Source organism: Spea bombifrons, chromosome 1 (genome assembly GCF_027358695.1).
Source record: "Spea bombifrons isolate aSpeBom1 chromosome 1, aSpeBom1.2.pri, whole genome shotgun sequence".
NCBI classification, from domain to species: domain Eukaryota; kingdom Metazoa; phylum Chordata; class Amphibia; order Anura; family Pelobatidae; genus Spea; species Spea bombifrons.
The window spans coordinates 148,988,384-149,106,935 of NC_071087.1; the positions used below are offsets into that span (position 1 = coordinate 148,988,384).

A 118,552-nucleotide genomic window follows, 5' to 3' on the forward strand; every position below is an offset into this window, starting at 1 on the left:
GTTAGTTTATATTAATTATTGATTACAATAATAGTCATATTCTATATTTCCATAATCTTTCATAATTAACATATAGTAATAGATAAATGCAACACAAGTATGGGGACCATCCCTTACCTTCTCTTACTGCACAAGATCCTGAGTGCGACTGTGCAGATTTAACCCATTCAATGCTGTATTTTCAATGACACAATCGGGGCATTGAAGGGGTTAATGCTTGTGGCTTCAGTCTCTGTAGGCCTCTGTGGACCAAGTCTTTATTACCACTGTTCTCCTATCGAGCACCAAAATATTTTGTTTCTCTTATCGTATTACAAGCACGCAAAATTGAAAATTAAGGGTAATTAGGAATATATATATGAATACAGAATGCATTAACATGAAAATGAGTTAGAAGTCATGGTAAATGTAATCAATGGCATATAGGGAGGTATAAGGCATTTCAGGAGGCAGAGTGCACTATTAAATGCCCCCTTAACGCCACTCTGCCTCCTGAAATGCCTTATACCTCCCTATATGCCACTCTGCCCCATAATATGCCTTTTAACCCCCTAAGTGCCAGAGTGGCATATAGGGGTGTAAGGCATTCCAGAAATGCCCTACACACACACAGACACACACACACACACACACTTACTTACCGGTGCTTCCAATTTCCTGCTGTATTGCCGGGGCAGCGGGTTGACGTCTCATTCCGCGGCAGCCGGAAGGAGGTGGAGTTGGCAGCGGGGGTTTGTATGCGTCCGTCGCAAATACCTTCCCCGGCTGTCAGAGATCAGGAACTCTGGAACTCCGATCTCTGACAGTCGGGGAAGGTATTTGCGACGGACGCATACAAACCCCCGCTGCCAACTTCACCTCCGGAAGCACCGGTAAGTGTGTGGGGGGGGGGCGACGACAGGAGGATCCAGGTCCCCTGCAGCGGTGCGGGGGATCTGGATCTTAGTCTCCTAATCAGACCTCTATTTGAGGTCTGATTAGAAGACGACCCCGATTATAAGACGAGGGGTATTTTTCAGAGCATTTGCTCTGAAAAAAACCTCGTCTTATAATCGAGCAAATACGGTATTAGAGCATCTTTATAGTAAGCCGCTTATATTATTATTAACCATTATAAATGGGTTTAATTTGTTGTTTGAAATGGTGCAACTAGTCTGATGGGAGGATTCAATTTATTAATTTTTATGCCCCTTTGGCAGATATTCTGCATTTTTAACCTTATTCCAACTCTAAAGTTCACTTGATTTCCTGTTTCTGGCGAAACCTCGTAACTTAGTTGCCACTAACATGTGAGAGAAGAAAAAAAGCAGGTTAAAATGTAACAAGGCTAATTCTGGACTCAATTTTAAGTTGATACAATATAATAAGGGAATTTTTTATGAATATGTTTTACAAAAAAAACAATGTCAAGGGCCAACTTGTCACCAGATACGTAGAAAGTCTACCTCTTGTGTTCCACATCTCCATCAGGTTTTGGAAACCCCTCGATACTTTATGAATAACTGGTTTGGGACTAGGTACCAACAATTTAATATGTTATAGTTTGTTTCCATCGGTTTTAAACAATGTTCTTATCTACTAATACTAAAGATCTATCCCAGACACATTTTTGAATAAAGATAGCTAATTCTTGCTCCCAAAGAAATAATTGTGTGTTTAAGATTGAGGGTAAGATCATAACATCATAAGATCATATAGCAGGCTTTTTAGATCACTTTTCTTACGTTTTGCCTCTAACCATACGAAACTGTTAGATTTGCTAAAAGTTAGGGGTTTAGAATGTAATTTTGAACTCTTAAGTAATTAACCAGTTCTCTTGAGGATGAGCCAAACTCCTCTTAGATATGATGATAAATAAATAAAATGAAAATAAATATCTTGCAATTAAGAAATACCACAATGACATCATGTATTAATGTTAAAGTCGGGTATATTAACTCCAGTGATCTGCTTGGTCTGAATTAATATAGTATATACCCAATACAACTTGGTCTGAATTAATCCAAAATTGAATTATAATTTTCATCCTCTCTGCTAATACTGCTAAATTAATCCTGATATATATACATTCAGTAGTGATATTGGTCGGTAATTAACTATGGATTGAGAATCCTTCTCATTTTTAAATGTTGAAATTATATTCACCTTCAAGTGTTCTTGGAGGCTGGTATCCGTATTAGTGATCTTTTTATAGGCGGTAGTTAAATCTTCTCTTTATACAATATCTTAGCAACTTATATGATACGTAATTAAATTCATCAGGACCTGGGGTTTATAGTACCTTTTAAAAAAATCCATAGTTTTGTTAATTGTTTTAGTAAATGATCATTGATATTTTTTTCTATTTTATCAATTTTATTATATAATTCTGCAGTTGGTTTTGTTTATTTTGTTTCTCAATTTATCATAATGATCCTTGATTTCTAATATAACAAGTCTGTAGTCAGACCAAGAATCATGCTTAATCCACACTTTATTAGATTGTTGGGTCACCAAAATATCTGTTTATTCTGTTTGTATTCTGTTTGTGAAAAAGTATAAACTTCTTCTCAGAGGGATGAAAAATATTGTTTCATGATTTCTTTTTTCTTCCATAGCAGCACTAATTACTACAAGAAAATTATTGGAATTAAAAATGTATATTTTCTGATTGCTTCCAGTGATGATATTGTAATGCGCTTATTTGTATCGGTTCTTTCCTTAGGAAGTCTAGTAAAAAGCACCTTTGATATCAAGTATTCACCCTCAGCCATTAATCGTGGCCATCTTAATTTATAATTCAAACTATCTATTATTGATATTACTAACCTCTCAATTTTTTGACAACTGTACATAGAAACAGGTAAAATTATCAAACTTTTCCTCCTGGAAACCTAGACATAGCACAGACTATGTTCTGCATCATTTTGCAGAAAACTTACAGTAGTTTTTTTTGGTTTTTGAATCTTCAGTTGTATTAGTGTATATCCAATACAACTGTCTTTCAGAGTAATATATTGCATTGTAAATGTGGATCTTATAAATGTAAAGCTTGTAGGGCTGTCTCTTATCTTGGTTTAAAAAAACTATAGAACCCTACATACAAGGATATACTGTATAAATATTGTGCAATTACAATAAAGAATAGGAATCGGTATTTAATGACTTTTTTTTCCATTATCCAAGTTGATTATTTATTTTTATGGAACACTTAATGCTATATTCATAAAATTTATATTTCACTGATTGAGTACAATTAATGTATAATAAGGCAATTCTGGAGGCAGAGTGGCACATAGGAGGTCAAAGGCATATCATGGGGCACAGTGGCATTTAGAGGGTTAAAAGGCATATCATGGGGCACAGTGGCATATATCGGGTATAAGGCATTTCTGGGGAAGAGTGGCAAGCCAGGGGGCAGATGTGCATAACTGGGGGGCAGGTTGGAAAATAGAAGGAAATAAAACCAAAATATTTTTCTCAATCATAGCTTTTATTAAAAAAAATAATTTACATGAATTAACATTTACTGGTAAAACTTTTTTCCTATAGGGCCGTCTTACATTAAGGCTTTTTCTTTTTTTCCTAAATTAATATTCAGATTTGGGGGTCGTCTTATAATCAGGGTCGTCTTATAATCGAGCAAATATGGTACTCAATTTTTTTTAAGGGACAGCTATAATATGTGGAGAGATTTTCTGGTGAAATTTGTTTTGCTTTTTCTTCTCTATGGGTATAAACGGTTAACCTCTTAATGTCCAGAGGGATGGACAGTCCTTTAAGCCATGGTTTTCCTCTCCTGCGTGGTGAAGGGTGACTCTTTCCGAGTCCAGAGGTAGCTGTCACCATGGTCAGCTCCGAATCCCAATTAATTGGACTTTTCAGCTTTTTATCTGATAAATAATAAACAAATAACATCTAATTTAATGGGTATTTGTCTCTGTTGCGGTCTTTTATATTATTGGCAAAAAGTAGCTATTACCACCTGTAATTAAAATGAGTTGTGTTTAACCAGAGGGATGGATAGAGTGCAACCAGAGTGAACACTGAAGAGCTGCAAGAATGCCTTCCTTAAGCCCCCTTGACAGGCATTTAATTAAATGACCCAAATATTTTACATCAGAGTTCTGAAAAGATACCAATGCACTCTATAGTTTTCTAGACAATATCCAAAGAATTGCTTGTATGGTTGTAAAAAGCCATACAATTATTATTAATTTATATAACGCTATCATATTCTGTTAAAAAACAAAATAGCTAAAATTAAGTATATAACCAGTATCAGTGGAATTTTGGCATAATTCAAATTTATTGACAACGGTGGTTGCATGCTGAACAAATTCCATTCAGCCCACCACAAATGTTGGGTTTGGACTCCGAGAAGATGTTTGGCACGGTGACATGGTCTAATTTCAGTATTTTGGCCAACCTATTTTTATACTTAATAATAAATCGCTATTATTATCCCTGCATTAGTATCACCATAAATAGAAGGGATTGCCCCTTATAATACTGGAATATATAGACTATATTGCTTTTCTCACGGATTGATTTAGTATATATTTAGTAAAACAGTATGAATAATTTATTAAAAACTATAGAATACAAAAAAGGTTTCTTATGTAAATGCTTACTAAATGAAATTGACAATACACCATCATAATCTAACACACACTTCGAGCATATATTTAGGGCACACATTATAAAGTGTAAATTGCAGCTCAGAAACGTTTTTTTTTACATTTTTTATGCTGGGTTTGTAACTGGAAATGTCACCAAAAATGATACAGAAACATACAGGTCTGTAAAGCAGGCAACCCAGTATATGTCGCCAGCAGCTTCCTGACACTCGCTATCCAGCAAAGCTATGTGGTGCTTAGGATTTTTCGCACAGGTTATGTTGTGTTATTGCAGATGAGTTCAGATGCATCTCCAGATTACTACCTCATATCCTTCTCAACAACCCGAAGACAGCGTGGACCTCTGTACAGCCCAACATTCATGCAGATGTCTGCTGAGAAGTTTTAATTACATTTTATTATAAAATTAAATATATGTTTTTTTAAACTAGTCAACAATCTGGTGCCTAAAAACTCACCTCTGGGAGCAGATTTTTAAACAAAATTACATTATGCAAATGATTTTAACCTGTAAATAAAAGGGGTGTTTTACTAAAGTGAGGGGTCCAGCTCAGGGCTCAGCAGGCAGCTCCCTATCTTCCCTGCTATAGACAGAGGCTGTCACCTTGCCATAAATGTTGTAAATATATATATTGTCAAAAGCCATTAACAGGGAAGGCTCTTTAGCAGAAGGGCTGGGGTTGGAGTTACAGATAAAATGATTAAGGACAGCTGAAAATCTGTAATTTAACTTTATTCATAAAAAACAGGAATCCAACCATTCTAACAGCAAACTGTATTATGTTGCTTAATCTACTTTTGATATAAGCATTAAAGTAGTATAATGCTACCCAAGTGTTTAGCTTGGTAGATCATGGGGTTTATTTGTTAAAGTAGGATTTTAACTTTGTGATCTTGCTCTCCGGTATGAAGGGCCAACGCCAGCAAGCTTTTCCCGTAGGAAGGACTAAGCAATTTTATTGAATAAATCCACAATTAACATGCTCGTTAATTAGATAAGAGCAGACATGCTTCATTATAAGGTGACATGAATTCCAGAAACATAGCAATGGAAACTACAGAGATGATAAAATATAAAAAATAAAAATATGGTGCAAATAGCCTTAAAGATATTTATTTAAATTTCAGATTTAAAAAACAGATTTCTTCATCCATTTACAGTAAATAAATAATTTTCCAAATCTCTAAAGTCGGTGGCCATTCTTTTACTTTATACATGTCGAGGTACAAGAAGAGCGAACTGCAGAGCCGGACCTTCACAAACTGTGTTAATCTGTCTCTTTATTGGGAATAACTGCTTGTTATTACCAGGTGGTTTAACATTTTAAAAGTTGAAATCATGCTCTTACTTTTTTAACCTCTTGATTTATTATTACAAGATCCACCCTACCCTGCAGACAGTTCTATGAGTAAACAAAGACTTTCTGTAAGTATTTTGAAAGCAATAAACTGCAAACAGTTACCACTTAGATGATAAATCTTTCTGTAAGTGTTAATAATACACTCGTACAAAAGCCTAGACTTGTCTGGGAAAACAGCAACATTTATTAAAGTGAACACCAATGAGATAAGCATTTTAAAGAAGAAAAACTGTATAAATATATGGTATTTACATGCTAAAGCATACGAAGAGTATATTCTTCTTATATACATATGTATTTTTTTTGGCTATATTATACTTTTTACCATCTTTAGAATTATGTGATATGTGTGCCTCCACATCACAGCCCAATATCTAATTTTGCAGCTTTCCTCCTGCAGCGCATTTACACAGGCGTCAGTGAATTGGAAGATGACGTATTAAACCAAAGCTAACCTGCAAGCTTCTTTTTCAGGCAAATGCATACAATGCCTTTGGTGTGGAAGCGTACAGATTAAAACCTGAAATCATCACATCAAAAACTGAGAAAACCCAAAGTAGGGTCTGTCCATTCTACCTTTGTCATACCGCTTGAATATTAGTATTATGAGGGTAATACTAGGGGCGCAGCTGCGAGGGGGCGCACGGCCGCCCGATCAGCAGCTGCAGCCTCCAGGACTGGTTGGGGAGATCAATGATCTTTCTAACAGCCCAACATTAAGGTTGCCATCCAAACGCATTGGGCACACTGGGCAGTTGCCCAGAGGCCCAGCATTCTAGGGGTGAAACACATTTCTGGCACCATGAAGCCCCTAAAAAAAATGAAGCGTATCTGTAGGGGAGGGGCGAGCAGAGAGGCCACCTGTGCAGATGGGGAGTCCAGTATGCAGAATATACCCAGTACAGAAGGTGTAGGCAGGGTCTGATTCACTAAATACAGCTAAGTCCAGTAAGGTAGCCAGGGTCAGGGTCACAGAAGGCAGCGTACTCCAATATACAATAGCCGAAGTCAGGGTCACAGAAGGCAGCATAGTCCAGTAAACAGGAGCCGAGGTCAGGGTCACAGAAGTCAGCGTAGTAAAAGGGTAATACTGGGTTAGCAACAGGAATCAAATAACAAGGCAAGGAAGAGCTCTATTAGGAACAATAACTGAGCACTAAGTAGTACTCAGTGCCGGTTTTTAAACCTGCCGCCAGGGGGAGCTCTGTCCCCGTTCGTGACTTCATTGACGGTAAAGTCCGCTCATTGCATTATGGAGAGAGCAATGGGTCCTGCTGATGGCAGAGTTGGCTGAGTTTGTGTGACCCACTGGAGGAGCCACTGGGGACATTTATCTATAGTCCCATTATCGTTAAACATAGCTATGAGTTAAATTTGCCATTGTGTCCTGCACTAAAAAATATAAATATGAATTTATATTATGTAAATAGGTTTAGCCGTAATAGTCCAGTAGACACAATGTCAAAAAAAAACAGATTATTGCAGTATGCAGTGATACTTTTTTTATTGGACTAACATAATATTTAAAAGACAAGCTTTCAAGAGTTACCCTCTCTTCTTCGTGTCTGATATATATATATGTTAAAGCATGAGCATTACAGTTAATGTTTGCATTGTCACAACAAAACGCAATGAAATTGCGCCATCTTGTGGCCAATTTATATAACAGCTTTCCCATCATTATAAAGAAACTGGCATAAATGAAACCAGGGCAAAAATGGCTTGCTGTCTTGTTGTTTTTATATTTTTTTACTGTTCTATTTTCAAATAACACCATTTTCTGGCTGTAACATTACATATACCTCAGTAATGTTTTACATTTTATTATATTATTCTTTAGCAAAAAGGATCACCAAGATGGGTAAAGTATTGTTGAATCCTAGTTCTAATTCCTGAACTTTCAAAATGTATTATAATCCAAAGCAAACAAATATGATATAAAGACATTAACCATTTTCATACAATATAAACACATATAAACACAACAGCACATACTATTTATAAACAATATAATCATGTGTTTTCCATGTTTTATATACACTCAGTTGTACCTATAGGATGTACGTAATGAAATATTAGACTTGTGCTTTCGGATTGGTCCAAATTTTAATTTTAGCGATATTTGCCAATGTCATAAATTTGGTAATAGAAGAAGCGGCAGAGAAGGTAGGGAGACATTTAGAGAGAGTGAATGAGAATGTGAGAGAGTGTGAAAGAGTGTAAGAGACAACAAATTTAATTTCCGAATGGAAAAATCCTTTTGGATTTTGTCCAAACCGAAATGGCAAGAAACAAAATTTGTTGTCCAAAAAGGAAACAAAAATGTCTCTGAATAGTTTTTGGTCCCTTTGCAAAAATGCTAATTAGCTGTTAGGTGAGTGGAAGCTGTTTTATATAATTTTAACAACATTTTGCGATGCTCCTTAGTTAATATTTAAACAAAGATAGCGTTCCCTCCTACTCCCATACTGTGCATATGCATACACAAGGAATTCCACAAGACACATACTTACTCTTTCTAAATGTAACATGAACTAGTACATCAGTTAAAATAATCTGTCCTATAGAGACATGAATTCTGTAAAAACATCCATTCCTGTACATCATTGTATAGTGTTGCAGAGTATGATGGTTCTATATAAATCCACAAATAGACCCAAGGGAAGAAGCCGACCTAGGAAATTATGCAGCGTTGTAACAACCACATATAGAAATTGACACCAAAGGGTTATTTATTACTCCCAAATGGGGATAGATCAATAAATAGGTGGCAAAACACCTTTTTTTATGAGGGTTTTTTTATTTTACAGTGCCAGCAATCCCAGGTGCACATTTACATATCTTACAATATTTTTTTTTTTCTCAACTGTTCGGAAACCCTTTTGCCAACCAACCAACAGTACTATACTGTTTGCTGGTAGCGGGAATATGCAAAGATACATGCAATGAAAAAAAATGTAAATGTAGTCTTAACCTCTACACCGCTGGGGTACAATGAAGAAAAACACATCCAACTATGAAATATATTACACTAGGGCTGCAACAACTAATCGATAAAATCGATAATAATCGATAATGAAATTCGTTGGCAACGAATTTCATTATCGATTAGTTGAATCGATTATTATCGATTATAAAATGAGGGTTTTTTCAGAGCAAACGCTCTGAAAAATCCCCCTCATTATATAATCCGTTTAGTCTGACTCACCGTCTCACAGCAGCAGCTCCTACTTACTCCCCCTCCCTGTAATCACTGTGACAACTGGCTCCGCCCCTTCCTTCTCCAGGCCAGAACCACATGGCTGTGACACTCATCTAACTGTAAGTATATGTATATATGTGTATATATATATATATATATATATATATATATATATATATATATAATGTGTGTGTGTGTGTGTGTGTATATATATATGTATATATGTATGTAATATATATATATATTTGAGCTACTGAAAGTTAGGGGAGGTGGGGGTTAATTTAGGGGCAGTTATGGTTAGTGGGGTGTTTAGGGTTAATTTAGGGGCAGTTATGGTTAATTGGGTGTTTAGGGTTAATTTAGGGGCAGTTATGTTAATAGGGTGTTTAGGGTTAATTTAGGAGCAGCTGTGGTTAATGGGGTGTTTGGGGTTAATTTGAGGCAGTTGTGGTTAATGGTGTGTTTAGGGTTAATTTAGGGGATGCTGTGGTTGATGGGGTCTTTAGGGTTAATTTAGGGGATGCTGTGGTTAAGGGGGTGTTAAGGGTTAATTTAGGGGCAGTTATGGTTAATGGGGAGTTTAGGGTTAATTTAGGGGAATCTAAATCCTGGGGGCAATGAAGTGACATATCTGGGGGTATAAGTCATATACAGTATATAAGGCATATGTGGGGAGGGCAGTGTGGCATGTCTGGGGAGGACGGAGTGGTGTATCAGGGTGAATAAGGCATATCTGGGGGTAGAGTGGCATATCTGGGGGTAGAGAAGTGGCATGTCTGGGAGGCAGGGTGGCATGTCTGGAGAGGATGGAGTGGGGTATCAGGGGATATAAGGCGTATCAGGCTCAGTGGCAGATGTGGGAGGCAGCGTGGAGTGGCAGATGTGGGAGGCAGCGTGGCAGATGTGGGAGGCATTGTGGAGTGGCAGATGTGGGAGGCAGCATGGCGTGGCATATGTGGGGAGGGCAGGGTGGCATGTCTGGGGAGGATGGAGTGGTGTTTCAGGGGGTATAAGGCGTATCAGGCACAGTGGCATGTGGGGGGTAGAGTGGAGTGGCAGATGTGGGAGGCAGCGTGGCGTGGCATATGTGGGAGGCAGCGTGGCGTGGCATATGTGGGAGGCAGCGTGGAGTGGCAGATGTGGGAGGCAGCGTGGAGTGGCATATGTGGGAGGCAGCGTGGAGTGGCATATGTGGGAGGCAGCGTGGAGTGGCAGATGTGGGAGGCAGCGTGGTGTGGTATATGTGGGAGGCAGCGTGGAGTGCTGTGGTAGGCAGCGTGGAGTGCTGTGGTAGGCAGCGTGGAGTGCTGTGGTAGGCAGCGTGGCATAGGTGGGGGGGCAGCATGGCATGTCTGGGAGGCAGCGTAGCAAGCCTGGGCTCAAATGTGCATATATTGGGGGGCTGGTTGGGAAATAAAGACAAGAAATGTATTATCAAAGTTTTTTTATTCTGCTGTTTGTATTTAACATCATTTGTTTAGTAAATTATTTTAAATAAATGAAAAATTTACATTCATTTTTTTATCCGATTAATCGATTAATCGAAAAAATAATCGGCCAACTAATCGATTATTAAAATAATCGTTAGTTGCAGCCCTATATTACACACATTCTCAGATTAGAATTTACCGGTTATTTATGCATAATAATAATAATTACTCGTACTAATACAGTATTAAGATATTAAATAGACCTTTTGCATTCGTACTCAGGGGAACATCAAAACGATTGTTGCATTTTGGTTGGTATAATCCCTAAATATCTCCTAGCTAATCTCCCTGCTTTGTCCCCTATATAAATCCCTGCCTCTAGCCTATCTTAAATCTTCCAAAGTATAGCAGGGGTGAATCTGTATTCAGCTGCCCTTTATTGGTTGATGCCAGACATATTTTAATATATATATATATATATATATATATATATATATATATATATATTTATATATATATATATATACATACATACATTGCTTCAGCGCGGAGGGATACATGAGCTTTATTCATTAAATGGTAACCTGAAGTAAACTGGAAACGGGAATTGCATTAGAGAAATATTTCTATTTTGGTCTTGATTTTATTATTTCCTTTTACTAAACAATAAATTGTGAGAAGCAGAGTCGGATTTATATCTCAGGTGCCCATGGGCAGAGAGATTTGGGGTGTCTCTGTATCCCCAAACCAAACCCCTTATACTCTGACAGACTCCATGACATACATGGAATCTTTTACCCTGACAGACTGCATGACACACAGGGGGCTTATACCTTGATAGAATCCATGACACACAGGGGACCTCCCCCGGGTTAGCCCCCCCATATTAAATTTTTTTACAAAAGATCATGGCATTTGTTAGATCATTGTTAGATCAGGTTTGATCAACTGTTTTTTTCGTTAGATCTACTCTAAAATAGGCAATATTAACAATCTTTTTCAGGGGGGGCTAACCCGTAGCCAGCCCCCCCTCAACAAAAATTTCAACAAAATGTTACTGATTATGATAGCTCTACGTTAGATCAGGTTTGATCAGACAAAATTTTTGTTAGATCTAGTCTAATTACTGAGATATTGCATATTTAATGAGGGGGGGCTGGCCCCCCCTCAACTGAAATTTGGATTTTTTTTAATGGATCTTGGTAGATATTCGTTAGATCAGGTTAGATCAACTGTTTTTTTCGTTAGATCTACCACGCAGGAGGCGGTATTCACAATCCTATTTTGTGTGCGGGGGATGGGTACACATACGGTCTGGCCCCCCCTCAACTGAAATTTTGATTTTTTTTAATGGATCTTGGTAGATATTCGTTAGATCAGGTTAGATCAACAGTTTTTTTCGTTAGATCTACCACGCAGGAGGCGGTATTCACAATCCTATTTTGTGTGCGGGGGATGGGTATACATACGGTCTGGCCCCCCCTCAACTGAAATTTGTATTTTTTTTAATGGATCTTGGTAGATATTCGTTAGATCAGGTTAGATCAACTGTTTTTTTCGTTAGATCTATCACACAGGAGGCGATATTCACAATCCTATTTTGTGTGCGGGTAATGGGTATACATAGGGGCTGGCCCCCCCTCAACTGAAATTTGGATTTTTTTTAATGGATCTTGGTAGATATTCGTTAGATCAGGTTAGATCAACAGTTTTTTTCGTTAGATCTACCACGCAGGAGGCGGTATTCACAATCCTATTTTGTGTGCGGGGGATGGGTATACATACGGTCTGGCCCCCCCTCAACTGAAATTTGGATTTTTTTTTATGGATCTTGGTAGATATTCGTTAGATCAGGTTAGATCAACTGTTTTTTTCGTTAGATCAACCACGCAGGAGGCGGTATTCACAATCCTATTTTGTGTGCGGGTAATGGGTATACATAGGGGCTGAAAAAATGCATGTACACAGACCTCAACAAAAAGGATCAGTTTTCTGGGTTTTTTAATAAACAGTTTACTTAGTATAATAAAACTAAATATTGAAGTTATTTGCATGGTCTAAAACACAACTAAGTAAATACTGTAGAAAAAAATGTGCAGTGCTTTTACAACAATGTCTAAAAATGGAAACATGAAACATCTTGAACATGCATAATAAATGCCCATAGTGTACAAATCCTATGTAATTTGGAAAATCAGAAAAACATTGTTTTGGTGTATGTAAACCAACATGTAGCTCAATTAAGAGGTGTGGGCCACATTTACATCCCATTGCAGCATGTTGATTGCATTTATATGAAAATGGTCTATGAATGACCTTAGATTAACTTTATAAAGAGTGTTTAAAACTATGTCTTACATAATTTGTTACATCTGTTATGTTAACAGAAAAAGCTACACCTTAACATATACAACTACCTCTGAAAGTCCACATACTTTGTTTGGGTCAACAGTTTTTACAGCGCGCACCATATCATCGTATACCTCCCAAAAATTGTCTTTTCTTCTACAACATGAAATGTAATGGCCTCCTTGAAATTATACACTGAAATTATACAATGGAAATTATACACTGAAAGTAGTATATATATATATATATATATATATATATCCCATCAGGGCTGGCCCAAGGCAAAATGCCGCCTGGGGCGAATTTTAAAATGCCGCTGCACCGAGAACGAACAGGGAGACTCGCCGCAGAGGAGAGAGAGAGGGGCGCCGAGCGGGTACTGACAGCTTGGTAAGCAAAAACCACTCGGCACCCCTCTCTTTTGCTTTAAAAAAAAAAAAAAAAAAAAAGGGCTTGGGGCGGTGAAGTGCCGCCCCTTCAAAAGTGCCGCCTGGAGCGGTTGCCCCACTTGGCTCCATTGTCGGGCCAGCCCTGTATCCCATATACAGTAAACCAATACCCACCTTAACATTTAGTTAGTGGTCACACAGGATGTGTTTCTTTAACAACTGTTATGACTGGAGGGAAATTATTATCCAATCAAAGAAGATGTCATACACAGCATTATTCAAATGTAACTAATATCTTCAGGCTGGACATATGCTGACCTCAGCCCGGTTAGTTCACCAATATTAAAGCGACTGCATCACCTAAACATTGCTTATACTGTGAATGCAGAGAATAAAAAAATATTGAACGTTATCTATACATTGTGTTAGGCAAACTGCAAGAAAATGCCTAAATTCGGAGAAAAATGTGTTTTAAATGTGTCTGTGGAGTCTGTTATTTATGACATCGCCTCATACCTCCCAACATCTCGGCAAATTGGGACGCTGGCGCGCATGTGCATTGCTGCCATCACTCTTCCTAAACTGTGAAGATCAGAGTGTCAGCGTTACCGCGCATGCGCGCTAGTGCTGTCACTGAAGCTGGCAGTGTTACTGCGCATGCGTACAATGCTAAGGTGACCCAGGCACCAGAGAACACGATCAGGACCCGCAGGATTCTGAATCCCGAATTCCATGGAACAGAGGTAGAGCTCAGCGGGACAGAGCCTCCAAATCGTGACTGTACTGCATTAATCGAGACAGTTGAGAGGTATGCACCTGTGGCTTGATCAAAAGAATCAAAGGAAGATTGTGAGTAGATAGATCTAACGAAAAAAACTGTTGATCTAACCTGATCTAACGATTATCTACCAAGATCCATAAAAAAAAATCCAAATTTCAGTTGAGGGGGGGCCAGACCGTATGTGTACCCATCCCCCGCACACAAAATAGGATTGTGAATACCGCCTCCTGCGTGGTAGATCTAACGAAAAAAACAGTTGATCTAACCTGATCTAACGAATATCTACCAAGATCCATAAAAAAAATTCCAAATTTCAGTTGAGGGGGGGCCAGACCGTATGTGTACCCATCCCCCGCACACAAAATAGGATTGTGAATACCGCCTCCTGCGTGGTTGATCTAACGAAAAAAACAGTTGATCTAACCTGATCTAACGAATATCTACCAAGATCCATTAAAAAAAATCCAAATTTCAGTTGAGGGGGGGCCAGACCGTATGTGTACCCATCCCCCGCACACAAAATAGGATTGTGAATACCGCCTCCTGCGTGGTAGATCTAACGAAAAAAACTGTTGATCTAACCTGATCTAACGAATATCTACCAAGATCCATTAAAAAAAATCCAAATTTCAGGTGAGGGGGGGCCAGACCGTATGTGTACCCATCCCCCGCACACAAAATAGGATTGTGAATACCGCCTCCTGCGTGGTTGATCTAACGAAAAAAACAGTTGATCTAACCTGATCTAACGAATATCTACCAAGATCCATTAAAAAAAATCCAAATTTCAATTGAGGGGGGGCCAGACCGTATGTGTACCCATCCCCCGCACACAAAATAGGATTGTGAATACCGCCTCCTGCGTGGTAGATCTAACAAAAAAAACTGTTGATCTAACCTGATCTAACGAATATCTACCAAGATCCATTAAAAAAAATCCAAATTTCAGTTGAGGGGGGGCCAGACCGTATGTGTACCCATCCCCCGCACACAAAATAGGATTGTGAATACCGCCTCCTGCGTGGTAGATCTAACGAAAAAAACTGTTGCTCTAACCTGATCTAACGAATATCTACCAAGATTCATTAAAAAAAATTCAAATTTCAGTTGAGGGGGGGCCAGACCGTATGTGTACCCATCCCCCGCACACAAAATAGGATTGTGAATACCGCCTCCTGCGTGGTTGATCTAACGAAAAAAACAGTTGATCTAACCTGATCTAACGAATATCTACCAAGATCCATTAAAAAAAATCCAAATTTCAGTTGAGGGGGGGCCAGACCGTATGTGTACCCATCCCCCGCACACAAAATAGGATTGTGAATACCGCCTCCTGCGTGGTAGATCTAACGAAAAAAACTGTTGATCTAACCTGATCTAACAAATATCTACCAAGATCCATAAAAAAAATTCCAAATTTCAGTTGAGGGGGGGCCAGACCGTATGTGTACCCATCCCCCGCACACAAAATAGGATTGTGAATACCGCCTCCTGCGTGGTAGATCTAACGAAAAAAACAGTTGATCTAACCTGATCTAACGAATATCTACCAAGATCCATTAAAAAAAATCCAAATTTCAGTTGAGGGGGGGCCAGCCCCTATGTATACCCATTACCCGCACACAAAATAGGATTGTGAATATCGCCTCCTGTGTGATAGATCTAACGAAAAAAACAGTTGATCTAACCTGATCTAACGAATATCTACCAAGATCCATTAAAAAAAATCCAAATTTCAGTTGAGGGGGGGCCAGACCGTATGTATACCCATCCCCCGCACACAAAATAGGATTGTGAATACCGCCTCCTGCGTGGTAGATCTAACGAAAAAAACGGTTGATCTAACCTGATCTAACGAATATCTACCAAGATCCATTAAAAAAAATCCAAATTTCAGTTGAGGGGGGGCCAGACCATATGTATACCCATCCCCCGCACACAAAATAGGATTGTGAATACCGCCTCCTGCGTGGTAGATCTAACGAAAAAAACTGTTGATCTAACCTGATCTAACGAATATCTACCAAGATCCATTAAAAAAAATCCAAATTTCAGTTGAGGGGGGGCCAGCCCCTATGTATACCCATTACCCGCACACAAAATAGGATTGTGAATATCGCCTCCTGTGTGATAGATCTAACGAAAAAAACAGTTGATCTAACCTGATCTAACGAATATCTACCAAGATCCATTAAAAAAAATCCAAATTTCAGTTGAGGGGGGGCCAGACCGTATGTGTACCCATCCCCCGCACACAAAATAGGATTGTGAATACCGCCTCCTGCGTGGTAGATCTAACGAAAAAAACAGTTGATCTAACCTGATCTAACGAATATCTACCAAGATCCATTAAAAAAAATCCAAATTTCAGTTGAGGGGGGGCCAGCCCCCCCTCATTAAATATGCAATATCTCAGTAATTAAACCTGATCTAACAAAAATTTTGTCTGATCAAACCTGATCTAACGTAGAGCTATCATAATCAGTAACATTTTGTTGAAATTTTTGTTGAGGGGGGGCTGGCTACGGGTTAGCCCCCCCTGAAAAAGATTGTTAATATTGCCTATTTTAGAGTAGATCTAACGAAAAAAACAGTTGATCAAACCTGATCTAACAATGATCTAACAAATGCCATGATCTTTTGTAAAAAAACTTAATATGGGGGGGCTAACCCGGGGGAGGTCACAGGGGGCTTATACCCGGCCAGACTCCATGACACACAGGGGGCCTTATATCCGGCCAGACTCCATGACACACAGGGGGCCTTATACCCGGCCAGACTCCATGACACACAGGGGGCCTTATACCCCCGGCCAGACTCCATGACACACAGGGGGCCTTATACGACAGACTCCATGACACACAGGGGGCCTTATACCCGGCCAGACTCCATGACACACAGGAAGCCTTATACCCGGCCAGACTCCATGACACACAGGGGGCCTTATACCCGGCCAGACTCCATGACACACAGGGGGCCTTATACGACAGACTCCATGACACACAGGGGGCCTTATACCCGGCCAGACTCCATGACACACAGGAAGCCTTATACCCGGCCAGACTCCATGACACACAGGGGGCCTTATACCCGGCCAGACTCCATGACACACAGGGGGCCTTATTCCCTGACAGACTCCATGACACACAGGGGGCCTTATACCCTGACAGACTCCATGACACACAGGGGGCCTTATACCCGGCCAGACTCCATGACACACATTAAAGTAGGTGATTATTCACAGAGTCGTGATGTTTGCTAAAGCTGCAAACAATGAAATTGCCCTTGTTGCAAGGGTGACAAACTTCACAAAAGACATATCAGGAGAGGAGGAAGCTTCTCTGATGAATGATCACCTGCCTTTGTTTGAATTTCTCTTTTTTGAAGAGCCAAATTCTCTTAGTCATTCATTAGTTGTCTCAGACCAAGCGTCTTACTACTGACGTAGCGTATGTAACAGCCTTGTAGTAAATTAGACCTGGTCCTTAAAGAGGAACTCCCACCATACTTTTCTATCCTTCAGAATTAAAACGATGTAACTCAGCACTCATCATGGCTTGAAAAAGATCCTTGACACGCCAATTCACTAAGTGCTGATTTATATCGTTTTATTTTTATTTTATCGTTTTGGATCGGGTGAAGTTCTGCTCGAGCACAAAGAATGTGAGCGCTCCTCACCTGTTGTTACTGTAAGTCAAATTGTTATATTACATACTACTTCTTATGTCCTGTCTACCCATTGTACAGCGCTACGGAATTAGAAGGTGCTATATAAAACAATAATAATTATAACATGACTATTGTTTCAATGTAGCAGAGACTCTGCTAGGGCATCTGATGACCATGGCATTTATGACATAAGGAAAAGCAGGGTTTTGCTTTAAATATTTGCAGGGCCCCTGGTGATGTCACCATTAAATGACCAGAGATATGCTCTTGTTTCAAGATATCTCTGGGGTCTACAAGGACTCCAACAGTATGTCTAGTCACCGTCTACTGCTCTCTGATATTATGTTTCAGTCCTTATAAAAATTGTGCTATATGTATTAATGTGGTCTCAAAGAAAGCCATGTTTGCCCTGGAAAATAGACGTCATTTGTGTGGGTACACTTAATTACCATGTCCCTGAGCACAGGGGGATGTGACTGTCAACTTCTCTTAGTCATTCCCTAGTTGTCTTAGACCAAGTGTAGTGTATGTAACAGCCCTGTAGTAAAAAAAAAACATCTGGCCCTTAAGGGGAATCACATCTCAGAATCTCAATCTTGGATACTTTTCTATGCTTTTGTTATTTTTCCCATGGTTGTAAAGTGTACACAAAAACAAAACTAATAAAACTAAAAGGTTCAGACTCCTGTTTTCCCAACAATCGAATCTCTTTCCTAGTCAAGATCATTGATCTTAGCAAATATACACTTATGGTTTCTTGCTACAGGCTTAATAAAATGCATGCAAATGTATTTCTCGGCAGGGGAAATGGCACATTTCAGGAATATTAAAACCCATTTCTGTCGGGAACTGCAAGTTGTATTTTTGTAAGTAAAAATGAATATTTTGTACAGAATATTCCTTTCTATTAATCAGTGCCTCACACTGTTTTATAGTACTGTGCTTATGTAAAAAAACCACAGCTGAAATGGTTGGACAAGTATGGTACGTGATGGCTAAGAAATAACTGGCATTTTGGTTAATGTTTTGGCATTATTCTTGATTATTACAAGTTTCAGTACCATTAGGTCTGGCTCAACACATTGTGCTGACTGGGCCCAAGGATGAAATGCTGAATGAAATGACATATCTTTGCTTACACACCAACATTTACACATACACTATATGGACAAAAATATCGGGACACCTAATATTTACACCAGGGGGAACTTTTATGACATCGCATTCCACTCTTCTTGAAAGGCTTTCCATAAGATTTTGGATTGTTTCTGTGGGAATTTTGCTCATCTGTCAGGTGAAACACTTATGTTGGACTACAAGGCCTGGTCCTATGGGCCATTGAGGTGTTTGATGGGGTTGAGGTCAGGGCTCTGTGTGGCCAGTCAAGTTCTTCCACACCAAACTCACCGACCATGTCTTTATGGACCTTGCTTTTAGAAAAGCGTCTTCCCCAAATGTTCCCACAAAGTTGGAAGCATATTATTGTCTAAAATCTCTTGGTATGTTAAACCAATAAGATTTGCCTTCACCAGAAGAAATGGGCCCAAACCCTGAAAAACTTTTTTTGCATATTTTTTTTTGCTTGGTTTGCATAAGATCTGTGCACAGTTAGCAGGTGGACTGCATTTTGCATTCAGTAAACTCAGTTATCATCCAAAAATATCCATGCCTGTTCCCAAGTTTGACTACTGACTAGGTTCAGTTATCAATATATAATTATTATTATGGCATAACCACAAAATAATCAAATAATCTTCTGTACTAATGATGTGATCCTGTGGAAAAAAAATCACATTAAATTATTAATTACAGACATAAAAAACTGAAAAGTTCAAACATGTTACTCTATAGAGAGTGAAATCAGTATGTCGAGTGTAATTACATACAGACGTAGACAGATTAAAGGCTATTCCACAGAGGAAGACCATAAGGGAAAATGTGGACATTTTGTGTATGCTCTCTAGGCCATTTATAATTCATTTGAATGGTCTTATTATTATATATTAACGTTTGTTAAGACATGGACCGACAAAGAATAAATTAGAGAGATAGAAATTAGATAGATAAATTTATAAATATATAAATAAATAAAACAAGATACTAATCATAAAAACATTAAACAAGTGGAACTGTAACCATAACAGCTTTTTAGATTTTACCTAAATTCAGCAATTAAAACTACCTATCGCTTGTGCTGTAATTCAACTTAGGTTTGCCCTGTATTTTTGGGGAGAAGCTACTCAGTCCTGGTGGTTCTACTGAAGGGGGATGTGACTGCTATAGGCAGAAAACCTCTCTCTTAGTCCTTCTCTATTCATCTCAGGGGCATGCTAAAGGTGTTACGTGACCGAGCTGTAGTAGAGCAGCAGTGGTAGCGTGCAAGAGAGTGTAAAAGAGGAAGGGAGTGTGTATAGGAATGGTCTTAGTGTAGAGTGTTAGAGTGGGTGTGTGTATATATGCGTAAATTTGTAAGTGTAGAGTGTTAAAGTGTGTATGGAGATGAAAGGGGATCATTGTTGACCTTATTTGCATGCGCCTACCCAGAATCCCTTGTGGTTGTGGCAGCACCATGAGATTTCTGAGGGGACAAAACAAGCTTTCTGTCTTGTCTGATGGATATAGATTAGTGTTTAATAATGCTTCTGCTACCCCCTGAAATTTAAGTGGAAGGATTTTCCATCACATTTACCCACCATAACTTTTATTATTGGTATATTTTTTACAATACACTGGCTTCACATATGGCACATTTGATGTCTGCTGAGTCTAGGACCATCCATTAGTGTCCAAAGTCTGTCTAGGGAAGGCAATTCTTAACACTGCACCTACCACATATAAATCACACTGGGAACAAATGTTATGTATGTTTTCCAGCTCTTCTGCTTCCAACAATAAATAACTATTTAGCACCAACTGTAAGATACCCTACTGTCAATATAGATAAGCCACACACATAAAGAAAAAATGGTAGGAGATGCCTTTTATTGCTTACAAATGGTAAAAAGAAGGAATAAAGTACAATATGTTTAATTGCAATTCTATTAAAATTGTGGGTTTTTTTATGCTGATTATGGTAATGCTAAACATATAGAGAATTCGATAATAAGATGGTTGTGGCTAAACAGAGCTTCCCCTGTGTATTCCGATTTCATGCACAATCTCCTCGATGAAGGTTACACACTCACTTCTCACTCTACCTCCGTAGTATTAAAGTGTTTAATGTTACTAGTTTCTTTTTGAAAGATGTTTGAAGGAATAAGCCAAGGATGTCGGTTAATTCGAGGTACAGTTTGTATGTTTATGTAGACGATGTGTTAGGGATTTAAACTCTCGAGAGCAGGGATCTCTGATGTGAGCTTCCATCTGTCACAAAGGCTTATGTTCTGTTTTCCCCAATGTAAAACCAAATATGTTTGCGCCTTATGGTTCAAATCTTTTTATTGATGTTACAATAAAGAAAAATAAACAAAATAAATATTTACACTTTATAAATCAGCAAATATATTTTTAGAAATAAAATCGGGAAGCGCATTTAGAAGTATACGGGAGTATGTATATCTAAGATTTGTAACCAAACCAGGTCTGGCTATCTGGCAACATATCTTACCTGTATGCTATTGTATGCTATGGAAGTGTAAGCGTGTAGCATGTAGCGTGTAGCTGCAAGTTTCCAGTCAGCGGCCACATGCAGTTATTTAGCGGCTGCTGGCCTTAAAGTGTCAGGGTCGCTTCTCTTCCCCACTCCGTAGCTTTTAATGATTTTGCGAGGTCTGGCATCAGATAAACAGTAACTGTAATGATATTCCTGGGCCATGTGATCACACTGATGGTATGTTAAGACAAATCTGTTTAATATTAAATATGCCGTTCCACCTACTCTGCTGAACTTAACATAAAGCATTAGAAGTATATTTGAATGTCCCATCCCAAAAATAATTATTTCATCTGTCAGGTAATGCTTAGTTGGCATGTGACACAAAAAGGCACTGACTGTTACCATAGAAACTGAAAAAGCTTCTTAACTGTTTGTGGATTTAATTTGATTAAATCTTCCCAGAAAAAAATATTATAGATCTACTAGTTTATTTAGAGTACAAAATACTTACATACATACCGCTCGCCAAAGAACACCCCTGAAGTGCACACCCCTAAAAACCTAACCCTATAACCTGTATGCAGTTCAGGTCAAAGTCCGAGATGTGTCACTTGCAGCAGTGCCCAGCATACAAAAGAATGACCAAGGATCCAAATCCCTGTAAAAAGTTCTCAATCCAATAATACTAGGTCGGTACGGATATAGTCACGAGAACCCACAGATTTCCACCTACCAATATTATTATGATCACCTCTTCCAGTCCCCACCCTGCAGCCTGTATATGTAATATGAAAGGGGCACATCCTGTTAATGCCAAGCAGTGAGATGAAACTGATGAACTGAAAACATGAAAGTTATAAGCCATTCCGATAAAGCACTCTGCACACCAGGAGCACTGACATGTGTATACCAACAGACAAAATAGGAAAATAGCTCAAGATGAAACTCCACTATGACAAAATTATTGTCAAGTCAAAATGGCATAATGACTCCTAAGTGATGTCAGTAGGGCAATTCACTCTAAAAAGGAACATACAAGAATAATAAGCACCGGATCCATTTTCAGGTAGTAGAAGGAACTCATAAATTACTTGCAGCAGACATGTGAACAAATAGTGTTACTTAACAATAAAAATAGGTAATCCTATCTACAAAAGGAGGTTCTACTGATATAAGGAGGTGCTGGAGGTTCTATTGATAAAAAGAGGTTCTGGAGGTTCTACTGATATAAGGAGATTCTGGAGGTTCTACTGATATCAGGAGGTTCCGGAGGTTCTACTGATATAAGGAGGTTCTACTGATATAAGACTCCTATGGTTATCACATCTTGAGCACTGGCTTCTCTATTATTTTCAGAATGCACAGATACACAGGATACATGATGCAGAGAATTCAAAGCCTGCTTGGTGCCCTTGGGGACTGAAATTGTGCAGCCCTGATCTAGCGATATAACAAAGCAGACAACATAAAATTATATTTGGGCTGCAAGAAATGTAGGTTATAGCAGATGATATCCTAGTGTTTTCAGATATCCCTAACAGTGTACAGAGTACAGGGTATTCTCATATGTACGGTGTAATTATGATTTTTTTTAAAAAAAAAAAAACCTTTGTCAATGCTGTTTTTACACCACACAATCCTTTAGTATGTATCAGTCACTGATATACACTGAGGGCACATAAACAAGAGATGAAAAGAAAAAAATATAGTATGAAAATATAGTATGATATGATCTTTGACACCAACACAAGGAATACCCATACTATACATTCACAAGGGTTTGAAAGGAAAATGTTCTTCCATAAATACTGACCTCTCCACTGCTGAATAAAATAAGAAAATGCCAACAGGGCAGTACAAAGGAAACTTTATGGAATGAATGTTTCAAAGATGCAAATTACTAAACAAGAAACAAATAAAACATGTACGCAATACTCTATTCCCATAACAGAACAAAGTCCTTCAGTACAGTAGGTGGTCCTCCCGGTTGGGTCCACTACAGGGCCCTAAGGAGCTATTAGCCAGCAGAGTGGATAAAGCAGTTAGCACATGCAGAAGTCCATTACTAAACAAAAAACTGCAGAAGATGGTTTGAGGCTTTGATTCCTTAGGAGAAAAAAGGATGTCAAGTTCAGCATACCAGAAGAGATGCTGGTGCAGGGTAGGACACGATGTTCCTTACAATCCAATCTTCTCAGAGCCCTCTGACTTCCCATACTCAGCAAAGAAGACACACCTGTAATAGCAGACCAAACTATGGTGTCTCCGTAGAAGAAAAACCAACGCGTTTTACCTTTTCAGACTTCAGGTTTTTTTCACTTTTTTATCTATAAATTGAGTGCTTTATTGTCACTTAGCTGCAAGATTTTTTTCTCTATTTTTTTCTTAATTATTTTTCTTTTCCTTTCATGAAGTCTGACCCTGACTTTTGTTTACGCTCACTGCCTTTGTTTCAAAATGAAAGGAAAATCACTATCTGAGGGAGCCAAATCAACATGTTATCCATGCTACTGTAAGCAACATTGTCACTGGCCATATGTTCTGTACCATTTAGATTACCTTACATTTACAACAATAGAAGGTATGCACTTACAAGAAAAAACAAATTAACCTAAAGGGCTAATAGTGGTATATTGCCAGTAAAATTGCTCAAGGACATAAGGGCAAAACGCCAGAAAAATTGCCTCTAGGGGCCTGACACTGGTTATCAATTATATTCAACAGTGTGTTCTACTTTGAAGGTAAGTGGCCGTTTTGCCGTTAATTTAGCTTTAAAAAAGACGTTAACAAGCTCTTCTATTTGAAACCAACGCAACATAATGCATTACTCGCTTAGTTACCCAAGTCTGTCTTACTGTAGAGGTAAGATCCAGGATGTGGTCATAATTTTGAGAAAGGTCATGCCCTACGATTCACGACTTTTGGGAGACGCTCTGGAAGGTTCTTCAACTAGTTTGTGCACCTGACATGCAGTTCACCCCGGCGACCATGCTCCTACATATGAACCCCCTCCCACATGCTGCTTATAAACGATCCCAGACGATTCACCTACTCAATGCTGCGAAATCTGTTGTGCCACGCTTCTGGAAGTCTTCTAATCCCCCATTTTTGCATGCCTGGCTCCAGAGATTTATGTTTATTGCTCAAATGGAGGAACTGACTTGGTCCGCTAGGGGCAAAGGTCACCAACATGACCCCCGCTGGTTCTGGTGGCACTCCTTTGTAGTGTCTCCCGATTTTAGACTTATCTTCGGTGCCCCTGACGGTTCGACTGTACCTTAGCTGACGCTTTCCTCTACCTCTCCATAGAGTTGGGGGCTCGTACCCCTGGTTCTGTTGCACACACTGACATTTTAGGTCACTACACCTTTGAGTCGCGTAATTGATGACATGGTTTTCTCATTTGGAACTTTATTTTTATTTTTGTTTTTTACTCCTTTCTCTAATCCACTGTACACTTGGGACGTACTCCCTGCAGGCGTTCTCGTTGGTACTTACCTCGGTTTTTTGTTATGTTTACATGCTGTTCTCTGTATGTCACTCAGCTCCTCTTATTCATGAGCCATATGATATCTGTTGACTCTTGATGGACTATATCTATTGAATTCTTCAATCTATTCAACTGTATATTCGCCCTTGTGCCGGAGGATGCCTACATTTTTCAGTGCAATGTATATGTCTGCATACTATTCTGTAATCCACTTGGTATATCCTTGCCTGTGTACACTTTGTGACTGCTGCATTAATAAACGGAGAATTGAAAAAAAAATAATAATAATAATTTTGAGATGGGGAATACTGTGTGAGATCAAAGTGGAAATAGACCAAGATGGTAATAGAAAGGAACTTAGAGGTCACAGACCTCAAAGGAGTGTCAATGGGGATGTTAAAGTCACTAAAGTGAGATCTGGTGTACTTACTCTAGTGCATTACTCCTTAAATTTCACGTAACAAAATACCCAAACGTATTTAATGGGGGTTCTCCTTCTAAATTGAAATGACATTTGAAGACCCCACCACTCAGTGCTTTAGATCGCACTCCTGCATGTTTGTTCCCAGAGCGTTTGTATCAGACGGGCATAGTCTCTTTTGCACATGCTCCGTCTGATGCTTTCTGGCTATCGTAATCATTCATCCATTGAGATCTGTATTTGCTTAAAGCTTTCCTGCTTGTGGTGCTGAGCTGCATTTCCTCTGTTCTTTCACAGGCAAACGGCGTGATTCACTCACTAGGACGTCTCCATCCCAACACATGTGTTCATTAGTGCATTAATAGGCTTTGTGTGCAGCTGCCAATGAAGGAATCTCCGTCTCATGACAAAATGCGTTTACGGGTGATGTTTATCCTTGTTAACAGCCAGCAGCGCCCATAAGGCAGTTTGTTATTCTCCTAGAAAGACTATGCGACAGCTTTAAGCACATGTACTGCTTACTGTAAAACACCAGATCCTTTTCCTGCAACCAGGTAAATGATATTTACTTGGTCTCTCTGCAAACAGATAAGACACAATGGATTTCAGCAACTCGTCTGTGTTCGACCAGCACAAAGGTAAGCAAATCACTATTTCTATTCCAATTTTCACGCTTTTCTATATCATGTATGTTTTTTTTAAGAGAATAGAGTTTCTCATTTTAACCCCTTAACCACCATGAGCAGGATTCCATATCCCCCCCCCTGCTGATTAACGAGTTAATTAAATGCTAGGCTCTGATAAATGTTCACGTAATAGGCAACTCTTTCTGGTATGGCATTCATGGACAGACTTACTATAGACAAATACGGATTGGCGAATGACAACCTACAATGAATATATTTATACGACAGAAGTTTGACCTTTGAGTCAATCTGTACTTTATAACGTAACCAAATCATTTCAGCAAATTAAAGAAAACATTAAGTTACTTGTTAAATTGTATTCATTACGAAATGTTTCATTTACTTGTTCTTTTGGTGTGAAGTGTGTGTTTATATGACATTCTACATTTACTTAGTATATAGATTCTTTGGGCTGTACATTCACTTATTCCCCGCATACTACTCTTATAAATCCGTTTGTTTGCTCTCAAGGTAAAGTAAGGGAATTTCTTGTTTTTCAACACTTACTTAAAAAACCTTGTTTTTGTAGTTATGTGATACTGCCCTGCAAAATGGGCATACTATTGAGAATTTATCACATCGCTGCAAAAAAAAAAAAAGCGATGTTTGACTATACAGCAGAATGACGAGCCTCTATGTCTCTTATAGTAGGAAATATACCGTGTTCATAGTGGCTTGAGGCATAATAAACACTAGGAGAACCAATTTGACATGTACAGGTTGCTATGGAAATCGTGATGGAGCTAAGCTGCCTTTTGAAGTGTGAGGATTGAATGCATCTCCTACAACAGCCAAAGAATACAACAACACGCTGCAGATCATCGCAGTAATGAATGAACTGCGAATCTCACGCTTTACTCGTCCTATTCCACAACCAGCTAAATACTGCGCACGTTTTAATAGGTGAGGATGCGATCATTCGCATCGCTCTGTAGATAACGTCTACTATCGAGGCCTGATGCTGTTCGTATGATGAAGTTGTACATGAGTGACCAATAATTATCCTTACGTGCATCATGGGAGTTTCAGTCCGCAGCAGAGATATGGCCTGGTTAGTTAACCAGTATTGCTGGCTAGTTAACTAATTATTCCTCCAAAACTAAAGTAAAAAGAAACAAAAAGATGCTTCATAGTGGTCATTTGCAATGGTATCCACAAATGTGAGAAGAATTAAGTAATGCATTGCAAAGCGAGTTATTCCTGTGCGATGTTCTGCAAAACAATTGTATTTTTGCTCCCTAGATTTCTGCGTGAATGTGTAAATTCTGGACTCTTTGTTCATCATCATTCCTGCTATTCTTCTGTTTTGCCATTTTAAAAAAAAATCTAGGAACTTTTATTCATAAAACTTTATCCACCATAGGGGCAGAAAGTATACACTGTGGTGGAATAAAAAAAAATTATATATATATATATATATATATATATATATATATTACACATATATATATATGATAAAGGAAGTATCATAAATAATAAACTTGCTTTTATAGGTATAAACATATTTTTTATCACATACATTACTGCTGATGCTTTTTTTTAAGGATATTATTAATTAATGCACATTCTCCCAAGGGGAAAAAGTTCTTTCGGAAATATAATTTACTTTTAGAGCTAATTAGGTGTCATAGGACAAGACAGATAAACAGAGATGGAGAGACACTTTACCCCAGGGTAATCATTTTGCTGGTGGCCACTAATACCGTGCACTAAGGAGTCTAAGAATATTAATTAAAACAGGTCTTTATGGAGCTTAAATCCTTACCTCGCCTTATGTTCCTCTTTTATAGCAGCTCATAATGTCGTTAGGATCAGCGTATCTCAGTGGTCAACAGTGAAATAAACCAAAGAAATATGTTTATACATTAAACTGTGGAAATATACTGTAGAATACATTATTCTTCTCCCATATGCCTTAGTCAATTAGCCATCAATAGGTCACAAAGTCACACAGAGTCTCAGCAGTTACTTTAGCACAGCTATGCCTCCAACCACACTCCTAAAATAAGTGTCCCTTTAACCCCTTAAGGCCCAGGACGTAATATTATCTTTGAGAGCCAGGCAGACAAAATTCTTAGTATGATTAGAATAAACATGAATACAAACTAAACTAAAAAATATTAAAAAGTGAATGTACATGTTCAAATTTTAACACTGCTACATCCAGAAATACCTAAATATAAAATTATCTATATTTTTTTCCACTGGCTATGTATATTGTTTTAGGTTAAAACCATGGAAATGTTGGGGGGGGGGTTCTAACTTTTTCCCTCATTTTCTAAAATATTTTGTTATATGGTTAATCTATATACATAAGATTTCTAAACAAATAAGCCCCACATGTCCAGGAATATATATATACCGTGTGTATATATATATATATATATATATATATATATATATATACCGTATTGGCTCGGATATAGGCCGCCCCCGTATATAGGCCGCACCCTAAAAGTTTGGTGCTTTTTTAAAGAAAAAGTTTTTTTCTTTAAAAAAGCACCAAAAAAACATGCTGCCACTCTGTCCACCCCCGAGATATGCTGCCACTGTCCTCCCTCCCCGAGATATGCTACCACTGTCCTCCCTCCCCGAGATATGCTGCCACTGTCCTCCCTCCCCGAGATATGCTACCACTGTCCTCCCTCCCCGAGATATGCTGCCACTGTCCTCCCTCCCCGAGATATGCTACCACTGTCCTCCTCTGCCGCCCCCTCCCCAATGTCCCCCGCCGACCCCGCAAGACACCTGGGAGTCTGCTCCGGTAAGTCCAGGGGGGGGGTGCAGAGGTAAAACGCACAACCTCCCGTGCCGGCACCCCCCCCCATGGGAAGTGCTGGCAGGGGAGGCTGTCTGAGCGTATCGGGGAGTAGGATGCAGGTCCCCTGCATCGCTGCGGGGGATCTGTATCCTAACCCCGCTGCCTGCCCGGCAGGCGGTAGACCCCGAATATAGGCCGCACCCCCACTTTAAAGTCTTAAAGTGGGGGAAAAAAGTGCGGCCTATATTCGAGCCAATACGGTATATATAAACCCTTGTGTCCCTAAGTGTAAAAAATATATATCCTGGGTTTAACCTTAAGGGGTTAAAATGTTGGGAGGTATGTACCTGCTTAATAACTTATATTCATGTTAAAATCCAACCAAAACTCGACAACCATGGCCAACTCAAATGTGGGCTGTTGCTGTGCTAACGATACATAATGTTAACCCACTGAAGTGCTGAGCTCACACTATTGAACATCTCTCCGGAACATGAGAGCACTATATAAATCAATAAACTATATTAATAACAGGTGCACAAAATGTTTCTTATAACTCTGACTCTACTGCAAGTTCAGCAGTCAACTTCAGCTTTTCCAGATACTTTGTACAAAATCTTTACACTCGGATCATGAATCCTGGAGTAACAATCCTATGTCCAACAAATCTGCGACCCAAGCCAATATAATTTAAGGTTTGTTAGTATATTTTTATTAAGATTTGGCTAAAAAAGCTAAATATACCATCACCCTCTACTGAACATTAGGATTAGGGAAATTATAAAATTGGTGGCGTAACTTTAAGTAGCTTTTTATTCTTAGGCTACAAGATCAGGAAATTGTAATCAAATAACCCCCTACCAATATTAATCATTTGGAAATACAGTTCTGAAGTGGAGAGGTATAATAGTGAATTATATATTGTTTTCAAACTATTTTATTATTTATATAGTTTTCTTTTTTTGTACTTAAAACTTTGTAATATATCTATAAAGGTTGCATTTTATAATGTTGTCTTGGGTCAAACCAGGGCAAGACTGGAGAAAGCACTAAGGCTACCAGCCACCAAATGACATACGTTAATCTGCTGGCTGGATACACGTGGCCACATGTTACGTTTTAATACTGATTGCAAAAGTAAAACAGAAAGAGGTAAATGAAAAGATGATGGAAAAAAAGTGAACAGGTTCGCGAGAATGGGAAGACCCAATCTTTGGTCAATGCAAGCATCACAAGGAAATCCGAAACATTTGTAACTTATCAATGCCACACAAAACGGCAACGTAGGCTGACAGGCCATATTTAGCTATATAATTGTCAAGGATGTTGGAAAACCGTCCATCATTTCATGCTCTCGTCATCAAATCAAAAATTACTTCGAGGAGGTGTCTCTTACATCTGTGAAAAAAACAATATCTCAACCACGCTTTAAAAAACATTAACTTCTGTGTTTATGTTCTGTTTTTGCATTGTTCAGATTTAGATTTCTTGTTCCATATTCTCATGTCATCTCTACCTCCACGAGCAGAATAGCAAAGCATATTATGTCCATCATTTGCCATGATTCAGTGACAAGGATAGAAAGTCAGTGAAGGTGTAGCACACCCCTTGATTCCACCTGCGTTTTTTTGTATTTTATGTATTAGTTATAACAATATACCAACAATTTCAATAACTATACATTATGTATATTATTATTAATTATTAACATTATTATTACATGGCAAAAGCATCATCAGTATAGTCAGACATACCGTGTAAGTACTGTGACGCAGCACAATGCTATTTATATACAGTATATCATTGACTGCATTTGAATTTGTTTAATTTTAACACATTTTGTTACGTTTGTCAATTTGTACGAATGTCGGAAAACGAGGAGGGGCCCCAACAAAACAAACGAACAACAAACAGACAGCTTTGAATTTTCTTTTTCCTTTTGTTGTGTTTTTGCACTCTAACTTGCTCTCTCATTGACGCTTTTACACACACTCTTATCCTCTCCGTCAATGTCTCCCTACATTCTCTGTGTCTCTGCTTCTCCTTCACACCACTTCTTCTTCTCTGTTTATTCTTTCTTCTGCCTTTTCTGGTGGTCTTCTTGTCCCGGCTCCAACCTATTCAAGTTCAACCATTCCACAAAACCATATTTGTTGATCCAGAAGAAAAAAGGCAGTAATGTCATCTCCAAGGGAAAAAATCCTTCATGTCACCAAGACAGTCAGACTCACCCTGGATCAACATTATCTTATCTACTTTTACTTGTGATAACCCTGTATACATTTCATATCTAGGAAAACATCCAAACGTGTTTAGAATATATTGATTGAATTGGCCAAAAGGACTTCAGATGAGACTCTATTACACAACTTACCCGCCATAACAGTAAAGAAACCTTCTCTATGTTTAAGATGAAAGTTCCTTTCTTATTCTCTTAAGGGATACCCACGTGTTGTCTGGACAGTACAATTTATAAAGAGATCTCCAAAAAGATCTTTGCATTGACCTTAAACATACTTGTAAAAGATTATCCTATCCCCACGAAGACTTTTATCCAGCGAAAACAATTTGGACAGCCTTTCTTCATAGCTTAAATTTTTCGTTTTTGGAATCGTTGGGGAGGGGCAATAAAACAAAACAATTTCCAAATCAAATCACCCTGGGCAGTCACCTAGTTGGCCTCGGCCTAGGATAGCAAATCTGGGGTATGGCAGCCTCTCTGGTGCATAACCGGGGCAGCTCTCTACTTGTAGTCACCCAATGTTGTTCTAGGCTCTGTTTCATCACTTGCTAACTTTGGCAACAAGGTGGCTACTATCACGTATGTCCTGTGTCTTCTGACATTTGGCTGCATGCATTCTGCATAAGACAAGCATCAGGGTTAGTAGCGAGGTGCAGTGAGGACTGTGCTTCTGGTATAACCCTGCATAATTTCACCATTGAGCATATTCTGTATTTTTCTAGCATTTTGTTTTCTTACAGCAAGAAGGTTCTCCGCGTGCCGCTGGTTTAGCTGCAGCGGGTTTTGCCGTTAGGGTAGCCAAACTTGCAGTGACAAATTGACAGCTTCAGATCGATGTTATATACTGAAGGGAAGGAATCTGTTAAGAACCACTGTGTATTATATCGGAATGACTCACCTTTCCACCATTTAAGGAGTAAATAATCTGCCATAAAAATAGCATTTGCTTCAACGTATGCATTCACAGCATAGTGTGTTGTAACAGAGACCAAATAACTGTCATTAGTAGACACAACATTCTGCAGGCATTTTAAAACAATATTCATTTCTGAAAGCTGGCGTCAAGCTGCTAGGGTAATGATATTTCAAATCCTTCATCTTAAAGAAAACATAGCTTTATTCCTACTTTGTATTAGCATGGATCCTCAACACCTAGGTGCGCAGGCGGCTGAAGCATGATGTGACCTGTAAGGCGCAGGAGCTGGGTTGTCGGTTTTCAAGAAAAGTCCACCATATACAATGTTGGCTTCTCCATCCCAAAAGATGGTCTAGGTAGAAAATGATCTTAAAGTCCAACGTATATAAAGTGTATGAAACAACATATTTCATCACTGCGAAAATCGCCACCTCATGGGTTCATCATCATTTTTAATCACTGGCTTAAATGGACAATCCTCAACAGGAAAGGGGCAACTGTATATGGAGGAAGTCCTGTAGAATACCTCTATATATATATATATATATATATATATATATATATACGGTATATATATATATATATATATATATATATATATATATGCGTTACAAGTGCACATTATGGCTGGATTCCTCCTAACTCAAAAATACTCTTTCAACGCTCATGGTACCAAGAAACATTACAACACTAAAATTAACTTTTTAGTTTTTTTTTTAAAATGTATTAGCGTCTACACAAAAGTGCATTCAATGGTTTACTTATGTGTCCTTTCAGGCATTACATCATCACGTGGGTCAAAATGGATGAACCCTGTTTTTAATGTTTTCTTCTTCGTTATTGTTGGGGGGTTTTTTGTATCCACAGAGATAAACGTAGCATTAATTCAGTATAATTAAGGTATTTTTTGGTGCACTATACATATCGCTTGTACAGTTTGCTCAGTGTCCCTGTCAATGAGGTATTTGTCTAAGCACCGGATTTTATGAACAATCAGAACAAGGGTTACATCAAAACAGCTCTGCGGGAACCCAACATTAACAATAACCAAAGAAGATATTCAAACAAAAAACACAGTGGGAAATGCCATAGGACCACCTGCCTGAAAAAATACCCTTGGTGGGAACTAGGTTTCAGCGTATTATTATTATAAAAAACCGTTCCCAAGGTATCCATCTAGTCATCAACAGACTAATCTAAAATGACTAATATATTTTCCAACAAAAATATTATTTTTACAAAACAGAGCTTGTATTTCCAAGCATAAACACAAAAGTGTATATGCTATGATCAATTTAGGATGATGCACACAATGTACAGAGCAAAGTAAACATTTGAGACAGATACACACACATATATAGAGAGCAAAATAAAACACACTTAAATTATGTGGATGTGGAATTTGTCAGTGCCATTTAAGGGGGCACTCCAGTAATCATATGATAGCTGAGTGGGCCCTTAAAATTTACATGTGCTTTCTGTTGAAAATGCTTGGGTGGATTTTGCGCAACCCCCATATGCATTTGCTTTCCCCCATCCCTGTGATTGCTTTAGGCCCCATGCTCCCGCTTGTCCTGCTAACTTCTTCCTAGACAGCAGCTGAGGCACCCAGTGGGGTCATGTAAAGCATGATATTTGCCCCAGCAGTAGTGACGTGGTAGTTCATAGAGAATGTGAGCTGCATTGAAACAGGGCTCTGCATGAACGGCATTGGTGATGGGTGAGCGTGAGGGAGAGGAGATGAGTGTATGGTGTTGGAGTGGACATGTGTGCATTTTGTGTAGGTGGATTGTGTTGGAGTATGTGTTATAGTATGGTATTCCTGTGTGTTAATGCATGGTGTTAGAATGTGTGTGTGTGAAGGCATGTTATTAGCATGTGTGATTTCAGGTGTTAGCATGAGTGTGTGTGAGCAACGGTGTTAGGCTTAGTGCATGTTACAATATGGTGTTATCATGGCTGTGTGTGTTAGTATTTGGTCTTTACTGTGTGTATCGTGTGAGTGTGTAAGGGGTGAACCTAGGGTTTGTGGTGCCTGGGAGACAGAGTGTGTGTGTAAATGCATTTATATCAACCTGGAGGAAGCTGACTCACTATAGCCGTGGAACATCGTCACTGACTGGTAACCCACATGCAAAGCATTTATTCCGCTTGAGATGGTTCTGACTGCACATTTTTTTTGTGAGTTTATGTTAATAAATTGAGATTGGATTTTAATTATCACAGGGGCTTGCGCTATATTTGTTCCTTCCCCCCCTCACGTGTATATATGAGTCTGGGAGGAGACACCTAGTTCTAAGTCCATTTCCTGTGATCCAGTGACATTTTATATTCTTTTATGGATTGAGAAGTCTTTGAGGAGTTCACCTTTATAGGAGAGTATATTTATTTGCTACAGGACACGGCCAGGGATGGAATAACAATGGGGCAAATACCTCAAGGCCCCTGGTGTCAAAGGACCCCCACTTGCTGACTGCATGCTGCAGAGCAATTTCTGTATTAGCCGGCACTACATAGCATGGATACAGTGCTTGTTGTGCTGGGTGAGGTAGGAGGTCAGGTGGGGGGGCTGCTTGGTGCAAGGGTTCCTGCCCTGCAGGGGGGTATTTGCAGAAGCACAGACAGACTCCATTATGGGTGTCAGTGATGGAAGAGTCACCTTCCTAAAATCTGTCATGTGATAGGTCTTTAAACTGAAGAAAATAACAAATGTTATTTTACAGATCCACATTTCAGTTCACACAGTGGACTTTTAGCAAGACAGTGCTACTATGAGACAATGCAAAAATATATATATACGTATATATTACGTATTTGTAATTTGAATTGGGGTGCAGTTAACTTAAATGATATTACTTGGCATGAAACAAGGTTTTTCATGTTCATTTTCTGGACAACAAATAAAAAACAGAATTTCAAGGAATGAGTGAAAACCAGGGGGGGTAATTAAATTACCGCTAAATCTGAACGACATTGGTAATAAAATAACCTCCTAAAAAGTGTCAAAATGGTCCTAGTAAAATACCCATGGTGGTTTTAAAATCTGTGAGCACTATTGAAGTTAGAGTCCCACTATGCTCTTGTCTACAGTTTATGAAAATTACATAAAAACATAGCATATTAGGCAACTGCTACTTCTATTCAGCATATACTTGAAATATGAAAATATAGCAAAATCCATGAATGTCTGGGGATTTGTATAGCATATTACACTATATTTCGACAGATACCTAATTAGCAGGTCATTTCAGAAGATACATTACTTTGCCTCGTTAACGCAACAGGCAAATTATTGGCAACAAGTCTTGTACTAGGGAGTTAATTAACCTACTTATAGCTAGGAAACTATGTTGATTGACATGTTTCCTACAGTCAGCTACACTGAGAAGCGCTTTATTGGTGCATCTGGAAATATAATAAATTGAACATTAAAAGGAAACTCAAATCCCATTTTTATTATTTTTTTATGCATACTGGAGTCAAATTGGTGCATGTGATTTTTGTTTTTGAGAACCTCAATGTGACTGCTTCTATATAATAATACATAATATAAGATTCCATAGAACTTCAGTTAGCATGCACTACAGTTGTGGTAGAAGCATACTTAAGAAGCAGTTAGGGATGGATGAGGAAAAATATTTGCATCCTAGAAACCTATATAGGGATATTCTGGCACCGTTCAGCCCAAAAGGCAAGTCCAGTTAAGGGGCTGTGTACAGGGGCGTAACTAGAAACCTCAGGGCCCCGGTGCGAGAATCTGTTAAGGGTGCCCCCCACCCCCAACCCATCTATCCCTTTCTCACAATCTCCCCTCTCCCTCCCTACCCCCCTTCTCACAATCTCCCCTCTCCCTCCCTAACCCCCCTTCTCACAATCTACCCTCTCCCTACTCCCCTTCTCACAATCTACCCTCTCCCTCCCTAACCCCCCTTCTCACAATCTACCCTCTCCCTACCCCCTTCTCACAATCTACCCTCTCCCTCCCTACCCCCCCTTTCTCACGATCTATCCTCTCCCTCCCTACCCCCCCTTCTCACGATCTACCCTCTCCCTCCCTACCCCCCCTTCTCACGATCTATCCACTCCCCCCTACCCCCCCTCTCACGATCTACCCACTCCCCCCCTTCTCACGATCTACCCACTCCCCCCCTACCCCCTTCTCACGATCTACCCACGATCTACCCACTCCCTCCCTAAACCCCCCCTTTGTAGGTCACTTACCTTCAACTCCTGTGTTGGGGCGTTTGTCTCGGGTGCCGGCGCTTCACTCCTGTGGCTCCACTGGCTGTGTAATATGGTGCACCAAACATAATTTGGTTGACACCATGCCCAATTTGCAGAACAAGCCCTATCCCAAACACATACAATATAGAGAGCACAGAAAAGCATAGAATTATTATTATATTTTATTTATGTGGTACCAACAATTTACGCAGCGCTTCATGCAGTACATAGACTTAAAGGGTCTAGATAGTAAGCTTGCAAGCAGGGTCTTCTCTACTTAATGTATCAATTTGTCTTAGTTTATCAATTCTAGTCTTGTCGTATCCCTTGAATATATGTATTCTAAGAAGCACTGTGTAAATTTTTTGCGTATATAAAAATGAAGGATAATAATAATAATATTAATAATACTGATAATAAAAGTGTATAACAAACTGACAGATTAGGTAAAGAGGGCCCTGTTCACAAACTCACAATATCATTTCTTTCTTAGTTCATTAAGCATTGTACCCCAATGAAATTGATAATTGCTATCAACCCTACTGCCTGAAATTCATGTAAATGCTATTTTATCATTTACCATATCCAGAGAGTTGGCTAACACAATTTCCAAATCAGAGTAGCCCATAGGGCAATATAGGAGCAATGAGGAAACCTGTGGGTTAGGGCCACTACTCAGATTGTATTTTGATAACAATCTGATCATAAATATCAAAATGAAAAGCAAATGACACCAATATTTGTTTCTGAACTTTTTAAATTGTTTATTTTTAAAAAAGATTTAAATTTATTTATTTAAATACATACATTTTTTGCATTTCTGAATGACATGATTACTTTTTGCTATACAGTGTGAAATAGAAAAGAACAAATTGACCAAACATATAAAAATAAACAGTGTTTATCGCAGTGGTCCAATTTAGCAAATTAGCGTTTTTACACTACATGTAGAGCAAATTAACATTGCTTTACTTTACAAAATAATTACCACTGCCAAGCAGAATACCAAAAGTAACAAGAACTAAATGACTTAAAAGCCCCCCAGTGAACATATCCCCTGCATGTGGTTGTACGTACGTGTATATTACACACACTCCCCATTACATTTACAGTGCAGAACATATTACAGGGTAAGCACATGTAAGGAGTTCCATAACTATGCTAAAAATATAGGTAAGAAATAAATATTTCCACAAGTATCAGTTTCTGTATGTTCCTCTAGTGCACTCGCTTTTGAGCACTACAACTCCTATGATAGTTTTCTGAAGGTAAAAAGAGTTGTTGTCCATAAAGCCCATTTATTATCAAGTTAAGAGTTAAGTTGAATGCCCAGATTCAACTAAGGTTGCATATTTGCTAAAATATGAGTTTTTTCCTAGTGTATGTGACTTTAACTTTTGTTGTGTTACAGGTGAGGGCAGGTAAGTTCAATAAGAGCTTGCATGACCATGAAACATGCAAATTCACTACATCTCTCTGTAATACACACATTAAAAAAATAAATAAATACAAAAAATAAAATGGGGTCCACAAAACCACCTATTATCCAAATAGGAGACTGAAGATTGGCTTCTCTTCCGTTATCCTGCATACAATACTTAATCCTAGGGTGGTATATTGCCATACAGTCGTGTGAAAAAGAAGGTACACCGTCTTTGAATTTTTGGCAGGTAAATTAAACAATAGGTAAATTCAACCTCAGATGAACAACAACACATGACATATTACACCGTGTCATGATTTACACCCTCACTGCTTCCATAGGAATTAAGATGCTAGCTAGCATATGGGTGGTGCTAATTAAATGCCCTTGATTAATTAATTATCAGAAAGTGTGAGCACCTCTATAAAAGATGACGTTTTAGCATTTTGCTGGTCTGGAGCATTCAGGTACGTGTTAACACAAGGCCAATGATGTTAGAGAAGCAATTGTTGTGGCTCATCAAGCTGGTTAGGGTTATAAGGCCATTTCCAAACCATCATTCTGCAATGAGAAAGCCTATTAAAAAAGTGGAAAACATTCAAGGCAGTTGCCAATCTTTTTTTTTCATACAACTATATATACCCCCTCACCCCCACCCAAAGGGACCCCACTGTACTCCTCCATCTGCAAGGGGGTGGTCCAACTCTCACCGACCTAGTTTGAAGAGTTTTGAAACACCCCATGAGGCAATTGCTCCCTTGAACCTTGGACCAGCACGCTCTTGCTGCTTATCTTGCTGGTTTGAGCGGGCTGCAAACGAGTACATGAAGGGCTGCCTGCAGGCCACCAGTTGGACAGCCCTGCTCTAGAATGTTCATGGCATTGAATCATGTAGTAGAAATTTTCTATTGAACTTAATGTTGTTGTTTTTTGTTTTTGTTGTTAAGGTTTAGTAGGCGAGGTAAATCTCAGACAATGCGATTTTAACTACTATGAACCCGTTCGCGACAAAAGACGTACCAGGCACATCATCAGAAAATTTCCCTTTGAAGACCCATGACATAATTGATACTTCTTTGTAAAAAAAAAAACCCCACAATGCCACAATCATGGCAATTGCAGGGGAACTGCTGCTGTTACCAGCAACAGTAAGACAGACCTCCCCCCAAGCCTCTGATGGCTCCTACGGGAGCAAACATTGAGGCTTAACACTGCCGGTTTACACAAATTATTATTAAAAAATGTACATTTTATTTTATATATAATTAATTATTACAACCATGATGTAACCATAGAAACTTTACCGAGACCAAAAGGATTGTATCTGTGTACTACAAGGAAGGTAAAAAGTTCTAGTTATGTACATATGACTTAACCATGACCTTCTAGCTGTTGCTATATTGTCTTTCCAAATAATCCTTAGACCGTATAGTTACCACTAAACGCCAGCCAAAAGTAATGCAAAGATAATTCATTCTCCTTATTGTGGAGAATGAGTATTTTTCTCTTGGTTGGTTAAGGAGCTGTAGGAACTAATATGTCACTCATTGTTGGGTGATATTTAGGCTTTGATTAACTCCTCCAGTGCATCCTCTTCAGATGTCAATTAAAATTGATATGTGTCTAAGAAAATAGTCACATCAGTCAATTAACGTCAATGAAATATTCACCACCCCTCCCAATGTTCTCTGTGTAAAACTCACAATGAAAGTACAGTACAGTAGATTATAAAATGATTATAAAATGACAGTCTGCCGCCATAGATTCTCGCTGTCTTCGCTGTGTTTTTCTACAGATCATAACTCTGATTTACTACATGTGCTGTGTCCAGCTATGGCCTAGATCAGAGTCAACCAACAACTGTTAAGTTTCCCATGCTGCTTAGCAATCATGCAAAACAAAGAGAACGGCTAAATTATCTTTATGGCGTGTACCGCCTGCCAAGAAGGATAGAATTTTTAGTGGTGCTTCAGAGGGCAGAATGGGCTGCAGCCTATGCTCCACTTACCTACAAGCCTGTGACACTTGTTTTATACTTATATTTGTTTATTTTAACTAAAAAATGACACTGATCTCTTGATGATTGCGTATCTTTGTAATATCTGTGAACAAATAAAGATACATTTAAACAAAGTAGAAAAATGGCTATACCTTAGTAAGAGTCAAATAAGGTAACAGGGAGAAATGTGTCCTTGGCTGTAGAATACCAACTGTTCCATTAACTGCCACTTAAAAACTATTAAACAAAAGGAACACTCGTACATTTTAAGGTCAATAACAAACTATTCTATTTCCATTTTTATTAATAAATATCCTAAAATGCAATAAAAGAAGAACACATGAATGCATGTTTTGATTTGTGGAAGTGCAAGCCTTTGCTCTCGTCTGTCTGCCTACCTTCAAGCCACAGGCAGATATAAGTAGCAGATATTAGCAGATATAAGTAACTGAGTTAAGACATTGGCTAAAGTCAAAGGGGTACAAGACAGCATTTTATAAAGGTACTGGGTTTGACATTTTTTACAATATAATCTACAACTAGGCTTTATTTCACCTTTAGCTTAGTTATTGTTCATTCCACGTAAATCAATATAATTCAAGGCTAGGCTGATGGCATTTGGTTTGACAGTGAAGGATTAACAGGTATGTGTTATTTACTTGAAATATTACAATGGGATTTGCATGCCAAATAAGAAAACGCCATATAACTTTTATTATAGTTGTCTTTAGAAAAAAAGCTATTTTTGATAAATGCAGCCATTTTACTTGACGTTTTTGTAACACCAGAAATGTAAAAGTAACAGTATTTACCGTCCTACCCCGAGATCTGTAACAATACTTCGTTATAGACTGATTTTTCATTTTATGTTTCAAGGTGATTCAACAGAAGAGATTGACCTGACTGTAGTTTATCAAGCATCAGCTAATGGAGATGTCAACACATTGACTGCAATCATACGCGAAGATCCGTCTATTTTAGAATATTGTGACAATGAAGGTAACTTCACAAAGAGAATTGTATAGAGCGAATCTGGAAAAAAGACATATTACATATATTAATCGGATGTTAAATGTGTAAAATCCATTTAGTTAAATTGAGATTAACAGTGTATTCCTCGTAATGAAATAGGAAAAATACAGTTAGCCGGTTTTGTACAGACAATGGTGGATGGCATGGCAGTTTATGAGTGTACCATGTATCTAAGTGGTGGTACAGTAAGTCAGATTTATTGTTTTTGGAATATAGTCATTATTTTGTGTAACCACTCAAATACAGTTGCATCTACCATGACTTAGCTTTTCAGCTTGAAGTATGGTCTTCTACTGGAAGCAGAGAGAGGAAGCAAAGTTCTTACACTGAAATATGCTAATTTTACCATAAACTCAGTTTAAGATCCTTTCTAAAGTATATGGGCTGAAAGGCCAGTTTTCAAAATACCAGATTAGATTTGATGGGAATTCACATTTCTGGAAGGATACACAAGAGGACCAAAGTCTATATATATATATATGGCTTGATATTTTTATGCGGGAAAAACAGGCAGATTAGATGGGCCAAGTGGTCCTTATCTGCTTTCAAATGTTTCTACGTATGCATACATGTCTCAAACAGACACTCATACAACGTTTGAGATACCTCAAAAGGCAACCTAAGCCCAGGTCTTGTATCAAAGGCATGGTCCCACCTTGGACCACAGCAGACTCGCAATAGACTTCCCTTCTCTGCATTCGCCATTCTCCTTTCAATTATTTCTATTACATTTGAAAATTAAGACAGAAAAGTTTTTTTTTTCCTGCCATGCGACAAATACATGGGAATGACAGAATTTCAAGAACATCGTGTTCCTAAAATACCATCCTACAAAGTATTAGTATGAAAGGATTCCTTTTTGCTATTATTTATAAAAAAACCATTAACTATGGCTGGAGTGGGGTTTAATTGTACAAAAAAAGTAGTCAACAAAAATCATAATAGCAATCATGACTATAATGCAGTGAACAATTGTATTTAATTGGCACCAGCGTATATATTTAATACTATTAAATAAAGTGTTTTTAAATTATATCCTACAATTACTCTCTGCTCTTTCGAAAAGGTTAAGCCATTTCTTCTCAGCATGATTCATCCTACATCTTTATAGTTTCAGGCTGGGATAAAAGTAAAAACTGAAGTACCTTTGAGAACATGTTATTTTTATGGCAGTGTGAATTGTTAGATTTTTTAAGATAATGTCCCTCATTTTTAATGTCACACGCAACAACATTCACAGTTTGCAGCTTTCTATCAAAGTTGCCATCTTGATTTTTTTTTTGTTAACAATCCAGAAGAAGAAAGAATGGCCACAATTTTGATTTTATAGAATGCACTTATAAAGATAGAAAGATCTATTTCACTAAACCCTGTATAATGTGTGAACTAATCCCATACCCCATATCACACGAACTACAGCTTTTACAGCTTTCCATCTTCTTTGCGTTTTCACAGAAATAAATGAGATGTTGAGTCTCAAACATAATGAAGTGGATTCGGTGCTGGAGACAATTATATCACAATTTATTCATTAGGAATCCTCACAAACATCACAATGAAAAAACAAAACAAATGAATAAACAGAAATAGATTAGGTATGATTAATGAACTGAGAGAAATTCATTGAATCCAGCCAAATCTTTGTCAATCTCATATAAGACATGTGCTGACATACAGTTATAATTTTGGGTGTTTTACCAAAAAAACGGTGGTGTTTATAGCCCAATGCTATGCCGAGGCTCAATGTAGAAGCTCCTACAATAGCATTCATCTGAGTAGACCTCCTGAGCGGAGCCACTTCTAAATTCAGTGGCTACTCTGATCAGAGACACATAAAAGCTGCTCAATGCTGGATTCATTCTTTTTATTAAATACAACTTAGTGTAGATTTTCAGCTTAGAAGCATGATAATTGCAGTCCTCTGGGTCTTGTGTACTGGCCAGTTCTGGAGCTTTTACGATAAAGTTTCATTTTTTTGCAACATTGCTAATAAAAATCCTCTCCTTTTTTCGTGTTGGTTTGGCCGTACACTAGCCGTTCAGAGAAGACTTTATAGCTGGCATAAAAGCTACGGAGAACGTCTGTTTTTGCAAGCTAATTAAAGCCAAGAGCCAAGAAAGTAATTTTTTGTTCATTCTCCAAATCAGCTGATTGTAAAGTACTTCTCAACAAGCACAGCGGGGAAAATAATCATAATAATAACACACAGGCTGTATAAAGATTCTACTGAGATCTTGAAAGGACCTACTGAAATTAACCGGCATGGTGCAGCCAGAATACTGCTCAGTTCTTTGATGGGCACAAAAACAATGAATGCTGTTATGTGTACAATATTTATTATATGGATGGGTTAACAAGGGAGCAAAAGTGACACTCGTTACAGAAGCAGGTGAAAAAAATATCAGACAGACAGCTCAGTCATTGCCACCAACTGGCCCAAGTTATTGGAGTTTCATGGTGATCCATGGAACCCAGGCTCATAACTTACCCACAACCTATACGAGCATCCGTTTGTATCCTATAATTTATTTATAAAGAGTAATTCTAGACCAATCACCATAACATCCAAATGCAATGATTAGTATTAGAGTTGGATGAAAATGTTCTTCCTACACTGGAGAACTTCTTGCAGGTATAGAGTTTCCCCTGACGCAAGCCATACAAGTTAATTAATACAGTATTTTCATGCTCGTACCATATCTCATTACATCATGCCATGTCTTGAAATATAATTATTTCTCCAGTGGAACTGTTTCTTGAAAAAAATATTAAAAAAGTTGACATACCAGTAGTAGGCTATGCTCATTTACTAAAAAGCATTACATTTTTATCTTTAAAATTCATTTTAGTGCAGATTAGTCTCAGATATGGAACCGGACATTAATGATAACGTTTATTGTCACATACCTGGCATCCCTTCCAAGTGCGTGTCAGTAAATGATGATATCATTATTATTTGATTTGAGTATTATTGCTATGGACATATATGATGACAAGGTCAAGTTTACAAGTTTGTGAACATTAATATTAATTGTACTATGGCTTAAAGTAGTTTTTTTTCTAACTGTATTAAATTCTTTTCCAGGTTGCACACCTTTGATGCATGCTGTTTCAGGACGTCAGGTGGATACAGTAAAATTATTGTTGAAAATGGGAGCTAATATAAATACTCAAGATGCCTGCGGCCGAACTAGTCTATCCCTTGCAACATACCTGGTAGGATTATTTCCACTCTATAAAACCATATGCTTATATTTATAAGGAAATATAGTTTTCACATTGTTGCATAGGTTGGTGAATACCAATAAATGGCTAAGCGAGGGTAAGATGAAAAAAGCATTACACGTTATAAGCACACATTAATATTAAATGATCTGATAACATTTTTTTTTACATATTTTAAACATACCTAGAATTAAATACATATTACTTGTATCCATTGGCTCAAGAAGAACACAAAAACTACTACTGCCCATATTAAGTGTAAAACCTACTTAAGTTTCCATTGTGTTTGGAACGTTATGTTGTGTATTCTGTAATTCACTACATTTGCATCCATTTCTGATTTTTCCTACTTCTGCATTCTTGGAGTTAGCGTCTTGTAACTGAACTTGTAATATTTATCTCTTTAGTTTACATCAATTTTACATCAGTAACTTACACATAACCTGCTGATGCACAGACCCCACTGTTTGCTGTTTTGTTTTTATATATTATGTTATTTATTATATTCTAATTTAAATGTATCTCCCATATGTCCGAGGGCAGACTTCTTGGGAACTGATAATCAATATATTTATACTCATACGTTCAAAACACACCCATGGTCAATTATTTATAACCCCCCCCAAAAAAATATCTAAAATTGCAGTGCGATTTCGTTTTGTACCTTACCACTGTAACTGGAATCATTTTTGATATTCTTCTATATTATGACTACATTTAATCACATATTTTCTACTTTTACTGGAAATAATGCATCCTGTGTAAATCACACATTCTTTTAATTTGATGTGTTGCCCTTAACATAGAAACATAGAATTCAACGGCAGGCAAGAACCATTCGGCCCATCTAGAATGCTCAATTTTCCTGGTGTAAAACTCAAGTTTTAATCAGTACTTGATCTTGTCAGACCAACCGCTGAAATCATTAATGATAATGAAAATAATGTGTTGTGTGATTTCTTGCGAATTTTTTTACTACTGCAGGCACTTTTACAATCTGGGATTCATCTCTTTAAAAGACGCAGCATCAAATATGTATTTTATTTTTTTACAATTGCAGGGATGGCTGGAAGGCTGTGTAAGTCTACTCAGGAATGGCGCGAAGCAAAACATACCTGATAAAAACGGCAGACTTCCACTGCATGCTGCCACCGCCGAGTCTGATGTCAGGTGCAACAATTACACAATTTGTGGCTTTTAACTATTTTTCCAGATAAGTTCTAGACACCCAAACCAAGAAAATACAGTAATTTACTTGCTAGCACAAAAAAGGATTTAATTATACATCTCTTAAAACACAATGGATTTGTTCACCTTTTCTTGCATTATTAATATCTGTATGTGTGTGATACTTGGATTTATTTATCCATTTTTGGAAGTGGGAGTTATAAGGCTGTTCATATATATTTTTACATTAATGCGGGACTTCATATTAATTGAGTGTATTATTTCATTTATAAAACAATAAAACAAACAAAAATAAAGAGAACACAAAAACATATACTACCAGTCAGAATATTGCATGTATCATGAGTACCCCTTTAATTCCTTCCTGTTCTGTTGCTATCACATTTGCCTGAAAATAAAACGTGTTATAAAAGTTATGCTTTCTATAAATCATTATCATATTTATAGACAAAAAATTTAAACATTTATAGAAAACCAAATCAAGAAGAGTTGCTGTTAAGAAACCATAGTAGGCTTGAGTATTGCAAACATGCTCTGGTAGACCTTCAAATTCATACATATAATTCTAGATACCAATGGAAATATTAAGGAGAACTGTCACATCTGAGATAAAACCATACTCAAATACGGCACTAAAAACCACCCTATTAGTGTTATCTTTATTTGCTGCTCATTTTAATTTATTCAGACTTATTTTCAGGATACAGTAATTATTTTCTAGCCTCCATTAGTGCAACCATAGAAAACAAGTTTGACATAAGCTCACAGAGGACGGGCAGGACGAAGCCCATGACGGCCGAAACGTACGTCTGGGATTGTTGGTTCCCTCGTGCAGAGACTGATCTCTCTGATATGTTGATGAGGATTTTCCTTCTGTAATGGCACAAGAGAGCTAAAACTTGAGATGCTCCAGAGTGGGGATACACCGTAGGACAGGCTATAGAGTGTCTGTCTGTCTGTCTGTCAGTGAGTTCATCTCAAACTTGTTTTCAATGGCATCCATTAATGCAGCAACAACCTTTATATTGCGCACACACAATATTTGGAAGGAAAAGCATCACTTTGGGACTCTGTACATGATATTACTGACTGCTTTGTTAATTATAGTACATTTAAATATCGGTAACCTTAACTTGACTTGTTTTCTTGCAGGCTTTTAAATGTCCTGCTGCAACAGTCAACTTTAAGTGAGGTTAATCACCAGGACAATGAGGTGCGTAACTGCCTTAGCCGATCACATTTTAAGTTAGAAACATCTTGGCATTCAAACTGCAACAAAGTAGGTCCTCGCTGTGCTGTTTGGTGCCGGGCCATACGGTGCTCAGGAGATCCTGGGATACAAGCGCTGTGACTAATGGCTTCTTTTTCTGGTTTATTAATACCAGGCATGAATCAAATATTGCTGACTTATATGTAAAATTGTCTCTTTAGTATGAACGCGGGTAAGAATCATTATAGAGTTGATGGGATCTTGTGTTATGCGATTGAGTTACAGCAAAGTGTACAAAGGGTAGTGTGCTTTTATAGGCATAAAAATATACAATGTATTACACAAAACTAACACTTACCGCACACCAGAAGAAGAAAAATGTGTAGACAATTGCTGACAAACAGACACTGCGGATACAGTTTGGCATTGACGACCTTTCTCTATAGCGCAAGCCTGCATTCTTTCTTTTTGTCTAAGATATTTTGTGTGCCTACTATTCTATTGTATATCATAAAGATTGTATCTTGTAGGCCTCTTCGTATTGAAATATGTATTTTAAGTGCAACTCCAAAGATCAATGGTTTTTTTGCACGTTGGTCTATCTATTAACTTGAAGTTCTGTTCAGTACACTGTAATCTTTTTGGGGAGGCTCTACACATTTTCAAATAGGGGTCACAGCTGTCACAAGCCTCTGTCTTTATTTGAATTCAGTTTTAGCACAGCAGCCAAAGGTTACTTTACAGAGCAGCGGAACTAATTTTCAAAAAAGTAGAAAAGCAGACCCTCTCAGACTTGATAAATCATCCAAATGACTATTCATCCAAATCATCCAAACGTACATTCCATTTATGTTACATGTAAGTCACATCAACTCTTCCATCATGCCCTTTTTAAGTATGTGGTAGTTTATTTCATAGTTTTAGCTTTAGTCTGAACTGAAGTTTTTTTGTAATGATTTTCACGACAGGGGATGACGTCTCTTCACTGGGCCGCCTTCCATAACCGACCACAACATGCGCAATGCCTTTTACAAAAGGGAGCAGATCCTACTCTGGTTGACAAGGACTTCAAAACAGCTCTTCACTGGGCAGTACAGGTATAGAATGTGTTCTACATTATAAAAAGAATAATATGGAGCATCTTTATTTAAACTTTGATTTTTTTATGTGGATTATATTTTCCATTTTTTTAATTTCCATGTTCACATCAATAGTTCATGTCTTTGTCCTGCATTTTTGTTGAATATCACTTATCAAAGCACATAACAGATTTGAAAGTGTAATAGTCTTGTTTACTTTCATGTTATTTTGTTCATATGGGAAACTACATATTTTCTAGATGACGCTGTATCGTTGCAACCTTTGTATTTATTTCAGAATTGTTAATAGTTTAAACATCAGTTTCAAGAATTCTTTTGTTGAATTTAGAAAACCACTGTAATGATCATTTTAAGCCAACTTCAGCTGCTGAGTGTTTCAGAAACTTAAAAACAAAATGTACAAAAAGCAACAAAATAAATGACTGAACGCAAATGAGAAGTATGAAAAAAAATACCAAAGTACACAATGGAACGCTAAATTCTTCCAGCTGGAGGCAATGCATTTGAGCAGAACCTCTATAATAATGCTTTGGATTCACTCAGGGATTAAACACTCCGCTTAAAAGATCAATAGTTTTTGACTATATTAAATAGACTCAAATCTGTTTATACCAGAAACACAACGCAGGAAGATAGATAGCCTGCGTTTTTCCCCTGAGAGGTTTACTACGGTGAAGGTAAAAGAAAAGTAGTGGCCATATAATTTACTTAAGATGTACGAATCAAAATTAATTATCAGGAGAGAGATGAAAGGGGAAGATTTGTTATTTTACTTTGTAAGATCCAGAAATACAGTTTTTGTTTAGTTAATATCTATGCTCCTGATGTCTTTAGTAAAATTGACAAAATCCAACAGGATTTTGTTAGCTGGATGATTCAATCGTATTTTAGATGTCCAATAAGATTTTTGTAAAAAATTGAAAGGAGAGAGTAAAAATTAAAAATATTAAGCTTATCAATTGTGAAAAAATATGATTTTTTAGATTTCTGTCATATTTACCACTCTTTGGAAAGAGATTATTCTCGCTTCTAAATCCCTTTGTTCGTATTTGAAAATAGATTGGTTCTTGATAAACATTATAGAGTCAAAAAAGGTCCTGATCCAAGAAATAACTTGATTAGATCATAATGCGGTAATTATGGTACTGGCCACAGCTAACAAAAAAAACTGCAAAGGACAAGTTGGTGTTTAAATGATAATATCTTAAACAAAAAAGAAAATATCTCAAATTTATTGAATAATCTATCCAAGAAAATCACCAACTAGAACTAGATCTTGCCAAAGATCTGAAATCCAAAACAACATAAATGAATAAGAATTTGGAATATTTAAAACTTAAAGGTCTAATAAAAGTAATAAAGCTGATAATAATGCTAATAAACTAAAAGGTAAGATTTTCCAGAGGATATTTAAAAATCAAAACTAATGATGAGATATGTTTGACCCCAGAAAGAAATAGTGCCGCATTCAACACATTTTATCAAGATCTTTATAATTTCCAATTTGATAAACAAAAGGCTCATGTGCAAGAATACTATAAAAAGAAGAAAATGCCCAAGGTGTTGTCAGATCAATTCAATTTAATTAATAAACCCTTTATGCTGGAAAAGATTATTGGAGCTATAGATAATCTGAAGATTATTAAAGCACTGGGTCCAAGGGGATTTACTAATGAATTCTATAAAGTATTTAGCCTGAACATTTAACATTTAATTAATATTAAATGCCGGTATGATAGTTCATCAAAAAAGAGGACGCTAAATTTGGAAGCTAGTACCCGATGGAATCAGATATTATAAATTATCTTCACTTCTGTGGACAGTAGGAAAAGATAATAGATATAGGAATACCACAACTAAATCTTTAGTTTTTCACCAATATTTTTAATGAATTATTTGAATACATTTGATTTTAATAAAATGCAGAATAAAGTCCTAGAATGTCTCCCAATAGATGTCTTATAATGGATTATAGAGAATATCAAACAGTCAAGAGACCTGGGTATAGAATATTTAAGAGATCTCATTATAGATTCAGAAACCAAGGCTTCTACCAACTACAATCAGATTTCTCGCTGCCTAACAAGGACATTTTTCAGAGTGAAATCCTTTTCTGAATAAACATCTAAAAATTGACAACTCTAAATTTCTTGATCTTCTTTCAACTTTCTTTGCCCAGCCATAACCGATGAAAGCGATATCAAAATACTTGCAAACGATTAAGATGGGTAATACAATGAACAATTTCAAGGCATTTGAAACATGGGGAAAGGACCTGAATTGGAAGATTCCGGACGGGCTTCAGGCAGATGACCATGTCGACAGTGCATTTCACTGCCTAAATAATGTAGAAACATTCTTTAAAGGTCTAAACAGGTGGTATCTGGTGCCAGATTAGCTAAGATGTACAGATCGTCCACTCGGAATTGATGGAGTTGTGGCTGTAAAACAGGTGGCTTACATACAGTATATGGTGTAGCAGCCTAGAAATAAATAAACTGTGGAGGGATATATGTAAGCCTTTTCACCTAATAAGGTACTTCTACATTTAGAAAATACGTTATTTAATAATTTTAAAAACAGCTTAGAACTGGAAAAGTCTAAAATCCCCATTTGGTCAGACATGAGAGGTTAGACAGTGTACCAATGTAAAATAGAAAAAATAGACATTATAAAGCAAAATGGATTTGGACTGGTCAAATTTGGGATCTGGGGCAAGAATTAAGAAATTGGAACTCTGCCCCTCTTTTCAACTATAACTTAGTTATCATGTATGCCCATGCTACCATGGGCCCTGGGGCAAATGCCAGGTGTTAATTACTATAAGAATTAGTTAACAAAATGTCCCCATAGCTTTTCCCTTATACTGTGCTTTCAGAGTGGAAACAGAGCTCTGTGCTCAATCATCCTGGATCATCAGCAGGGTCAGTCCACGATCAACTATGATGATGAGAATGGGAAGACATGTATGCATATAGCGGCTGCTGCGGGTTACAGCGACATTATCTGTGAGCTGGCCAGAGTCCCCGAATGCAACCTGCAGGCTCTAGATGTGGATGACAGGTAAACAGTGAAAGCAAAATGTTCTGTATAGCGCTTGATATCTCAAAGTGTAAAACATTGTTACCACACTGAAAGTTTCAACACTAACCGCACCTGTCCAACTCAGGCGTTAGCATTTCAACATGTAATTGTTACAGAGGTATTTGTTTTAGATTACAAACTATTTCAATTTATTTGAGTTCAATGGCAGAGGGTTGGTGGGCACATCGTCGTAGCAAATTATTGCTACATACTAACTAAATAAACACATCACAATATCTGATTAGGGATATTGACAGGTTTCTTGTTTATGCGCTTGTAGATGGTGAAGCCGTGAGTAATTTAGTTTCTCTTTTTGTTTTGTTTAATTACCGTTCTAGGACTCCATTGCACTGGGCGGCAGCAGCAGGCAAATCAGAATGTGTCCAGACACTTTTAAACCTTGGTGTGGATATTAACCCCAGGGATATCAATGAGAATACTCCCTTGACATATGCCATGTACTGTGGTCACACAGCTTGCATTAAACTGCTTTCCCAGGAAAATAGGTAATTTTCCAATCCGTGAAACACCTTTTGTCTGCTAATGTAGTGAAAAGTAAACGAAACAAACAAATGCACTCTGGAGAATGACCGTAAGCTCTGGCTAGCAGGACCCTCTGTACCATCTGTCTCTGTTCGTTTAATTATGTAGTTGTGCAGAATTTCCATGTTTCAATGCCAGATCTACTAAGAGAAAAGCTAGTTTTTTAGGGTCATGCCTTGTGGTCCAAAAGTGTATCTCTAGCTACATGCACACAAGTCCTTTACATTATTAATAATGGTGTTATATAGCACTGCACAAAGGGTAGACAGGACATAGCAAGTAGTATATAACATAACAAGATGACAGAAACAACAGGTGAGGAGGGCCCGGCTCAAATGAGCTTACCTTGTGTTTTGGACCTCGCTGGACAATGGGCATATTTTGTGTGAGATAAATGTATTTTAGGCTAATTCATTAAACAGCAATGCGTGAGTGATATTATTACATTTTATCCCATTGCATTTACAAAGACCAACTCAGCTTGCCGTACACAAAAATCCACTGTAAATGCCATGAGCTGATTTTTTTCCCCACCATATACTGATCTTTTGAACTAAAATATATTGCCTGACTCAATTTTAGCTTATTATATTACGTATACAACAAACAATAAATGGAAACTCAATTCCAAAAACAAAATTCAACACAACCTCTTCTAAACATTATACCGTACATTTTCCGCATGCATTTCTTGATATTTCCACTAACTCTCAAATAATATAATTCCAGCAGACCAGACCCCTTTCAGACTCTTACATCACCAGGCAGTAAAGCCATGAGGAAAGAAGGACGTCTCACTGTGCTAAATCAGATATTTTCTTGCAAGAAAAAGAAAGCAGATAAAAAAGCACACCAGAAAGACAAACTCAGGTATGGAGAAGAGACCTCAGAGGTCGATGACATTATTACCACCTTTGACTGCATTCTGGACACAAACTGTAAAGATCCACCAGAGGAGATAGTAAATTCAGTCAATTGCAAAAAGAGAACTATGGAGTCCCAGAAATATCTTTTACCAGAAAATAAGCAAAACTGCAAAGGTCTTCCCCCAATAAGAACACAGAGTCTCCCACCGATTACTCTCGGACAAACGTTTTTAACATCATCACAAAGTGTGACTAATGCAACGCAAGGAAATGCATTTTATTTTGCACACAGATCTCAAAAGAGTAAAAGCGAGCATGATTTATTTGACAATAAAGTTAGTTGCAAAACTTTGCAAGACAATCCTTGGAATGTAGCAGCAAACCAAATCCTATCTAATAATGCATGGACTTCACCGCGCCAAGACAAAGTCATCATGGACCACGCTTTACATAAAAAATGTAATCATTTGGAGAGTCTATGTCCTCCTCGCCTTCCTCAGATGGAAAATACATATACAGGTAAATTAGAAATGTTCTGAAATTACACAACCAGGTTCACTTTTGGGTCACTTTTCACCATAATCATGTAATTTACAAAAATCATATAATTAGTTATGTTGATAAGCCACTTAGCAACATATTACAGAGGAAATGTCACTTTCCCCATATACCAATTATAGGAGGCACAAATTAGCCTAAAGTAAGGAGTCCCTGAGCTCCCTGACCTCTGGTGAAGACTCCAAGAGTATCCATCTTATCTTTCCAGAATGTTGTGTCTGACATGGCTCATGTTACTGCAGACCATTTGCATTGATGTCAGTCCTAACTGGTAGTCCTTTGATAAGGAGGTAGAGGTTTTTCCAGCCCCCCCCCCTTGTTCCAAGTCCATAAAGTTAACCCCATCATCAGAACCAGAACCTATAAGCATGCACGGATTATTGTTATTATTATGGCTTTTAATGGTAATTACAGATTAGAAAAATAAATAAACCTCATTTATCTAAAATGACATGTGTGAGTTTGGCAAACTTATTACGGGTATTATTTTAATAACAAGAATTGCATCATCCTGCACGTGCTGTGTTTCTATACAATATTTTGTTCCTCATGTCTCATGAATTGGTTATTAAACAAGGGTCACTATTGCCTGACTCTGTAAATGCTCCGGTTATCTCACTGTATAATCTCACTTTGCTTGTAGGCCATCATGTACTACAGTCATCCCAGGAAAAACAGAGGGTGAAAGAATTCCACATAGTGCGGAATAATTTAGCTCCAATACCGGATCACTGTGTTAAGAGAGGTAAGTAAATTGTATAGTTCAGCAACTCATTCCCGTTCACTCTGTGCTGTACATCTCCATGGTAGTATAGAGGACATATTATACAGCCCAGGGCAAAGCCGCAGATCTCTCATATGATGCTTAACAACTCCTATGTATCCCCCCTCAGTCAGTGAGCTGCCAATTGAAAATACAAGGCAGATTCTGACCCACAGGTCAGAAGCAAGTAAAGCAATAAAAATTTTAATTTTTTTCTCTTTTTTTAATTGGAGGAATATTTTTTTTTACAAAAAACATAAACTAAAATATTAGTAATTAAACGTTTAAAGGGGAACCTTTTTTTCAGTATGTGGCAAATGCACTGTGGAGCGCTCGCAGTCACTGACCTGGGGGCAATCACAAGACTGTGGCCCAACGGGCATCCTCCTGGCTAATGCTTCTGTAGAATACAGAATACATATCTATTTACATACATCTGAATATGATTTCTCTTAAACTCGCTTACACTATTTTATACATTAATATATGCATAAGCACATACTCAAATATGCACAGACACATATATATATATATACATACACACACATACATACCAACATAAATGCATGTTCACATAGTGGAGATCTGAATCTGTTTAATACGTACATAATTATCATTATCTTATTTTAAACACTAACATACACACATTTACATGTACTTGCATATATTGACACTTATACATGTACACACTCATATACAGGGCCGGCTCAAGACACAATGCCGCCTGGGGCGAAGTGTAAAATGCCGCCCCCCCCCCATTATCTACCCTTCCTCTCCCTCCCTCCCATCTACCCTATCCCCCCCTTGTACTTACCTTTCAGCAGTCCTGCAGCGAGTCTCCCTGATCGGTCTAGGTGCCGGCTTACAATGCTGAGTGCCGGAAATGACGAGACCGAGCTAAAGGGCTCTGAGAGGAGAGAGAGGGGCGCCGAGCGGGTACTGACAACTTGGTAAGCGAAAACCACTCGGCGCCCTCTCTCTCTTCCGCTTTAAAAAAAAAATGGGCTTGGGGCGGCAAAGTGTCGCCTCTTCAAAAGTCACACACCTACACTTGGTGCCCCCTCCCAGCTACAGTAGCTTTGTTTGCTTGGGGGGGGTAGTCTACTGCTCTGCTGCTTCCTCGTGGTCCATGCACACTGTCTGCATCTGCATCAAAAAGGCATTATATTCCTACACGGAGACCCCCCGGCCCGGGTACCTTAGTATTTCTCGGTTACTTGAAGCAAAAGAGAATAAAAACCTAAATAAAAAAAAGTTTTGCATGGGTGTCCCTTAGACCTTCTTTTACTTTGCTTTCAGTAAATCCATGGTCCGTTACAGCTGTGTGTCACCTTTTCTACCCATTCATATAAAAAGCAACTATGCTTTTCTTTTCAATATATAATAGAAATACTTTGTATAAAGTACTATGAAGAAATGCATTTGTGTCTGTAGCGAGAGCCACCATTCTCACAAAAGAAGAAAGAATGTCTTGGTGGTCTGACTCTTCTTACTCCAGATTCCTAAGCCCTTTATATCATGTGAAATACACTGGTCTATGTGCAGAAAGTAAACAAAATCAAGGAATAAACAAATATTTCAAATTCATTTAAATCCGAGTTTCAGACCTTCATAAAAATCACAACATTAAAGCATTACAAGAATCAAAACTCATCAACAATGGTTTAGAAAATTTGACTAATTGGTTCAATACAAATTCATGAAAATATATTCGTTTTTACATTTTGCTAAATTAATATTTGTCAGTTACTTCTTTGTTTCTTTGTCTGTTTGAGATGAAGGAGCCCACGGTCATAATACTTCACAAGGTTCTGTATTTTATAGTGTTAATTGTTTGTTTTTGTTCTACTTTCACGTTTAAGTTTTGGTGCTTACGGTGAAATGATACAAACTGCTCTATTTGAAACACCAATTTAAATAATTTGAGTATTTTTTATTCTTTGTTCTCAAACTAGCAGGTGAATTCAGATCTGTAAATAAATATGTCTGATAAAATAATGATTGCATAAATTTACATTTTCCTGATATAGCTGGAGGAGTTTTAAAACACAGTTTTTGCCCATAATTTAAAATATTCTGGGAAATGTACATCTCAATAAGCATTTTAACAAATTTTGGCTTTGCATGACTGTTCCTTTAATGTAGAATCAGATTTTGTTGGGGGAACAATATAAAATATATTCAGGGGTGGACTAGTGGTAGAGGCAGGGGGTGCAATCGCAAACACCCCTTCTAACACTAATCCTTCAAACGGGGCCAATTTAGACTGGAACACACGTGGAGGCAGGAGCGCAGTGGGGTCACCTAACTAGAAAGAGCTTCAGGACAGAAAAGTGCATGAGATGTGAATAGATATGATGAAGTGGGTCAGGAAAAAGGAGCAGGCTAGATGCCGGAATGGGTCTTACCTGCCATCAAATTCTATGTTTCTATGTATCAGATACCTAATCATTTAGAGTGTGTGCAGTATAAAATCATTCATTTTGCACGAGCATTGCACCGTCTTTGCTTTATGTATCAATGTCATTCTGTGTGAGTTTGGCAGACCCCATACACTGCCAAAGCTTTGAGAAACTGTTGAAACTATACAAGTAAAGGGATATTATAATATGATTTGTATCTCTTACATAAGTCATTATCAGCGATATACACAATCAGAGTTTATAGCTCATATAATGTTTCGCAGTGGTGTCAATATTACAAGCTAAAATCGGTGATGTTGACAGTTCCCCTGTAAGTCTAACCCAATACAATCTACCAGTTGGCGTGTGCCATGTTTCTGATCACAACCAATAAATACTGTAAATATCTTTCCTTTTTCCAGTCCAGTTGCCATCTGGTCAAGTCTGTCAGGGTGTCAAGAAGTCTATGTCTCTGCCTTCAAACTCTTTAAGAATTGGACCTAATCTATCACCGTTAATCATCTCTAAACCCCAGAGTCACTCGCTTTACTCCTTCTTGCCTGTTCTAAGACGAGAACCTCTCAGATCAACTCGAGTGCTCCCAGCCATTCCAAGCCAGAAAGGGCACAATGCAACAGAAAGCCTTATGCAATCTCCAAAGAAACTGGATCCCAGTGACTAATTGGTGGTCAGAAACATGGAGTTATACAGTGTATTTTATGTATCTCAATATATCTCAATCTGCAAGGCAAGAATCGATGTGAGAAACTTGTATCTATCCTTGAGAAAGAATATAATTTATGTTTTTACTATTTTTTAAAAGGTAATCATTTTTATAAGTTATTATTTTGCGATCTCCCATGCCAAAAATATGTGAAACTATTGCAGAAGCTTTTAAAGATATTGGTCAATTGACATTATGCATATTAAATTGTATTTATTTTTTAAATTCAATCATTTACTTTAATTGTCCAATAAAATTTAAAACAAAACAAAGCAAATATCAAATGATATTGTGTTATTATATTTTTTCAGGCAGCTGCATATTAGCCATGCGTATGCGTTCTTGCTCTGTTGTTTTAGCCAAATCTACTAGACAAACACCCTGAGTCCTTATCCTACTGGCTTGTACTAAAAAATTAAATGACAAAGTCTTTATCACCCAGCCTGACTCTGTGACTAATGAAAGCCTATGGAGGAACGGACTTCATTAGCATTGCCATAAGGAAATAGCGCAGCGTTTTGGCAGCCTCCTGGTCTGCAGATGACGATTTACTAGCAGGATGGTAATACAATCAGACATATTGGAAATTAACTGACAAATTAAAGACAAATGCCCTATGGTTCTAGGTTAGAAACACCTTACCCCTAACTGCAGAACTACTTTGTACAACATAATTTAAAATAGTTTATAAAATAAACAAATAATTAACTGCCAAATATACTTGTTTTGGAGGGTAGATCAGACCCTGAAACTTCCCTACCATGGAGGGTCTCAGCTGTTGTGAGTATTCCAGAGGTCCAAAGCAAACAAAATACTAAAAGAGATTTTTACATTTAAACAAAAGCTAAAAGGGTAAAACTATTAACATGAATTTCAACACACTAATCTGGTTGAAAAAATGTAGATTGATCAAAATTGGAAATGTTTTAGGAGATCATCGATAAATACATGACAGACAAAGCAGATGACAGAAAAAAATAGTTTGGAGACATTTACATTTTTTACTAGTGTTTTATTGCAACTGTCCATGCCATATTTGGCTGTTTTAGAACAGCTTTGCTACTTTAAATGTTTGAGTACTATAATAATTTTCTACCTAATATTTTAAGGCTGCCAACAGTCTAGGACAGTCTCAGCGACTGGGCTTATGATCCAACTGCCATCTGTCCCTGCAGGGTCTGTGCTGCCCACATCGCTACACAATTCCAGTATTGGGTGCCATGCATGTAAGACTGCATTGAGGGACATCGTGGGAAAGTCCTAATGTTACATCACAAGTCTTATTGAGCCTTGGAAAGGAGAATGTTTGTAATTATGCTGTATGTACTATATGATTGCTTAGGTTCCTTTTAAAGTATGTGAAAACTAGATTGTGCATTCGGATTCGTGCAAATTGGTAAATTCGATTCGTATGAACTCACGTAATTGAGGCCAGACCCCCACACAAATCAGAGGAAAACTAAGCAAAAAGCTCTGACTATTTGTCCTAAATATGTAGGCCCACATACACTCTCACTCATTCTCTCTCATTCTTGTTCACGCTCTCTCTCACGCTCTCTAAATGTTTCCATACCTTCTCTGCCGACCACTTCCACTTCTCTGCCGACTCTCTTCTTTTCTATCTTGTATCTGCTATCTTCAATCTTCTATCTTTGTCCGCATCTTTGCGGACATAATCCAGTGGAAAATGCAGGCATCACTTTGCCCTAAGTTGCCCAGGGCAATATGGCAGCGCTTTCAATATTGAATTCAGCGCTTGAATATATGTATTGTAAGAAGCGCTGTGTAAATTGTTGGCACTATATAAATAAAACATAATAATAATAATAATAATAATAATAATAATAATTGGATTAAGAGATCTTAGTTATGAAGAGTCTAAAAAGTTCCATTTATATATGCTAGAAAATGGGCGCCTTTGAAGGGATATTATAATGTTGTATAAATATGTGCATGACCAATATAAAGAGTTACCTGTTCATTAATAGATATGTACAAAGAACAAGAGTTAATTCTCTGAGACTGGAAGAGCAAAGATTTCATAGACAACAAAGAAAGAGATTCTTTACAGTAAGAGCAATAAAGGTATTGAATTACCTGCCAAGAGAGGTGGTGCTATTAAATACAATGGATGTCTTCAAAAAGAGTCTGGATATATTTTTAGAGAAGCAGAACATACAGGGCTATAAATATTAGAACAAACATTTATATTTAGAGCTAATGGATCCAAGAAGAAATCTGATATCATTTTGGAGTCAAGAAAGATTTTTCCCCCTAAGTGGCAAAATCTGTAAAATAGCTTAATTAGTTTTTTTTTTTTTTGCCTCCCTTTGGATAAAAAGCAGGGAAGATGTGGCGGATTGGCTGCGTGGCAACCATTTCTTTGGCCTCTCTCCTGCATCTGTCTAAAGTTAACCTGCCATCAGATGTTGTCTCCAATCTGTTGTCATATCATACATTGAAGGCCTGGGAGCGTGTTAGACGTCGCCTGGGCTTGGAGGTTCATTATTCCCGGTTCTTGCCCCTAGTTCGTAACCCGCAGTTTCAGCATGGCAGGGAGGATGTTGTCTTTAGACGACTCGTCTGGGCGGGGGGTCGTGCCATTGGTGACTTCCTTGACCCACGAGAGGGTAAATTATTGTCCTTCTTGTGGTTCTAATCTAAATACTCTACTATTCAGATTCACCCTATTCACTACAGCTCCGTAACTATGTTAACACACTACTTCCTTACCTTTCTGGGGCTAATTCCAACAACCCCTTAGACCAGATAACGATATTATCCTCCACCACAATGCTCACAATGTCTACAATATATAATCTGATCAATCATCGATTGGGGGGTCCCAAAGAAGAGGTATTACCTTCTGGAAAGCTGATTTTCCGAATCCGAGTCCAAAACAGGTTCTCCAGGCGTACACATGCAATTCTAAAGTCTTGGTGTCTAGGGACTATAGTGAAATGTCCCTTAAGATCTTGCATAAAGCATATGTCACCCCCAAGCTCCGGTTTTTAATGGGCTTATCAGATCATTCCCGGTGTTTAAAGTGCCACTTACCTGAGGCCGATCTTCTTCATGGCCTATGGTCCTGTAGCTCTATTGTCCCATTTTGGGACACACTGCAATTGTACATCACAGACACTCTGGGCATTCGTTTTGTAATTTCTGTAGAATGGGCAATTTTTGGTATACTCCCGAACATGTTCCTCCCCCAGTAGCGAGAGCTAAATCTCTATTGCTCACTCTCTCGGCAGTGGCAAAATGGGCAATATTGTCACAATGGATTGCTCCTCCATGTTACCTCTGGTCCTGTCGCGGTTGCGCTTTTTGTTTCAAATGGATTGGCTTCAAGCCGTTCTTCATAAAGAGAGCAAAGTAAAATTTCTGTTTAACCGTTGGTCCCCATTTATCGCGACACTGGATAGTGATACCAGGCTGTCGTTATTTCAAACATTTAATACCACAGAATTGTATTGCCTTCAGGTCTTGAAAGGTACTCGCCCCATACCAGGGTTTTGATCTCATTGATGGGCGGGATACGTACATGTTGTGGCCCGAGGTTTTGCATCTGTAGAGGTAATAACATCTTTGGGGAATGGGGATTTTTTTTATGCCTTATGGTTGATTCCATGATCATCCGCCTAACTTTACTTTCGGTCTCCAAAATTATTCTTTGCACTGTATGCCATACTGGAATTGTACATCGCTTGTATCTGTATATGTCTTTTATGTCAACACGTCAACATGTCTATATGCAACTTTGTTCTTATGTTATATGCTTCGTCTTCTCCGTGTAATAAAGAAGTTTTTTTTTAAAAAAGCAGGAAAGATAAGTAAAAGGGTTGAAGTTGATGGACTTAGTATATTGTATTTTAGCTTTAAAATGCAACATTAAATATATCAGCTTGTTTCATAACTTGGGATGACAGGGTGTCACGACACTTAATTGCATTAGCATTATAAGATTTCATTGAACTGCAGTGCATCCTCTTATTAAACATTCCCAGCAATTATTAAATGCACTTGGAGTCTAGCCCAGTCCATAAAAAATGCAGAGAATGCCTGGCAATCATAAATACATGTCAAACACACATTGCCACAGGTAACAAATTCAAAAACAAGTTAACAGATGCTAAACCACTATATTATAGACTATGACATTGCAGTAATGTTTTGCCAGATCGCTTTACTGGAAGAATACAGATCGCAAAGTGGTTCTAATCATTCCCATCAAAGCAGTCAAAATGGATTGTTTTACAGTCAACATCACAAATGAGCTAACTGGGTGTTTCTATCGTCTGGTTAATGTACACAGATGTATATGCGTTATGGGAGGAAATAGCTATTGAGCTTGCCAGTTAAAACTGCAGATACTGTATATCATGAATTGTCAATATCATTTATCAACATAGGATTGCCTTAAGGTTAAAATATTATAAAATAGCCAACTGCAATTTGTGCATATATTAATAGAAAGATACACCTGACCATTACACCAACAAGGATTTTGCTGACATTGCATTCTATATACATGGATATTAATGTGTAGTAGCCCCCCCTTGCAGCTGTAACAGCTTTCACTCTTCTGGGATGGCTTTCCACAAGATTTTGGAGTGTTTCTGTGAGAATTTTGTGCATTCATCCAATAGAGGACAGATGCAATTTCTGTTTCAGTTCATCCCAAAGGTGTTCGATGGGGTTGAGGTCAGGGCTCTGCGTGCAGCAAGTCAAATTCTTCCACACCAACTCATCCAACCATGTCTATATGGACCTTGCTTAAAATGTTCCTACACTGGTAGTAAGGGGACCAAACCCTGATTTCAATTAAGAGGCATGTCCCAATACTTTTGTCCATATAGTGGTGCACAAAGCAAGGTCCATAAAGACATAATTGAATGAGTTTGGTGTGAAAGAGCTCTCTGCACCTAATGTATCAGTTTGTCTTAGTCTGTCAATTCTTGTCATAACCCTTGAATATATGCATTGTATTAAGCGCTGCGTAAACTGTTGGCGCTATATAAATAAAAGATAATAATAATAATAATAATAATAATAACTGGCCGGCACAGAGCCCTGACCTCAACCCCATCCCAACACCTTTGGGAATAAATGGATCGGAGATTGCGAGACAGGTCTCGTCCAACATCAGTGCCTGACCTCACAAACGCTTTACTGGATGGATAAGCAAAAATTCCCACAGAAACGCTCCCAAATCTCCAAGAAGAGTGGAAGCTGTTATAGCTACAATGGGGGGGGGGTCAACTACATACATATTAATGTCTCTGTATTTAGAATGTGATGTCATCAAAGTCCATGTTGGTGTAATGGTCAGGTGTCTCAATACTTTTGTCCATATAATGTATGTAGATACAAAAAGATATTTATGTATTATTATTTATTGTTTTATATAGCGCCATCAAATTCCTTAGCGCTGTATAATGGGTAGACAGGACATAACAAGTAGTATGTAACATAACAATTTGACTTACAGAAACAACAGGTGAGGAGGGCCCTGCTCAAAGGAGCTTACAATCTAGAGGGAGTTAGGGTGTCAGTTTTAGTCCAGATTCATCTTTTTACAGCTCTGTAATACACCATAAGGCAGTCAGGGTATTTTATGCATTTTTTATTTTATTTTCCGGGATCACTCTGTAAAAACTGGATTGTAACATAAAATGCCATGAAACAAGCATCAATAATATAAAAAAACTGAATGGTCAATGCTCTGCAACTGCTCATAAAATGGACCATAACCTCAATATTATATATAAAGGATTCATTGTGTATATTCTACAGGATACTATGTATGGTATTTTTATATCTTCTCGTAGGGTTTTTATACCAATCCTGGGTAAATGGACAAACTCTGTAGGCCACACAGTATATTTTAAGAACCTCAGGGTCACCTCAGGATACAGTTATTAACAAGGACACCACATCTGAAATACCCAGATATGCATATCTTAAAGGGCATATTATAACAAAATGAGGAACAGTTTCAGCAGTAATTTTAATAGACTCGTGCCATCTCCTAAACCTATTTGCATGGTACTTCCTCAAAAGAATGGGCCATTTTGAAATATCTGACATTCTCAATTCCTCTATACACCAATTCACATCCTGACTCAATCACATATGGAATATACTACCCTATAAACAGTTTATGTTTATGACCCCTATTTGTCATTGGGTTCTCCATTAAAGGTCTACAGTGTGAAACAGACAGGTATGTTCCACATTTATACACATTATGACACTTGTTAACATACAATTGGAATTTATAGTTGTGCATAAAGAAAATTAGTTCTTTTGTTTGAGAAAGATCCAAAATTCTTGCATAGGGCATCTAACACCAGGATCCTCTCCTGCTGGTTAACAAGTTTTAAACTTCAATTTTATCTATATTGTCACCCCTAGAAGGAAGGCATGCCTGTAGCCTTATACAGTGGGGCAAAAAAGTATTTAGTCAGCCACCAATTGTGCAAGTTCTCCCACTTAAAAAGATGAGAGAGGCCTGTAATTTTCACCATAGGTACACTTCAACTATGAGAGACAGAATAGGGGGGAAGAATACAGGAAATCACATTGTAGGATTTCTAATGAATTTATTGGTAAATTAAGTATTTGGTCACCTACAAACAAGCAAAATATCTGGCTCTCACAGACCTGTAACATCTTCTTTAAGAGTCTCCTCTATGGCACCTGTTTGAACTTGTTATCAGTATAAAAGACACCTGTCCACAACCTCAAACAGTCACACTCCAAACCCCACTATGGCCAAGACCAAAGAGCTGTCGAAGGACACCAGAAACAAAATTGTAGACCTGCACCAGGCTGGGAAGACTGAATCTGCAATAGACAAGCAGCTTGGTGTGAAGAAATCAACTGTGGGAGCAATTATTTGAAAATGGAAGACATACACGACCACTGATAATCTCCCTCGATCTGGGGCTCCACGCAAGATCTCACCCCGTGGTGTTATAATGATCACAAGAACGGTGAGCAAAAATCCCAGAACCACACTGGGGGACCTAGTGAATGACCTGCAGAGAGCTGGGACCAAAGTAACAAAGGCTACCATCAGTAACACACTACGCCGCCAGGACTCAAATCATGCAGTGCCAGACGTGTCCCCCTGCTTAAGCCAGTACATGTCCGGGCCCGTCTGAAGTTTGCTAGAGAGCATTTGAATGATCCAGAAGAGGATGGTCAGATGAAACCAAGGTAGAACTTTTTGGTAGAAACTCAACTCGTCGTGTTTGGAGGAGAAAGAATGCTGAGTTGCATCCAAAGAACACCATACCTACGGTGAAGCATGGGGGTGGAAACATCATGCTTTGGGGCTGATTTTCAGCAAAGGGACCAGGACGACTGATCCGTGTAAAGGAAAGAATGAATGGGGCCATGTATCGTGAGATTTTGAGTGAAAACCTCCTTCCATCAGCAAGGGCATTGAAGATGAAATGTGGCTAGGTCTTTCAGCATGACAATGATCCCAAACACACCGCCCGGGCAACGAAGGAGTGGCTTCTTAAGAAGCATTTCAAGGTCCTGGAGTGATTTATGGACTTTGTTGTCTCATTCTGTCTCTCATAGTTGAAGTGTACCTATGGTGAAAATTATAGGCCTCTCTCATCTTTGTAAGTGGGAGAACTTGCACAATTGGTGGCTGACTAAATACTTTTTTGCCCCACTGTATATCTAAGATAACCACATTTATGTTAACCCATAGCAGCTGAGCTTTTTCTATGTTTTTGATATCATGTTCCCATATTATTATTACCGGTATAATTTATTGTTTATATAGCGCCATCAAATTCCGTAGCACTGTACACTGTACATAGTTACATAGTTCATAAGGTTGAAAGACCTAAGTCCATCAAGTTCAACCCTTCTACCTAACCTTCCTATTCTTGATCCAAAAGAAGGGGAAAAAAACCCTAATTAAGCTACTTCAAATTCTGCCATCAGGGGAAAAAATTCCTTCTGGACTCCAAGAGGCAATCAGATTTCTCCTTGAATCAAGAAGCTCTAAAATATTAATGTTATTTTATTTATATCCCTGTATGTCATGCCTGAGAAAATATCGAGACCCCTTTTGAAGGTAACACCACCTCCCTTGGCAGTGAATTCCATACCTTTATTGTCCTCACTGTAAAGAATACCTTCCTTTGTCGTCTATAATCCCTTCCTTTGTCGTCTATGTAACATAACAGTTTGACTTACAGAGAAAACAGGTGAGGAGGGCCCTGCTCAAACGAGTTTACAATCTAGAAGCCTTAATGCAGCGTCCTCCACACATACTATTTTGTATAATTCGTACAAGTTGTATTATAGATAACGAATTGCAACATTTTGTAAGTTTTGTTAGTCGCTGAACAGAGAAATGTATCAATTTATCAATTGAGCGGTGAAGAAGCTTTACAGAGTAGAAAGAGAGCAGAGCACCCAGGCACCCTGTACAACTTCTTCACTGCGTAGTCCCTCGCCTTTCTCCTCATCTCTCTTATTTCTTATTATCTCTCCCCTTTCTCCCCATCACTCTTATTTCTCATTATCTTCCTCTTTCTCCCCTTCTGATGACAATCATTATACAATACTGATAGATATCTTTTAATAATTCTGTAATGTAATCCTTACATATCCTAAGCATGTGGCATATATCTTGTAAAGGGTTATTGAGGGGTAAGATTTGTTTACAATATGAATAATTTCCTGAAGCATTGCTATTTCCTCTGGAATTCTGTCTTTTTTACTGTCATGTTACTGTGTACTGATTAATGTACTTTACAAGAAATGAGACATTAAAGCAGCTGAGAAGCTGATTGTTTTACTGAAAACAAATGGTTTAATGATAGTATATTTAAACTTTTTCAGCACTAAAGATAAGTGCATTTTGAATAGTACAAAGGGTTCAATGTTCGAGTTGCACTTGTGAGTTAAATACACTGTGCACTTGTTATCACAGTATACATATAATGGTAATTTGTTTTTGGTATTTATTAGGTTACAGAAAGTGTGTCCATTTATAAGGCAGGGCTGCTCTTTATCTTTGTCACTGTATGCAATTGTTTGGAGCCTCTGCTTTGTGCCATTCATTTAAAATGAGGTTTTTATGGGAATTACTGTAGGGAAGTTCCACTATAAGGTAGGATAAGGATAATTGATGATTTTATTTGATCACATAATATGAAGAGGTGTCCTGAAATGTCCTGTATTTCCCTACTTCTCCAGGACGACTAGGTTTGCCTATTTTTTCCCTGTCTTACCAGGCGTCCCAAAGTACCCATATCCAAGCATGGCATGTTCCAGCAGGTACCCAGAGATGGCCAACTTGGAGAGATCCTTAATGGCCTTAGACGATCCTTCCCGTTATGCATGAATTCCCCTTTTTTTAGAATGAATTATCCTTCCATACCTAATTCACTATGAATTTAGGATAAATTCACACACTCCGTAGTCTTCCGTTCCTCCTTAACCTACTTTTTAAAAACTAGGCCTTTCCATTGGGTATGCAAACCGCCAGTTTTTTTATCCTGGCTGACCTCAGCGTTCTCCGATATGGGGATTTGTGTTCTGCTATATGCAGCTAACAAGTATCGGGAGCAGGGTAGGGTTTTATGTGCTCAAGTGACTTAAATAAACTACTTCAAAAGATTGTGCTGGGGTCGAGAAGGGCTATTGCCTCGTTTCGCACCAGTTTCCTTGGTCCTAGATAAAATAAAGAGAACCTATTCATAGATAAAGTTACCTCACTCATTCATAAAACTCCCAAGTCATTTTGTAAACATTGTCCCCACGGCTGCTGTGTCCGCATACTTAATAATAGAGATGTTATTTAGCTCCCTTGCCTTCTTCTTGTCTGGAACATAAGACCCAAATGGAATATTCCTGCTGACGAGATCATTCCTTTGGTTGGTGCAGTGGTAAGAACACTATATATTTGCTAACAACCCATATGATATATTTTTTCTATCTAATACATAAAAGTAATAATTATGAAATGTTGCAGGAGGGGGGACCAGAGGGACCAGAGGGTCTAGGACTGGCCCCATAAGGGATTAAATATTGATTTTGAATTTTTGGAATGTCTTCTTTCCCAAAAATATGTAATATTTGGACTATTCTTTAAACATGCTAACTGTCTTAATGCCAGAACACAAGTGGTTTTTTTTTGTGCTACTTCATTGTTTATTATTATTATTTTTAATAAATCTCAATAAAAAGTACAAAAAATAAAACATGTATTTCGGGGGAGGGAAAGAACAGAAAAATAAGATGAAAAAGAAAAGACAGCTGAAAGTACAAGGTTCAATATCCTAACGTACAAATTCTCTGGTGGACTTTGTATCCTGACAGCGTGTGCATCACAGCAGACCAGGCTTTCAGAGGGATATCCAAACAGTGCTTTCCCACTAAGTGCAGAGCAGCTGCCGATATCCGGCTAATACACAGAAACAAGCTAATGCGATATAATTAAGAGAAAAAAGTAAGTGAACGGAAACAGAATCAGCTGGCTTGATACATATTAGTTACACCAAGACTCTACAAAATAGGGAAACATAGAGAGCTTAAGGTGTTTTTTTTTTTAATGTCCCTGAACCAGGATCTAAAAAGTATATAGTACAAAAAATCAGCACCATCTCCGGCATACAGTCGGCATTTCCTTATCTACCTAAATAGTCTCTTATGGATAAATCAATGAGAGAAAAGACTCACTGTGGCACCATAGGTCCTTAGTCATATTCCTCCTCCAGCAGAGCCTCAGCACCACGTGTCTTCTATTCCCCCTCTCGCGTTACATCAATAATCAAAGGTGATACATTTTTAGGGGCAAATCTAGAAAAAGACATGATTTCAGAAGCTCAGAGGTCTCTTCTTCAGATTAAAAACTGACTTCTGAGGTCCTGAAGGCTTCACCATCTCTTAGACCAATAGGGATTTGTGTATTTTTCTTGGAAATCAAAAGTAGTTGAAAAATCTGCTCTGTCTAGATTAATGCTGGATGTATTTACCGTTCTATGGTTAGAATATTGTTATGTACTGACGGGTATTCAGACAGCGTCGGTGCTCTGTAACCACCACACTTCCCAAGTAATTTATCTTATGATGGGAATTATCATTACATTAAATTTAATTATAAAGCGCCAGCAGATTCTGCAGGGCTGTTACAGTCAGTAGAACAATTTCACATACAAAAACACGCAGAATAACAAACTGGTACAAAGGAGAAGAGGGCCCTGCTCTTGTGAGTTTACAATCTAGTTGGTGGTTGAGGGGAGTGAGACAATAGGAGAGGACTGCTTGGATGGGGATGAGGTGATCTGGTTCCGATGATGTGTTGAAGCTGTTGATTGTTTAGATGGTTTGATTATGATGATGGCTGGGAGTAATGGGAGGGAATGTTGTACGCTTCCCTGAACCGGTGGGTTTTCAGAGAGGTTTTGAAAGTTGCGTACGAGGCAGAAAGTCTGAACGGGAATTCCACAGGAGGGGAGCGGCTTTCTGCAGTGGTACTCAGTATGTAGTTTCCCTCCAGTTTAACTTCTGTATTCTGACTTGTTTGAGGGATTTAGCTAATTATGTCCTGTACCTCTGAGAACAGGTAATGCACGCTACCCTTTTATTTGGCGCATGAGGTGAGAAATCCCAAAGAAATTATATAAATTGAAGTCCAGCTCATTTATTTTGCTCTTGTCAGTGTAAACTTCAAATGGCTCTTCACTGAGGGCTAAGTTGACTCTAACAACCAAGAAGACACTTTTAATGCCAGGCTACTACTAATAGATTTCTAGGGGTGAACAGGCCCTGCTCTACAAGGATGGTAATGCATAGTAAGCATAATGCCTGCAGTCTCATTGGTCTAGGTGAAGATGGAGAAGAGACCTCTGAGGTGCAGGAAGCTCACTTCCACTAAAGACTCCAACCCCACAAATAAGAAAGGTTTTTATGATAATGCAGAGCAGGCAGCAGCCGGACCTTCTGCCCTCACTTGTCCCGAGCAGCAGAGTGATAATGAATGTTAAGGAAACACGAGTGAATAATACACTTCGCGCGTGAATGTTGCATAGTGGCGTATCTACATCCTCCACAGCAGTGTGTCCCTCCCTGTGGAAGGGAGGCGGCGGTTACTGTAAATGAGCGACACACTCAGCCAATCAGCGCCGCCCTCGCTCACCGAGAACCCCGAGCCGCTTTGACGGGCAGGTTGGGGAAGAGGGAGGGGGGTGTAGATCATTTTTTGGAAGTCACATGACGCTGCCGTCCAATGTAAGTAACGGACTGAGATCCCAGGCACCAGCCATGTCTATGACGCTCGATCTGGGAACCGTGTGAGTTGAAAGGCCGTGGCGGGGGGGATGATGTCCTCGGAGAGTCAGACGAGCTGCGTGACCCGGACACTGAGCTGGTAGACCTGGCAAGGGCACTGCGGTAGGCGATCTGTGTTACATTGGAGTTTAAAGCGACTTGTTACACTGTTGTCACTTTGGGACACGCTGTTACGTGTTATTGTTCGCTTGTCGGTGCGGGTTGTTGTGTCACTGTGCCGGGCGGACCTGGGACTATCTCTGCTCTCCGATCGCTGTGTGGATCGCTTCTTGTCACAGCGATCTCTGTATTCTCCGGGCTCTGCTTTTGTAGTTTCGTTACAGTAAGTGCTGTTGGCTACATCTCATAGCGTGTAACGGGATTACTTCTTCCCTGGGGAGGGGTTTCAAATCATACTGTATTATTTGTTATTGCTATTATTATTATTTATTGTTGTTGCACAGTGTGCGATCTGCTCTTGTGTGGGATTGTTGTGGCTACCGGATACATGGTGTCACCTCCTGTCTCTGATTATTATTATTATTTAGAATGGGGTCACCTCCTGCCACCAGCTTTGTCCTCCCTTCTTCTGATGTGTGGGTGAGGTTGGTACAGTTGGGGGGTCCCTGTCCTGCTCCCTCCCGTTACTGGGAATCATTCCAAAGATAATTCCGCTTTTCCAGTAACCGAGTATCCGGAGACCGTAAATATTACTCATACTGGATCCAGGAAGGGAAATCCAGCTTTTCTTATGGGTGTACGTCCTGGGAAACAATTGGGCAACCAGATGCAGATCTAACTATATGTACATTGTGTGTGTATATATAAATTTATTACATATTTAACAATTTTTAACCAATTGATTGTTTTGGCATCAAACGCTGCTGTGCAAATATTACTTTTCTCTCGTCGCTTGCTTATTTACTTTATCAAACGTCCTCTGTATTCATTAAATGAGCTTTAAAGCCCAAAGCCTGTAATCATCTAATGGAAATGGGGGTGTATGTAGAAAACAAAATGTTCCGCAGCAGATTCGGAGGCACCTCCAATCTGCCATTTAGTTTGCAATTCATTTATTTTTAAAGTTTATTATATATTGTTAGAGAAGTCAGAGACCATTCCATGTATAACAGATGTGTCTCGTAATTATCGGGTACATGGAAAATATATAAAAAATGGATAAATATATCAAATAAAAATCATTTTAATCATAACAAATAAAACCAAAGCTCCTTCTCCAAAGCAGCATTGATTTTACTTTATTTTGTTTAAAAAAAAAAACATATCTGCGGACCTGGAGGCCATTATTGTCTGTCGTGTGATGTTTGGGCTGACTTTCCCAGCTCAGACGCCACACCGAGCTGATTCTTTATTACGATCTGTTCCTTCGTAGACTTTCATTACTTAGATTGTCAAGCTGTGTGCATAAAGGGACAGTTTACGGTCACTGACAGCCTCCCTAAATACAAATTGAAGTACTCTGAGTACATTGTTATGCAGTCTTCAAAAAAAGAAAAAGCACATGCCCGAGGTAGAAGCTGCAGCCCAGCACCTGCCCTCCTGGACCTCGGTCTGCTGATGATTAGCTGCTGAAAGCATGCGCTGGCTGGAGAGTCCCTTTTAGTTAAGGTTTGTACAGTTGATTGGGCTAAGATAACAGAGCAAGAACACTTACTTATATGCAGCTGCCTGAAAATGTAATATTTAAAGGTTCGATCTGATGTCCCTGATGCCCCATTCCATTGGAACCGATGCGAAGACAGCGCCAGGGTCTACGTGTAGAGAAATAGAATGTGTCGGCAGTTAAGAACCATTCGGCTCATCTAGCCTGCCCAATTTCTGAATACTTTCCTTAGACCCTGGTCTCATGATATATACATACATACACTCACAGAGTCCATTGCACACCATTCCAAATATTCCAAGCCCGGTGCTAGTAACCAGCAGTTTCCATACAAAACACTTTCAAAAGATGGTCAGCGCTCCAGGTCTTTAAATTGACGATTTCATTTTATTCAAAGTCAAGTCGACGTTTCAGTCATTGCTGACTTTCATCAGGACCTGGAGTGCTGACCATCTTTTGAAAGTGTTTTATATATATATATTTATTTCATGTTTCCATCATGCCCCTTTTAACCTTTCCTGAAAAGGTTGTATTTAGTAGCCCTTCACTGAACTCTTGGAGATACAGTCTCTAGTACTGTATACAATACTCACAGTGCTCTGTACAACGGCATGAGCTCTTCTCTCTTTCTACTGCTAATACCTCTCGCTATACAACCAAGCATTTTGCTAGGATTATCTGCTGCTCTACAGCAGTGTCTGCCTACATTTAAATCCTCAGAAATAATCAAGTATACCCCAAGTGCATTATCTTACACTTATCCACATTAAATGCCAGTTGCCACAGCTCTGACCATTTTTTGTAGTTTACCTAAATCATTTCCCATTCAACTTATCCCTCCAGGAACATCAACCCTGTTTAAAAAAAAAAAAAAACAAAAAAAAAAACAAAACAAAAAAAAAACCCGTGTCAACAGCAAGAAAAGACCTTCTGCAATATCAGTAATAAAATATTAAAGAGAATGGGTCCATGTATAGATCCCTGAGGTATCCCACTGGTAACAAGACTCAAAATATATGCCATCAACTACAACCCTCTACTGTCACTCAGCGGCTGCCTAATCCATTCAACGATATTGGGATCTAAACTCAGAGATTGCGCTTTATTGATCAATAAACCCTTACTGAAATCCAGATACGCGATGTCTACTTCTCCACCGCGATCAATTACTTTAGTTGCCCATTTAAAAATATCAAGTCTGGCTGATCTTCCATAGTAAACCCACGTGACTTTAGATGTTCAACAATCCTGTCCTGTAACATAGTTTCCGTTCATTTCCCCACTACAGATGTAAGATTTACTGGCCAGCGGTTCCCCGACTCCTCCTTACTATGTTTTTTTGTGAATGGGCACAATCTTCGCTAATTTCCAATCTTCTGGGAGGACTCCGGTTACTAATGATTGGTTAAATAAATCCATTAACGGTTTTGCTGGGACACCACCAAGCTTGATTAATAACTTGGGGTGTTTCCCATCAGGCCCCATCGACTTGTTTGTCTTTACGTTAGACAACGGAAGTAGAACCTCTTCCTCGATAAACGGGCATGTATCAAATGACTCATTGGTCTTTATCATAACTGAGATCCCTTTCCTTAATTTTCGTTTGTAAAAACTGACTGGAATATTAATTCAGGCGGGCAGCTAGAGCTTTATCCTCTTCTACATGCCTTCTTTTGTTTTAAATCTTACTACTCGTTTTACTTTCCTTTTCTCGTTTTATATAAATAAAAAACAAAAAAAAACATTTCATCTCCCTCTTTTTTTACTGACAGGGCAATTATCTCTGTGAGTGTTTTGTCAGCTCTTTTAACTTGCTTTGCTTCTTTCTGCTTTGCTTCTTTTTTTTTTTTTTTTTTTTTTTTTTTAAACTAAAGGCTAACTTCTTGTTTGATTCTTTAATTTTTTGCTCTTACTGACAAGCCTAATGCAATATTCTGTTGTCTTCAATAATTCAGCTTTTAAATAATCCAATTTCTCCAGATTCCATTTAAATTACCCCAGTCTGATAACGGCTCCTTTACACATTTTCATTTTAGAAAAGTCCGCTTTGGCCAAACCCCGTGCCTACATGGAATTTAGCTAGGGGGTGAGCAAAGGGGCAAATGCATTTAGAGAGATTCTGCAGATTCCCTCCATGCCTTTCCAAACTGTACCCCATGAAAATGTAAAGGGTCCGCACACCTATCATAAACATTACGTGTTATGGCTGGAGTTTTCCTTTAAAATCTCAAGTAAAACGGCACAAGAGTGATAAAATAAACCTATGTAAGGGTGACAAAAACGAGCCCCTGTATGAGGTCGCATTTCCCGCACCATAAATGGGCTTCTGTAGAGATTATGCAGTTACTTTTCTCCTTGGTTTCATCTGAACCCGAGGAAGATCAGAAGCTAACAGTAACACGTACACATAGATAAAATAAATGGCTTGTATTTATTGTCAATGTTCTGACGATATGTTAACACAGGATGTGGCTGACACCTAATTTGGGGGAAGCAAAGTCTGCATATATAATATACATATACATACATTTAGTCCTGATAAAACACTTCTAAGCCATTTTCTTTTTACAGGTTTACATTATTTTTGTAGCACCAACGGGTTCCTTAGTGCTGTTACAGTTGGACACAGTGGCAATGTTAGTGTTAAAACATACTGGCACAGAGAGGAGGGCCCTGCTCGTGTGAGCTTACAATCTATTAGATGGTTGAGGGGAGGGTGAGACGGGAGAGGGCTGCAGGGGTTAGGGCGATTTGATGGTATTGATATGAAGAACGCCTATGTTGCTCTAGCAGGTGGTAGGGTGAATGGCTTCTTTGAGATGCTTGTTGAGGGTATAAGGAGGGAAGGTTGTAAACGTCTCGGAATAGGTGGGTTTGTAGTGAGCATTAAGAATTAGAGTAGGGAGCAGAAGGTTCAACAGAATGGGATAGGGAATTCCCAAGAAGCAATACAGCACGTGGAACATTGTTTGAATCCTTGTGACCTCAGTTCCTTGGAAAAAGCTTTTTTTTTTCTTTTTTTTTTTGCTTTGTTCGGCAGAATTTTGGCTTTTCTTTGGTAGCTTGCAAAGATGAAGTTTGCATAGTAGGGCAAGATGAAGAAATGTCATATTTTTGTGTTTATAAAACTACCTAAAATGGATGAAGTCGGTTCAAATAAAAAAAAAAAAAAAAAAAAAAAAAAAAAAGTTAAAAACTTTTTTCATGTTTAAGGAAACATATGCTTTTGTATGTTAGCATTACATGTTCTAGAGACCCCCAAATCATGATTACCCAAAGCTAATTTCTCTGCAAAAGCGGGGGCGGCTGACAGGTGACCTTTTCAAGAGTGCGGAAGGATAAGATTAGTTAAATCAGGACCGGAAATCAATCTCCGCTTCCTAAAGTTGGAACAGTCCTTTACTTGTAAACCAAAATCTCTAATCCAATGACATTAAATAAATAGGGCATTTTACCAACTAGCCCGACAATTGCCCTTGTTCGGTGTTCCCTGCATGCTATGAGCCACGGAATGACAATACGCATTTCTTTTAAATCCTGAACATAGCTGTTATGTTTCCTGAAATATGTTCCCTTCCTCTTCCCTTCTGGGAAATGTGTTTTTAAAGCTCCAGTGCAGATTATTTCTCATGTGTGAAATGTATTAAGCAACCAATGACTCGCTATATATCCTATGAATGTTACTTTATTGACCATTATAACGTCAAATTTATTTTGCTGCCCCCCCCCTTAAATAGCTAAAAGGTCCGATGTTAGTGTATGGTGTTAGGAGTGTGTTGGTGTTAGAGCGCGTTTGTGTGTAAATGTAAATATATATATGTATACATCTTGTACGTTATGTTTTAGAACTTCTTTCCATTGAGATGAGCACATTTTAACTTAAACACTATATAGAAGTTGTTTTTTTTTACTTTTATTTAACAATCAGAGCTGCCGGAGCACCTTTACCTTGGTATTTCTGTTATCCCAAAAGTCCTTTTTTAGAAGCCTCAGTCCCAAATCCCTCTGCCCTTCTTTCCTTTCCTCTTTCAAATGAATCACAGTGGCCTACCCTAATTGTGTAACGCAAACGCTCTTGGTTTTGGATGTCTTATGATCAATATACTTTATAGGGTTCATTTACACGAGCATACACCTTGTACATCTGTCCAAACCTTTGATGTCCAGACACAGCTATGTAATTTAATGACAAATTTCACAAATAAAAGGCTATTAGCCGGGGGTACCCTGGTAGGTGACATGTCTAGTGAAACTTCAATCACTTTACATTGAAGAAATGGACTTGATGAACAGTTAACCTTATTGGTGAACAATGGCATTTGTGTTCAATTATGATTAGATTCGTATTCTTGGTCCTTATTGTATTTTTATTAATGTTGATAACTGTTAGCATTCTTGGATGGACATCAAAAAAATAATTGTACGCCTTTGATTTGCATTTAAAAAAAAAAAATGGTGTGTGTGGGTTTTATACTTTTTCTTCCAAGATTGAGTAACTAAACATGAGTAACAAACTATTAAGTTTTTGTGATTATGGCTGTTCGTACATTCATATACTGATTTCCTTTAACAGGTGCGGAAGGGAAGATGTTTTATGCTCTGCTTGTTGCAGTTAACATCCTGATTAACGCAGGTATATATTGACACCTTTTTATATTGTGCTTTAGGTTGATGGCTAGGTAAAAGGTACGCGTAACATGGACCCCCCACAAGCTGGAGGGCTTCCGTTCCTGAGCTCTGTCCCCAAGACTGGATCTTGACAATATGTTGGTGCCACCCAGGGCTGCCATCTTGTAAATTTAAATTACATTAATGTATACATTTCAGATTTAGTTTGATATTTTTGCCCTGACTTTTAAATTTGAATGTACTTACAGTGTCCATACACATTCAATACTGTAAGAACAAAAGAAAAACTAAACCGTGAAGCCCCCAGTGCATACATGCAATAGGGGAGATTTTCATTTAATTACATTCGTCGTGTTTCCGACAGAAGGAAGCAGGATGGGAGAATAGCAGTAGTGGAGTATTAGTCTGGTTATTTTATCTAAATATTAGTAGAAAGTGTGGAGAAAAAACACCATAGCGGTATCTTTTTCTATTCATGTAGCATAAAACAAAAATAAATGTTGGCAAGTTACAGATTATTTAGTGAGGTGCACAGCACAATGGTTGTGTATTCTAATAGCGTGTGTTTTTTTTTTTGTTTGTTTTTTGGCGTGTCTTTATTATATTGCTACTATGTAGAGTGAGATGTGTTCTTTTCCATATTGGTTGGTTATAATATTGGTATTTTATCATACGATGTTTTCTCTGCACTCTTTTCTGCGTTCTATTGTCACGGAAATAGGTTACAGCAAAAACATGCTCATAATTACTATATCACAATGGGCTTACAAGCAAATTCCCAAACATGGCACTTTTGAGACTCTTGTAGCTGTAAAAAATATCAAGTTGTTGATTGCTTCAATGGAATAAGGCACAGCCCGCTTTTTGATAGTTGGCCCTGGGCAAATTCCATAACCGTGAACCGCTTGTTTTAGACCCGACATGTCTGGATTTGGCATGTAGTGACCAGATGTAATACAGAGAATACACAAATTGTGATTGGGAGGCAACCTTGATTAACAAGCTACGATAACGGTGGTTCCATAGAGTGGCCCAATTTGTAGCCTTTGTGTGTATACGAGATTCCCAGGCGATGGTGTTCGTGTGATGAAACGAGGCGCAAAGGGAGAATCATGCAATGTAAAAGAAATGAGGCCATAGGTGAGCCAATGACTTCAATGGCTGCCATATATGCTTCTGCTGATCATCTTGCCTCTTCAGTTTCAGGTGTGAATACAGAGCCGTGTGCCCAGACATATCCTGAATCTCCTGTCGTGCAGCTTGATTCCAACTTTACGGCATACTGTGTTTTAAACGAGAGCTGTATGTACACAGATGCCAGTAAGTTATTCTGGAAAATTCGGAATAAAAAGGTGCCGGAGACCCAGTACACGGTCCTCAACAAGACGGTTTCCAGCGTGACTATTGTTCCTTCATCCTTATCGGACGACCTCCTAACATGCAATCACCTCAAACATGGTGAAATTGAAACCACTCTTCATGGAATCTTTTTAACACTTGGCTGTAAGTATGTTTTATATACGTTTATTTATATATATAATATATATATTTTTTTTCCCCATATAATGTGTTATTCTCTGACCAGGGTTTAACCCCTTAAGGACAATGGGTGGTCCCTAAACCCATTAAAAACAATGCATTTTGAGCCCGTACATGTACGGGCTTTGTCATTAAGGGGTTAAGATCTTCTCTGTTTTGGAGTCAACGTGTGTCCGTCATTATTACTGACATACTTACGATGAGACTGAGAAATCTTTTTGCCTCTTTCATTGGCATCATTGTAGGTATCTGCTTATTCTTATTGATGATAGGCAAGCCGAAGCTTTGGTTGATGTCTGAGCATATATCTAACTTACAAAATCTAAAATGATCTATATGAAAAATCCAAGTGATGGGTTTTAGTGCTAGTGATTAAATGAAAACATTGGCAAATATGACATTTCCAGTTTGTTTGCATGTGTACGTAGAATTGGAAACACAATGCATCTTGGATTTATCATAAATCCCTACTATACTTAACGGCGATCTTTCTTTTTAAACTGCCACAATTGTAAGGCCCCAAGAACGGCCTGTAGTGTCTAGAGTGGGAGTCCAGTAAATGTTGCTGCACAGATCATTTATTAAGCGAAACGAAATTATGTTAACTGGTCAACCGCAACATAGAATGCTTATTAAATATACGGCGTATTTTTGTTTCGTAGGATTTGAAGCAAGCGTTTGTTTTGTATTTTTGGTCTTGACTTCCAGTTTTGTGTTCTGTGCCCTTGCAGACCCTCCAGATAAGCCTGAAAACCTGACATGCATTGTATACAATGGGGAGAAACTGACGTGTTATTGGAACCCTGGAAGACCCACACATCTCATCACAAATTATACCCTGAGGCATGAATGGTAAAGCGAAAACGACCTCATAAATAACTAATATCAGTTAGTGTTAAAGATGTGCGGTGATATTCAGATAAGATACCAGGTTTCTCTGTGTTTCTGATGCCACTCATGATTTATATGCAGATTTCTGTTTCATGTTAAGGAATAGTGATGTCCTTCACCAGCCTTTTCCTAAATGTAATCAAGTTGTCATCCTGGTGTTGAAATTTTTTTTAATGTTTTTTTTTTTTTTTTTTTTTTTTTTTTTAAAACTATTCCTTAAATATTTTTAGAATATCCTCTTATGTTATTCAAAGCCATGATTTTGGTACTATGAGCTAAACAGAGGTGAACTGGCAACATTAATTCTGGAAGTGACATCCATCCAAGTGGCCTACTGCTTAAAAAAAAAAAAAAGGGCCCAAATCCACATCTGGATGACTGCGCACTTAATGTGCACCATCCAATCGTGTCCAAAAAAACCTTTACAGGAACTGAATAAATAGAAAATATATAAAAGGAGCTTAGAATGGTCCAGCATTCATGTAAATGCTGCATTCTTTCCTGGCTTCTCTGTCCCCTGCTGGCTATACCTGGAATTGCAAGTAAAATACAAAAAATGCTTCAGGAAGGGACACACAAGATTTAAATCTGCGATTGCTCTTAGCCTCCCGTGTGGCTATACCCAGCACATGGGTTTCAGTTTATACATGTATCTTTGTTTAAATGTGTATGCCATATTGCTTATATTGCTATATTGATTAACTGTTCCTGGTTCGTGTTGCCATATTATATATGTAAAAAACATATTCTAATGATATTCTGAACATGCCAGTGTTAAATGGTGTTCTTTTTTAATTCAAGGGCTTCATCATCAGTGATCGCAGACTGCATACCCGAAGGTGTAAATAATTCTTGCTCGTTTTATGCGCCTACCTTTCAGTTTCATATTGACACCATATTATGGGTGGAGGCCAAGAATGCTCTTGGCACGACAAAATCAGACGCGCTCCGGAGAGATGCTGCAAATCTGGGTAAAAGTGCTGTTGGCAAGATAATGTTTATATAAAATGCTGGCTTAATTTGTGCTCAGTTAGGATTGGCTTCAATGTCACAGAACATACTTTTTTAAAATTGGGATTCTTCTACATATACATTTTATTACAGTTGAATTAACTGAGTATCCATGGCATATGATGTTACATAGAAACACTTTGTTGGGTCTATCATGTCAGGCATTTTCCGATCTGTGTATATTATCTCTATTTTCTTTTATCACTTATCATTGTTGCTAATGGTGCTGGCTCCATTGGTAGACCCATGAGACACGCACCACCTCATAATTGTTGTTTGTTTGTTTGTTTTTTGTACAATAAAAAATCTAGATATATATATATATATATATATATATATATATATATATATATATATATATATATATATATATATATATATATATATATATATATATATATATATATATATATTATTTTTTTTTTTTTTTTTTTTTTTTTTTTTTTTTTTAGTCAAGCCCAATCCTCCTGAGATCAAGTCGTTGATTTCCACGGTACAATTACCCCGAGCCCTTAAAATAGAGTGGAAGAACCCAATGGAAAGAGATCCAAGTATGACGATGAAATACATCATCAGATATCGAACCAATAGCAGTAAAGAATGGGAAGAGGTATTTACTAAATTTTTTCCCCCTGTTGTATTTGTCATTAAACTTCCTACTGATGCAGATATCTAAATCCGAACTGTATATAGACCACTTTCACATTCATCAGTTCATTCGACTATATCGCCAGAGTCTTGGTGGGTGAATATACAGGGACCTGATCATGAGACGGTGGTCCGGTAGCCATCCCTCATCAGGTATAATCATTAGTGTAAGGCAGGCATGTCCAAACTTTTTTCGAAGAGTGCCAGATTTGATGAAGTGAACATGTGCGAGGGCTGACCATTTTGCCTGACATTTTCTGAACCATTAAAATTAAATACAAATTAACTATTTTATGCAAAGTTTATTGAAAACTGCATACCACATCTATCCCCTTCTCACAATCTCCCCTCTTCCTCCCTACCCCTCCTTCTCACAATCTCACCTCTTCCTCCCTACCCCTCCTTCTCACAATCTCCCCTTTCCCTCCCTACCCCCCTTCTCACAATCTCCCTTCCCCCATTCTCACGATCTACCCCCCCCTTCTCACAATCTACCCACTCCCTCCCTAGGTCACTTACCGTCAACTCCTGTGTTGGGAGCGTGAGGCGTTAGTCTCGGGTGCCGGCGCTTCACAGCTGAGTGCCGGCATATGCCGGCGCTCAGCGTGAAGCGCCGACACCCGAGACAAACGCCTCACGCTTCCAACACTGCACTCTGGGCAGCGCAGAGGCAGGCGGCAGCGGCGGCGGCGAGCAGAGGAGTCCTGAATTTCTGTCAGTCAGGGGGGCCCAAGAGGTGCCGAGCGGTCGTTTTCAGCAACCGCTCGGCACCCCTTGGGCCCCCCTGACTGGCAGAACTCCAGGGCCCGGTCGCAGTCGCGTCCCCGGTAGTTCCGCCACTGCCTACAATTTCTTTATCAGATGCCCTTGTGGCTGTGTGTGCCGGCGCAGGGAGAAGGAAAGCCCAAATCTAGCGACGTCCGAGATTGCAAGATTTGGGCTTTCCTTCTCCCTGCGCCGGCACACACAGCCACAAGGGCTTCTGATGAAGAAATTGTGTAGGGGAGGGTTAGATTTCAACCCTCGTCTACAGTCAAACATGAACCCTGTTTAATCTTACTGTAGACGAGGGTTGAAATCTAACCCTCCCCTACACAATTTCTTCATCAGATGCCCTTGTGGCTGTGTGTGCTGGCGCAGGGAGAAGGAAAGCCCAAATCTCGCGCTTTCCTTCTCCCTGCGCCGGCTGATGACGCCAAGTCCCGTGGCTCACTTGGGGGGCCGTATCAGTCCGGAACGCGGGCCGCAATTGGCCCGCGGGCCGGACTTTGGACATGCCTGGTGTAAGGGAAAGGAGATGCTCCATTATACACATTTGGACACAAATAGTCCTTTGGAAGCTACCACTAATGGTACCTGGAGCTAATTTATTGTATAATTATTCATGACATGGTTACAGGAGGTTTCAATTGAGTAGCAATTTCATGCATGCGCCATGACATGTTCATAAACAGCCATTTATCTCAGTTCCCAACCCAGTCCTCAAGGCTCACAAACCACCAAGGTTTAGTGAATAGAATGGGGTAACTACAAAACCTGTCATGTTAGGCAACCTTAAAGTCTTGGTAAGGAACCTCTGATCTATATTTCAAACAGGACACATACAGGTTCGATGGGGATGTAGGATTTTGTGTTCTGCCTCTGCAGATTATGCGAGTCCCTCCTTTTAATATTAATGTATACATTAATATTATATACGCTTTATGATTTCAGGTGCCACCACATGACACAGCCTCACATAGAACATCTTTTACTCTACAAGACCTCCTGCCATACACAGAGTATGTTGTTTCTTTACGTTGTATGAGGAGCAATGGACAAGGTTATTGGAGCGATTGGAGCAAAGAAGCCTGGGCAATCACGCCAGAAGACAGTAGGTGCCATGTTGTTTAAGCACATTCTGCTATTAATAACTTAAGTAAAGCAAAGTAATGGGAAGGAATGGAGCTTCCTAAACATAGAAAAGAGAAACATACAATTTGATTGCAGATGGGAACCATTCTGGCCATCTAATTGTTCCTGCTGAAAAAACCTCAAACTGTATCGTGTTTTATATTCTGTTTTTGACAATGACCTCTTGTCCTACAATTTCTCCCACTTTCTAATTTGAAGTATTCTTCCCTCTTGTCTTTTGATAAGACTTTTCCAAGGACAAAATGGTCAGCAGTCCATGAGCCCATGGCATGACTGCCAACTTTTCAGCTGTCTTAGTAGGTACACCTGCCAGTCTGGCCAGCTACGGAGATGTCTATGTTTCGTTCTGTCCTAGTTCATCATCGTATGTGACTGTTTCTTGACATCATGCGGTTACTCTATGTATATGTAGTATACAATGAAGCAGGGTTTGTCCATCTGCTACCGTTTTTATGGGTGAATTTCTCATTTTGTAGAGCCAACGAAAGGCCCAGAATTATGGAGAAGAATTGGCAACCCCGATGAATCTGGAAACAGAAGTCTTCGTCTATTGTGGAAGGTAAATTTGGATATCCACCATCTTTCTAGCCCCTTAAAGCTGCAGGGGGTGCTTCTTAAAGACCATATTGTATCTACTCCAGGGGACTGAGAGCCCTTAGACTGGCTCCAGAAGAATTACATTTTCTACAGTTTTTGGTTAAATATTGAACAAACCAGCTCTGAATGCTTTCATTATGTTTATTTTAGCATGGTCACTATAAACAGAGTTTACTTGCCAACAATTGGAGATCTACATATAACCTAAACAGTGTTAGGACTCCACTCCTGTCATCTCCACCGACACTTGCGTACAATACAGTGCTTATATTATGTATTTATGACCTGTTACATACACCGGATAGAGGCAGCCTTTGGGGCCCAGTAGATGTGAACCAAGATTTCATTGATCATCTGCCAGCCAGTTGGTTCAATGAACACCATAAGCATCTATTTACTAAAAACATAGAATTGATAGGAGGATTTCCAGGGGAGTAATTGTTATGGTTTCAGCTTTCAAGCTTTGCTGGACATTACAATGCTCCCAACCCCACTGAGTTTCTGCTGCAAGAAGCACGTGGTTTGCCCTGTATAAGGCATTGTTAAATCGGTGAATAACCCCCATAATGCTTTGTGCCAGAGAATAAAATCTAGACTTCTAACTGTTTTTGTTAGAATTGGATCTTTCTGACTGGCAGTTAATGAGGTGTATTTGAACATGAAACTAAATATGTACTTTTTTTTTTTCATTTAATAGTTTAAACCCATTCGTATGCGCAATCTGTTTCTTGCTTTGGAGTTTTTTACTTTCCATATATTGTGTATCTACAGAGTTTGCACATTGTTTTTTTTATTTTTTTCATATTTCTATGGCAAAATCATATATTTTTTTGTTCTACTGTAATGCTCTGTTTTTTTTTTTCTGTTTGTACATCAGGAATTGGATCCAATGTATGCTAATGGGAAAATAACCCTGTACACGGCTTCTCTTCGGCGAAGAACAAATGAGCCGTATGCCCTTGCTGTTGTGAATGTCACAAGTTATGACTTCGTCATTCCTAAATATTCCTTTATTGCCTCGGTTATTGCTAACAACAGTATTGGAGCGTCTCCTCCGTCGGTTCTGGCTATTCCATCTGGGAAAAAAACAGAAGGTGTGTATGAGTAAAAGAACTAGTACGTACATCTCGCTGTCCAATTAATGGTGAATAAATCTGTTCTTCATTGAATGTAAATGTAGTCACCGTGCTTTCTGTTCTTCACATGTTTGTCTCTATAGTGTGAGGTACAATGCAGAAGACACGCTGACTCTAGCACCCCACCCTTACTAGTGACCGTAAATGACCCCCATTGATGTACTTTCATTCAAGATATTTGTCGTGTTTGAGATTGTAACGGCAAATAGAAATGCTTTGTTTTTACAAATACAACAAATTACGGTATCTTGTACAATTTAGAATAGTGTTTTGAGAAATAATGCTCCAGCGTCCCAGGCAGCCTCCTAGACTGAGGATCAACATGACTTTATGAAGCCCAAAGCAATTCTAAACATTTTGGGCCGTACATAGACCTAGATAATATATAGGTGACGGCAAACTAAGGAGGCCTTAAATAAATGAGGTCTCTGTAGGAAGAATGTGGAGGAGAACAAAGTGTCATTATAAGGGAGATAATTGCGCATGGTCATTGAAAACCAAATCAAGAATAAACAATGTATCTTGTTACAAACATAAACTTGGATAAAATGTGTGAAGTGTTAAAGTTCTGGCAATGCAAACATTTAATGCAGGCTTTACTTCTGTATAGTCAGCCCTGGTGTGGATATCTGCAAGAATCTCCTGTCCCCTGTCTATGAAGTATATGTGTGTATATAATATTATATATTGTGTGTGTGTGTTAGTACGGCTTTAATCCAATGAATAAACAGAAGTGGGCATCTTCTGCAATAATGAATTATTCTTAATCTGTGCTCCATTTTTTTCTTCTTTTAGTCCAGCCTGCAGAGATTGACGTTAAGGCGTTCCCCAAAGATGGAAAGCTATGGGTGGAGTGGACGCCGCTGAATAAATCCATTGATGGTTATGTCATTGAATGGTGTATTAAATCGGAACAGACTGCCTGCGAGATCGAGTGGCAACGCGAGCCAAGCACATCAAGTGGTGCATTTTTAAGAGGTGAAATTGCTTGCTTATTCTTCCTATGCTGGATTTTATAATTTGGGTGCTAAATGTGAAGGATTCAGCAGGATCATTCTATTCAACCCCACATTGAGTGCTACACATTTAGAATTTTGCCCCAGGGTTGATTTATATTGATGTGGCTTGGCTCCTTAAAACTCAGATTATTATGTCCAGCATCCTTTTCAGTGGTATAGCTGACTCATCGTTTGTGAACTAAAACAATCAAGTTTATAAAGCCTGAGATGCATGTCCAGCTATGTTCCGGTACTCAAGGGTATAATCTGTATGCCATTTTGGTCTTGCAGGCAACATTTTCCCATTTAAGTGCTATCTAATCAAAGTTTATCCGCTGTATTATGATGGCCGTGAGAGCTCAAGATCTGTGGAGGCGTATCTTCAACAAGGAGGTATGAAATCATCCGTTTATAATAATACAAGTGTTTCCCTGTCTGTTTAATGCATTAGACCGGAGATTATTGTATTCACCTGTATACATAGATGATACATCGGAGAGGTGTTTAGTAGTTGTATGAGTTGGTGGCTTATCTCAATGTTTTTTTATCTTTCTGTGGGAATGTCTCCACGGCTGCTGTTACCGGTGGGTCATTACCTCCAGTGTCAGTCTCTTGCTTGCTGCCTCACGTCGTTCTTCTGTAGTAGTGGCTGATGTTGTCAGTGTATGGTTTCATACTCGAGATTAATGCTGTCGGAGCTATTTAATAAGATCTGTCCTATAACCCAGGGTTCTACAGTATTTAGTCCCCATGCCAAACTTTGTGTTGTGAGGTTAAGGTCACTGGGTCTCAATTTCCCCTCGCTTTACTGTAATAGCATTTAACACTGGAATTGTTCAAATTGATTTCTGAGCTAATGAAATACAAATAAGGATCAAATCCCTCTGATTATTGGCCTTCAAAATATGTTTTAAGAATACTGTATTCCCGAGTCACTTGGCTGGGCTCTGCTGTATGCACATGCTAATGAGCGTATGCAATGTCTCCTGGGAAAAGGGATCAAAGAACAGACACAGGTCATCTTCTGTGTTCTTCCGCTAGACCAACTGGAAATAAGAGAAGTCACAAAGTAGATGGAGATATTCCACCCTTGCCCAGTGGCATGTTAACTTCTACCCATCTACTTCAACTGGAAATAGAGTTTTCACTTAGGCTTGCTTGAGTACTTCATTCTTGTAGTTAAACTACTATGATCAGCTCTGGAAATTACCCCTTCCAATGTTTACACATCTGTCTCTTACACTCTGACTATGAGGGCCTATTCACTAAAGGGAGACTTTGCAGAAGAGTTGCTTCTGCAGGAAAACCTTGGTTGGCTCTGTGTAGTGTATTCACACTCATGGATTTATAAATTATTCACGGTCAGCTGAGTCCTTATTGATGGAGAAACGTGTTGGTGTTGGCCCACAAGTGAATTTAGGGAACACAACTGCAAACTATCCTTCTAGTGAAATAACCCCAAGTTTTAAGTAATCTACTTCTCTGTGCTACAGAATACTTTTCTTCAGAATACTGTCTGATTACTCATGTGAATATTATAACCTTCTGTTCTTCACTACAGCTCCTACTACAGGTCCTTCTGTTCGTACAAAAAAAGTGGAAAAATACAAGGCTGTTTTGGTATGGAATCCCGTACCTTTAGACGAACAAAATGGATTCATAAGAAACTACACTCTGACCTTTTCCCCCAGCCATGGAAATGTTACCAGTAAGTGGTGGTGTTGTTGTTGTTGTTGTTGTTATTTATTGTTTTATATAGCGCAATCAAATTCTGTAGCGCTGTACAATGGGTGGACAGGACGTAAATTGATTTACCGAGACAACAGGTGAGGAGGGCCCTGCTCAAACGAGCTTACAATCTAGTTACACACTTTAACACTGTTATGATTCACAAGATGTGCGCTGCCGTCTGCCAGTTTAAAAAAAAAAAAAAAAAAAAAAAAAAAAAAGTGATCACTTAATAAGCTTAACTTGTGTTGCTGAAATGCTTAGATATGGAGGCATTCAGCAACACTGAAAACCCACCCCAGTGCACACTGTCCAGAGAGGGGTCTCTCTCATTAAAAAAATTAACAATTTCTCAAGAGGGTCTCTCCAGAATGTCCTGAGAACTCTGAGCCCCCCCCCCTTTGCAGGTTAAAGAGCCCAGCTAAGTAGTCACAATATGTTTGGTTAAATAAATAAATACAATAATTCGCCACTGATTTCACCAACAGGGGAACCATCCAGTAACAAACCCATGTAAAAATAAATTCCAAATTATAATGGAAAGAGTAAACTTCACACCTGAGTTATATTGTGACTGGGGGAGAAAAACACACACACAATTACTACCACAAAGTTTGACAAAGACTGGTTATAGAATTAGTGTATGGAAAGGGTTCAAATACTATCTGATATACGCTGGGGTGTCTAGTTTTCAAACATGTATGGTTTGGGGGTAAACTGAGCTGTCCCAAATAAAGATGTCCCAAATAGGGCATGGGAGCAGTATGACCGGATATAAAAAATAAAAAAAAAGTTTTGAAATGGCTATATGCTACTTGTACTTATTGTCCAATAACTTACAAAATAAAAACATTGGTTATTTCTAAACTGGGGACAAATGCTACTTATTTGCTTAACATGTTTTAATGAGCTTTTGTAGATTTACAAAATTAGAGTAAATTAGAGTAAACTATTTTTCAAGTAAAAGTCTGAAAAGGGTTTTTTTCACAATTTTTCACCATATTTTACTAAAATAAAAACTTTTTTTATTATTATTTAAAGCCCTTGTCTTGAAGAAGATTAAAAATAAGAGGGCATTCACCCTCTCTGAATTTGTTCTTTGAAGTGAATGTTTCAACAGACATTTGAAAAAGAGAAGTGGAGGTTTCCCTTCTCTTTTTTCTTATAGGAGGCAGGGTGGGATCACAACAAGGTGGTAGAGCTAGTGGCATCTCGACTGAAGGGGAGTAAGTTTAACCCAAAAGCTGGTCCCCTACCTGTAAAGGCACTAACCATGAAGCCCAGATCTCTGTTAGACTTCAAGTCAAACCTGGTAAATTCTCTACTCTGTATATATCCCTCAGTCTTCATTGTTTTGTAATTTCTGGTATAAAAGCTGTATTTAATAAGGACCTCAAGTGAGTAATTTTGTGAAGCAATGCATATGGAAGTCTGAGAATGTTCCTTGTTTTTCAGCTGTGGTCATTGACTCATCAAACACAGAATATACACTTTCCTCCTTAAAGGGCGACACACTTTATAACATTCATATGACGGCTTATACTGAAAATGGCAAAAAGGATGGTCCCGTCTACACGTTCACAACTCAGCGATTTGGTACGATTTTGTCATTATTTTTAAATTGAGATGATTGAACCATTGGGCATCAGCCTCTTCAAACCTAACAAGTTGTGGAAAGTCCATTCATGTATGTTACAATGTAACATTTAGAGGGTTTGGGTATATGCAACCATGGTGCTTATAACATGAAATTTAATGGGGGGGTTTTAAGAATTAAAAAAAAAAATCAACACTAACTGAGGTATATTGCATTTTGTGGGAATTTAAAACTGGTTTGTGATTTGCATTTGTTTTTCTGCTAGCTAATGGAGAAGTTGAAGCCATTGTGGTGTCTTGCTGTATTGGTTTTCTAATACTCCTGCTTGTTGGCGCCTTCATTTGTTTCCGCAAAAGAGATTTGTGAGTATTATATATATAATGTGTGTGTTTTTTCTACATCAAAGCCTTTGCACTGTGTGTTTGTCTAGTTAAAGGGGCAGCCAGTTTTACGTCACTGATCTCAGTCTTACAGAAAAAGTATTTCGCTTGGGGAAGAAAGTATATTAGCAGCACACAATTGGCCAGGTTCCTAGCCTTTGTAAAAAGCCCAAATCACAAGTGATGCACTGCCCATCTGTATAGAAAGGGATGAAGAAATAAGGGGCTATTTAGTGAATGCCTCATACAGTTGGATGTATCAAGTCATGTGATGTCCATGTATATTCCCTGTGTGTATTTAAAGTCCCAGGTATATTGCACAGCGAGACCCTTTTTTTCCTTTTCGTGTACTCCTAGATACAAATATATCTTCCCAAATTCTCCTATGCAATATAGCTATACACAAATATCCCCACAAAGCTACCTTTAAACTCACACATCTGCATGCATGATATGCCATTTGAAAATTCATTTTTTTAGTCAAAATACAAAATCACAAGAATTTTTTTTTTTTCATTTTAGGATTAAAAAACACATTTGGCCAAATGTTCCTGATCCTTCAAAAAGTAACATTGCACAGTGGTCTCCCCATACTCCAAGCAGGGTAAGGAATGCCTTTTACTGACATAGCTCACTTTGCAGTGTGCACTGGGCAAAAGCTTAGTGAATACATTAGCTTTCAATTTAGATTTTGGCAAATAAGTTAAACTAGGAGCCCTCTACTGTTGAGAAGGGACGGTATTGAGGAGCAGTGTCCCTATTCTGATACAAAGAGCCCCACTGAGACCCGTGATTATGTAGACGTGGCTTCCACCCTTATCAGTAGTCTGTTTCTCACACGTACCTGCTTCTCTTACTACAAGACCCCAAATGAACTTCTCTGGAATATTATGAAACACTTTGACACAAATAAAGTTTATAGCTATTAATTGGGCAACTATTTCTAGTTACTAATGTCATGTAATTACACACTATAATAGATGTAACGGTACCATATAAATTAAATGCTAGTCACCAATAACTTCCCACCAGTAACATTTTACCGTTAGTATGGTATTGTTCAAGTTCCAAGAAAAGTTGCCTTTTTGATTGTTTTTTTGCTAGCTATTTGGATAGTCTACACAGTTTGTCTAAAATTAAGAAAATCGCACATGGGGATATCAGGGGATTACTTAATGTATTTGTCAGTGGTACGTCATCTAAAATGTCTTTTTATACCCTACAGCACGAATTTAATCCGAAAAGCAGCCCGTTCCAAGATGGTAGCGTTACGAATGTCAGTGTGGTGGAGATATCTGAAGAAAAGAAGTCATACACAGAGCAGGATATCAAATCCATAGATCCACTTAAGAAAAACACATCTGAAGGATTCAGTAGTGGCATTGGGGGTTCTTCTTGCATGTCCTCTCCTCAGCTAAGTGTTTCAGACGGTGATGAGGCTGAATCTGCACAAACCACGTCCAGTACTGTGCAGTACTCCACTGTAATTATTAGTGGATATAGAGACCAGCAACCAACAGCTGTGGTTCCTCATGTATTTTCAAGGTCAGAGTCAACTCAACCACTTTTGGAATCTGAAGAGAGACCTGATGATCAACAGGCTCTGGAGAGGGATGACCATTCAGTGGTTTCCAACCAGTACTTTAAACAGAACTGCAATGAAAATGGCACAGGACGACTACAGACCGTGCCCCAGGAAAAGCAACCTCCAGATGCAGTTTGTCTTCAAAATGGTCTTCAGGACATGAACGCTGGGCAGAGTATATGCTCTGAAGAACAATCTGTAGGTTCACAAGTAGACCATGTTATTGGTGAAATAAAAAGTTATCTGCCGCAGATTGCGAGGCGAGGTGGTTACATGCCACAATAGACTGACTTTTGAGTCTATGGTTTGGATTTTATCATTGTTGACGCCATACAGTCTGGTGTAAGGCTCTGGTTCACCTACATCTTAAAACTTTTGGAATCCGTTTCATTTCTGCAGTGCCATTAAGGGCCTACAAATTATCCTTTTTTTTTTTTTTTTTTTTATTCCCCCCCCCATTTGCTTTAAGCTGCCAAATCTAAATGATCATTTGTACAATTTACAAAAAAATGAATCTGTTAAACTGTGAAATATGTCTGCTTTCAACATTCTAGACTAACGAGTGAACGCACGGTTTTTGGCATGTGCTAGGCACGTCATTGTATACCTAGTCCTATTTAAGTGTGCCACACCTTGAATGCTAGCAAAACTATATAGAAAACATTGACAGATACACAGCATTATTTGATTCCATTCCTTTCAAACACATGACTGTATTAGAACAATGTTATAATAAAGGGGGTGCGCCAGAACATTGTTTTGACTCTTGGTGCAAGAGCAGCGTGCTAGAAATACAGGTACAGGTCTTGGCCCCCCTCAGACTTCTGTGATATTTGTAGAAGCCATTGAGTGCATATTCATCAGAATTTCTTATTTTCAAATATGTAAAATTACTTGCGGAAACCATGATCCTTTACAATGTATCTCTGGAGCTTCCAGTCCAATTTTCTGGACCTGGCCAGACTGCCCATGAGGCAGCCAGCGCACGATAACCCCTTACTCCCCAGCAGTATTTAACTGACATTGTTTAAAATAGGGGAAAGGTGTGTGTGTTACACATATATACACACACACACACACACACACACACACACACACACACACACACCTTAGCAGGTGGGAGTTTGCCAGATAGACATGGCTGCATGTTACATCTACATTCAGTATAGATGCCTGTGTAGTGCGCAAGCACACGTGTCCTAGCGGTAGCACGGCTGGGATTTATCAGCCACCGGCCTTAAACTGTTAGGAGCGCGACTTTGTTCTTGGTGTCTGCACTGGGCTACTTATACTGAATTGAGGTGGGAAGCCAAGACTGTAAACAGTTAGCGCCTTGTGTTTTCAAAAGTAATCTTCCGGCATACATTATCAGTATTCTTATTCTGAAAATTTTTGCATTATATTATATGTAATGTTTACTAGTAGTCCAAAGCATTACAAATGTATGTATTCAGTAAATACTTTACATGTCTTTCACATTTACGTATGCAGTCAATTGGCAAATACTAATGCTGCACCATCAGTTATCGAACATCAGTAGCCAGCATTGTGTAAAACTGCTTATTTGTGGAGTGTCCAGTTATCAGGCAGCATTTTGAATTATAATCGATCCTCCATATATCACGGAGTCTAAAATCTGGTAATATTGAGCTTTAAGGAGAAAGGAACTAAGAGTAGATTTTGTTTGAGAGAGAGGAGGAAAGAAACTGTCCACACTGGAAGCTGAAACAAGAGTGAAGTCTTTTATATCAAAAATGCTTGTTTTTTATGTTGGATAAAATACCCCAATATAGCATTATTTGTTTAAAAGTAATACAAGACTACAATAAGAGGTTTACATTCTAAAAATTACAGGCTTTTATATATATATATATATATATTTGGACTTTAATTACATACATATTACGTATAAACATATGTATTTTGTGTCCATTGCATTTCATTTGAGGAACTGCTATAGATGATCTGAGCACGATTACTGTATAAAACATAGAAACCATACTTTCCTGATTGCCCCTGGTTTACTGCTTGAGCAATAGAGCAGCACTCTGAGCCCAGATCCACATAGACTGCCACTGGAAACGATTACCGTATTTGCTCTATTATAAGATGGGCCCCCCAAAACCTGAATATGAATTTAGGGGGGGGGTAACCCTGAATATAAGACTACCCTATAGGAAAAGTTTTTACTGGTACATATTAATGTAAACTATTTTCATATTTAATAAAAGCTATTGAGAAATGTCTTGCTTTTATTTCCTATTTGCCAACCTGCCCCCCCACGTTATGCACACCTGCTCACAGGCTTGCCACTCTGCCTCCCTGATAAGCCGTATACCCTTCTATATGCCACTCTGCCTCCAGAAATGCCTTATTCCCCTATATGCCAGGGGCATATCAAAGGACATAGTGGAACATAGGAGGGTATAAGGCCTTTCTGGAGGTAGACTGGCATACAGGGGGTTAAAAGGCATATCATGGGGCACTCTGCTTCCAGAAAAGCCTTATACCCCCCACATAACATTCCCCCGGCTTACCAGTGCTTCTGACTCCCTGGTGTCTGGTGGGGGCAGTGGCGCTTCTATGACATGCTTTTAAGGTCATGTGACGCCGGTGCTGCTTCATAGAAGCCCCAGCGGAAGTACAAGCAGCAGCGGGGGTTGTCTGTGTCCATCAAGCGGACGTTTGCTGGCTGCCAGAGAAGAGAATTCCCCGCAGAGCTGCAGGGAACTCTCCTCTCTGGCAGCCAGCGAACATCCGTTAGATGGACGCAGACAACCTCCGCTGCTACCGGCACTCTGTGATAAGACGCCCAAGTAGAAGTGCTGGCAGCAGCTGAGGTTACCAGACAGGAGGATCCAGCTCCCCTGCAGCACTGCGGAGAATCTTAGTCTCATAGTCAGACCTAATTTGAGGTCTGATTAGAAGATGACCTCTATCATAAGACAAGGGGTATTTTTCAAGGCATTCGCTCTGGAAAAAAACTTGTCTTATAATCTAGCAATTATGGCATATAGGCATGCCCTTGATTTAGTCCTGGTCTCCCCCTATCCCAGACAATTTTATTAAAATGCGCAGTTTTCAGTAGCCGCCGGGCTCAGAGAGCTTCTTCTTTCTCAAGCAGAAAACACACTTATAAGTAAAATTAAGCAGAAGTCTATTTTTTAAACAAAACTTGCATGTTTTATTTATAGAGTGTGTAGCAAATGTTCACATATGTTGAAATAAGCAGAGTGGAAAAAATCAAGTGATGTGAAAAACATTTCAGTGGTTTGGGCTTTTTTGGAGTATTCTTGTAAATACATCATTTTATAGTTACAATTTTTTTTTAGAAATCTAATTACTGGCCCACGATTATCAGTGTTTGAGTATGGGGCACAATTACTTATAAAAAGTAATTATTTTTAAGATGTAAACGAAAGCATAAAAGGGGCACTGCAGGGTTCATATGTGAACATTCAGTAATCGGGTCTTTTCTGGAATCTTGGATTCCAGTCCTCCCTGCACTGAAAGCAGACCTGTCACTTTGCGTTCAAGTTGTTGATTGTTAAAAAATGTAATAGTAAGGAGGAGGACAGTAAGTTCATTAGCTCTGTTAGTCGTGGCATCTTATGACAAAGAACTCACCTTCCCTTTGAAACCAAGTATCGACGGCGACTGAAAAAACGTCTGGACTCAAAAGGTGACAGCTCCCATTTTAAAATCATACATACATTTGCTTTCATCTCAGTTCACTACAAATTACTATAAAGAGAAGTTATAAAATTGTCAGGATGACTGTCTGGGGGCAGAGTTTGATTGCTTTCCATAATGATCTATTTGAACTTTAATTTTTTTTTTTTTGTAAATTCTCCGTTTATTGTAATAGAAGCAACAGAAGACATCACAGCACAATACTGCGAAATAGGATGTTATACAACAGTAACGTCGGTTCAGCACACCCATAAGTACATCCAAACGAGTAGTGTACAAAAAGTCACATAAAGAAAGTATATATACTCTTATACAGTGAAAAGCATAACATACAATCAGTAAGCGATACATAGGTGTAGACATAAATCACAGTGGTGCAGAACAGAATACACTTATACAGGCAGATACCAGATTAGCGATTCACGTGCGATGGGAAATCGGCAACCATCGTAGTACGAAACCATCGCTGAGGCCGCAAAGGTAGGCCACAGCAGAATAAACGGGAGAGCCAAGGCATAATATTAAAAGGCACATAAGAACCTGTATTAACAACAGAAAAAAAAAAAAAAAACTAAACAATGCGCGTGTTGACGGTGTCAGTCGATAAAAGGAAAATAAACAGATCAATTAAGTAGAGGCGGGGTAGGCCTGCAGTAATATCAAAAAGGTCTATCTGACAGATTGCAGTATCTCAGGAAGTCTAGGAGAAGAGATAAGGTCCTTCCACCAAAACCATCGTCGATTGTACTGGAATTCCTTCCCACGGGAGGTCCACACCAATTCCTCCATTTGTGAAATAAAATGCATCTTGCTAAGCCAGATGTGCATAGGAGGAGTTTCCTTTTTCTTCCAACATATCGGGATCACTGCCTTGGCTGCGCTGAGTATGTGGTAGGTGACTGAGTGTTTGTATGCTGTCAGTGAAAGAGAAGTGTGATGCAATAGGACTGCTTCAGGGTTCAAAATATACGCGGGGTCGTTTACTTCACGAATGACACGCTCAATTACCTTCCAATATGGAACAACTAAAGGGCACTCCCACCATATATGTAGGAAAGTGCCTGGACCATCTTCACACCTCCAGCACAGGTCAGGCACACCTGGTAAGAATTTATGAAGAGTATGCGGGACACGGTACCACCTGATAAGCAGTTTGTAAGAAGCTTCTTGTATTCTGCTGGCTAGGGCACCCTTATGGGTCGACTGAACAATTTTATCCCAGTCTGCCTCAGTGGAAATGTGTGGAAACTCTCGTTCCCAAAGGGCTAAAAAGTAGGGCTTGTGAGAAGTATCTAAAGCCAACAACATGGAGTATAGTGTGGACATCAGGTGACCCGGTTCGGAAGTTGCAGTACAAAGCTGCTCGAAGGCTGTCAAGGGTCTACAATAGTCAGAACGCCGGGGCAGTGAGGCAATGAAGTGTTGCAGTTGGATGTAGAAGAAAGTGTCTTGGGCGCGTGGGGGACGAGAGCCCAGGAGGTCTGTTATGGGTTTCAGAACCCCATTAACACATAACTGGTGGAAACGCAGATCGCCCGAGGGGGCAGGTGAAAATCATCTGCACCTACCGGTGAGATAACCTGGAGGGAAGGCTGGGTTGTCAGAGATCGGGTAAAGAGGACTGGGGACTGAACTTTAATTTTTAAAACAATCTAAAGTGTTTAACGATTGTGACAGTTGTCTGTAACACACTGTACGGTGGGAACTTGATTAGTTTGTCAGCATCTTAAGACCTTTAATCCAAGTCCCTCTATCAGGCACATTCAACAGAAATTAGAGTGTAAGCTCTCTGGGGCAGGCACGGACTAGCCCTTAAGTCTTTAGGTACAGCAGAGTGCGCTTCATGGAGCATAATGGAGTACACAATGCATACCCTTGGTACTTCATATGTAACTCTACATTTAGTGCATTACAGATGCAAATTGCATACCCATGACATCAAATAAAATGCACTGAATTCTAGTTAGATTTTTTCCCTTTCCATATACAGAGGGAGGAGAGACTTGCATTTCTAGTAAGATCATAAGCCACGTCTCACTTTAAAGACAAACTAAATCAGTGATAAGAGACAATCCGGATCGGATGCACAAATTACAACACAGACACTTCCCTGCATTACCAAAAATAATCATTTAAACAGCTTGGGTTGAGTTGGGTTGGGGGGCTGCACACAACACGCAGGGCTTGGGTGGTCAGAGCTACGCTACGGATAATAGACGGGCTTTAACACAGTCACTGAGAAAAGTGTTTATGCTTCTGTTCCATATTATTATTAAAACCTAACATAATATCTAAAATAACTGCTATAGATTACCCAGAAGGCACAATACATAAATGAATTTGCTGGCAATAGAAATGCACACAAATACCCAGAGGATAAGAACATAACTGCAAGGTAGAAACATCGACCTGGCTCTCCACGGCAATGAAGGGCTTCCGGCATATGTTCCTTTATTATAAAAACATTAGCAAAAAACAGGGGTACAAAAATGAACAAGTGTAGGCACCTGAAGTGTTTCAATCTAAATGGTCTCTTAACCCAACCTATGTGCCCTTAACATTAACAGATATAACGCAGCAACGCCAAAAACTGTTAGCAAAAAAAATCATTATAATGCTAATAAATGTGTTAATCAAAAGCCTGTTTCACATTCACCCTCGCAGCTTCCTCGGGGGGGGGGGGGGGGGGGGTGTTCTATCACCCACGCTCGGTACGGAGACCAGGCACACTTTTGGATCGGGTGATTCGCAGACAGGACTTCACTTCAATTTAGTACACGGAGGTGCTGAGAATGAATGCTGGAAGTATATCATCTTTATAACCTAAACAGCCCCACTATGATCAGATCTACACCAAAAGTATGTGGACAGCCCCCATTATTGAGTTTAGATGTTTCAGCTTCACCCATTAATAAAAAGGTTTACTTTAGTGACTGAATAATCTACAATTACTAGTAAGGACTGACGTTACAAAACAACCTACGTTGTTACACAAGGAGGCAGACTAACAGAAAAGGTTTCATTGAACAGACCAACACACATCAACAAAGTTTTTAACCCTGTTTGGCTTTAATATCCGAAGGTTCCGGTTTTATGGCAAAATGCCTTATCATACAAACCCTTCACTCACCTTAATTCCACAATTCTGCTTAAGGGATCATAAATATTTTGCGGTTCACCAACTACAGAAGGGTGACTTGGAATCACTCCCATCACTTTATCTTATGAAGGTCTAACCCCCCCCCCGTGAACTTCTGCTGCCAAGACACGCTTGCCTGGTCCTGTTAAAAGCACTATTAGAAGTGCTGTTCCACATGTTTATGTCCAACATTCTGATTTTTATATGATGTACTACTATAGAATGCATCTTAAATACGCATATTCCTTTCACTTTGCCCAGACAACACATAAGGGGCATTTACCTAGTTTAAATGGACCTCACTCATCACACCTATCACACATCACCCATGACATCACACAAAACATCTTGCTCAATAGCGCTCACTCCCCAAGCACTGGCCATTGCGGTGTATTGGTATCTGTAAAGCTTTGCCGCTTTGTATGCATGCGCAAGTGACTGTAGGCGGTCAGACAGCAGTGTCGTAATACATAGGGGAAGTCTTCGGAGGAATGACTACTCTCGGTTTCTAAGCAACTGCAGTATTTCAATAAATGCTTAAACAGTTTTGAGGAGAAGGAGCAGAAGCATTCAGTGTGAGTCCCCTTACTGCTGTGCGTTATGGAGAACAGGTCCGCACTTACCAAACATTCATTCATAAAGGTAATATTGCAGCAATGCTGTCCATTCCTGGTTTAGCGAGTAAGCCCCTTTGTAAAAACCCCCATTTTGCCAGCTTCATCTAAATGGTCTCTTTGTTAGCGTGAAGATGACATTTCAAGGCAATACAAGAAAAATCAAATTCTAAATGATTTATCATTTATTGTGTCAAACAAAAAAAAATGACAATGTTTTAACAAGTCTTAATATGAACACAAATATACACCTTTGGAGTATTTACTTAAACTTTTAAGTTGCATGCTCTTTTTATTAAACCAGCTATATATAAGTCAATGTTTCAAGATAAATCTTAAACTATACTTTAGTGGCTTTTAAAACAAAGAGTTTGCCATACATTCATACTAATTATCCCCAATTTTCCTCCGTTTCTTCTGAGAATCCAGGACTTGAAAAGGTCTCCTGTCGGGCAGCCACCTTTAACAAAGAACACATTTATATTTTCTCTTTCAATTGCCATATATTGCAAATCACATGCATGTTGCCAAAGTCAGGAAACATTGCCATTGGCAGTATCTCTTCCCTAATCTGATTGCGAGGCAGAGAGGGGCATAGAACAGTCCCGCGGCAAGTTCAAAATGTCTTTTTAAATAAAGTTGTGTTCTCTGCTGTGTGTGTGTATAGAGATTAGTGTTTGCATGTTTTCTCATGTGTGTATACACATTTTTCGAATGGGGGGATTCACATTTGCACAGGATGTGTAGTTTTTATAGGTCAAACTGTAAATACTTAATTTTCCTTAATATTCCTCATATTTAATTTTTTTTTCCATACCAAATAATGGTTTATCTATATACTTTTGGTTTAAAAAAATCCTCTGCGTGTCTGGAAAAAAAAATATACATAAGTGCGAAGGCTATATTTTTCCCGCCAAAACCGTACCTTTCTGTTATCCACTGATGCGAAAGTGTTTGCGCGAGGATTATAGGCAGACGTTCCATGAGCACTATAGGCAATTTCTTCTAAGAATGCTGGAACCTCCTGATGAGCCTATTTTAACAGAAAACCAAAATGAGAACTCTTCACACATTCGCCAACTGTAGGATTGTAGGATTGACACCAGTGTAACCAAAAGAAACGGTAGTTTAATATCTGTAATTTTTGTGTGAACAATTCCTGATTTAGCTCTATACCAGCGGCCTCGGAAACTACTGCGTTCTATTACATAATATAAAATTCTGTAGCAAGGCTAGAAATACGGAGATGGTTTCTGATGTCAAAATACTTTCAGGTTTGTTTTTACATTGAAATATCACAAATTTCAGCATAACTAAAGGCTTTTACTTAAGCTACCAATAGGCCGTGCAATTTTGTTTATTCGGATCAACCTCCTGTTCTGAAAGTTCTGTCCCTTTGTCTTACCCAGGCTAAGAAAAATAATTGTAGATAAAAAATGTAGTTCATTCTGCAAACACAAAAGCAATCTGATACAGTTAAATTGAAATCACACTAAAGTATACTTAGTGATCACTTTCAATCACTGGGCGCTGCAGCAATCACATGTCTCCTACTTGAACATCAGTGTTCAGAGTTGATTACAAGAGACCAAGTACAATGCTTTTGTAACAAAACATTTATCTGAGTCATCAGAAAGGTCTCATGTCAAACAAATCATGTATCTACATTTTCTAATCAAACAGCTAGCAAACATGCAGAACAATATAGACATTTTAATTTACGTTTCACCCTTTGCAGCACCGATTCAGGTGATCACTTTTTGCACACGTGGATAGAAATATAAGAACCATGTGGTCCATCTAGTCTGCCCTCAACATTCAAGCCATATGCCTATCCTTTGTGTACTGAAGAACACTCCAGACAGCAATGTAGCATCGCGTGGTGTACTTCAAGCCATAGCAACAAACGTGGGCACAAATGTATGACATCTGACAACACAGCAAACCAACATAACATATCCACTTTAGTATCTGTGAGGCGTGATGTGACACCCGGGCAGGACCAAGGTTGTCCATATAACTTTTTCACCCCTGCCAGAAATCTTTGTACATTAGGAGCACCATAACGCTTCAGCGGTGATTCTGGTGTTCACACCGACGCTCTCCAAAGTGGCCATCCATCAATGATCGAAATACTGAGGAATACCAGAGTCTACTGAATATAGCATCTGCCGGTCGCACCGCGGCAGGACAATGTGCAGATTAGCCTTATTCCATAGACTTCAGATTACCGATCAGTTACAAATTCCTAACGGAAAAACTGAAGACACTAGAACAGGGGTGTCTAAGTATTTCCTGCAGCGGGCCACTTAATCAGAAATGTGTATGTTCGGGGGCCGCACTCATTTTTCACTGAGACAAAAAAACGGCCTTTAATAAGACATGCAGAAATAGTAAATGACACAAAATCCTTCACAATGCCTCTCACTGATTTCCTCTGACGCGACTACAAATTCAGGAGGGCATTTGATCTCTGGATACGTAAAAATTAAATAGTTCTATGTATTACTGTATGTACTGGTTGCCTGGGCATGATAGGAGTGTGATTACCGTCAATCATATATAAACTGATATTGCTATTGTATTTTTTGTCCAATATTGGTGTGTTACTTACTTTCAATAAAAGTGTGGTGTTATATCACACCAAAATTAGACAATAAATAACAATATTGATATATATATAATTGCTAACAGCAATCACACTCCTATCAGGCCCAGTAAATGCTGGAACCTGGGCATGCTGTTAGCAATCACACTCCTATCATTCAAGTCAGCCAATACATGCTGAAACCTGGCTAGCTGCCCCATTGTGTATGGGGTCACTTACACAGACTCACTGTGCCCTGCCCCTCCCACTTACACAGCCATGCTATCACATATACACTCATTCATATACTCCAGGCATGTCCAAACTTTTTTCGAAGAGTGCCAGATTTGATGAAGTGAACATGTGCGAGGGCCGACCATTTTCTGAACCATTAAAATTAAATGCAAATTAACTATTTTATGCAAAGTTTATTGAAAACGGCATACCACATCTATCCCTTTCTCACTATCTCCCCTCCCTACCCCCCTTCTTACAATCTCCCCTCTCCCTCCCTACCCCCCTTCTCACAATCTCCCCTCTCCCTCCCTACCCCCCCTTCTCACAATCTCCCCTCTCCCTCCCTACCCCCCTTCTCACAATCTCCCCTCTCCCTCCCTACCCCCTTCTCACAATCTCCCCTCTCCCTCCCTACCCCCCTTCTCACAATCTCCCCTCTCCCTCCCTACCCCCCTTCTCACAATCTCCCCTCTTCCTCCCTACCCCTCCTTCTCACAATCTCCCCTCTTCCTCCCTACCCCTCCTTCTCACAATCCCCCTTCTTCCTCCCTACTCCTCCTTCTCACAATCCCCCTTCTTCCTCCCTACTCCTCCTTCTCACAATCCCCCTTCTTCCTCCCTACTCCTCCTTCTCACAATCCCCCTTCTTCCTCCCTAATCCTCCTTCTCACAATCTCCCCTCTCCCTCCCTCCCCTTCTCACGATCTCCCCTCTCCCTCCCTACCCCCCTTCTAACGATCTACCCTCTCCCCCCCCTCTCACAATCTACCCACTCCCTCCCTACTCCCCTTTGTAGGTCACTTACCGTCAACTCCTGTGTTGGGAGCGTGAGGCGTTTGTCTCGGGTGCCGGCGCTCAGCGTGAAGCGCCGGAACCCGAGACAAACGCCTCAACGCTTCCAACACTGCACTCTGGGCAGCGCAGAGGCAGGCAGCGGCGGCGAGCAGAGGAGTCCTGGATTTCTGTCAGTCAGGGGGGCCCAAGAAGACCCCTTGGGCCCCCGTGACTGGCAGAACTCCAGGGCCCGGTCGCAGTCGCGACCCCGGTAGTTCCGCCACTGCCTACAATTTCTTCATCAGATGCCCTTGTGGCTGTGTGTGCCGCCGCAGGGAGAAGGAAAGCCCAAATCTAGCGACGTCCGAGATTGCAAGATTTGGGCTTTCCTTCTCCCAGAGCCGGCACACACAGCCACAAGGGCATCTGATGAAGAAATTGTGTAGGGGAGGGTTAGATTTCAACCCTCGTCTACAGTCAAACATGAACCCTGTTTAAAGTTACTGTAGACGAGGGTTGAAATCTAACCCTCCCCTACACAATTTCTTCATCATATGCCCTTGTGGCTGTGTGTGCCGGCGCAGGGAGAAGGAAAGCCCAAATCTCGCGCTTTCCTTCTCCCTGCGCCGGCTGATGACGCCAAGTCCCGTGGCTCACTTGGGGGGCCGTATCAATTGCGGCCCGCGGGCCGGACTTTGGACATGCCTGATATACTCATTCAGTCACAGATTCATTCCCTCAATCACACATACAACCCCACCCTCTTACCTGCACTGCAGATCTCTCACTTGCAGACTTATGCAGGGGCTGCTGTTTCCCACTGTGTAGCTCACGAGCAATTTCTCTTGTGCCGAACAGCGGAAGCAGGAAGGGAGCGGTCATGTGATGTGACATAAATTCACGTGACTCCGCTGGGTTCCGCTTCCCCTGTGCGGTACAAGACACTGCTGTGTGAGAAACCCACAGGAAAGCAACAGGGACCTTGCGATTCTGCGATCCCGGCGACTTGCTGTCTGTTTATCTCGACGCTGGAACTGATCAGCACTTTTTTTTTATGGCAGAACAGAGATTACATTAGAAAGTTCACACATTTCTAAAGGATAGCACTTGGGCAGACAGTGTCCCCAAAGGAGGCAGCTCAAGCTTGCAAAAAATAAAATATTTCTCCATTAGCAAGATTCTAGTAATTGGAATTTTTTGTATACTTACATCTGCCAACACTTTAACGAGGGAACGAGCTATGTTGGTGTCTTCTGAGCTTTTTGGATCAAAAAAAGAAATAGCTTTCCCAATGTTACCACAACGACCGGTACGTCCAATGCGATGCACATACTCATCAATCTCCATGGGAAGATCGAGGTTTATCACATGCTGAACATTTTCAATATCCAAGCCTCTCGCAGCAACGGAAGTGGCAACCAGCACCGGGCACTTTCCCCTTCGAAAATCAAAAAGTGCTGCCTCTCGCTCCCTTTGTTCTCGATCGCTAGAGAAGAATGTGTATGTTACTATTATACATTAGCGCATCTGCGCATAAACTAGGTCTGCAACTAACTATTATTTTCATAATCAACAAATTGATTAAAATGCCATTTTACTAGAAAACCTGAACAACTAGAAGCCAAACAATATAGCTCTATACATTTGCTTACCCGTGGATGCTAGTTGTTTGTATATTCTCCTGACATAAAAAAGTAGCAATGTAATCCGCTTTCTTTTTTGTTTTCACAAACACCATGGTGCGATCATTACCTGAAATATTATATTTCACAATTAAGACAGTTACCTATAAACTATTAAAAAGATTATGATATAAATCATTAAATCCCAACTATAAAAAATATACAATTAACTCCGGAGGTTAATTATAATTATGTACTTAGAATATTAAACTTCTAAAATGTCCAGAGAACAAAAGGCCAACACAAGTAAGGTGATAATTTATGTATAAAATGTTTTTTTTTTTTTTTAAAGGAGCGTCTTATGCTGCCCTTTTTTCTTGGTTATAAGGCTGATGACTGATATCTGGATACTGGAACGGATACAGCCATAAAGACTTGTGGACCTGCTTCATATTGAACATTCTTTATCTGGACTAAATTAGTGTTGATTAATCCAATATTGTAAGTACATACTAAAGCACCAGATCATATGTTATCATATTTTAAGGCGATAAAAACCACTCCCAACACACACACACACACACACACACACAAACATACATACAGGCACTATATGGACAAATTCTAAATACATGCACTATTAATGAATTAATATGTAGTTGCGCCCCATTTGCAGCTATAACAGCTTCACAAAAGGGCAAAAATTCCCCCGGAAACACTCCAAAATGAAATATTTTATATCTGCAAAGGGGAACCAACTTCATATTAATGTCTATGTATTTAGAATGCGATATGATAAAAGTCCCTGTTGTTGTAATGGTCAGGTGTCCCAATACTTATGTCTATATAGTGTGCGCACACACACACACAATGCACAGCTATATACATATATAGAAATATTAACACATGTAGTTCCTCACACATTAAATGTCATTTTGCCAAGAAAACCAAGCAGACCGACTATTAATTTGAAATTAACGCATTTGCAATTATAGGGGTGACTAGGCAAAACAAAAACTAAACAAATTTATAAACCTCTACACAAGAAGTCGATCCCAGCACCAAGACTGCTGCTGCTCCTTAACTTTTTACAGGTTTTCTGGCTCATTTTCTCATGAAAAGTCCAAACCCAAAAGCTTGATTAAATACGGTATTTCCGCTCTAGCAAACTCAGTATGCACACATCTTCAAGAGACTTATTTAGAGTAAATTGGACCGATTTGTTGACACAAGCATGACGGACGTACCTATGTTTTGAAGGATGTCTACCAACTTGTTCTTCTTTTCAAATTCTCCAACTTCAAGAATGGTTTGCTCCACATCACTACATGCACCACCAACTTGACCAACCACAACAAATAAATAATCCGGTTTCAAAAGTTCAGCAGCTAGGCTTTGAATAAGCACAAAAATGGCATTAATTCAAACAATGTGTAACATATTAGTACATATTGACATTAAAGAGTAATGGGACACAAGTTTTACTACATTAAAATCCAAAGTTGCCTATAACCTGGGCTTTTTGTCAATGTAAAAGTTTTGGAGTTATCTAGTTTATCCCCTTGGGGACACGGGATTTATTAGAACATCCTCTAAAACAAATATTTGGTCGGACCAACATATTTTCACGCAAGCTCGTTCAGACCTCCTGTGAGTGTGCTTCGTATACTCGCTGAGACACAGACACAGAGGTCCCAAGTCTCCCGCAAATGAGGTTGTATTTTTCACCTCCTGATGCCTGTCCTCTCTGAGAGAGAGAGTGCGGCGGCTACGTGTGAGCGAGAACATATGTATACATGTACTTTGATTATTGACAGTTTATCTTCATGTATGTATTTTATAAACTTTTTAAACTACATATGAATATTACATCCTATATATGTAATATTTATATTTTTTGTAACAAAAAGCGCAAGTCTTGCAGCTCTCAAACATCTGAAGTGTATTGTATGTGGCTCCTACGTGTTAAGCAAGTTTGTCCGGCTCTGACAGAGGACATAATAGTAAGCCCGATGGTTTTTCCACCTGTAGTGTTTCCCCTATTACATGGGAATGGATTTAGCTGGTGAAAATGTGATTAACTGAAAATATGAAAGCTTTGTATTTGTACATTTATCAAATACCTCTGTATAGCTTTAGGGAACGTGGCACTAAACATCAAAGTCTGTCGTTCTTCTTTGCTTGGCATTCCTGGACTACCAATTAACTTATTGATATCAGGAGCAAATCCCATGTCAAGCATACGATCCGCTTCATCCAAAACTAGGTACTTTACTTTGCTTAGGCCTATCTGAAAGAAAAATTGCACATAAAAGATGGCGGAATTATTGCTACTGAATAGTAAAGGTTTACTTTAGTATGAACAGTTTCTATATGAGAAAAAGTATCTGCACAATCAATAAGTGTTTCAGCCACATCCATTGCTAACAACTGTTTTAAAGCAAGCACACAGGCAGCCATCTCCATAGACAAACATTGGCAACAGAATGGGTCACACCGAAGAGCTGTGATTTTAACGTGGCTGTCACAGGATGCCACAAGTCAGTTTGTAAAATTTCTGCCACTTACATTGGGCTGAAGCACATAAATTGGGCTGAATATACATTGGGCTGAAGCACATTAAAAAAAAAACAAATTTCCCATCTTCCGTAACGTCACTAACAGAGCTTCAAACTGCCTCTAGAAGCAACAGCAGCACAAGCACCATGCGTCGGCCGACATCAATGCCTGACTTCACAAATGCTTTGGCTGAATGGGAACAAATTACCACAGACTCACCCGAAATCTTGTGGAAATTCTTCCCAGAAGAGCGGAGGCTGTTATAGCCGCGAAAGAGGGTGCTGAACCCAATATTAATGCCCATAGTATTGGAACGGGACATCGAAGCTCATATAGGTGTGATTGTCACGTGTTCAACTTTTGGTGTATATTAATTACAGAAAATAAAAAACCATGTTAGCAAAATCTAAAGTTTGCATTCACTGTTTGAATTTGAAAAATTACCTTTTCTCGGTTTATTATATCAATTAACCTTCCTGGTGTTGCACAAAGAATATTGCAGCCTTGAAATATCTGCCGTAGTGAATGACCAGTCTGTGTTCCTCCATATACCACAACGGGGCGTACACAGGTTCTGTAAAATAATGCTATGTTTACAATGCACTCCCCATAACGATTGTTCCCAAACAATTCCACTGGAAACATTTGCACTTTATCACATATGATTGCTGAAAGGACCTGAATTATCATGGAGTCTCCCTTACAAAAACTTGGGGAGATTCTGGAGAGTCCCCCCCCCCTGTATCCCGCTCCCCACTGCCCCTGCTACTATCATGACATACTCTGCCATGTCATATACCTACAAAAAGTCAGCTCTTGCAAACACCACTGGGGGAGTAACATGCCCCACCTCTCCCCCTACATGTGTCAATGTGAGCAGCCCACCTGTCATGAGAATTGCAGGACTACAGGGGGGGAAGTTGCAGTTTATATAAGGCGAGTGCTTTTTATTTTTTCTTATAGAATGCACATTAAAGCACTGAAAGAATCATTACTTGTCAAATATTGCAATTACATAAACTACATGGTTAAAAGGGATAGTTAAACAAAAGTAAAAGTTTGACATAAAAATGGCAATCATTTGAGTGCACTTCAGAAAACAAAAGCCCTCAGCCATTCATGCATTAAAAGTGACTTACCCATAAGCAAATTTTCGAGCGTCTAGATAGATTTGGTTAATCAGTTCTCTAGTTGGAGCAACAATGATAGCTTCTGGTTCCTGGAGTTCTTTAAAATGACTGGCTGTAATCCCCTCGTTCATCATGTGGGCCAAGATTGGTAAAAGAAACGCCGCCTAAATAAATAAACATTAACTGCAGTAAGGATGAAATTCAGTTTACAAGAAACACTTTCTCCATAGAGGCCACAAAGCTTCACATAAAAAGCTAGTATTCCCACATGGCAATTCTGAATCTCTAGGGAAGTTGTGCAAAATACACAACGAGAAAGGGAGACAAATTAAATATCGTCCTTTTTGCATCCATTTTGTGGCATTAAGAATATAAAAAATTACCTGTGACAGAACGGAGACAAAAACAGACAACTGCGGAAAATAAATTTATCAGTACTTACGGTTTTCCCAGAACCCGTCTGAGCACAGGCCATTAAATCGCGTCCTGCCGATATGATAGGTATACTGTATTTTTGAACGGGTGTTAATTTCACATATCCAGCTCTGGAAACATTCTTGCTTAGAGTGTCACACAGATTGGCTTCTTCAAAAGTCTACAAAACAAACATTAGATTCCTAACATTACCTTCCCTTAGACATTTATCTTCATCCCAATGGGAAAAGGAATAATAGCTACTGACCAGTATAGCAGGAGGAGCATTACTTCCAGACACATCAACAATGATATCATCGTATTTGTCAAAGTTAATTCCGGTTTGATAATGCTTAAATATAGCCTCTTCTGTTTCGGGAGGGGGAGGAGGGATATAGGTAACTCTTGGACCTTTGAGCAAGAAGGGGAAAAGTATCAGTAAGTATTTGTGGAATGTTTTATTGATAGTTGTCCATTTATGAACTGTACATAACATAACATTAACACACATACCTTGATCCCCTGCCTCATTTCTCTCCTCTTGCAAAAAAAAAAAAAAAAGGAAGAAAAAAAAAGTTAAAGAGAGGAATACAATAAAGTGCTTGGCATATTTAAAGAATGTTGGGTCTTTACCTTTATTAGGTTCAATGCCAACATCTTCATTTCTTCCTCTATATCCTCCTGAAAGATGAACAAAGATTTGTTTCAAAGATCTCAAAGGGCAGTATACGGTCTCTGACAGCTTTACCCCAAAAAATGCTTATTAACAGAGAGTGTAATGTCATTAAAAAATGACATTTAAAGCCTAGGATTCAATATTACTGTCAACAATCCCAGCTAACTGCAGCTGCAATTGGCAGCAAGATCGGCATTGATGGCTGCAGCAGCCAACAAGGGGGTACATCCGCGCATGCGACTGCTCAAGGAGCCAATCACGTGCACCTTGCTACATGGCATTAATCTTTCTATTCCTCAAACCAATCATTGGCAGGGAGGCATAAGATAATATAATAGCAAATTCAAAAACCTGTATACAGTCTCATATACTAATATATGTATATATTAATATATATTCCATTTCCACTGGCTATGTGTAATTTTCAAAAGAAAGCTCAAATTTAAAAGCAGCATTTGTTCAGTGAAACTTGGAGATCCAACTCTAGTTAACTATAGTTATAAAAAAAAAAACTGCTTAACCCTTTCACTTTTTTTTTAGTACCCTAGATACTGTGAGGTTGGTTTTTTACCATTTTTACCGCGTGCAGGTTTAGCTAAGATTTCCCTTTTTCCATGTTTGATATGTCCACACAAATTCATTCAGGAAATTTTTCTTATGGAAACCATAGAAAAATGCCAAAAATTGTTAGCATTGTTAAAAAATAGTAATTCTGCTACAATAGGTGCCACTGATGAACAATGACCCGATTTATGTTCGGCAACATGCCCTGGATACAGACGTACATCATGTATATTTTTACATTTTAGGGGGCAACATGCAAGCCTTACATAGGTCCCTGTGGAGGGTTTTTTTTTAACATTTGTGTTTTAATTGTTATTATTTAAAGAGTTTTTATCATTACCTCTTCTGCCTGTGCCTCTTCTTCCAGACCCTTCATTATCTGAAACAACAGCATAGAAAAAAATAAAGGCTACCGACATACCCTTCTACTAGTCTATTTCTTTAGTCACAGTATTCCCATCTAATGCAAGAATTTGAAAACACCTCAGTATCTTTTGTGTAATCATTTACATGATATTCATGAAGTGTAAACACTACGAATATGTTTTGCAGTTAGCTTCCTTCTTCATTAATTCAATATTCACACGCAGGGGATAGACAAAGTATTCCTGAATCTAAGACAAGGCCAAGGACGGACCAAGGTCCCCAGGAAACAACGCAAAATCAGGGAAAAGCAGCAGACCGGATGGGCTGCCATCAAATTTGATGTTTTCAACTCTATTACTGGCTTCAGAAATGTCATGAATCAAAACGTGGAAGCGCCAAGCAATTGAGCAAAACTTAGACACACTTACAATGAATAAACAGTTCTATCAAAACTGATCAAGCAAAGGGAAGTGACAAATACGTTCATCAACCATTTAGGTGTAAAGAAAAAAGCAGAAATGGTTACCTTCAAAACCGCTTGTCTGGAAGCCATTGTCGTTGTCACCTTAAACGAAACATCAAAAAGTATGTTTTCCACAATTACAATAAATCAGCACTCACAGCAAAACAAATTCCGTACACATAAAAGCCAAATTCTTCCACATAAAAAAACACTGCTTTTAGCAATCCATGTTTATATACACGGGGATTCCTGTCAGTATATACATACTTTGTTTTTACCAATTTTACCAGCAGGCTCTATTGCAAAACACCTCTCTCCTGTTTCATGGATAATGGTTTCAAGATCTACATTTAAGCTAGAGCCGATTATACACACATACATTTTATACGATATTTAATACATAAAAATTCACACGCTCACATGTGCTCTAATACCTCTTTTCTCTTCCATCTCCTAACATACACCCTGCCTCACATTCCCCCTAACAATCTCCCTTCCCTGCTGAAGGAATAACACTGGAAAGGGCTTGTCACACGGCTCCCGAAATGCTGAGTAGAACAGGTACTCTCATGGTGACAAGGGGTACCTGTGACAGAGGGAAAGCATGGTCCTCTGGCCTTGAAGACAGTAGCCTCAAGCCCTGAAGCCCCAAAGACCATGGTCCGGATCTAGGCACAGTGTACAAATTGGTTTTATTGTGAGCGTTACACAAAACCCTTTTGTTTTCGCACTCCCTGACGAGCACCTGTCACCACGGACCACCCGAAGTACATTCTCATGTCAATAGCCGTGACCTTTTATGCAATTATTATACCACCAGCCTAAAGGGCTGGGGGCTTCGAATGGAGAACTATATTTATTGCGGTTTTCTTCACGATTCCACCCATCTTGCACCGAGCACTAATTTATTTTAATTGTAATACGTGCAATCGGCTTGCAGGGTAGGCAATCTGAGATCCCAGCAGTGTCATTCAAGTCTCTCCCAATCTCAAGTAAAGGAATACCAGAAATGGTGATGAGGTTTTCACTGTATACCTGTGTAGCGATGCCTGTACCATTACACACAATCAGCGAGCGATGCCCTTGCTGCTGAAACAAAGTCTGGACATACCGATATGTCTTGGCACAGATTTCAAGGATTTACTAGTACAGGGGTGTCCAACCTGCAGCCCTCCAGCTGCTGCAGGACTACATCTCCAATGATGCTCTTTCAGCTAAGGGGCTGGCTGAGGAGTATGGGAGATGTAGTCCTGCAGCAGCTGGAGGGCCGCAGGTTGGACGCCCCTGCAGTAGTAGATTGTTCATAAGATCAATGAGTTATGTGCGTTCTTTCAAAACGAAAACAAAATAAAAACCACGACATTTACCTGGAACTCGGGAGTTCTGCTGCAGCAACTGCAGTCCTCCTCCATGGGCCAACATTTCTGGCAACTAACTGGCTGCTTGGAGCAGTCAATCAATGACAGGAAAATGTTCTCATAGAACCTTTCACACATGGGCATAGGGATCTGAACAGACACCTACAAGCAGCTTTGTCTGACCCCGAGAAGAAGCTGTGTGTATCATGTTATCATATGAATTAAAGTGAATATGATGGCTGGAGTTCCCTTTAACATAACTGAATTTTTCCATGATCAGACCGTTTTTTTTTTTCTATTGGTGTGAGTTTTGAGAATAGAATTGAGACTATCTTGACAAATTCAAAAAGTTTAAAAAGCCTTACCTGAAGAAAAGCCTCCCCTGCCTCTTCTTCCCCTTGAGCCAAAATTAGAACTTCCACTATTTAAACCTACAAGAAGTAAATCTACAATTAATGCAAACACACACAATACGTGCAAAGGAAACAAAAAATCCACACCGTCCCTTTGAGGACAGCAAGTTAACTACGGTAGATATTTTTTTAAAGCAAGACTTTTGTAACCAGCTGCTGAGTAAATACACTTCCTGAATTAAGGACAAAAGTCATCTGTCCTAAGAAATGCTAATCCGACATCGTATATGCAGAGATAACCCAAAAGGAAAATAACATCCAGACGGAATAACGATGGAAGACCTTAAAAGCAGGTTAGCCAGATACGCAAAAGGAGATGCCATCCACGTGTATTTTTTTTTAGCTGCATCTGGTTTCGTTAACATAATTAATGAACTTACACTGCATTTACCTAGGCAATTTGTTGTGTGCGGTCAACTACACGGGATTTTCATGCTGATTGCATATAACTACAAAGTAATTAATACTATTCTAAAACCATATAGTATGTTAGTCTCGGTTTTTCTTCACTGTATGAAACTTTTTTTATAATCATCTTCATCACTAAAATCACATTCAGAATCACTAATTCAGCAAATTCTTCCTCATAATAGCGACACCTAGCGGTCAACCAGTAAATCTGACACTGGACCACAAGCGGTAAAATATTTTGTAGGATATATTCTGTATATAGCACCACAAAGGGTTAATAAATGTACTATTAGGGTAGAGGATTTCAGGTAAATTTTTTTCATTGTTTGGTTTGTCACATGGGTGGGTGTGAGGGGGTAGGAATTAACTTTTTGTATTTTTACATTCTAAACTTCAGGAAAACTGCAAAAAGAGTCACCAGGCTTTTAGCGGCAAAACGTGTCACAACCCCTGGTAACCAAATGGTTAGAGTAAGCTGCTAAGAGTCATGCATGGAAGTCATCTGCTGTGACTACCCGCAGACCACTGGGTCTTCAGAGCAGCAATCCACGTATCTGACATCATAAAAGATGTGTGGCCCCACTTGGGAAAATTGCAAGTAACTTTGGTATATCCACCGCCGTCTAAAAAAAACACACCTAACAAATCTTAAAAAAAAAAAACATAAGGTTCCTCATCTTCCCCATTCCCAAAATCTAGAATTCAAGCATCATTTTTATAAAAGGCCACAAACTAAATGGAAAGGAGCATTATATACACACAAAGCAGCCAAGTAGCCTGCTACTGAAATAAGAGAAACCAGTGAAACAGCGGTGTAAAGTGTGGAGCACTTCGTGTTACAGAACACGGCTTGTTCTTACCACCTCTTGGGGTCCAATTTCGATTTTCTGCATTTGCGTTGCCCCCTTAATGAAAGAAAACAAAAAAGCCATAATGCCACTGCTAATTATTAAAATTACTAATTCTCTTCTAGCACTTAAAAAATGCAAAAGAATATTTAAGTTAAAGTCTGCAGGTAAATTATCAACAATAATAATAGGTAAAAATAATCAATCAATGTTTCCTCCAAGAAAAAGATTTATTCTTACCACTTGTTCTTGGGTGCCAATCACTGTTCGGATTATCTTCATTGGGGTTATGCCCTTAATGGGGGGAAACAAATCATATAGAGTGGATTTTTTTTTTACTTTCATTTTTCTAATAAGAATCCTAAATCAATAAATACATTTTAGGAAACATGGCTTGTTTGTAACTGCCATGCTTTTTTTGTACATATTTATGTTGTCTTATTAGTATGCCTTTTCTAAAAAAGAATGAAGAAAAAACAAATATTTTGTGTGGAAATCCTAAATGACACTATTTTGAAGGAGAATTAACACTAAGCTCAATTGATGTCCATCCTGTGAGCAAAGCTGATGGGGTTAGAATATAAGAGAAACCAAGAAAATATCCAGTAACAAGCATGACACAAAAAGAGGTGTCTGTATCTAAAATCCACAGAGTACATAGGAAGGCATTTAATTTCATGACTGTGCTAAAGACACAAACTAGTTACAAAAAAATGTATTGGCTCGATTATAGGCCGCACCCTTAAAGTTTGGTGCTATTTTAAAGAAAAAATACACACGTGTAATAGTAAAAAGTATTTTTATCCAATGAACAGGAATACATGTATTTTATCATTTTTGGTATCTATCATACACTTAGCATATATTATATACAAACTGAAATTTGGAAAACCAAAAGCCATTTTAAGGTCCCCCCCATAATTCATAATGTACCTTACTTATAGATATGCTCCTCTGTCCCTCAGATATGCCACTCTGTCCCCCTAGATGTTTTATACCCCCTGATGCCCCCCCCAACTTACCAAAGCATCCCTAGACGGCCTGGTGTCAAGCGGGGGCAGCCGGTGGACATCTGCACGATGCACATAGACAACCTCTGCTGCTGCTCGCAACTTCCACCGGGTCTTCTATGCCTGCCGCAGCGGAGGTTGTCTGAGGGCATCGCACAGGCGTTCACCGGCTGCCATAGAGGAGGATCCAGGTCCTGCAGCGCTGCGGGGATCCTCCTATCTGGCAGCCAGTGAATGTCTGCACTCAGGCAACCTCCGCTGCTGCTGGCGGGTTCTTCTGCTGGGGCTTCTATGGTGGAGCACCGGAAGGTCATGTCACGCCAGTGCTCCTTCGTAGAAGCCCGGGCGGAAGTACTGGCAGCAGCGAGGGTTTTCTGCATCGTGCAGACGTCCACCAGTTGCCAGAGAAAAGGATGCTTTAATGCACATAATAGCACAGCTTTAACAAAAGATCAGCCCTTGCGGTGTGAAGAAAGGTCCTTCCTCAAAGCACGACAGGATTTAAAATCTGCTAATCGGGCAGGGGTGTGTGTTACATAGGACATATGTTGCTGGCCATGGAGGTCAACTTTCACAGCTACATGCCATAGCTAGAACTCTAGTGGTTAATTTAAATATTGTCTGGCAGACGAGACACTGGGGAGCTGTGAAGAAGCTAGCACAGGCTGTGTACATGGATGGGACCAGGGAATAAGAACACTCATGTTAAATGTTCCAGCACACATCATTATGTACCCTCCAACAACTGTGCCACTAATAGTGGTGTGTGTGGGTTCTGAGTTCCCCTCAAAATATTATCCCAGCTTAGTACTTGTCTCAAAAGTTCTTATTATTATACTTTATTTATAAAGCCCCGAAAGATTCCGCAGCGCTGTACAAAGAAGAACATGATACAGATAACAACAAGTACAATACAGCAATTGACATAAAAAATGAAAAATCTGAGAAGAGTACCACGTCTTCCTGAAAAGCCTGAGCGCTGCTGTCCACTTTCACTGCCACCAAAGCCTAGAGAAATAAATAAGAAATGAATACCAGTGTAGAGAAAAATATGGGATTTGGCTACAAAAGTAACATATCCCAAATATATATTAGTGTGAAGAACTGCCACAGAAGCATGAGAAAAGCAAAGACAAGAAGTTCTACAAACTTCATTACCCTATGGCAAGACCAAGATGGAACGCATGACCATAAAACTTTCCTAGGGTTATTATACGAGCAATTATGGGAAAATCTGGAACGCTATTGTTGAAAAATAATTTGGTGTGCGCATCCTGCCTTCTTTTGAATTCTCAATTGAGATTGTTCTCCCCCCTGCTAGCTGTGCCCAAAATGTATGGCCTCGGGCTAAGCAACCAAGTGCACTACAGATTAAAGTGAGCACTTTCATATCTAGGGGATTTAAATGGCCAAACATCCATTCAAGCATTTCCTTTTTGGTGACATCACAAAAAAGCAACACTTATTGCTTGCAGGTAATTGTACCACACATAAATATATTTTGTTTATATATATATATATATATATATATATATATATATATAAAAACCTGCGTTTGCAATTGTTTGATATCCACAAGAGCAAAGTATTTTTTTAAATAAAAGACCAAAAGTTTAAGCGATAGACTCTTTTTACAGCGTTTTTTGCTCACATTTACCAAGGGTGACAATATTAGTGGAGGGCATTGGAGTTTTTAAATTTGTGAGAACTATTGAAATGAAATGATCAGAATAGCAAATTTAAAAATATACCAATTTGAAAAATAAAACAAACATGCAAATCTTTAAGCTAAACCTTTTTTCATACTAATTGATGGATTATATAGATCAATAGGGTTTATAAACAAAAGCTCTACTCACTTAATATATGTCGGGTTAAGTGGGCATGCCAAATAAAAAAGTGTGGCATTACGGCTGATCAGGGAGATTAGCAGACATGTTGAAAATGCTGTTGTCCGCAAGAAAAAAGCCTTTGTCGTAAAGGAGTTAAGAAAAGCTCTTACCTCTTTGGAATCTACTATTTGACTGTCCATCTTCATTCCCATTGTTCCCTGAATAAAAAAAATATATATTTTTCAGTTTTCTGTAAAACATGTTAACATCTGAGTTGACACTTTATGAAAAGTTATATCAAATTAAAAAGTTTATTGTTAAGTTGGACAGTTAAATACAAGCACAGAGTCAAATGCTAAAAAAAAACAAAAAAAAAAAACAGAATTAAGCAAAGAACTGTAATGACTGACACGAGAATATTAAACTGCTCTATAGAATGATGCACATTAAAAGGACAAATTAAATTACTCCGTAATGCTCTGGAATATTGTCCTTTCGCTTTGAAAAATTCTACAAACAGGAAAAGAGGGATGAAAAACAAAAAATGTCCTTACCTCGATCAAACATGTTAGATCCTCCACCTCTTTCAGCTGTATTATCTATTTTATTTAGAATAGAAATATGCAGCTCATTATACATATCTGTCATTTCATGCAATAAAATGCTGCTATGGCAGGGCTCTACAAACCGAGTGTCAGTGTGTGTGTATACTGTAGAGTCGGTGTGTATATGTGTATACTGTAGAGTCAGTGTGTATGTGTATACTGTAGAGTCAGTGTGTATGTGTATACTGTAGGGCTGCAACTAACGATTATTTTAATAATCGATTAGTTGGCCGATTAATCGGATAAAAAAATACATTTTAAATTGAAGAAAAATTGCAATAAAAAACGTACAATTTACACTTTCATCTCTTTATTGCAATGGCCTCTCTATTCACCTTCTTAGTTTACTGACATAATAATAAAAGCTACAAGAACCCAAACACGGTGTTTCTCAAACTAGGTTTTAATACAAAGTTATTAGTAAATATTAATTCATATGTTAACTATTTTTCATATTTAATAAAAACTGAGAAAAAAGCCTTGTTTAAATTTTTTTATTTACCAAACTGCCCCCAGTTATGCACATCTGACCCCCAGCTTGCCACTCTGCCCCCATATATGCCTTATACCTCTTATATGCCAGATTCCACTGTGCCCCCTGATATGCCACTGTGCCCCTGATATGCCTTATACTCCTTATATGCCAGTGATATGCAACTGAGCCCCCTGATATACATACTCCACTCGGCCTCCTGTGAACCTCCGTTTCTGACAAGACACCAGGGAGCCGGGTAGAGAGGCAGAGTGGCGTATGAGAGGGGGAGGAGCCAGAGTGGTGTATTGGAGGGTGGCTCCCATACACCCCTCTGACTCCTCCCCCCTCCCATACACCGCTCTGCCTCTCTACCCGGCTCCGTTACTGAAGGCACTTTCATTGCAGCTTCATAGAAGCCACAGTGTAAGTGAAGGGCAGTAACGGAGTCTGTCTGTGCGATGCAGACACTCACCGGCTATCAGAGAGGATGATTCTCTGTCAGCCGGTGGGGGTCTGCATCGCACAGACAGACTCCGTTACTCACCTTCACTTACACTGAGGCTTCTATGAAGCTGCAGTGAAAGTCCCTGTCAGTAAGGGTGCCGGGTAGAGAGGCAGAGTGATGTATGGGAGGGGGGAGGAGGCAGATGGGAGGGGGAGAGAGACGGAAGTGAGAGACCGGCCGACAGTGAGGGGAATCCAGGTCTCCTGCAGCATAGCGGGGGATCTGGATTCCGGTGTTATAATCCGATCTCTGTTTGAGGTCGGATTATATAAGGAGAGGAGTTTTTCAGAGCATTTGCTCTGAAAAAAACCTCTTTTTATAATCGATAAAAATCGATCCGATTAATCGATGATGAAATTCGTTGACAACGATTTTCATTATCGATTATTATCGATTAGTTGTTTCAGCCCTAGTATACTGTATAGTCAGTGTGTGTGTATGTATGTATATACTGAAAAAAAAAAGTACACCCCTCTTTGAATTCTATGGTTGTACATATCAGGACACAATCAAGGGGCCCTTAGCACAGGGCTTGACAAATTTGTTGTTAATCTAGGCGCCAGCTAAAAAAGTTAGGAGCCAGGATTTTTTTTTAAACTAACAGTTGGTCAGGAGTGATCTGATCATCATCAGCCCACTTACTAAACTCACAGCATTTGACCCTTCCAGGGTTTTTTTTTAACGCTTTCAATGCTGATGTTCCATTGGAGCACAGCATTGACTGATATTTAGTCCCCACAAGCTTGGGGACAAATTTTAACCCCTGCAATGCGACAAATGTGTCATACACAATCGTGGAATTGAAGGGGTTAACGCTGCACTGTTGTTCTCATGGAGCGATCAGGCAGCAGGAGGGTGTTGGGGCTGGTCTCCACACTCATGTGGAGACCGAAGAACCCTCTTCCCCCTGTTGTCTCTGAAGACCCTGGGACGCAATTGGTGGTCTATAGACCAGCCATTGCAGGGGGGGAGTCTCTGATGACTGCTGTAGGCTTCCATGAAGGCATTGAAGGGGTTAACGCTGCACTTTTGCTCTCATGGAGCGATCAGGCAGCAGGGGGATGTTGTGTGGGGACCCAATCAACACTCAACCCCCTTTCCTGAAGCTACCTGTGCCAGGGTATTTCAAATGGCGATATTTTCACCCTTTCCATGCACTAATTTCACCACCAGCCTTGTGGCAGTATTTTTTTTTATCACACAAATTGTACTTGGGTATGAATTTACAGCTCCAGGTATGCCACTGTCAAACACCCCAATATGTGTTCAGCAATACCTTTTGAGTATAGTGATACCCCATACATGGGTGTGTCTGGTGTTTGGGGGCTAAAAGGCCACATTTGGGAAGTGAGCTTTGTTTTTTTCTTTCGCATTTTGGTCACTCTGTGCCAATGCCCTCTCTTTGAACGCGGCCAATTTACAAATCAAATCATTAGTCGCCACACCCTCTTCGAACCTTTCGTGCTGCCATCTTGCGACTGGCAAAGCCTCTCGCAGTGGCATGTGTGACCGCTCTCTGGTGCTGCTGGATGCCACGCTATCATTTTAGCAACACCAATGAAGTTTAGGAGGCTATCGATCGCCTCTCCTAAACTTTAAAAAACGCACATCCGCCACTCCAATGCGATATCGACGCATTACAGCAACACCATTTAGGCAAAAAACGTGATTGTAGATCACTTTCTAAGTTTGTTTAATGCCATGATGTCATTGGTCGTTACCTAACCGTTTTTGTGTGACGTTAGGGGGTTAAAAGGGTTCCGAGGAGAAAGCCTCTTGTCCCTAAAAAGCACATGGCAGCACAGCTTAGGTTTGCAAAGTTATATCTGAACAAGCCACAAGACCCCTGAAACAATGTCCTTTGCACCGACGAGACCCAAATATCATATCAGCACAAACACCTCATGCCAACTGTCAAGCACGGTGGTGGAGCAGTGATGATTTGGGCTTGTTTTGCAGCCACATGACCTGGGAATTTTGCAGTCGTAGAGTCGACCATGAACTCCTCTGTATACCAAAGTATTATACAGTCAAATGGGAGGCCATATGTTCATCTGCTAAAGTTTGGCCGATATTGGGTCATGCAACAGGACAATGATCCCAAGCAAAGTCTAGACCTCAAACCCAATAGAAATTGTGTGTATACTGTAGTATCAGTGTGTACGTGTCCATCAATGTTAGCATGGGTGTTACTCTAAGGTGTTTGTTGAAGAGCAGAAGATGTTAGCGTGTGTAAATGTGGGTTATTGTACAACAGAACTCGAGAAATAAAAACGTTCGAGGAAGAAAAAAAATCCGGCTAACTGCTAGGTCCAAACAAAATGTGTCAAACCCTGTGCTACGGCTGTGTGTGACGTGGTTAGGGAGCCATTTGATCAATTAAGAACTGCCGTGCATATAGGACAATGCTCACTACAGGTAAGCATGACATTATATATAATTCAAAGATGAGATCAAACATAGCACTAAATAACTAAATTTAAAAGAAAAAAAAACATTTTGTTAAGCGGAAATCAAATTGTACATTTTTACATTTATAAACTGAAATACAATGTAAGCCTCCATACAATACACTCAGCTTCAGAGAACATTTATTAAGTACTAGTCCAAGTTCACAACATTTATAATAAAAGCAGACAGGGTACAGATAAAGTGGAGAAAAAAGCATATGTTTTGTTTGTATTGCCTCCCCTCTCCAATACTTAGAGCAATGCAAAAACTGAAACATTCCAACATTGACAAAACCATATCAAAAAACGATGGTGGTGGCAGTGGAGCAATGTGCACGGGGGACAGTTTGAGAAATCTTCATATACACTACAATGGTATACAGACTATATGTGTGGTCTTAGCACCAGCAAGAAACCTCTGAGGACGATGTGAAATTAAGACTGCAGATGGTGATATACACTGCACATCTAACTTCATACATCTCTCACTTGTTTTACGTTTAACAGGTTTGTTGTTAAGCTTAAACACTTTACAAAACAAATATGTAATTGTATTCAACATACCTCTCCCAAAAGTGTTTCCAAAACTACCCCCTTCAGAACGGCCCTCTTTAAAATTGAATACATAAAAGATAAGCATTAGAAGTCACAGATATGTAGCCCGTTGTATAGAGAAGGGAAAATAAATCATATTTGACTTCAAAAGTAGTGTATGTCAGGTTTCCATTAAAACATATAGTAATACAATTTACAAACAAATCAAAGAAGACAATAGAACACAAAATGTGCAAATGGAGAAAACGTAGGACCCATAGGCTATATTTCGCTTTGGGAAACCCATTGACCATGAAAATGATAAGACCCCTTCGCATACCGCTTAATATCGTCGGTAAAAGAAGTGTTTTCTTATTTTAATATTACTAGCATAAATACCTCTTTTGTTTCCAAAGCCCCTTTGAGATCCAAATC

At 39.0% G+C, this 118,552-nt stretch overlaps 3 protein-coding genes across 3 annotated transcripts; 2 read left to right on the top strand and 1 right to left on the bottom strand.

Moving 5' to 3' along the window:
• The first annotated feature begins 25,573 nt into the window (after nucleotides 1-25,573).
• ANKRD55 (ankyrin repeat domain 55) lies at nucleotides 25,574-56,508 on the top strand. The gene is made up of 11 exons (XM_053448057.1): nucleotides 25,574-25,944; nucleotides 40,434-40,556; nucleotides 43,675-43,805; nucleotides 44,875-44,984; nucleotides 46,155-46,215; nucleotides 47,181-47,309; nucleotides 50,191-50,375; nucleotides 50,735-50,902; nucleotides 51,669-52,324; nucleotides 53,007-53,108; nucleotides 55,951-56,508. The coding sequence occupies exons 1-11, from the start codon at nucleotides 25,905-25,907 to the stop codon at nucleotides 56,208-56,210; spliced, it is 1,965 nt and encodes a 654-aa protein (XP_053304032.1). The 5' UTR covers nucleotides 25,574-25,904; the 3' UTR covers nucleotides 56,211-56,508.
• Nucleotides 56,509-68,534: 12,026 nt separating this feature from the next.
• IL6ST (interleukin 6 cytokine family signal transducer) lies at nucleotides 68,535-89,210 on the top strand. The gene is made up of 16 exons (XM_053448047.1): nucleotides 68,535-68,684; nucleotides 74,759-74,818; nucleotides 76,015-76,317; nucleotides 77,085-77,205; nucleotides 78,046-78,215; nucleotides 78,708-78,865; nucleotides 80,617-80,776; nucleotides 81,294-81,376; nucleotides 82,292-82,508; nucleotides 83,346-83,528; nucleotides 83,840-83,941; nucleotides 85,110-85,256; nucleotides 86,732-86,872; nucleotides 87,139-87,235; nucleotides 87,776-87,857; nucleotides 88,479-89,210. The coding sequence occupies exons 2-16, from the start codon at nucleotides 74,773-74,775 to the stop codon at nucleotides 89,121-89,123; spliced, it is 2,655 nt and encodes an 884-aa protein (XP_053304022.1). The 5' UTR covers nucleotides 68,535-68,684; nucleotides 74,759-74,772; the 3' UTR covers nucleotides 89,124-89,210.
• A 7,239-nt stretch (nucleotides 89,211-96,449) lies between these two features.
• Nucleotides 96,450-106,017, bottom strand: DDX4 (DEAD-box helicase 4). The gene is made up of 10 exons (XM_053448058.1): nucleotides 105,876-106,017; nucleotides 105,636-105,788; nucleotides 105,203-105,357; nucleotides 104,508-104,637; nucleotides 103,628-103,794; nucleotides 102,752-102,897; nucleotides 101,535-101,634; nucleotides 101,092-101,368; nucleotides 97,210-97,317; nucleotides 96,450-96,744 (listed from the first exon to the last, which is right to left on the bottom strand). The coding sequence occupies exons 2-10, from the start codon at nucleotides 105,666-105,668 to the stop codon at nucleotides 96,676-96,678; spliced, it is 1,185 nt and encodes a 394-aa protein (XP_053304033.1). The 5' UTR covers nucleotides 105,669-105,788; nucleotides 105,876-106,017; the 3' UTR covers nucleotides 96,450-96,675.
• Nucleotides 106,018-118,552: the final 12,535 nt, after the last annotated feature.

Bases quoted from the DNA above. Each gene is read 5' to 3' on its own strand.
- ANKRD55 (XM_053448057.1), top strand. From the start codon at position 25,905: ATGGATTTCAGCAACTCGTCTGTGTTCGACCAGCACAAAG. The intron at 46,216-47,180 runs GTGCGTAACTGC...TTTTCACGACAG, and splicing joins TTAATCACCAGGACAATGAG to GGGATGACGTCTCTTCACTG. The intron at 53,109-55,950 runs GTAAGTAAATTG...TCCTTTTTCCAG, and splicing joins GGATCACTGTGTTAAGAGAG to TCCAGTTGCCATCTGGTCAA.
- IL6ST (XM_053448047.1), top strand. From the start codon at position 74,773: ATGTTTTATGCTCTGCTTGTTGCAGTTAACATCCTGATTAACGCAG. The intron at 76,318-77,084 runs GTAAGTATGTTT...GTGCCCTTGCAG, and splicing joins AATCTTTTTAACACTTGGCT to ACCCTCCAGATAAGCCTGAA. The intron at 78,216-78,707 runs GTAAAAGTGCTG...TTTTTTTTTTAG, and splicing joins GAGAGATGCTGCAAATCTGG to TCAAGCCCAATCCTCCTGAG.
- DDX4 (XM_053448058.1), bottom strand. From the start codon at position 105,668: ATGGCCTGTGCTCAGACGGGTTCTGGGAAAACC. The intron at 103,795-104,507 runs GTAATTTTTCAA...TTTTTCTTTCAG, and splicing joins ATATAATAAACCGAGAAAAG to ATAGGCCTAAGCAAAGTAAA. The intron at 101,635-102,751 runs GTACGTCCGTCA...ATAATATTTCAG, and splicing joins AGACATCCTTCAAAACATAG to GTAATGATCGCACCATGGTG.